The 144,179-nt window shown below is 43.3% G+C and overlaps 1 protein-coding gene across 2 annotated transcripts; it reads left to right on the top strand.

Moving 5' to 3' along the window:
- The first annotated feature begins 78,355 nt into the window (after nt 1-78,355).
- TRIM36 (tripartite motif containing 36) lies at nt 78,356-136,710 on the top strand. 2 transcript variants are annotated; one of them, XM_088477725.1, is made up of 11 exons: nt 78,356-78,720; nt 91,926-92,160; nt 94,064-94,099; nt 100,715-101,040; nt 109,385-109,531; nt 111,074-111,169; nt 114,507-114,760; nt 123,412-123,533; nt 125,181-125,471; nt 132,120-132,417; nt 134,669-136,710. In XM_088477725.1, the coding sequence occupies exons 1-11, from the start codon at nt 78,682-78,684 to the stop codon at nt 135,021-135,023; spliced, it is 2,199 nt and encodes a 732-aa protein (XP_088333851.1). In that variant the 5' UTR covers nt 78,356-78,681; the 3' UTR covers nt 135,024-136,710. The 2 variants fall into 2 exon arrangements, with proteins under 2 accessions (XP_088333851.1, XP_088333852.1); XM_088477726.1 differs by lacking the exon at nt 94,064-94,099.
- Nucleotides 136,711-144,179: the final 7,469 nt, after the last annotated feature.

Here is a 144,179-nt window from a genome sequence, read left to right as displayed (position 1 = left end):
GACTTCCTACGCTAATAGAGCAGGAAGTCCACTACTGACATCACAAGTGATGTCAGTAGGGCTGCCCACAAACTGCAAGCGTTCCTAAGGGAACGCCTGCATTTGTGCAGCCACCCCCCCTCCCCGCCTACAAAATGGGGCGAGCTGTCAATCAACATCAACAGCCGCCCTGTCTAGTAGTGAGCCCCGGAGCGACTAAGCTGCCGTCGCTCGCTGGGGTTCACACATGCACACGCCGGAGGTGGCGCATGCGCAGTAGGGGTACATCGACCCGATTGTGAGTGCTGTGCGCTCGCGAGTGGGTCTGAATCAGGCCCCATGCCCCTCAGGTGACATTTCAACGTTTCACTCCAATGACATGCTTTGTTATTGGCTTTTATTTAAAATATAAATCTGGGCAGCTTAATATACAATCCCCATCATTTATGTATCCGAAACATAAATATAATGTGACTCTTTTAATATGTATTGTAATTGAAACCCAGAGAAAAAAGAATGGCAAGAACTTCATTCAATTTTCCAAATAAGATAACAGAAAAAGCAACCGTAGAACCTCCAGTACTCACATGCTGCCATTGTCTGTATCCCACCCTCTACACGAGTACCCTGTAGTCCAGGGGTGGGAAATAAGCTGCTGGAGAACTACATAACCCAGCATGACCTGTCACAGTTTTGCAATTTGGCCATGCTGAAACTGTTGCAGGGCATGCTGGAATGTGTAGTTCAATAACAGCTGGAGGACCACTTATTGCCCACCCCTGACCTAGTTACTAACTAAGGAGACATTGCATGGCATGATTCATTGCAGAAATATTCTTGAAACAAAATCAGTTGCATATAAACCCAAAGGTGGATGACCAAAAACTGTTACAGATGAAGCAACAATAACTGCTGTGCTGGCATCATTTTCCAAGAGCCCACCGCGTACCACTCGTTGTCTGTCTCGAGAATGTGGGGTTAGTCGTATGCCCATTTTGAGAATTTTGTCTACACATAAATGGCACCTCTACAAGATTCAGATGTTACAACACCTGACTGAGGTTGACCCAGACCATCGGATGGAGTTTGTACACTAGGTAACACAGCAACTTCAACTGAACCCTCATTTTCCACAGCAAGTATTGTTTAGTGATTAGGCAAATTTCTTCTGTTCCAATTTCTTTAAATTTGGCAAGGAGTTTGGCAACTGCACTGTGAGTAATGGGTGGCCTACTTGGGTGACGTTGGTTGAAATCATTTGCATTAGCATGTATACTTCATTCTCCAGATGTCAAAACAATCTCAACACATTCCGTTAGTGTTGGTGCATTGTTATTAATGTCACTACCTGCATAAGAAAACTCGAGAATGAATATTGATATGTTAAAACAAAGAAAACCATTGTTTTTCTTATGACATTTTGCATCTGTTTGATATGTCACATGACCACCTTCCCATTTAAAAAAATGTAGTTCCATCCAAAATAGCTGACCACATGATGATCGCTATATTATTATTATAATTTATTTATATGGCGCCACAATTGTTTCGCAGCGACTTACAAAGTACATAAACAAATAGGTGACCAGTGACTTACAGCACAATACAATACAATGCAGAACAAGGATATGGATTATTATTATTATCCTTTATTTATATGGTGCCACAAGGGTTCCTCAGCGCCTTACACAGTACATAAACAAATAAGCACACAAGAAAACAGAAATTAACAGTACAAACAATACAGGACAGATACATGATTTATACATTGCTGCATAACACTTAGATAAGCAGCATGGTGTCTGTAACCAAGGGTTGGGTGCTGTTGTAAATTAGACTATAATTAAGTGAAGGATAAGCACATGAGTGAAGAGGGCCCTACTCGTGAGAGCTTACATTCTAAAGGATAATATACATTGCTACATTAGCGACCATAACACCCAAATAAGCAACACAGCATAAGCAACTAAGTGTTAGGTGCCCTAGTGGGGAGTAAGAAGTAGATAAAAGTAAAGTAAGGAGAAGCACAAGAGAGTAGAGGGCCCTGCTTGTAAGAGCTTACATTCTGAAGGTGAGGGGCATACAAACAGGGGTGACACAGATGGGATAGACATGGAGGAAGGAGCATGTAGCAGCAAGTTAGGATGCGAACTGGAAGGCTTTGATGAAGTAGTGGGTCTTGAGAGCCTGTTAAATGATTGTATAGAGGTGGAGAGTCTGATGGGGAGAGGGAGAGAATTCCAAAGGTGGGGAGCAGCACAGGCAAAATCTTGGAGGCGGGAGTGGGAGGAAGTAATCAGTTGACATGAGAGGTGACGTGTATTTTTTGAACAAAGAGGGTGGATAGGAGAGTGAAGGAGATGAGGTCAAAGATGTAGATGGAAGAGGAATGGGTGAGGGCTCTGTAAGTGAGTGTGAGAACCTTGAATTGGGTTCTGAAAGGGAAGGGGAGCTAGTGGAGGGCTTGTAAAAGAGGGGAGGCAGATGTGGAGAGTTTGGAGAGGAAGATGAGCCGAGCAGCAGCATTGAGGACAGACTGGAGAGGAGAGAGATGGGAGGCCAGGTAGGAGGAGGTTACAGTAGTCCAATCTGGAGATGACCAGTGAGTGTATGAGAGTTTTCGTAGCATCCTGGGTTAGTCTGATCTTGGAAATATTTTTGAGATGGAAACGACAGGACTGCGAGAGGTTCTGGATATGTTGTTTGAAGGAGAGGGAGGAGTCCAAGATAACTCCAAGACAGTGCACTTTGGGACTAGAGGAGATAATTGTGCCATCAATTGATAAAGAAATAGTGGGAAGTGAGGTTTTGTGGGAGGGTGGGAAGATCAGCTCAGTCCTAGACATATTAAGTTTAAGAAATTGCTGGGACATCCAGGAAGTGATAGCAGAGAGACAGTTGGAGATACGAGTAAGGAGAGAGGGGGAGAGGTCAGGGGAGGAAAGGTAGCTCTGAGTATCATCAGCATAAAGATGATAATGGAGGTCAAAAGAACAGATGAGTTCACCTAGAGAGGACGTATAGAGGGAGAATAGAAGAGGTCCAAGAACAGAGCCTTCAGGAACAACTACTGTAAGAGGTTGTGGTGGGGGAAAGAGGAGTCATGAGAGGAGACAGAGAAGGATCAGTCAGAGAGGTAGGAGGACAGCCAGGAGAGGGCAGTGTCTCGTAGACCAAGGGAGTGAAGGATTTGCAGCCCACAGTGACAGAAGATCAAACAATCCATGGGCAGGCACTTATCAATGTAAAAACCATCCTACATCCTGAATCACATGAACCTCAAAGAGTGAGGATGTTGGAGCTGCAGGCAAAAAGGCTCAACTCCACATTCACTTTACCCAGCCGCCAGACCAAAAGAACGAACAATATTCAGGATAGTACAACCTGGAGAGTGACTCTAGAATGGCATCATTAACTGACTGGCCTTCCAGGTAAGAGAAAAGTTATATAAGAAACAATTTACCTTGCATTTCCTTGGGTACCACCCTAACTGCAAATGAGATGAAATCTACTGTACTAAAGGAGGAGCAGCAAAACACCTAACCATGCATCATAACTGTACTTCCTTAATAACCTCCATCACTATATGGGGCATGTCAGCAGCAAACTGAAGACAGATTGGGGAACCACCAGTCACAATGGCGGATACCGGGAGAAGAACTCTTCAATAAAACCAATAAGTGAAAATGATTCATCTTCCCGCCGTGGGTACCATTCCAACCACTTCTCAAAGGCACCAGTCATTCCTAACCGGAGAAGGGGATTTACTTAGGACCTGCAGAGCCAGAGGTTCTGGTTGTTGAGGGGGTACTGGGCAACTTTGGGTAATCATGGACAAAGTAGGGGACACTATAATGCAATCAAAGGTGTCAAAAACAACTCCATACCCCAACCATGAAATTACCATTGTTAAAAGTATAACAATGGGCTCTTGGAGCACCCAACATAGGGCAATGGTAAGGAGGTTGCAAAGGCATTACAAAAAATACACAGATAATCTATGGTGATTTCTTAAGCACTAGATTAATTTATAGCACTGGCCTAGTGGCAGAACTAGCAGTGCAAATTATACTTTGGTTTTTCTTTTAATAGGGTATTTTTAGGCACATAAGATGGGTCTTTAAGTGCCTGGAATCACTTTTTAAATCAAAACTACTATTCAAAATATAGTAAATAGCTGTAGCACTATAGTTCCTAGCACTATACAGTCATTCTCTTCTCCAAGCAGGACAGTGTTATTTGTAGACTTTACGGAGCAGGATAATACAGTAAGGCATGAGCAGGAGCTCTATTATAGGCTTTTCTCTTCCCCAGGTAATAACTTTTGCATGAAATTTGGGATTTATGGGAATCATTTCCTGCAAGGATTATCCCCCGAGTGTGGGAATGATTGTCACTCTATATTATAGAGCACCTGAGACTCAAGTATTAGTGCTTCAACCATAATGTCCTGAATTCTGGAGGATTCCAGACTACTTTTATGAAGTTCCATTAAACATCTCAAAACCTCGCATGTGCCCCTTATACAGCTTTAACATATTAAAGTGTTTGTTCATAGTTCAGAATTGGCTAAACATTGATATCAACAGTCGAAAACAATTATACGAGTAGTCACACCCAAGTCTAAAATGCAATGCATATTTCTTAACATGACATTTGCCACAGGCTCATTTAGGGAACTAACAAAAGAATTTAGTCAATATCTGAGTCAGAATAAATATTTGCACCTATTGCATGTATATTATTGTGCATCAATGTTCTTAAATTAAAGGCATTTTATACTGTTTCATTTGGTGTATATTTACAAAGCAGTGAAAAGCATTTGAAAATGTATTCTTGGTCTATTCTACTCGTATTTTATAGAATGAGTATGTAATGCCGGCTGTCGGGATGCCTCCTGTTAGAATAACGACAGCGGCATCCCGATGGTTGGTATCCGGACAGGGGTCAGGTAAGTATACATACCCTCCCCCTTCTTCCCCTAACCCTATCTCTCCCTTCTTGTAGTCTAACCCTAACCTTCCCCACCCTGCAGCCTAACCCTCCCCCCTCCGAGCCTAAACCTAACCTTTCCCCCTTAGTACCTAACCATAACCCCCCAGTGGTGCCTGACCCTAACCCTCCCCTCTAGGGGTGCCTATCCCTAAAACCCCCCACCCACCAAACCCTAACCCCGCTACGATCCTAAATGTAACCCTCCCGCCTCCCGCGGCTATCGCTAAGGGCACCCTGGACTTACCTCGTTCGGGCTTGCGTCCTTCGGCATTCCGGCATCGGGATTAAAATAGGCGTTGGTATTTTGATGCCTATCTTAAGTCCCTTGTTGGGATTTCCCTGTCGGTCTCATAACTACATCCCATATTTTATATACTCCAATATTCTAGCTGTACTATATGTTTTAAAGTATCAAAACGTAATTGTTTGTGAATTCTGACTTATGTGATGTGGAAATCAGCTCTTGTCAGGACATTGCCAAAACACTGAAAGTCCCTTTGTTCTGTTTAAGAATACTGTTTAACCAAAGTCACTCAGGTGACAAAAATAGAGGAACAAAAAGTTTGTCACTTTTCCAGCAACTCTGCTATGCAAATACACTCGTTTCAGTGACCTAGGCCCCAGTCTTTATTAATCATCACCTCACATTATAGTGGTAATTGGTGTTGTATTTGGAATTGTATAGGTTGCATTTAGGTGGTACCCGGATGCTGTAATGGGCACAGATAAATTAGGTAGAGATGGTACCTTACTGCTGAGATGACAGCTCCAGTGGATCTTCCATCTCCTTTGGCAATTACTCTACAAGCTTTATCCACCTCAGGCTGTAGCAGAGAGGCTAGCCCCATACACACAGCACCACGACATAACATTACGCCATGGTAAATAGAGTAATCAAGTAAATGTATTAAAGGAGGTACAGTAGGAGGACATAGATCCAGGGCAGGTCACTGTATGAAAATAATGATCATTAAACATATGACAGGAGATTTCAGCACAAAAAGGAATATAGTAATTTCAACACACTAGTTAGCAATACAGTAGCGAATAGGCAATAGCTCTTTCCAATAGTTAAATGGGCTTCTTTATCTTTGCTGCTGCAGCACCTCTTTGCCTATAACTAGGAAAAGGGAACATCTCAGTTGTCTGAATATATTACACTTTTTTAAACACACATTAATCTTTGCAGAACATGGTCATACAGTTATAACTTATAGAGAGTAATGCACTATGGCACTAGCACCTCTCTCTACTATACATGCTGGTTACCTGGACCCAAAGTCAGACAGAGGTGCGACCTCCGACCTGATGACTTCACTGCTGGGCTACTGCTCATGTCATAGTACTGTGCTCCTGAGGTGAAACACCTAAATACAGCTGTTAACCTCTGCAATACTGTTATTCTGCTTACTGCTGATACCGCTGTGTTACCATTGTTACGCTATTACGCTGTTACGCTATTCTGTTGATATCAGTAAAACCCAGTATCCTATACAAGGACTTACTTTCACATTCCGTCTTACACCTATTGTGACCACCATCCCAATAGGCTATATCAATAATAGAAACACTGATTATTACTCAGCAAGTTTAGCAAAAACCTCAAAACTGTTCAGTATTTTATTCTAAAGTGCACACAAAGAGGTATATTTACTAAAGTGAGAGTTTTTAGAAGTGGAGATGTTGCCCCGCGAATATCACTGTTTACTCAAACTCAGGGCCTGATTCAGAGATGGATGCTAACGCGATTGCAGCTGCAATTTTGCATGGACCACGGCTGCAAAAATATGCTATTAGTTCCAACGCTTACCCAAGCATAGGGATGCCCACTGCTGCCTTCTCATCTGCGTCCGATGTCCCGTACCCGCGTATATATCAGTAATATTGGTGCACATCCACCAGCCATGCTGCCCTTGTGGCAGGTCTGACCTGTCTCAAATACAGCTGCTCTCCAGACACGCAGAGAGCTCTCATGCTGCATAGGAGATTGCAATGGCTAATTTATGCACACCCATGTAATTGCATTTAAATGGTAAGATACACCTGCATTTTCCTAAATACCCCCGTTACCTCCCCCAAAAGCTGATTACTAATCATGTGCATGTGCAGTGCAACTCTGACACATGAGCAATAGCAAAAAATTGCTCATTCTGCGGGAAAATAAAAATCGTCATTGCGTACAACTCTGAATCAGGCCCTCAGTCTCTTGCACAAGTGAGGATTACACAGTACTTGAAATATAGCAGATATCAGTATCTCTTAGCAATTCTCAGTATATGTCATCAATTCTCAGTATCTCTGAGAATAGCCTCAGTATCTCTCGCAATAGCCCTTTAACAGTTCTCAGTAGCTCTCAAACAGTTCGCAGTATCTCCTAAACAGTTCCTAGTAGAGCTGCAGTTGAGTTGGGATGTCTCCCTTTTACAGCACTTTTACTCACTATCAGCCTCCACAGATCTCAACTACAGCTCCCAGGGCTGACACACTGTCTCCAGCTCTCAATCTCAGCTGGTGCTTCTGCAGCGGTTCCTCAACGCACCATCAGCAGGTATTCAGTGGCCTGTAAACAGCTAATATAGATATCAATTGCTCCTCCACCAGGATGAATTGAAAAATAGTCCAGACCTTAATAAATGTCAAAACAAATCAAATTGTTCATACAATATTCAATCATTATCCAATTGGACAAATAGGAGCGTCCCTCCACTGGGTACAGGTTACCAATCAATTCAGGGTTTCACCTTATTCGTCTCATAACCTCAGCACCTCCCAATAAACATTTAGGAGAGACATCTTGTGGAACCATAATACACATTTACTTGATTAAAACAATAGTACCACAGGTAAAGTGGCTGCGTACCACAGTTAACCTTTTTGGAAAGGCACATAACCAAGCATAAGGAGTGAATAGCACGGGTGTCAGTCACCTTCCCTCTGGTCATTCCAACTCATACTGTTTACTGTGTCTATTATTCAGTGGCCTGTTATCTGTCACCCCATCTCCTCAGCAATAACGCTTTACCCAGTCTCTTGTCTCTCACAGCAGACCTGCAGCAGCTCACCCCATTCTGCGCTTCTCAACATCTCCCGGTCTCCACTGCGCACAAACACACTGTCCTGTTGCTGATTTGTCTCAGTTTTGGCGTATAACGTCTTCGCCTTTTGACAGCCTCTTATATTGCAATGTTCTTTGACTCCTGTATGAGCCACGGATATCACATTTACACCTGGGCCTTGAGGCACATGGAGTTACATGGGAGTCCATGGGGTAACTCTTTTGTGCAATTAATGCCTATAGGACAGTTTGTTAGCAAGACCCCCTTGTATGGGCATTAGACAGGTTATAATGGGAACACAGAGAAAGGTGTGAACAAAAATATGTGGGCAGTGGCAGATTACCAACAGGCAAATGCTTCTTTGTATCCATCCAAAGCCCCTCTAGACTGTATTCTCTCACTAGCAGGACCCAGTCTTCTCTTGTGGTCACTATGAAATTATAAAAATTGCAGGTTGTAATTATGTCATTTTGTATATACAGTCAGGTGCATAAATATTGGGACATTGACATAATTTTCATATTTTGGCCTCTATTCACCACCAGAATGGCTTTGAAATGAAACAAACAAGATGTGCTTTAACTGCAGACTTTCAGATTTAATTTGAGGGTAATTACAACTAAATCAGGTGAACGGTTCTATATGTGCCTCACACTTTTTAAGGGGCCAAAAGTAATGGGACTATCAACTCAAAAGCTATTTCATGGACAGGTGTTGGCTATTCCCTCGTTATTTCATTATCAATTAAGCAGGTAAAAGGACTGGAGTTGATTCTAGGTGTGACATTTGCATTTGGAATTAGTTGCTGTCAACTCTCAATATGAGATCCAAAGAGCTGTCACTATCAGTGAAGCAAGCCAACATTAGGCTGAAAAATCAAAACAAACCCATCAGAGATATAGCAAAAACATTAGGTGTGGCCAAATCAACTGTTTGGAACATTATTAAAAAGAAAGAATGCACCGGAGAGCTCAGCAACACCAAAAGACCCAGAAGACCACGGAAAACAACTGTGGTGGATGACAGAAGAATTATTTCCCTGCTGAAGAAAAATCCCTTCACAACAGTTGGCCAAATCAAGAACACTCTCCAGGAGGTAGGTGAATATGTGTCAAAGTCAACAATCAAGAGAAGACTTCACAAGAGTGAATATAGAGGGTTCACCACAAGATGAAAACCATTGGTGAGCCTCAAAAACAGGAAGACCAGATTAGAGTTTGCCAAACAACATCTAAAAAAGCCATTACAGTTCTGGAACAACATCCTATGGACAGATAAGACAAAGATCAACTTGTACCAGAGTGATGGGAAGAGAAGAGTATGGAGAAGGAAAGGAACTACTCATGATCCAAAACATACCACCTCATCAGTGAAGCATGGTGGTGGTAGTGTCATGGCATGGGCATGTATGGCTGCCAATGGAACTGGTTCCCATGTATTTATTGATGATGTGTGCTGACAAAAGCAGCAGAATGAATTCTGAAGTGTTTCGGGCAATATTATATGCTCATATTCAGTCAAATGCTTCAGAACTCATTGGACAGCGCTTCACAGTGCAGATGGACAATGACCCGAAGCATACTGCAAAAGCAACCAAAGAGTTTTTTAAGGCTAAAAAGTGGAATGTTATGCAATGGCCAAGTCAATCCCCTGACATGAATCCGATTGAGCATGCATTTCACTTGATGAAGACCAAACTGAAGGGAAAATGCCCCAAGAACAAGCAGGAACTGAAGACATTTGCAGTAGAGGCCTGGCAGAGCATCACCTGGGATGAAACCCAGCGTCTGGTGATGTCTATGCGTTCCAGACTTCAGGCTGTAATTACCTGCAAATGATTTGCAACAAAGTATTAAAAAGTGAAAGTTAGATTTAGGATTGTTTAGTTTGTCCCATTACTTTTGGCCCCTTAAAAAGTGGAGGCACATATAGAAACCGTTGTAATTCCTACACCGCTCACCTGATTTGGATGTAATTAGCCTCAAATTAAATCTGAAAGTCTGCAGTTAAAGCACATCTTGTTTGTTTCATTCCAAAGCCATTGTGGTGGTGAATAGAGGCCAAAATATGAAAATTCTGTCTATGTCCCAATATTTATGCACCTGACTGTATGTAATTTGAGAACTTGCCTGTAATCTTCGTGGTGCAATGCTATACAACTAATATGCTAATGCAGCAGGAGGTGTCTGATGTAAATAGACGCCTTCTGACAGCATCGCAGAGCCAAGTGCTGCATCCTATGTTCTGCGAGACCATCTGGAATCTGAGTAATCCTAATCCATAGTCCTAATATCAACATATTGATATTCGTCATGTCGAAACTGGCGACATGTCGACGTGATTATAATGTTAACAAAAAGTGGTTCCTGGTGGTGCAGCACTGACTTCCCTGTACTCCAGCCCCAACAATGCAGCGGTGTCTTCTGGTCCGACAATGGGCCCCATTTACAAACGAAGGGAAATACCAGTGGGAATTTTCGTTTAGTATCACTGTGATACAAACGAAAAATTCCACTGGTATTTAGTAATACTTACCCCTCCGGCGAGGTCCCGCGAAGTCCAGCGGAATCCTCGTCCCGTGAAGTCCAGCGGAATCCTCGTTCTCGTCCTCTGCTGGGCTGCCGGCAATGGGGTTCCAGAGTCATGCGCATGCGCGACGGTCCGTCTGCGCATGTGCATGACAGGGAGACCCGGCAGTGCCTGGAAGGCTTCGCTGAAGCCGGAAAGGCACCACCGGGTCTCCATTGCCGGCAATGGGGCCCGCATCACTCTCGCCATCTTTTAGATGGTGAGAGCGATGCTGTACAAACAGCGGTAATCTAAGATTACTGCTGTTTACTAAATACAGCAAGATGGTATAACCCCTTTAGCGAGCGCTAAAGGGGTTATATTTCGTTTGTAAATGGGGCCCAATATCGGCTAATGGGAAATTCTGGTGGAGTCATTTGATCCAGTGATTCCTGTGGCGAGTGTCCAAACCTCTATCCCTAATCCTCAACATAACCCTAACCACATCTTAAGCCAAACGTTGGCATTCTGTCGACATTATGGTGTTGACATTATGAATGCCGATATGGTGACTACATCCTCTTGAAAGTTTGTCTTGAAAAACTAAATGTGAGGTCTACTAAAAAAGTATCACTAAAATCTACAATACTGAACTTTATAATGTATAACAAGTATATTGTTTATACAGCCTAAAGTGCATGTCCACACAAATTAATATTTTTATCTTTCTGGGAAAAGATAAAAGAACTCCAAAAACCTGTATGTTTGGTTGAATAATTGAATCCCATGAATAACGATACTTTATTTTGTTTGTTTGTTTTCAGTGTGTTCCCCATAGCTGACACTATTCCTGCATCCATATTATATGGAGGAAACATCATCTGATCCTCCTTCATCAGAGCTGAATGGGAAAACAGATCTCTTTTTGTGAGTAAGTAGGGCATGTTAGCAGATATCCTTTGTGTTTGTTACACAATACAGTTGAGGTGTATAGAGTGACCACGGCTTTTGTTACAAATTTTTATAAACATGCCCTAGATGCTTTCAGCTGCAGCCTGATATATTTAGGCTGGAGAGCAGGCAGCGTTTATACTTTGTGTGGAAGAACAGGGTGAGATTACCATGACTGATCAATCCACAGAATCTGTGTCAGGAAGTGTTAAAAGAATGGCACAGCTATAGAGTATGGGCACCGGGCGGAGGGGGTGCCACGTGTGGAGACTGCATAACTTATTCCTTTATGAGTGCATGGTGCCTAATAAAATGGATGTCCTTCCTAGCATACTGTGGGGGAGATTTATCAAAGTTTGGAGTATATTAAAGTAGAGAGCGATAAAGTACCAACCAATCAGCATCATACTGTCATTTTACAGGTTTGAAAAATGACAGTTAGGAGCTGATTGATTGGTACTCTCTCCACTTTCTCTCTCTGCAAGCTTTGATAAATATAACCCACTGTATCCCTTTAAAAAAAAATCTAGTTCACATTCCTGCAATCACCTTTAAGCAGATGCTAAAGTATTTTTCTCACTTTTTTGGGATAGGTAACCCACTCAGATTTTCTATCTCATTCTGAACTTGTGAGGGAAAGGGATTCAAGAAATGATTGTGCCACTCACCTGCGTCATTGTTTGGCATGGTATTGTCCTTTCAGAGCCTTGAGTTGTGTTCAAATTGTGACTTATTTTGCGTGCCCAAAAAAACAAATAGCGATATGTCGGACCTTGAGAATCATGTACTTAAATGTTTCCGCCTTCTCTGAATACTTACATCATACAATTTGATTTTACTAAATCACAGGTTCTCAAACTCGTTCCTCAGGACCCCAAACAGTGCATGTTTTCCAGTTCTCCTCACAAGTGAATTAATTAGCTCCACCTGTGGATCTTTTAAAATGTGTCAATGTGTAATGAATACAACTGTGCATCAGCTAGGTGACCTGGAAAAAGTGACCCTGTGTGGGGTCCTGAGGACCGAGTTTGAGAACTACTGGACTAAATATTCATCCAAATTTTCTACCATCCTTAACTCCATCCATGGAATAAGCCGAAACAAGGAGCCAAATTAGCATTTGATTTTGTTGATGGGACCTTGTGGTGATCCCTAGCCTAAATAACTGAATAGTACAATATCTGATTTATTCATTTCTATATATATTCCTGGGAGACCAACAATACGGACTTTTGTAGTTTGAGAACAATTATTTTAATACTTTATCATACACTTAGATCTGCTAAGTGAAAACATTTAATAAAGCATGACAATAACAGAGAGAGACCTTAGCCCTCCCCCAAATAAGGATAACTGGATGACTGTTAGAGAGTAGCTAGATACTGCCTGCAAACATCAAGTAATGAAAATGTGCATAAGACTTACACAAGACAGTATCTGTGTTCCACTAGACTTAATAAAATGTATCCAACCACTTTACCATACCTTTGGAGATTGTGACTAAAGAGGAGAATTCTTTCATATTTGGAGGGAATGCCTTACTCTATGCACTTCCAGTCTGGAATGAAATTCAAACCTTGCTGGAATATAATTTACAAACAAATATTTATTTAACTCCCTGGGTAATTATGTTGTGTCTACCGACCTCTAAGCTAAATAAATGATCAGATAAGCTAACATTTCATGTCTTACATGCAGCAAACAATGAGCAGCAATGTTTTGAAAAAATCATGCATCCATGGAGAACATTAACCATCTATAATGGATATCCTGTGCTTTTTTGGTTCCTAGGAGTAAATTTGCTAAGTGGCACTTTTCAAAGCCACCGTGTCTCTAGTGGCCAGAACCAGCGACATGTGGTGAGGTCAATGGCTGGGGAGGTACACATGTATAAAAACACAGTTCTTCTATCAAAACTCTGGGGCATAACAGGGAGTATGACAGGGGAGAGAGAATCTATCTATCTATCTATCTATCTATCTATCTATCTATCTATCTATCTATCTATCCAATGGGTATCTATAATGGGTGCACACACTGCACCCATAGTATAAACTTACCGGTCCGTGGTCCCACGTCGTGTCTCAGCGCTGCTCAGAACACCGGAAAATGGGCGCTGCAGCCATTTTCTGGTGTTCTGCGCATGCGCAGTAGACTCCGGACACACTCTAGTGCCCAGAGCCTACTAAGGCTCCAGTGGCTGGCTAGCCGCGTCAGTCGGCCGCCGGCCACCGGGGAGAGAGGGGAGGGGCCCCTGCACAGGGAGTGTACATGGGCCCCCTCCTCTCTTAAGACGCTATCTATCTTCCATCTGTCTTCTGTCCGTCTGTCTACAGTATCTATCTATCTATCTATCTATCTATCTATCTATCTATCTATCTATCTATCTATCTATCTATCTATCTATCTTTAAAATGTGTAAAACTTTTAATGAGCTAAATTATATAATAGCTGCCAACTGTTCTTTATTTTATGGACAGTGCAATGTAAAGATTTGTCCCTTGAAATGTTTGTCCCTGAAAATGTAGAAATACAATTTTTGTTCTGCATATTAAATGCAGTTTTTACCATCCCTATTACATGAGATTTATAGGTTAATATGCATTGGAGTACTTAAAATGATATTATTACCAAGGATAATGAAAATACAATGAAGGATAGTCTAGTATACAAATACCTGCTTCTATAGGTCTGTGGTCAATGTGCTTAGATAACTGAAGGTTTATGACCATCTAGCTCTCTGCAGCAGGTTCCCATGTTAGGAGGGAGGTGCATCTCTAACTAAGCAGGCAGAAAGTGACTGATAGCTATTCAGACTTAGGGGCCTATTCATCAACACTAAAATAACGTTTTTAAGGACATTTTCCTTAAATAACGTTATTTTGGTATTCATGTAGCCACTTAGCACAGGACATATCACATATATCTCCTTGCTAAGTTACCCTGCGTTAATTTCCACACTCCCCATACATTAGTATGGGGATGTGGAAATTATGGTATTCATCAAATTCCGAAAATTATAAATTTTCGGAATTTGATGCAGTTACAATTCGCCACTGTGAGGTGGCGAATAGCAGGTGAAACTTACCTGTATCCGCGTGTGCAGGTCCTCCGACGAGTCCCTCCGGCGCTCTGCTCCGTCCTCAGGCTCCAGAGGCTGGTCGGACATGTGTGCTCCCCAGCAGAGCATAAGAAAGTTTAGACAAAAAAAAAAAAGTTTTTTTTTTTCTAATCTGTCATGTGGCCTGCTGGGAAACCACATGACAGACCAGCAGGACGGAGCCGGAGGCTGCTGCACGGACAGGAAAGTCGGGGGGGGGAGGTGAGCGGAGGGGGGTGGGGGGGGGGTACACAAACTTAACGCATCTGTAGGCAGTGCTGTGCATGCGTTGGTTTTACAGATGTAACAGCGCATGCGCAGCAGTGTTTCCAGATGCGATAAGGTAGTGTAGGCAGGGAAAAGTATCTATTTCCCGAAAAGCTGTCATCGCAAAAATGACAGCTTTTCGGAATAGATACTTATGGAGAGGTGGAATGATGAATTCCACCTATAATTAGGTAGAACTCCATGCGAGTTCTAAAGCTAATTATCTCCAGAGAATTTTTAGGTTTAATGAATAGGCCCCTTACACTGCAAATGTGCATCATGTGGTTGTGTGGATTCATAAACATTGACAAGTGATGTCACAGCAACTCAAATGCCTGCAGACCACAATCGATTAGGACGCTGTCTTACGAATGTGAGAGAAGCTTAAGATATATGTAATGGAGTAGGAAAGTAATACTTTACATTTTAACAAACTATATTGCAATGTTACACTGGAAAATATGTTTTACTTCCATGGCTCATAATTGAAAAAGACAAAGCAGTATGAACTTACTCAGTTATACGTATATAAGAATAATGATCTTACAATGTTAGGGCCTGATCCAGTAAGGATCGCTATTGCGATCGCAGCTCTGTAACTGCATGTAGTCTCACTGCGAAAATATGCTAATGTGTGGACACTACAGGGGCATAATGTGTGGGGACTGCAGTGTGACATAATGTGGGGTAGTGAGGGGCCCAAACAAATTTTTGCACCTGGGCCCAATACTCACAAGTTCCGCCACTGAGTGCAGTATATATATTCTAGGGGTGTGCACCGGACACTTTTCGTGTTTTGTGTTTTGGTTTTGGATCTGGATCTTTCTTCGTGTTTTGGATCTGGATTGGTTTTGCCAAAACCACCCTTCCGTGTTTTGGGTTCTGGGTTTTGTGTTTTGGATCTGGATTTTTTCTTAAAAAATAAAAAAAAAACGCTAAAATCACATAAATGGGCCTTTTTTTGTTCCTACGCTATTAATAACCCCAATAACATTAATTTCCACTCATTTCCACTCTATTCTGAACACCTCACACCTCACAATATTGTTTTTAGGCCAAAAGGTTGTACCGAGGAAGCTGGATGACTATGCTAAGCGACACAAGGGGGCGGCACAAACACGTGGCCCATCTAGGAGTGGCACTGCAGTGGCAGACAGGAAGCCAATCAGCGTTATGGTGCCCATTTGCATGTAGCACGAACCCGGGAGATCCGTGCTACATGCATCTGTGTGATTGGCACAGAGCAATGACAGGTCCGTGAGACCCGTCTGTGCTGCTGTGGTAAAAAAAAAAAAAAAACCTGTGTAAAAAAAGAAAAAAATGGCGTGCACCCCCCCAAAAAAGAGCAACCAGCCCCGGGCATTAGTAACCCAGTGCTGGGTGTGCTTAAATACAGGGGACAAATGACGTAGGGGTCCCCTGTACTTAAGCACAACCAGCACCGGGCTAGTCAGAACCAGCGCTGGTTGCCAAAATACGGGGGACAAACGACGTAGGGGTCCCCCGTATTCTGCGCAACCAGCTCTGGGCTCTGATCCGGTCCTGGTTCTGGAAATATAGGGGACAAAAAATGAGTAGGGTTCCCCTGTATGTTCCAGAACCAGCACTGGACTTTTTCTAGCGGGGGGCTGATGCCACAGCCAGGGGAGCCCTTTCACCGGGCCCCCCAGCCGCAGCATCAACCCTGACCGCTAGTCAGCCCAGGCCGGGGATCCCTGGAGAGCTGGGGACCCCCCCAATAAAGGGGTCACCCTCTCCAGGGCACCCCAGGCCCAGGCTGATAGCCCGGGGCTATCCCCGCCACCCCTGGTGGCGGTGGGTGGCGGGTTGATTGTGTGGTGTGGTGTAAATAAAGAATATCAAACATTGTCTTTACAAGTAGAACTGCAAGTCCCAGCTAGCCTGCCCCGCATGCTGGTACTTGGAGAACCACAAGTACCAGCATGCAGGGCATTAAGGGCCCACTAGTACCTGTAGTTCACCTGTAAAAAAAATGTTTAAAAAAACACAGGACACACACACCGTGACAGTATAAGTTTATTAAACATACATACACACACACACATGTACACATACTCACCTATGTAACCTGTAGCATCGGTCCACTTGTCCGGTAAAGTATCCCTAGGGGACCTGTGAAAAAAAACATACTCACCATCTCCTATGCGAGGTTCTGTCCTCTTCGTTCCAAAGTAGGCATCCCCGGACTTGGCAAAAAAAAAAAACGAAAACGCGATCCACGAACTTAGTACCGTTCTATAGAACGGTACTTCCCGAATGAGAGCTTAGCGGCGGGGTATCACCATGGAAACCCCGCTGCTAAGCGTTCATTGGCTGAGAGAGGTCATCTCCCGTCTCTCAGCCAATGAACGGCTCCCTCCATTGTAGTCAATGGTGGGAACCGCAGGGTAAACTTTAATAACCTTGCGGCTCCCAGCATTGACTACAATGGAGGGAGCCGTTCATTGGCTGAGAGAGACGGGAGATGGCCTCTCTCAGCCAATGAACGCTTAGCAGCGGGGTTTCCATGGTGATACCCCGCCGCTAAGCTCTCATTCGGGAAGTACCGTTCTATAGAACGGTACTAAGTTCGTGGATCGCGTTTTCGTTTTTTTTTTTTGCCAAGTCCGGGGATGCCTACTTTGGAACGAAGAGGACAGAACCTCGCATAGGAGATGGTGAGTATGTTTTTTTTCACAGGTCCCCTATGGATACTTTACCGGACAAGTGGACCGATGCTACAGGGTTACATAGGTGAGTATGTGTACATGTGTGTGTGTGTGTGTGTGTGTGTGTATGTATGTTTAATAAACTTATACTGTCACGGTGTGTGTGTCCTGTGTTTTTTTTAAACATTTTTTTACAGGTGAACTACAGGTACTAGTGGGCCCTTAATGCCCTGCATGCTGGTACTTGTGGTTCTCCAAGTACCAGCATGCGGGGCAGGCTTGCTGGGACTTGCAGTTCTACTTGTAAAGACAATGTTTGATATTCTTTATTTACACCACACCACACAATCAACCCGCCACCCACCGCCACCAGGGGTGGCGGGGATAGCCCCGGGCTATCAGCCTGGGCCTGGGGTGCCCTGGAGAGGGTGACCCCTTTATTGGGGGGGTCCCCAGCTCTCCAGGGATCCCCGGCCTGGGCTGACTAGCGGTCAGGGCTGATGCTGCGGCTGGGGGGCCCGGTGAAAGGGCTCCCCTGGCTGTGGCATCAGCCCCCCGCTAGAAAAAGTCCAGTGCTGGTTCTGGAACATACAGGGGAACCCTACTCATTTTTTTCCCCTGTATTTCCAGAACCAGGACCGGATCAGAGCCCAGAGCTGGTTGCGCAGAATACGGGGGACCCCTACGTCGTTTGTCCCCCGTATTTTGGCAACCAGCTCTGGTTCTGACTAGCCCGGTGCTGGTTGTGTTTAAGTACAGGGGACCCCTATGTCGTTTGTCCCCTGTATTTAAGCACACCCAGCACTGGGTCACTAATGCCCGGGGCTGGTTGCTCTTTTTTTTGGGGGGGGGCACGCCATTTTTTTCTCTTTTTACACAGGTTTTTTTTTTTTTATTTACCACAGCAGCACAGACGGGTCTCACGGACCCGTTAGTGCTCTGTGTCAATGACACAGATGCAAGTAGCACGGATCTCCTGGTCCGTGCGTGCATCTGTGTCATTGAAATACACAGCAGCACAGACGGGTCTCACTGACCCATCTGTGCTCTGTGTCACTGTCAATCACACAGATGCATGTAGCACGGATCTCACGAGTCCGTGCTACATGCAAATGAGCACCATAATGCTGATTGGCTGAGAGCCGTGACAGACGGCTCTGTCAGCCAATCAGCACTTTGCCCATTAAAGGCAAAGGCATTTTTTTTTAAATGGCCGCTCGAGGCAAAACCTCGAGATCCGACAGCAGATCTCGAGGTTTTGCCTCGGGAGAGGGATCCGGGGCAGACAGGGAGATCCGAGCTTGGGCTCGGATCGCCCCGGATCCCCGAAGTTCGGGTGGGTTCGGTTCTCAGGGAACCGAACCCGCTCATCCCTAATATATTCTATACTGGAGGTGTATGTCTGTTAATATTACCATGCTAATCTGTTGATATGCATGCATGTGAGTTTATTTGATAGACACATCAGAATGCAGAATAGCATTAGATAGATGGTAATGAAACAACTTTTACAATAAACAAATGCCCCAACTATCAATAAACCCTAGAAAGCTGGCATACTAATTTATTCAGTAAAGAAAACATAGAAGCATTTGGAAAGTCGTACTAGCCATACTTACACAGATAAAATGCTAATTTGAGACTTATTGTGCATCAGGGAGGCGTTGGTCCTGTTGGTCCAGGATTGACACTAGCAGAAATGAGGCATGGAGTCTAATGGGCTTAGGGCCTGATTCAGAGCCGGACGCTATTTGCAAATGGTCGTTCTGAAAAAAGGGCTGGCTATTTAAATGAAGTGCTCGCTCTTTGCGGTCTGTTGACACCTCTAAGCCTGAACGAGCGAACAAAACCTGCGGCCGGTATTTTGATAAAAACGCCCCCTGGCCGCTCGCATCTTGCGTCATCTCCGCTATTTATTTGATTAATCGAGTACATCGAAAGGCGTCTGAACTGCTCGCAGTGCTTGTGGTTGGATTTTCCTACCGCAATCATGCGAACAGTTCAGGCTAAGAAACAACCAAGTGACGTGGTCGATGACACTGCTTTGTTAATTATGCACACCCTTAAAACGCCCGTTTTGACCTTTTGGCACGCCTGCGTTCGGATCACCACTCCCCGTTTTCAAGCACCTTCCCCTGTTACCACCCACATACGCCTCATTCTGTCACTCAAATTAGCAGGCATTCGCTATTTTGCGAGCACATGAATTTCGATCGCACTGACTGGTTCGTGCATGCGTATTACGAGCAGTACGCATGCGCAGTTGTGCGAACATCGCTCGGAGCAAACAAGCGGCCGCTTACGAGCGGCTCTGAATCAGGCCCTTAGACTCCCATAAATTATTTATAGTCAATGTGATAGGCTACACTGGGGACAGTGACTGCCATTCATAAAATACGTACACAAACCGAAGAGCAACCCTGTCTACCACCATATAACAACCTAAGAATAACAGGTAAGCACACTGTACTTAATTTAATCATTTTTGCTGAGTTTCTGAATAAATAAACTTTTGACCTAGGGGTGTCTTGGAAAAAATGATGATACTCTAGGGTGCCGTGGTTCAAGAAAAGCAAAGAAAGTTTGGGAACCACTGACTTACTGTATATTTCTTTTCTACACCTCTTACTATGTTTCCTCATAGGGAAATAAAATGGGAAATGACATAGGTTTAACATATTAACTTATGCTAGAGATACTTAGAGATTTTTTCTCTTTTTTTGTATCTTATAATTTTAAACTATACGTGTGAGATTGATATTCTTCTTTTAGTGCCCACTAAATAAAAGAAATGCTTTAAAGACAGCAAATAAATAAATAAATAAAAAAGGTGCAACAGAAAATAATATCTCTTATTCCTTATCCCAGAGGTTCCCAAACTCCACCATTACAGTCCACATTTTAAGGATATTCATGCTTCAGCACAGGCGACTTAATTAGTACCTCAGCCAATATGATTGAACCATCTGGATTTAAGCATGGATATCCTTAAAACCTTGATTGTAATGGCGGAGTTTGGAAACCTCTGCCTTATCTAATATATATATTTTCTATCATACATTTTGTCAGTTTAAAGATATTTATGAACCCTATAAGATAAATTACCCAATAAAACCTATAAGACCTGATGTGCACTCCAACTAAAAAACTGTTCTTGTTTGTACTGTATTGTATTGATTTGTTAAGAGTTTGACTGTCATAAATATTATCATCACACTTTTTAAAACAATATTACTATTTCAAGGATTGGGTCCATAACATGTAGAACTGATTCTATTTAGTCCAGTTCTATCCCCTTTGATTATATGTATTGGTCTTTTACAGGTAAGTCCTTCCAACCTTCTAATGCTGCTTTTACTAATACTGCTCTGTCGTTTATGACAGCAGTCATCATACAAAGGGCCTGATTATGAAACAGATGCATCCACAGCCACTTTTCCGTTCATCTGCAGCAGCCTACTTATTTCATATTACTAATGCAAGTATCCGCCCATGTATACTGCAAATCTGAGCGACTGCTTGTGTCAGTCTATCCCACTCACTGATGCAGCTGTCACCATTAGTATCTCGACTTGCATCCACCCCATTCTGGGTGTAAAACATCCATCTGAAACAGGCGACTCCTCCATCTGCATACTACGATCAAACAAGGAAGCCAGGTTATTCACCCACATCTCTCCCATAAAACTCACACAAGACAGAACAGTTCCGTGTGATCGCATGGTCGCGATTCTGTTACCGGCCAGAAATGCCCATTTCATTTTTAGCTCCGTGTATTTGAGCTACCGCTCGCACCAAACTATTTGCTAGAGTAGTCGCATCATGGTACGGATGTGCAGACTTAAAATTTTTTGCACATGCACCGTTGGCTGAATACTGCAAGATGTGGCCGCAGTGGTGCATTCGGGTTTACCTGAGTACTTAGGGCCTTATTTATCAACACATTTTATCATTTACAATGAGTGATAAAACTCATTGCGTATGATAAATGGTGCTCCAACCAATCAGCTCCCAACTGTCATTTTCGGAGCACCATTATCATATGCAACAAGTTTTATCACTCATTGTAAATGATAAAACGTGTTGATAAATAAGGCCCTTTAGAATCTCCCCTTACTCATTACTATCAAAGCCACTCCCCCTCATGGTGTAGTGCCATAACTCGCAGGTGCCATTTTGGCGTACATCCGCAAGGGAGAGGAGCCTGTTGACAATATTTACCTGGCTCCGCTCCAAACAAGACTTTCTGCAATGCATCTCTCCTCTGAAGGTAAGTGTAAGTGTGATATATATATATATATATATATTTATATATATAGTATATATATATATATATATATAGTATATATACAATAGATAGATAGATAGAAAATCCCGCTTGTAAAGCCTGCATTTGCCCCTGGTCCGTGTCTGGGGATATGTCCGACTCAGAATGTGCTTACAAAGAGTGGAAGGAGCATCTGTTGGAGATAGGTGAGAAAGTTCCTAGCTCAGTGTTTATCTGGAACTTCAGTTTACTGACAAGCAGTAAAAAAATAATTGTAAATCATTATACAATAGTCACATCCCTGGAAGTATAATGACAAAATATCCCTTCTAAAAAGTTCTATATTTTCTAATATATTTCAACCTATTGGCATGCGGCCGGCAGTTGGAGATGGCTGCACTTCAGATCAGCCTTGTGCCCTATCGCTCGCATAACCAGCTTCCCACAAATATCAGACATACACAATTTGTGAAGGAATTGGCACATAACAGGAGTGTTGTAACAACTAGGATAGAGCAGTTTAGAAGATCTCCTGGAACACCACCTCAGCACAGCAGCTGGACCCAGTGAGCACAGTTGTCACTGCTGTCAACTGTCATGGCTGCTCCTACATCTATAGGTGACAACAGCTTCCTTGGTGACAACAGCTGCCGCTGCCATAGATCATGGAGAATAACTATCCTTGCTATGTTTTCAGCAATACCAATGACACAGTAATTAAGAGAAACAGACTACTCCAAACTGGTAGATAACTACAATAGTATCCATGCAGAAAATGCCTTTTGTGGAACCGGAAGAGGAAGGAATGAGGTTCATGTGGGATAAATAGTGAAGGACAGTTATGATTGACATCAGATGACTGCTTTAAGTTTTATACAGTGAGTGTTGCCTAGTTACCTGCTGTATGTCCTCATACCAATAGCAATACACCACCAGTAGCTGCACAGATATGCCAGTCTGTGATATTCTGTATTATTGACGGCTGATGATGGTGATGCAATAGCCACAGACACTTTCCCCACCAGCTGCTACATTTGTTATCCCACTACCTTATATTACCCACACCTCTTATATTGTAAGCTCATTTGTGCAGAAATATCTTTACCTTCTGTTCCATGTAATTGTGTGTAATTTGTTTGTGGCAAGGTACCCGCATTGTACAGCTCACCACAATATGTAAGCATTTTATAAATAAAAGATACTAATATGGATTCTGATCCCCATTTTAAAATATAAAATATTAAGAATGAATTACTGAAGCCTCTCTGAAATGTAATTCCCTGGGGAAGGACAATTGCAGCTTAATGCAGTAACAGGTGCTCCATAACCAATAATGATTTTTGCAATTAACTGAAATGTCCACAGCGTTAAGTTTCCACTTATTCCAGTAACCCACTGGTGACTGAAACCTGTGGGGCTGATGCTGAGTAAATTGGATACTGTGGGGATGATTAAGCAGAGGAGGCAGTAGCTATTGCAGCTGCGGATACAACAAAGAGGTCAGGAAATCTCCGTCAGCCGATGGATATCCTGGCCTCTTCCCCCCCCCCCAATGGCTGCAACATGCCTTTTGTTTTGGAAAAAGGAGGCTGTCTACGGTTCCTCCCGACCCCCAAACAGCAGTAGACTGTCAATCACTGGTTTATAAACGTTGATGCATCAGCAGTCATAATACCCAGGGGAAAGATGTTATTGTAGAAAGTGGGGAGGAGATGATGGTATACAGTAAGTGAGGGACAGCAAAGTACATGAGGGAAGAGGGATCTGCTCATTAGTGTTTACAGTGTACATGGGGGGAGGGGGGGCAGACAGATACATGTGACACAGAGGGGAAAGACAGTGAGCAAGGAGAATGGAGCAGTGGATTAGGATGAGAGCTGGAAGGCTTTGATGAAGAAGTGGGTCTTGAGAGCCCCTTTCATGTTTTGTAGAGAGATGGAGAGTCTGATAGGGAGAGGGAGAGAGTTCCAGAGGAAAAGGAGCAGCACGGGTAAAGTCTTGGAGGTGAGAGTGGGAGGAAGTAATTATATGCGTGGAAAGGCGGCATAATGATAACGGTTGCAGTTGCAGATGGAGAAACAATGGGCAATGTGAGACAGACGGATACTCATATTAAAATTTGATTGTACACTAAATATTGTAAATACTCTCTTGTGCGCTAATACATAACAATTCTTTTCCTTTCCCTTTTTTTGAATACTCACATTAGCGGTGTCACGACCTAGGTTTCGCAGCATGGAGATTTGCGGTCCTTCCAGTGAGGGCGCTGTGGCGCAGTCCTTTTGGCAGGGGAGCTTGCGTGTGGAGATTGGCATTGCTTGTACGCAGAGGTCTGCCAGCATTGGGCCGTCCTGACAGGGGTAAAACTAGTGGCGTCTCCGCGTCATGGCTGTCTGGGCACCACCATGTTGTCTTTGGCCATTTGACATAGCAGGCCAATCGTCTGTGGGTCACCTGCTCTCTGGCCTATCATGTTCTGTTGCTGGGTACTTAAGGGTGTTTGGAGCACCCTGTAGTTGCCAGTGCAACGTGTTTCACAGCAGCAGCAGTGAGAGAGAGTTCCTGCGCTCCTGTACCTGTGACCTGTGCTCCGGTGCTCGCCCTAGCTCCTTGTCTGCCTTCAGCTCCCTGCAACCTGCACCACTCTGCATTGCCTTACACTCTGCTAGCACCTTCCACCAGACCCACTCCTGCCTGAACCTGTCTCCACAGTTAACCCATTCCTGTACAGCCAACATCATAGCATTTCCGGATATCCCTCTCAAGCCATTACTCTGCATACCCGGATTTCCATTTCACCTCTACAGCCTACCTGGATTCACTTTATTCATCTCTGTCACCGTGCTGGACATTTATTTATAACCACTCACTACAGTTTCCTCCTGCTACAGTTATTAGTTTGTTATTACTGGACTTCAGTTATCTTTTGTTCATTTCTACCAAAAACCACATTAAACTACTTACTTTTCAGTTTAAACCTGTTCAGGTGTTTACTCCTGTTTCCACCCCGGGTCCACAACAAACACAGACTCTAACAAGAATACACTAGTAAGTCTGAACTTATGGGTGCTTTGCGTTTGACTCAGCAGTCCCAATATTCCTTATAGCATACAAATGAAAGTAGCTAAATAATTCTAAAATCACATAATAAACGCATGATGAATGATAAATAGCATATATTGAAGCAGTTTGCACCATTCAGTGTGGTTTTTATTTTTGTTTCTCCTTGGATACAAGACAAAGATTTTCCCCTGGAATATAAGAAGAATGTAACGTCAGACGATACTTCAGGTATGGGACTAGATGTGGCTCAGTAGAGGATGCTGTGTGCAGGAAACAGGGTTGGCATATATAACTCTTACGCGTGAGGTAATAGTAGCTGCAGTTTGAAGCATAAAAACGCAAAAGTGCAGACTGTACAGGGGCAGACTGTAACCAGTAATTCTCAGGTGCAGCAGAGCAGAGCTTCTGGGAACAAAGTTTGAACACAGGAGTCTTGAGTCTAGGGACGCAACTTAAGTAGCAACGTTGCTCTGGCAACTTGCTGGAGCAAAAGGAAGTCATTTTATCCCCCCTGCTGCGCTGTCACTGGTGGAAAGAATTATCCGAGACCAGAGCCGCGATTGGAGGAATAATAGTCAGCTGACTGCGACCAACATGGTGGCACCCAGCAGCCGGAGGTGGCGGGAAAGCGGGGTGCACTGGTGGCACCAATGGGGACTCAGGGAACGGGAGTGGGAGTACCTGCCATACATCCACAGACAGGCTGACCACTAAGTGTCTGACAGTCAGCCTCTGGGACCTGACAAAGAATTCCCTGTAATTGTAAGGAAGAATTCCCATGGATTACACATTTAGACTAATTCCAATTAATTCCTTCAGAGTTATACCATTTTATCATTGGACTATACATTAAGGACATTTCCTGGACACTCTTTAAAGAAACTAAGGGTCAGTTGTACTAAGCCTTGGAGACAGATAAAGTACCAAGCAATCAGCCCCTGTGATTTTTTAAGCACAGCCTTTAAAGTGGCAGTTAGACCCTGATTGGTTGGCAATTTAACTCTCTCCAAGGCTTAGTTCATCTAGTCTAAATCTTCAGTCATCTCTCCTTCGTTTGATCTCAGAGAGTCCCCTGAGTAACAGTTTCTTTAGAGTCTCCCACTTTAAGCCAGGGCTTGCTTGCATTGTCCTTTCCCCCGGCTTTCACCCTCCCTTCCCTATTTTCCCTTCTTTACCCACTCCCTTATATCTTTGTTTAAAAAATTCAATAAAAATGATTTACGATACATTAAGAATATTTTCTGTTGATTAAAAAAAGATCCAATGGATTACAATTTGGGAATTACATGTGGATCACAAGAAGAGTTCTCTTGGATTGCTTTATTTCCCATTTATCTCCCATTGGGCTACAAAAAGTTCACTTTGGAATGTAAATTTTTTTAATGTATTATTTCAACACAAGTCTATTAAACAAATATGTCTGTGTTTTATTTAATTTCCATTACTATTTTAGTATGCTGGAACAAGGTTTTATAGGCGGCTTTTCAGTACAGCTATTCGGCACTATAAGGAATTTTAAAAAATGTCTTTGGTAAATTTATGAAAAATGGGTTTAATTTTCCTGCTGTAGTACAGAAACTACTGTGCATTCTGGTCTTTAGTTATTAGTATATAATAATATTTTTGGAAATTAAATACTCTTTTAATAGAAACAATGTAAGTTGTCTGGGTGCTGCACAAACAAATTACTAGCAGTGATGTCGGAATGGTTAGCATTACTGCCTCACGGCACTGAGATCATGGGTTTGATTCCCTGTGTGGAGTTTGTATGTTCTACATGTACCATACATGCCTAAGCTCCCGGAAGTTGAAGGAGGCTCCCGATTTTTTGGGTAACCCATTGCACCCCCGGTAGAGTAGGCACTTCTCCCGCATTCCTGCCCACTTCCTAGTGTCAAAAAATAGGCATAGCGCAGGGGTGAGAAACAGCAAATGAATAACATTAGTGTGGCTGCATCATCACAGCATGTATGGCCATAACTAGACGTGTGCGACCAGTGCTGCAAGGGCCATAAGGTCTGTGGGCAGCACCATGGCCCTTGCTTCAGGCTAACAGGGTGCCTGGGACAGTACCCTGCAGTCAGGATCACTGCTGCAGCACCGCCGGAGTGTCCTTTAGAAACTCCTGTCAGACACCCTGCAGTCTGTACCACTGATTAGAGCATCCTCTGGACTTACCAGTGCTGACACAGCTAATCATTAATGTATTATAGTTACCTAATTTTGAAAACAATTTATAGATGACTTGTACTGGTTGAATTGCTAAGAATTTTCCAACAGGATTGACTTACAGTATAAACTGCATCCATATGTAGCGCTTAACTGGTACCAGGACTGATCAGTGGACCCAAATAATAAAATGCGGTAGCTGCTTGACCGGGAAAATCACATGGAAATATTTTCCAAAATAGTGCAGTAGTAGGCATGAACTTGATTAACAAAAATATACATGCACCTAAGAGCACTGAGGCCTATGGATGGAAGATGTATTTTCTCAAGTTCACAGATATCATTAAAGTTACACAATTGGCTTCACAGAAAGAATGAGGCACCTGAGATACTTGAAGAATGTCTTGCTCATGTCAAAGCCAAGAACATGTCTAAAACTGGGCAAGCCTATAAACTCAATGTGGGAGTCATGTTTGTTGTACTTCAGACCATTCCAAATAACACCATAATTGTTTGTATGGGTATAATTTAGAGGTGGACATAAATCCACTTGTGTAACATAAAAATGTGCATGCACAAAACAATGCAAGCGAATGGACAGTTGAAAGTAACTTGCCCTCGTGGTCCCCTGTATCTGGAGAGGAGGATTAGGGATATGCATGTACAAGTCCAGTACAATAAATAACATACACATATAAGTGTATTTGAAAACATACTACCCCACAAACAGAGTCAACTAAAAAATTTTAGAATAAAAAATTAAGAGTGCAATATAGTGTAGTGGAGGAAAAGAACTCTCCGGGTAGGGGTACTTTGCCTATATTAAAATGTAACTTTTAATAAGTATGCATTAAAAACAAGGTGATTATCATCATAACAAAACATAAGTAAATACAACATGTGTATAAATCAAAAAACAGTACAATACAAGAGTGAATATGCACCAATGGTGGGAGGGAAGTGGAAGGGAAAAGATAATTCACATAAAGGCCAAATATATGGGATACATATAAACATTTAAGGTTAAAATGACAGGCACCTAAAGAGTAATTAGGAATAAAAGATGTGAAATATATACTATATAATCAACTCTTCACATTAATGTCTGCACAAAAGTCAACCTTCAAAACACTGGTAAGTGACAGACACTAACATAGATGAATGCATATGCGATAATAAACTAATATACTTCCAACAAGTGTACTATGGAAAAAATAAATTATCACGGTACACAGTAATCAACCTACAGTCAGGTGCATAAATATTGGGACATTGAGAGAATTTTCATATTTTGGCCTCTATTCACCACCACAATGGCTTTGGAATGAAACAAACAAGACGTGCTTTAACTGCAGACTTTCAGATTTAATTTGAGGGTAATTACATCCAAATCAGGTGAACGGTGTAGGAATTACAACGATTTCTATATGTGCCTCCCACTTTTTAAGGGGCCAAAAGTAATGGGACAAACTAAACAATCCTAAATCTAACTTTCACTTTTTAATACCATGTTGCAAATCCTTTGTAGGCAATTGCAGCCTGAAGTCTGGAATGCATAGACATCACCAGATGCTGGGTTTCATCCCTGGTGATGCTCTGCCAGGCCTCTACTGCAAATGTCTTCAGTTCCTGCTTGTTCTTGGGGCATTTTCCCTTCAGTTTTGTCTTCATTAAGTGAAATGCATGTTCAATCGGATTCAGGTCAGGGGATTGACTTGGCCATTGTATAACATTCCACTTTTTAGCCTTAAAAAACTCTTTGGTTGCTTTTGCAGAATGCTTCGGGTCATTGTCCATCTGCACTGTGAAGCGCCGTCCAATGAGTTCTGAAGCATTTGACTGAATATGAGCAAATAATATTGCCCGAAACACTTCTGAATGCATTCTGCTGCTTTTGTCAGCAGTCACATCATCAATAAATACAAGGGAACCAGTTCCATTGGCAGCCATACATGCCCACGCCATGACACTACCGCCACCATACTTCACTGATGAGGTAGTATGTTTTGGATCATGAGCAGTTCCTTTCCTTCTCCATACTCTTCTCTTCCCATCACTCTGGTACAAGTTGATCTTTATCTCATCTGTCCATAGGATGTTGTTCCAGAACTGTAATGGCTTTTTTAGATGTTGTTTGGCAAACTCTAATCTGGTCTTCCTGTTTTTCTGGCTCACCAATGGTTTACATCTTGTGGTGAACCCTCTATATTCACTCTTGTGAAGTCTTCTCTTGATTGTTGACTTTGACACATATACACCTACCTCCTGGAGAGTGTTCTTGATTTGGCCAACTGTTGTGAAGGGGTTTTTCTTCAGCAGGGAAATAATTCTTCTGTCATCCACCACAGTTGTTTTCCGTGGCCTTCCAGGTCTTTTGGTGTTGCTGAGCTCTCCAGTGCATTGTTTCTTTTTAAGAATGTTCCAAACAGTTGATTTGGCCACACCTAATGTTTTTGCTATCTCTCTGATGCATTTGTTTTGATTTTTCAGCCTAATGATGGCTTGCTTCACTGATAGTGACAGCTCTTTGGATCTCATATTGAGAGTCGACAGCAACTGATTCCAAATGCAAATGTCACACCTAGAATCAACTCCAGACCTTTTACCTGCTTAATTGATAATGAAATAGCGAGGGAATAGCCCACACCTGTCCATGAAATAGCTTTTGAGTTGATAGTCCCATTACTTTTGACCCCTTAAAAAGTGGGAGGCACATATAGAAACTGTTGCAATTCCTACAACGTCACCTGATTTGGATGTAATTAGCCTCAAATTAAATCTGAAAGTCTGCAGTTAAAGCACATCTTGTTGTAGAGGCCAAAATATGAAAATTCTGTCAATGTCCCAATATTTATGCACCTGACTGTAGTTAACCTAATTTAGTAGTTAGAGCTAGGGGATGTTGTTTAGCCCCCATGCACAAGCCGTGAATGCATTTGTCATACACAGACCAAGGCAGACAGAACAGAAATCACACTTTGCATATCCAATGAAGTGTCTCCACACAGCAATATGCATAGGAGAAAATGACATAAGAGATGAATATATTCATACAAGGGCGTAGCTGCAGAGGTTGCAGCAATAACAGGACTCGGGCCGCCTCTAGGGCCCAACCCTCACTTTGCACCCAGTTACGCTGCCAGCGACTTTTCATTTATTACCAGTGTGCTGCTGCATGGCAACACATCTGCTGTCACAGGTCTCTCCTCACTAATGCTGGGAGAAGGCATGGCTGTGTGTGTGGCTACAAGCTTACCCATTAACCCATGACTCCTAAAAGGAGCATGCTACTAGGCTGATTTATTAGTGCATCATAGCCTTTTTAAATACAATATTATAAAATTTAAAGTTAGGATTAGGGAGACTATATTTCCCCCAAATATATTATTTTGTTTATAATACTTACTATATGCTAATCACTATTAATTTAATCCTGTATATCACCTATGCTGGCAGATCGTGCAAACATTAGATCATTTTCAATAATAATGGATAAGCTGCAAAATAATTTGTATATATGGGTTCAGGAAGGTGAGCACCCACCCAGATCTGAGTAGTGTGGGTGGCCTGTGGTCAGAGCCCCCATAGGTCATGCTGTGCCCCTGTATTCAAATGTAGTATAACAGTAATTTTTAGGGTACACTCCAGTGACACGGGTAATAGTAAACTGAAGAGAGAGAAAGACCCTCAAGAAGTTGGGCCACTATACAGGGTGTATAAAATAGATACTTCCTGCATGCGTCTGTGGTCTAAGTGAAGCGTCTGTGGATGCTGCTTCTGATCACCATCACAACCATCGCAACCATCGGTTGTAATGGCCGATACCCTTGGCCAGACTGTGTAATCATGATTCACATATGTATGTAAACATTGTTGTGGGTCTGTGAATATACAGGACACATCCTGGGCATGGCTCCTGCACATTCACAGACCCACAACAATGTTTACATACATATCTGAATCAGGCCCTATGTGGGCAAATGCAGTGATTAGTGAGTGAGCACGTCTTGGTGGTCCACCTAAAGTCCAGTGAGTGTCTGCTGTTAAACTCTCTCCGCAATGGATCCTTATAGAATCCGAGCAGGATCAATGAATTATCGGTGGTGCTGTCTAATGATACTACCCTGAATAGATTAAACATAATTTGGATAGTAAGGCATGTAAAGACATATATAGTGGTACCTGTAGGTAAAATAGGAGTGTGTGCTACTTCCCATTGTGTGCAGAATATATTTTGCAGTGAACAGTGGGTGTGCGATTCACCCACTGCACCTATAGGGTATGAAAAAAGTCAGTATAGACAAATTACAGGTGGTTGATCCCATGCAGTATGCTCTATTGCATCCACATTGCAGATATTTATATAACAAATAAAAGAACCCTTAACAAAGTGCCCATGTGTTCCAATGAGTAACAGGGTATACTTCTCTATTTACTAAAGCTTCTAAAAATGAAAAGTGGAACTGTTGCCCATAGCAACCAATCAAATGAAAATGGCATATGTTAAATGATTTGCCGGCTGGAAATTGTTGAAATTCTTTTAAAAAAAACCTTGAAATTTGATTAATAATCTCACTCATTTCTACTGATTATTTGCAAGCTGCCACTGTAATGACTTTTGTCCAGGAATGATGATGTTTGTCCATGAAAGATGACGTTTTGTATCTTTCAGAGACCCAATTTATTGCTGGAAAAATCTGAATTTGGAGGGAAAATCCAAACTAATCCGACCCTGCACATCCCTAATTTATATAACAGCTTCATAATGGGGGTAAGGTGCAATCAGGGAGATTACTGGACTCTTCAGGGAGACAGGGAGACAGCTAGTATTTCGGGGAGTCTCCCTGACAATCAGGGAGAGTTGGCAAGTATGAATATATTCCACTACCCACACCTAAATGACAGCACAGTAACACCCACATACAGGTGAAAAATATGGCAAAAAAAAATAGCCTAAACAGTATTATTCCTGTGTTCAATAACAAAACAAACAACAGAATACTGTATTGTGAACAGTGACATAATATAAGCTCATTATCATTCAAAGTAGTCCTTTACTGATCATTAAATACAAAAATTTCACTGTCTTAATTATATAATATTATAATAACAATATCAGTTTGTTTCTACTTAACTGTTAGAAATATGAATACAGTTTCTCAATAATATAATCCAAAGACTTGGTTGAGACACTCTGAAGAGAGCTATATCTGTATGAATGGGAAAACGACAGAAAATTATACATTTACAGTGCGGCTAAAATACAATGTTTATATGATTTGTAACTGTTTATACTGTTTTCTCTACTGTGCTGCTCCCACTGATAGATATGAAATGTCTCCCATTTACAGATATGAAGTTGCATTTGCATTAGAAAAAAGTGAAAATGAGCCTTTCATCTGTGGCATCAGGTGGGTGGAAGATTAGTCTGATAACGATACGTTAGCTACACACTATACAATTATTTGGCCGATTTGCCAATAATTGGGTAAACGGCCTGATTTATTGCATAGTGTGTATGAACGATCGTTGTAGCGTTTTGCCGATAAAATGTTTAAAAAACATCCACAAACGCATTCTTTCTATTATCCGATCGATCGGCCAAAAACTAAAATATCAGCCTCAATTTAGCAGTGTGTGTGCATTCTCTAGAATCTGCTGATATTTCCTATGTTCTTCTGTCACTATGTCATCCTCCTCCTGGGCAGACATATGTAAAATCAGTGTGGTGTGGTGGAAAATCGGTAGCTTCTAATAACAAAAAATGCACAAATGTGTAGCACAGCTATTGGGGCTGGCAACTTGTTGAAAAATCAGCACGTTTCTTGTTCCGATCAAAAATGTCTGACAATGTGTATCTAGCTTAAGAATGCCTTATAGAGGGGAAAGATGGGAAGGTCAGCTAGCAGGAGGTTGCAGCAGTCATAGTGGATGATACTGAGAGAAAGAAAAAAGGTTTTGGAAATGTCCCGAGTGAGAAAATTGCATATTCTGGCATTTTTTGTAAAGAAAAGCAGACAAGAATAAAGCTGAAGGGAGTGTCCGAAATTAACTAGGGAGGGTGGATAGAACTCTAAGAGGGAGTAATATGGTGAGCTTCATTTTGGACATGTTGAGTTTTAGGTAGCTACACAGGGGTACTCTTAGGAAGGTTTCCAGCTGCCTGGAAACCCCCTCTCTGACATGTTCAAATCACTGTCTCTACATGCTCACCAAAAAGATGGGCAGTCCCCTTAATCCTGCCCCTTATCTCACTAGAGGGATGATTCAGCTTGGGACGGAACAGCAAAGCTACACACAAGCAGCTTTGCAATTCCATTTTTGCAAATATGCAAATGTAGCAGGAGGTGTGACCGTGGTCGTAGGCTGCCATTGGTTGCGATGGTGGACAGTGTCGGGCTGCCAGCCAGCAGAGTAAGCCTCAGTAAATTACTCAGTCTGGCCAGCTTGTGATGCCAGGAAACTGCGTCCGTGGACGCAGCTCCTGGTTTTGACACTCCTGGAAAACGGGGCGGACACATGCCCGTTTGCGGGAATGCCAGCTGCCACCACCTCCACACCGCCCCTTAAATGGCAGGCAGAGGCATAGAAGGGGCTGCGTGCGATCACGCAGGACTTGTTCTGCACATTCGCAGAACGGGTCCTGCGCACATGCAGATTCCCGATAATCGGGAATCTGCGTCCAGCATTTCACAGCAGATTAAGCTCCTAGGTGCAGTCTATTAATGCAGCACATGGCCCGTACCTTTCCTCTAGTGGCTCCCCAGGAACAGACCTTTCTGACCACTGCATTGTAGAAAATGTAGCTAGAAACTGTTCAAGCAAAAAGAAAAGTGACAGGAAGAGAATAATAAGAGAATAATAAGAGAGATGGAATGCAGAGTGAGCACAATGATTTAGGGGCCTATTTATCAAGGATTTTATTTTCATAACATTAAGTGGAAACTGCAGTGTCTGCTTAAATGTATGAATTGTTGCTATGTGCTCACAGCCTAATGCAGGAGATTTCACAGAAGATTCACTAGCCCTGCAACCACATTCCACATTATTATCAATGGGGACTACGGTTTGACCCCTATGTATCCAACTCCAAAAGGACAATGGTTAGTGCTACCGTTGTCCCTGCAAGGTATCTTTAGTACATAGCAAGGACATTTTTATTTAAAACGAAAATATCCATTGCGATACAGACTGTTAATAATCGCAGCAGTGCAGTGATTATTGATACATAGGCCCCTTAGAGTGGGGAATAAGAAACAAAGGAGAAGGGGAGAAATGGGCTTAAAGAGTAGGCTATAAATTTAACAAAAGAAGAAGAAAGAAGGCTATAAGGAACAAATAAGAGAAGGAGGGAGACTGCACAATGGGTCTGATTCAAAGATGGATGCAGTTAGCACCACTGACGGCTTCTGTGTCTGAGGACGCAGCATCGGATAAAGTGACCATCGGTCATCTGAGTAACCCCCAGATTACTCATGATGTCTGGTTAAATCATGCAGCAGAGGCCAGTAAAGCTGTGTCCAAGGACGCAGCCACTTGCTTCGGCACAGCCAGTAAATGGGGCTGACATCTCTGTTTTCTGTAACAACACCTGTCACCGCCCCATTGCTGCCCCCAAATGCCAGCAGCTTTGGAGCACTGTGAGTGACATTGAAGCCCCAGATCTGCACATGTGCAGTGTGGCTTCTGTGCATGCACATATCTAAAAACATTGGAGATGTGTGTTAACATCGGGTTTACATACATCTCTGTATTATGCCCAAGGAATCATACTACTCTGCATTTAACCATAAAGAAGGCAGTGTGAGGACATATGCAGTTTAAAAGCACCCAAACCTGCACCTCTAGTCCACCTTCATTCGTTAAAAAATGTTTTATTTAAAAAAAATAGCATTTTTTAAAATAACATTAATCTGGTATCGCCATCCAGAGTAGAGAATTACACGACAGGTATAGCAGTGGTACAACGTGTGGAAACTCCCCTCTAGAATCCCAGCACTATGACACAAGGGATAAAAGAGAAGGAGAGAAGTCAGCGGTGAAGAGGCAGGTTGTGTGCCATAGAGACGGTAGTGATGACTGCTGCTGTGGATCATAAGAACACAAACAATAATTATACAAATGTTTCCTAATGAAACAAATCGCTGTTTTCTAGCCTCATATATATATCTATAGAATTTTTTCAAAGAAATGCACCTTTGCACTTTGTTTTGGCTGGGTAGAGGTATGTGTACTGATGGCTTATGGATTAATATACCAAATATTATTGTTTCTAACTCCACAGATAACATAGGGCCTGATTCAGAGGTGGATGCAAATATCTTCTCAGCTGTGATCCCGTATCCCCAGCACTCTTGTGAAAATATGCAAATGTTGCAGCCATCTAGCTTTGTATTCAGACACCCACTGAGCGCTTCCTTAAGCTGGCCACACATCTAAAGATTATCTGTCCAACCAGCCAACTAGTTGATCGGTTGGAATGAAAATCTGGTAAGGAGTTCAATCAGCAATTTGCTTCTAAATGCTGGAAAATGGACAAAAACTGTTGTTTGAACAAATAGTTTAGATCAAACATTTAACAAACATGTCTGACGACCATTATCATCTGTTTTCTGGCATTTAGGAGCAAATTGCTGATCATCATTTACTCCCATTCCTTACCAGATTTTCATTCCAACCAATCAACAAGTTGGCTGGTTGGATGTAAGTTGGTCTAGTGTGTGGCCAGCTTAAGTCTGCCACTTGTGTATGTGGACGCAACCATTGGATGCACATCGGTCGATAATTGGCCATCTGAGCAATCCTATAATCGTACAGAATGGGAAATGAGACGCCGGAGTCATTTTTACTGCATATGGGATCGGCATCACACAGTGGCGTAAGTTCATCCCAGGGGCCCGGAGGCAAGTTATAATTTTTGCAACCTTGTTGACATCCAGCTCCTGGAAGATCTGCAGCCGCGGTTATCCTCAGATCAGCCACCCTCCATCTGCCAGGCGCCCGCTGAGTGTGTTCACAGCGGGCGCCCGGCTCCTATTCAAACCCCCGGCGGCAGCCGGAGGATGGAGCTCCCACCGTCTATAGGGTTCCGCGAGGGTACTATGGGAGTGATGTCATCACGTCACTCCCATAGTGCCGAGGAGCGGACGCCGGGGACGGAGCTCAGGAGTGAGCTCCGTCTTCCGGGTCCCGCAGAGCACTATGGGATTACGTCATGATGTCACTCCCATAGTGCCAAGGAGCAGACGCCGGGGTATGGACAGCAGCAGCACTGGAGCGGGATAAAGGTAAGTGGTTTTTTTTGCGTATGTGTGTGTGCGCGCGCGGGAGCAACTTCAGGGGGCTAACTACTGGGGGCAACTACAGGGAGCAACAACTGGGGGCAACCACAGGGGGCTCACTACTGGGGCAACTACAGGAGGCTCACTACTGGGTGCAACTACAGGGGGCTCACTACTGAGGGCAACTATAGGGGGCAATTACTGGGCACAGCTATGGGCACTACTAAAATGGGCACAACTACAGGGGGCACTACTAGAAGGGGCACAACTACAGGGGGCACTACTTGAAGGGCCACAACTACAAGGGGCACTGCATATGGGCACAATTACAGGGGGCCCTGCATAATGGGCACTACTACAGGGGGCATTGCATAAGGGGCACTATTAAAGGGGGCATTGCATAAGGGGCACTAGTATAGAGGGCATTGCATATGGGGCACAACTACAGGGGGCACTACTTTAATGGGCACAACTACAGGGGGCCCTGCATAATGGGTACTACCACAGGGGACATTGCATAAGGGGCACTATTACAGGGGGCATTGCATAAGGGGCACTAGTATAGGGGGCATTGTATTTTGGGGCACAACTACAGGGGGCACTGTATATGGGGCACTAACTTGATATACACAGTTTACAGGTTATAAACTATGTTCCCAATAATCTGGTTCTACATGGACATAAAAACTGTGCAACCTGTCTTGAGCTGAGGTGACAGACTGGCAGGAGCAGAGAGGAGGGTTGGTGAAGTAGATCTGTCAGGGTGGGATGTAATGGGCATTACTGTTTGGCATAATGTGCTATTAGGGGCATTACTGTGTGGCATAATGTGTAAGGGGCATTACTGTGTGGCATAATGTGTTGTATGTGGCATTACTGTGTGGCATGTGTTGTATGTGGCATTACAGTGTGGCATAATGTGAAATTGGGGCATTACAGCATGACATAAATTTGTTATAAGGGCTTTACTGTATGTCATTATGTGTTATAGGTGGCATTATTGTGTGGCATGTGTAAGGGGCATTGCTGTGTGGCATAATGTGTTGTAAGGGGCATTCCAGTGTGGCATAATGTGTTGTAAGGGGCATTCCGGTGTGGCACACTGTGTTATAAGTGGCATTACTTAGTGTGTCATAATGTGTAAGGCACGTTGCTATATCATGTAGCCACACATCTTAAACGTCATCTTTGGGTGTGTTTGATCTTTGGGCGGGGGGCGCCTGAAACTTTTTTGGCATGGGGGAGCAAAATGTAGTTACGCCACTGGACTGCTGCACAGGTCCAAGCGGCTAGGGCTGCTGCCAGGGAGGTATAAGGCATAGAGTTGTGGGTGAGGGGGGCGCAGGACATGTCACACTGACATAAGAAGCTGCTACACCAATGAGCAGGCTATAGATAGATGGAGGCAGCATCTCTCAAATAGTGTATGGTGGCATCTCATATGCTGGGAAGAGGTGCCATGGATTGGGCGGCCGTGGCGGTGCACTCCAGGTACATAGTTACAGCCCTAAGTGGGGTGAATATATTGTGGGCAATGGAGGTGCCCCATCAGTGCTGGAGCCCGGCGACAGGCGCCTCCATTGTCTCCCATAGTTCTGCCCCTGGCATCACAGTCTATGACACGCCTCCAAAATGGTCACGCCACAATTGCGTTTGAGTAGTGACTCCACCGTTACCTCCCACAAATGCTCCCTCACTGTCAATCACATTGTGTCCAAATCCTCACTGCGACCGCCATCGGAATTTAAACTTGACGCATGCGCAGTGAGACTCATACACATATCACCAATAATCACTCAACTGCGTAAACATCAGCATTCCGTCCATCTCTGAATCAGGCCCATAGGCGCCCTAGAGTATCAGAATTGTTTCACGGCACCCCTAAGCCAAAAGTATTTGAGAAATTCTAAAAAAAATGTAAAGTAGTAAAATGAAGTGAATTGTGCTCTTACCTGTCATCCTTATGTGGTGTTGGACAGGTTTGCGCTTCTGTTTGTCCACATATTTACATTACATTGACCAAAAATAATTTGATTTGGTAATGGACCACCAACTTGAGGCACCCCAGGGTGCCACTGCGCACAGTTTGGGAACCACTGCCATAGGCATACTGTATGTGTATACACTTACCAATCGACAGATAGGTCGGCGGGGTTGCCAAACAGCTGACCCGTCGACCCGGTGTGTACCCAGCTTTACAGCAACTAATCAGTAAAGTCAGCAGGGGTATTAGCATTACCCCTCTTGTGCACTCTGGCTTAAGCGGGTACACACTGTACAATTGTCTGTGCAATCAGTACACACATACAATCTACATTAATCGCAGATAAATTGGCCTGATTGCATGATTGGATCTTCAAGCATGAGATGAGATAAAATAGTCCAGATGCTCAGACGACAGATATCTGTGCAGCTTGTACAGGGACATGATCTTTCCATCCAATCATATGGACAAATAAAAAAAAAGTAGGAGTGGAAGAAACATTTGTATAGTGTGTACGTGTGACTATCTGAGGTTTTCCTCTCAAGGACAAATCATGAGTTCATCGCATCTTAAGTACAAATAGTGCTTTGTGTAGCCAGCATTACACTGTAGTGCAGAAGTGTGCGGCAGACAGGGAGGGCTGAGTGCTGGGGGTGGGAGGTGCAAATCTTTGCATAACTTGTGCTGCTCTCATAAAAAATTCACAACATAAACACAGCCTATCAAGTTTATTGTCCTTATTTCTCCATGAGCCGGACTGGGGTGTAGATCTCTTAGCAGGTCTCATTGTCTGGCTGTTCATCAGTATCTTTTATTGCTGGTACCTGCAGCTGTTCCCGACATCCATGTGCTGACTGCTCCAGGGGAATTACTGCTATTTGGGAGCTGATGGTTACAATGATTGGGTCGGAAGAAATCTATCAGTTTGGATTTATAGTGGATACAATTACCACAAACCAGGTAAGAGCATTAAGCACTGATGTGATCAGGAGCATATTATCTCACTTCTATAATGTTATTAGCCCAAGTAAGTGCGCACACACAGCTGCAAAAGTTCTGCCTATCAGATGTCTATGTAGAGAATGGGGTCTTTGTAATAAAGTGTGGGGATCTCAGTGCCAAGAGTTATACCATTGTGTGTCAAGTCATACAAATTAGACATTTCTGAACAAGTCATTTGTCTATTGTCCAGTGCACTACTGCTCTGGTTTGTGCATTAAGAGATAATATTTGTTTTACAGGACTTGTAAAGTACTCCCATAAATCTAACAATACTTTGCAGCTTGGTTGGTACCTCTCAGCAATGTCTGAGCGCTGGTGTTGTTTCAGATGATAAAATCCATCACACCCCCTGGACAATTAAGTGTCCAGCTTGGCCCAGTACAATTCACTGTGTGGTTGTAACTTAGTTGCTGATATGCAAAATAATACATTACAAAACACATATTGGTGTCTGCTATGTAATTAGGTAGAATAACGCAGTCAGCTGTTGTCCTTGGACTCTCTAAATGCTCCCCCCCATGAGACCAGCCATTGTTATTTAAAGCAGCAATTAGTCATCAAAATTAATTTAGTTCAATTATAATATTTAGGCTCAACAAAGTGAAACATCATGATTAAATTTATAGAGGAATTTAACTTAAAAAGTTGTATATGGTGAAAGTGAACTCCTCCATTTCAGTTTTTACTGAAAGAGGTTCTTGGTATTTACTGCCATATCTTCGTGATAGACTTGCATCAATAACTAGCACAGTGTTGGCTAACCTTGACACTCCAGCTGTTATGGAACTACATAACCCAGCATGCACTGCTACAGTTTTGCTATTAGGGCATGCTAAAACAGTGGCAGGGCATGCTGGGATATATAGTTCCACAACAGCTGGAGTGTCAAGGTTAGCCAACACTGAACTAGCATATCAACTCTTTCATACAGACAATAAAAGCAAATTATCATTGAATTTCAGATGTTTTGCTGCATATAACATTATACTGCCCACTTTGAATGAGTATTAGTACCCGATAAAGAGCAGATGATTGTGGAAATAATGTAAGCCAGTATGTTATGTAGTATATATATTTTGAATGTATGTATACTTATACTAAGTTTTAAAATAAATGATTTATTGTACGTAGTTCTGTTGTAATATGTGTAGGGAATATTTATTGTAGATATTAATATAAGCTGTACTATCAGTAATTATTATTGACAAAAAAATTTAAATAATAGTTTCCTTGTCAACCCCAAGAGACAAACCACATTAGAAATGTCTTTCTATTTATCTGGACTATTAAGAAAAGAAGTCCTTAAAGTATAAGTAGTTAATAAATGTAGAAGTCATTCACCTGGTTGATACATGCAGAGTAAATGGCAGTGACAGATAAGGCCCCCATATACATCGCCAATCTGAAAACTACAATTGAACAATTTGAAGATTTATTGCCAGATTTTAGGATTTCCCAATTAGCAAATCTGCGCCCATACATTACAGATCTTTTTCAGTGATTGGCAGATCTGTGTTTGCTGAAAATGATCTGCAAATCTTGAAAGGTCCATCCTTTTACTATTAAAGGTCTGCAAATCTGCTGATCATGTCCATACACTAGCAATCTACACCCCCAATCCATCTGTGAAATCCAACATGTTGGACAATCTGATTTAACAATTCCAATTACTTTTTGGTTGCAATCTGTGAAGCCCATACATAGATTTTTATACACAATCGATTGCAAATTGCAGAATTGCCACAATCGATTGCTGATGTATGGGGGCCTTTATTCACCTGGTTCATTGATTTTAGTTTTTAAGTAAAGGCCCCCATACATCAGAGATTGATTGCAGCAATCGTGCAATTTGCAATCAATCGTGTATAAAATTTTTTCCCTTTTTCAATCGATTGCAGATTGCAGAATTGCCACAATCGATTGAAAAAGGGAAAGATTTTTATACACAATCGATTGCAAATTGCACGATTCCATCTCTGATGTATGGGGACCTTCACAATATAGTTCTTGAATAAATTTTTCTATTCATTTTACAATATTGTTTTTTTCTTAAGTTTTTTTTTGTGTCAATTTTGTTCTTGGATAGTGTAAAAAAAATACCATATATAGGAGCTTGGGAAATAGTGAATATTTTATTCAAACTCCTGAATTGAAAAATAAATGGAAAAATGCTGTACACAGGCAGTACTATTTTCAGCAGTAACAAGCAGGGACTCAGTTCTTGAACCTCCCACTAACTATGTCGTAATGTCTTGGGCCAAAATGTATTTTCCATAACATACTGTAAGGTTGTTTTTTTTAAATCCCTTTTGAGTACCTTCTTTTCTAAATAGTATATATAATGTATAACTGTTTTTCTATAGCTCCACCCCCAGTTCCTGGACCTATTTTTGCAGGAAAATAGTCCTGTACGCAAGGTATATGTAATTGAACATGCAATGTTTTTCCTTCTTTTAGTACATACCCCCAACATTCTCCCAGTGTGAATTAGAACAATGTGTATGCACACACAGTTGGGTGTGGTTGTGCCACTTTGAGAACTTGATTGCGTTGTGTGTGATGTATTATGCTGGGTACACACTGACCGACCAATTGATCGGCCAATATATCGTGCCCCCGTAGGAAAGTGTGTACAGACGATATGTCTGTGAACAACGTCGTTCACAGACATATCGTATTGGCTGTGCTGCCCAGGGGGTGGGCTTAATCTCCGTCAAAAGAAAAAAAAATGTTCATCTGGGCCCTGGGTATGTGGCCGGGTGCCGGGGACAGTGTGTGGGGGCAGGGCTGAATTAAGGTCTGTGGGGCCCCTGGACAACAAACTTGTGGGGGCCCCTATATACCACCGTTTCTTGTCACCCTAGGATTTTTTTTAATTTCTATTCACCTTAATGCCCCTCTTGCAATGCCCACTGTAGAAGTGCCCCTTATGCAATGTCCCCAGTAATGGTCCCCCCTATGCAGTGCCCCTTGTAGTAGTCCCCCCTATGCAGTGCCCCCTGTAGTAGTGCCCCTTATGCAGTGCTCCCAGTATTGGTCTTCCCTATGCAGTGCCCCCTGTAGTAGTCCTCCCTATGCAGTGCCCCCTGTAGTAGTCCTCCCTTTGCAGTGCCCCCTGTAGTAGTCCTCCCTATGCAGTGCCCCCTGTAGTAGTCCTCCCTATGCAGTGCCCCCTGTAGTAGTCCTCCCTATGCAGTGCCCCCTGTAGTAGTCCTCCCTATGCAGCGCCCCCTGTAGTAGTGCCCCTTATGCAGTGCCCCCAGTATTGGTCTTCCCTATGCAGTGCCCCTTATATAATGCCCACAGTAGTGGTCCCCCCGAAAGTATTGCTCCCAGTAGTTGTCTCCCCTATGCATTGCCCTCAGTAGTAGTCCACCCATATACAGTGCCCCCAGTAGTAATCTCCCCTATGCAATGTCATTTATATAGTTCCCCCAGTAGTATTCCCCCGAAAGCATTGCCCCCAGTAGTAGTAGTCCCCTATACAGTGCCCCCAGTAGTAGTCACCCCATGCTCTGCCCCCAGTAGTAGTCCCCCCTATACAGTGCCCCCAGTAGTAGTTCCCCCTATACAGTGCCCCCAGTAGTAGTTCCCCCATGCTCTGCCCCCAGTAGTAGTCTCCCCCTATACAGTGCCCCCACTAGTAGTCCCGCCTGCTCTGCCCCCAGTAGTATTCCCCCGGTATACAATGCCCCCAGTAGTAGCCCCCCCTATGCATTGCCCCTAGTAGCACCACCCCCTATACAGTGCCCCCATGAAGTGGCCCTCCTATACAGGGATGCCTGTAGCGCTCCCCCTTATACAGTGACAGTGCTGCCCCAAACGCACACAAAAAAGACAAACTTACCTGTATCCCCGCTCCTGACGCGAGTCCCGGCTCTCCGGTTGCACAGATGGGAGAGACGTCAGCGTCATGACGTCTTTCCCATCATCACCAGCTGCGGGGGGGAGCCGGTAGGCGAAGCTCATGAGTGAGCTCCAGTCGGCTCCCTCAGCTGACGAAGCAGCCAATGAGAGTCTGTGTGACTCTCATCGGCTGCTGTAACATACACATCGCTGCTGCTGGCGGCTGTGTGTATGTCACTGTGTAGTGTGGCCGCGCTCACTGCGCGGTCTACACTACACTAGCGGAGGGGACACTAGCGGCGGGCGCAGACAGCGCACCGCTGCTAGTGGAGGCACCTCTGTGTGTGGGTGCCCAGGGACAACCGCCCGTCGTCCCCCCTTAATCTGGCCCTGTGTGGGGGCCCCCTATGTGTGGGGGCCCCGGGACGACTGCCCCTGTCGTCCTGCCTATAATCCGGCCCTGATTCCATTCAAATGGATGAGTATCTATCTTTAATTTAATGTCAGACTATGAACCCTTTTAAATGTACATTGGGAGAGTTATAACATTAGTTTGTTATCATTGTCATCTGAGTTCACATTGTTGTGGGAAATTATCAGACTGAGGACCTGATTCAGACCTGCTGGCGAGCGCTGAGCGCTCGCAAGTGGGTCGATGTTGGTCCAGTGCGCATGCGCGAGATCCAGACAGCGACGGGCAAACCGTTGCTCCGGGTCTCGTACCAAAGGGGGCGTTCTGTCGATGTTGAGTGACAGCACGCCCACCCATGGGAACGCCTACCGTCTGGGGCCGGCCCCATTGACATCATAAGTGATGTCAGTGGGAGTGCTTTCGGCTCTGTTTGAGCCGAAAGCACTCTAGGGCTTGCGGCAATGAGACCCTACCACAAGGGTCTCGTCGCAAGCCCGATGGTCGCGATGGTCTTGACCATCGCGACCATCTTCCTGGCCGCTCGCTATAGCTGTGGGTGGTCACCCACAGCTATACGAGCGGCCATGAGGCCGCTCTAAAGATCAAGAAGGACGGCCCTGATTCAGAGCGAGCGCTCTGTCAGAGCGTCCGGCTCTGAATAGGGCCTGAGCTCATATTGCATTATCTGTATCATAGAAATCAATAAAACATAACCTTTATTTCAACTACTAAAATTTGATCAGCAAAATATTACTCTTTATAATTTGTATACAGTTAGCTGGTTAGCGTGTACTGTGAGATTTTAACATGTATTAACCACCCACCATTTTCATACACTTACGGGTGTCTGACAGATCTCACTGATCATTGTTAAACATTAGCCGAATATGCCTGCTTGTAGGTATTATACTTCCAGGTATTATTTGTAAGACTGCCTACTACTGATGGCTAAAGACTGCACTACTGAGAACAGTGAGTAAAGAAGCTTATTAACTGTTCGCTTCATGGACTTAGTTATACCTCTAAGAGGCCCTCTTTCCTTCCCATTTTCACCCCCAACACCAACACCCTACTAAGTACTCCCACTCAGTCAGTATCTAATCCCTTACCACGCACCCATCTACTCCGATTGGACTTGCATGTGACCGACAATTATTCCAATATAAATTATAATTTAATTTACTGCCTCTATCTTTTTTTGGTCACTATAATTAACACATACTGTAGATCACTTAACATAGACACCCATTTTCGGGGTTTACCCATACGTGCCGACTATCTGGCTGCCCCTTCCGGGAGGGAGCTGCCAGATCGGCATAACTGGGGGGGCATGGCCAGCAAACGGGGGTGGGGCCCCCGCTACACACTGCCGATATTACAGGATAGCAGTGCCGATATTGTAGATAGCAGTGCCGATAATGACAAGGGCGCATAGTGCCCCTCTCATTTACCACCAAGCCCCACTTCCTACTTGCCAACTTGAGAATTCTCCTCCCCGGGAGAAGCCCGGGGAGTAGGTGGGCTGAGTTGGGGGTGGGGCCAGCTGAAATTGTCATTAAGCCACACCGCCTCATAAGAATTCGGCACAGCGACACATATTTTAAATAGGGGGTGGGGCTAAATAACGCAATTCTCATAGAAAGGCGCCATTAGGCCCCCGCACCCAATGCACGGACCAGCCAATCACCGCTATTATTCTCCCTATTCTGCCTACTTCACTAGGAAGTGGGCAGAATGCGGGAGAAGTGCCTACCCTTCCGGTGGTGCGGGAGTTACCCAAAATATCAGGAGCCTCCTGCGAATTCTGAGAGGGTAAGCATGTATGTCTCACTTTAATACATGGGGGAGAAACAGTATCAGTGCACATAACGTGCGCTGATGCCACTCCTCCCCCATATTGCCGGTTAAAACATCTTTCCCTGTGTTACAACATGAGCGAGGAAGGGGAATGTGTCACTAAAGGGGTGAATGGGGGTAATGTGTTAGTACAGAGGTGAGGGAGGGGAATGTGCTACTCCAGATGTGATTGGAGGGGAATAAGTTACTACAGGTGTGAGTGAGGGTAATGTGTTAGTACAGGTGTGAGGGAGGGATTGTATTTCTAAACAGGTGAGGGAGGGGAATGTCGAATGTGTTACAACAAGGGCAAGGGAGGGAAAGGTGTTACTACAGAGGTGAGGGAGTGAAATGTGTTAGTACACAGGTGAGGAAAGGTAATGTCTTACTAGAACATTGATGCATTACTATAGAGGTGAGGGATTAATGTATTATTGGAGTGGTGAGATGGAAATGGAAACCATAAATATCTAAGGTCTACCCAGATGAAACCGGGTACATCACCTAGTATTCTGTAACAACACAGAATGGTGGTTACCGTAAGGAAGGGTTTAATCTAGATTAGAAAAACAAACAAACAAATGTCCCCACCATAATGGACCAGCAAAAGAGACCTACATCCTACATGATAATAGTAATACAGAGATCTCAGTTACATATCTGCTCTGGTGGTCCTACGCTACATGATTATAGCACCTTTTTTGAGTCATACACTTATGTATTTCTTAAATTGAGAGCCAACTCCCCTGGAGACACCCCAGGACCCTCCAGTATGGCACTACAAGTATCAGCTTATCCTCCAACTTCTGATCCCATCCATGCCTCTCAGAACAGTGATACATAGAATGCTAGTTGCTCAGATCAATTTATTGGTCCATCACAGCTGCATGTTTGAGAAGCACTGTCATAGACAAAAAACTGGATGCAACAAATAATAGTAAACTCATTAATATTTATTTTGTTAGACTTGTCTAATTATCATTCATATGTGTGTGTATAGTACATAAATAATGAATATATTTTTATGTGCATTCAAGCGGCCCCACTAGTGCATGTTTTTTCCAGCTAACTAGTAAATATGTATTTCATGTTAAATTGCACCTAGTACTGTATAACGGGAAACTTTAGTGTTCCAAATGTGATGAGTTTTACTCTTGTAAAATGTAGCCAAACAACTGACACTGCACAGAGTGGGATTTACTGACAATGGGGCCCATTTATTAATGATCACATTTGCAATGTGATCTGGATGAGATATGAGCACCCATGATCGCATTGCAGGATACAATCATAGCGGTGGGATGTAACAAAGAGCACCAACAGGGACAGAGGCTCTGAAAAGGAACCCGTCCCTGCAATGGGCTGGGAGTGAAGTGACTGCGTCAGAGGTCTCTTCACTCCTGTGCGGCGTGCCATTGCCGGGGGAGGGTTCCTATGAAGCCTCTCCCGGCTAGTTATGTGATATGTAGCCCATAGGTTACATCGGCTTAAGCCATCTTCAGATGGTGTAAGCTGCAGGGACCAAGTTCAGGAATGATTTGCATTCCGTAAATTAGTAAATCTGACAGCATCTCATCCCCCATAGAAACCTATGGGATTGCGGTGTTGATGGAAATGGAGGGACAGCAGCAGATATCGGAGATGTCTGCTGTGATCCCGCCATAATACATAAGGGGGATACTTTAATATTTGCAGGTGTCCCCCAAAAACTGATGTATTCATGGAATACACTGCAAATATTAAATGATAAATGGGCCCCTATAAGCGAGACCAATTATTGCCAAAGAGATCAAGCACTCGCTGATGTCTATGCACAATTGAAGCACACATTTCTGGTGAAACAGGCAGTCGACCCGTGAAATCTGTTAAAGTGCCATTATCTCACTGTTATGATTACATTCATTTGGGAGCAAATTTACCACTTTCTAGTTTTTTAATTGTGTATTGAATAAAAAAAAATGTAAAGTAATCCTTTCTATTCCGGTGACCCTGAATGAGAGAGATCTCTCGACTGAGGAACAAATTATGACATTGAAGGCAAAGCCGTAGGAGAGCAATATCCTTCTTTCTCCTTTTCCCTCAAGTGATTAAGGTATTATGTGATATCTCTATTTCATTGTTCCACCTGAAGGAATTATTATACATCAAACAGGGGATAATGTAATTATTGAGAAAAGGAGTTACATTGTAGTTTGCTTGTATAGATAGACCGGAAGCGTTGTATTTAACTTTGATCATAAATAAAAGGTAGAAAAACAAACATTCCGGGCTCTTCTTGTACAGTGTGTGCACGTACTTGGTCAAATCTTTACAATGCTGTTTAGTGGAATTTATATTAACCATTTGTTGAGGAGAAAGAATAAACTTTACCAACTGCTAAATAGCTAGGACAGGCCTCTCCGAAAACTGTGGCTGTCCCAGGATAATTTACTTTTGGGAAGTATGGTTTTTGTATCTACACAGTTTTTTTTGTTTCTTATTTTGTGCCCTATTAATTTTTATATAAACTTAATTCTAATGGTGTATGGTTTAAATAGACACAGTATACATCAGTCATAATAAGCATGCAGATAAGTTGTGTAAATTTGGCAATAAAACGGCACAGTGTATATTAAAATGTCTGCGGCTGAATAACCGTGTAATCGTCATGCATATAAGTTGACTCTGTCCGGTCTTCCTGTCATTGATTGCTAGTGCATGCACTGATGTTATGTTCCTCATCAATTTTTAAACACTATATTGTCCTGGGAGAAAAGTAATGTGCATGCGTGCATAGTGTTTTGGCATAGAGCCCTTGATGTCTGTCTTCCTTCTTCTAGATTCCGATGGTCCTGAAAAAATGCCTGACCTTAGAGCACTTTTAACCTGTGGTAGGAATAAGGGAACAGTTTTCATGTTCACATCTAGCATCATGAACTGCTTAATCCAGTATTGTGTCCATCTATGTATAATATATATATATATATATATATATATATATAATCTTTTAAATGCACTTTTACTTTAAAATACTTTATATAAATTTCAGCAAATAAGATTACAAATCACTACAGCTTCTCGTGCCCTTCTGTTCAAGAAAGAGTCTCAAACTAACTATTCAAATGCAAAATGGAACAATGGATGGGGATTCAAGAGGCTGGAAGTGTTGCAGATCTGCGAGTCACAATATATATGCCCCAATCTACTTTTAATAATCCATTCTACACTATGTAGACAAAAGTGATTGGACATTGACTACAAATAGATCAATGAGATTTTATTGACGTCAGTACCTTGTAGGTCCACCATGTGCAGTGATTAGTGCAGACACCTTTCTTGGCAAACTGTCCACAAGTTCCTGGACAATAGCAGGTGATATGTTTTGCCATTTCGCCTTAAGTACAGAGACCAACTGTGACACTGAAGGTCGGGTTGGCCTAGAATGCACCCGTCGCTCCAATTCGTCCCAGAGGTTCTCAATGGGGTTAGATCTAGACTCTGAGCTGGCCAGTCCATCCGGGTTATCGAATTTTCTGTATACCAGTCCAGTGTTGCCCTGGAAACATGACAGGTGGCATTGTCGTCCTGATAAAAACATTTGTTGTTTCCGTAGAACTGCAAGTGCATGGGCCTCCCTATGAAGTGTTCTTGTTGAAACCGTCACATTAGTGGCCATTTGGAACTCGTGTGCAATGTAATGTATTTCACTTGTGCAGGGGTGTCCAATCACTTTTGTCTACATAGAGTAGATGTGACGATCTAGATTGACAAGCACAAATAAACAAACCACCCAGGCTTCCAAGGACTGCAGCCCCTAGAAGTCAGGTAGGGCTGCCGTTACAGTACGGGAGTGGCTTTCCATTGGAAACACCGTCTCTGCTAAGTGCAGACTGGGCTGGCAGTCCAAGAGTGGCAAAACACCACCTCCCCAGGACTGCCTGTCTTGCTGTGATTAGCAGGGATGCTTCCAAATAGTGGTGTCGAGAGGGGGAAGCGAGTACTAATGGCCGGGGCTTGTTGGAGGAGCCCGGCAGGGGCCTGGGTCCAATGCTGTCCCTTCTCCCTCTTACCTGTCAGCAGTGCAGCACACGCTGCAGGGGACCAGGGAGACTGCTGCCGCTGAGAATCAGTCTCCTCTCCACTGCCTGTGCAGGGGTGGGCGGGAGCGCTTCCCCCTGGATTTCACCCTGGCAGGGGGGCTCACAGTGCTCCCCACCTGAGCGCGCTGCAAACTGTTATTTTTTTTCTAAGGGGGTGTGGCCACACCTTCTACGATTAAGCTACCCCCCGACAGTACCTAGGCCCAGAATAGCTCTCTATGGCCCTGCTTCCAATGCAAAGTTGCTGCCACCGCCAGGCAAGTCCCTGTGGGTGGTGGATTTTTACTTCTACATTTACTTCGGACGGTGCCTTCCAGGTGAGTACAATGATTGTTTATCATTGTTGAGTGTTTTATGGTATAAATATGTCTCTGTATGTGCATGTATGTTATACTGTCTGTCCCTGAAGACGGGGGCATTGCCCCGTAACGCCGTAGGAATAAAGGACTTTTATCTTTCTGCATAAGCAAGTCTGCTGAGTGCCGCTCATTTCTTCACCTTATGCATTGGATGTGATCATCCAGAGATGGCAACGCAGCACTACTGGATTCATCACTGAGCGCCGGGCATCATTTGCTGTTCATATATATATATATATATATATATATATATATATATATAAATAATTTTTTTTTTCTTTTATATATTATATACATTTTTTACAACATGTCCTCATACTAATAGTAGATGCCACACTTCGGCAACACACCAGAAGCAAATTCACTCCCTTTTGTCTGACATCAGAGCTTGAGTCCATTCATTGAGCTTTTTCTCACATTGAGGCCCTCATTCAGAAGCGGTCAGAGCATGCAAGCGGTCGCTCAGAAACTGGGCGGCCGCTTGCATCCTGACCGGCCGCCTCTGTTTCGGTCGTTAGGCTGTGGGTTAACACCCACAGCTCTAACGACCGCTAGGGTGATGGTCGCGATGGTCATTGAGCATTGCGACCATTGGGGCTTACGATGAGACCCTAGGGTAGGGTCTCACTTATCGTAAGCCCCAGAGAGCTTCTGGCTCTGTCAGAGCCGGAAGCTCTCCACTGACATCACTAGTGATGTCAGTGGGGCCTCCCCCAAACGGTAGGCGTTCCCATGGGAACGCCTCCGTTTGGGCTGCCACCCCCCCGGCCCGCCTTCCAAACGAGGCGAGCTGTCAATCAACATCGACCGCTCGCCCCCTTTGGAAAGAGACCTGCTACGACCGGCGCTGTCGGTCATAGCGGGTCTCACGCATGCGCACGTAGGAGCCGGCTCCCTCGTGCGCATGCGCACGAGACAAACATCGAGGCGGCCATGCGGTCGTAGACCGTACGGCCGCCTCTGAATAAAGCCCTGATTACCAATGGGAAAATTGTGGTATGAATAGGATAGTGAACAAATGCATTCCCTCCCCCCCTGTAATATTTAAAGCCTGGAGAGCTGTAATAATCATTTAAAAAAATAAAAATAACAAATTTTATATTAATGGATAGAACATCCCTGACTGAACAAACGGGCAGAATACAAAGTATCATGCAAACACAAAGACAATAACTTAATGAGTTTACAAAGGATTGAACAAACAACCTGTGATCTAACACGCCCATTAAAGTAAACAGCCTGTGTGTTTGTTTGTAATCCAGTCATAATAAAGCGTAGGTAGATTTGCCCTTTTAGGAGTTCACAGTATAACACTGCTGCAATGAAATATAACCACAGGTGAAGGAAGTTTACCAAGGACATGTTGTTGAGTATTATCAAATCCAGCCCATGAAAAGAAAAATCACATTTGTTTTATTGCAACATTGTTACAGTGATTAATGGGGTAATATTTTGCCTAATGCTGGGCAAAAATATAGTACTCCTTCTACTTGGATTATCACTGTTCTGTTCCTATTTACTAAAGAAGCAAGATATTTGTATGAATAGATGGGTGGTTTCTAACCTATTATCGGAAGTGCTTGATGTTTTGTAGTAGGATTAGAGCATAGTTGGCGACAATCTTGCCACCCATGAGGGGAGTGGTGCACGTTTGGGGGTAGAGTGGGGGGTGTGTGTATGACTGTACCGGCCCGTCCCTGCTACACAATGCCAAGATTACAGGCATTGTGCAGCAGGGGGCGGGGCCGTGATTCATTGCGAATTGCAACATCAACTCTCCCTGGACTTCCCACGCGTATTGTATAAGTAACCGACTATGGGAGAAATTTGCTGCCGGTAGCGGTGGGGGGCTGCCAGCCAGGAGACTTGGCTACTCTTTTGGGCGGCAGGGAGCGCCACACAATTTTTGGGAGCCTCCCAGCGGGGAGAGTAGGTGAGTATGGATCAGAGTCGAGGACCTGCAGTCAGAGTAGGCAGGGGAGGCAGAGCCTTCCCTGTCATATGGTGCATACACATGGTCAGATTTGTCAGATCATTGATTTAGTTGAACAATAACGGTGAATGATTGAACGATTTCAACAACGATTTGAACGATTTTATCAACAATGAACAATTTCTGACCTTATTTAAATTAATTAAATAGTCCAAATCTTACTGCAAACACCGTCGATGTCAGATATCGTTACCTGACATGCGGGAACACACATCGTTGGTCGAAGCATGGCCAACATGTCAACGATCTGAATGATTTTTACAATCGTTATCGTTCAGATCTTTAAGAAAATCTGACCGTGTGTATGCACCAAAACTCCTGAGATTTGATATAAAAATTATTAGAATAATACAAAGAATATATTTCTAACTTATAAACATATTTTTTGTTTATTGTAATAATGTTTATAGTTAACACTCACCAGCTTTGTGGAACTTCCTGGGATTGCAGGGACAGCTCAGCCTCGCTTCTGTATAGTGAGACGCTGCTTGCAAACCTGGGGACGGGGCCACACCACAGGCGGTAAGCTGCACAGAAATATAGCTACTAGAGGCATGCCTTAGGCACTGATGGACACCTTGGATGTGTCATGTGACCAGTAAGTGCACTGCAGTGTTTAGAGATCGGATCTCAGCAGCAAGAGAAGACACATTGATGCAGGTAGGAGCTTAGTATAGAGAGGGGAGAGTTACAGTGAGTAGGGGGTTAGACAGCACTCAGACCAATCTCCATGATCCCACTGATTAGAGCGCATATTTTCCTGAACGATAATGGAACTTAAACTGTGTCTGATAGATGAATGAAAATTAAGGGGCCTACGTATTAATTATCGCGTCAATGTTAACATTCTGTATTGTAACAGATATTGAATGAAAATATTACCGCTATGCACTAATTGTAACAAGCAGGAACAGCAGTAACGCTAAATGCTGTCCCTACAAGTTACATCCCCAGCATATTGAGTCTTTGAACAAAAGACACACACACAGTGTCAGATTCAGGATAATCCCTCTCCTGCAAATATGCCTCAATAGGCTTAAAGCAGTTTACTCCATTTGAGCTGGGCCTGTGGTGTCCTTTGGGCTTGCACCCTGGGTGATTGCACTGCTCTCATTTGGGCCCTGACTGCAGCACTGTCACAGCTTGTCCCTGTACATTTCATCCCCCTCCCCCCCCTCCCCCCTTTCCTCCTCTGTCTCAAGTGGTGCCCATATAAAACATTGACTCCATACTTTCCTACTCTTCTGGAACAGTCAGAAGGCTCTCAAAAAATTTGGTGGTGCTTCCGATCGCCTGAAGAGTGAGCCCCCAGCTACCCACTTACAGAGCGAAGTGGACGGCAGATGACACGATAGGCGCTGAATTGTATCAACGTAGTCATGCTCCCACTGTACAATGCCGGTAATCGGGCCATGTCCCCGAACCGCCCTTGTGCCTTGCTGCCCCCTCCCCCACTGTGCTGACCTGGCTGCCCTCTCGTGGAGAGGGACTTCTGGATGTTGGCAAGTATGATTGAATCATTAAGTTAGACTGTTCCATTTCTAGCAGTGCAACAGACATCTCCCATGGAGCACTCTAATGGAGTCATACCACATATAACGTGTAGGACACACAGTTGGCAAAGAAAATACAAGTAAAAAAAAAATAAAAAAAATATATTGCTAGTATTTTCCAACTGTTATACGTTATTAGCTATTACTACAACTGTAGGCCGCAGCCTACATCATAGTTCTCTGCAAACCTACAGGGGCTGATTCTAAGTTGGGAGCAAATCACTTTGCACCTGGACAAACCATGTTGAATGCAAGGCTTGAATACAGATTGAGGGCCTGATTCAGAGCCGCTCGTAAGCGGCCGCTCGTTCACTCCGAGCGATGTTCGCACATCTGCGCATGCGTATGGGTCGTAATGCGCATGCGCCAACCAGTCAGTGCGGTCGGAAATCGAGTGCTCGCAAAATAGCGAGTGCCTGCTAACTTGAGTGACAGGAGGAGGCGTTTGTGGGTGGTAACAGGGGAAGGTGCTTGAAAACGGGGAGTGGTGATCCGAACGCAGGCGTGCCAAACGGTCAAAACGGGCGTTTTAAGGGTGTGCATAATTAACAAAGCAGCGTCATCGGCCACGTCACTTGGTTGTCTCTTAGCCTGAACTGTTCGCATGATTGCGGTAGGAAAATCCTACCACAAGCACTGCGAGCAGTTCAGACGCCTTTCGATGTACTCGATTAATCTAATAAATAGCGGAGATGACGTAGGATGCGAGCGGCCATGGGGCGTCTTTACAAAATAGCGAGCGTATGTTTCGTTCGCTCGCTCACATATAGAGGCGTCAATGGACCGCAAAGAGCGAGCGCTCAATTTAAATAGCCGGCCCCTTTTTCTGAACGAGCGAGCGCAAATAGCGTCCGGCTCTGAATCAGGCCCTGAGTCTCCTATATCCAAATATTCCAAAATACAGAATATTTTAACATAACTGAGATAGTTTTGATGGTTCAATGTACACAAACTTTGTTTAAAGCACAAAATTATGGAAAATATTGTATAAAACCACCTTCAGGCTGTGTGTATAAGGTGTATATGAAACATAAATGCATTCTGTGTTTAGATTTTCCAAAATATCCCTGGTCCCAAGCAGTTTGGACATGGGAGACTCAACCTGTATATATTTATTTTTTATTCAGAGTAAATCCTAGCTGTTATTGCTGCAGCCCACACATGCTGGACAACTTTATTTTAACACTCTCAAATATAAACCTCTGCATATTTCAAATCTTTCCCACCTGCAGTGCAACATGTTTTTTTTTTGTTTGCTTTGCTCCCAACTCAGAATTGGCCCCATAGTATTGAAAATGAATCTAGAAATGTAACAACATAGCTCAGTGGCGTATCTATAACGGTTGTAGGGTGTGCAGAGAACAGGGGCCCCTGAGTCCAGGGGGGCTCACACCCTACACCCATGTTCTTTAATACCTACCACTCCATTGTCCTGAGAAGCAACGCTGCACAAATCACCAGGAAAATGTTGAAGCAGCCATTTTCCTGAAGATCTGTGCATACACAATAGAAAGATCCCCATGCCATTTTCCTGGAGACCTGCACATGCGCAGTAGAGACTGGCACAGTGACAGTTTAGTCGCTTGTGCCTCCGGTTAGAGAGGAGAGGGCCGGGACAAAGCCTGCACATTGGCCGTCTCTCCCACACTTAATACTCTCCTGACATAGCGACATATGGAACAGCGTTAATCTGAGAATAACATGACTACTTCACATTCAAGGCGAGCTTAAAGTATACATTTCTGTAAAATTATGTTTTAGACATTCTCTTTCATAAGAAGTGCAATTTGGGGCCTGCATAAAGAAGTGCCTTAAGGAGCAAGTAAAACCAGTATTTTACATTCATCACATGCACTAAACATTAGGGGGCTCAATTACAGTTGGACACAATTTGCATCAAAATCTCAAGCGTAAATGTGCCCCCTAAAAACAGTGTCACAAGATGCATACAGTTTTGCCAGTGGCGTAACTATAAATTTTGCTCCCCCCTGCCAAAAAAGTTTCAGGTGCCCCCCTCCTCCTCCCACCCAAAAAACAAACACATCCAAAGACGACATTTAAGGTGTGTGGTTCATGATATAGTAATGTTGCTAACAGACACACTAAGTAATGCCCCTTACAAATTATGTCACACAGTAATGCCCCTTACACATTATGCCCCTTATAACACATTATGCCACACAGTAATGCCCCTTACACATTATGCCACACAATGCCACGTATAACACATGATGCCTCTATAACTAATTATGCCACACTATAATGCCCCTTACAACACATTATGCCCCTTATAACACATTATGCCACACAGTAATGCCCTTTATAACACATTATGCCACACTAAGTATTACCCTTAATAGCACATTGTGCCATACAGTAATGCCCCTTACACATTATACCACACAGTAATGCCCATTACATACCACCCTGACAGATCTACTTCACCAGCCCTCCTCTCTTCTCCTGCCAGTCTGTCACCTCAGCTCAAGACAGGTTACACAGTTTCTATGTCAGTGTAGAACCAGATTATTGGGAACATAGCTTATAACCTGTAAACTGCGTGTATCAAGATAGTTCCCCCTGTAGTTGTGCCCCTTATGCAATGCCCCTTGTAGTAGTGCCCCTTATGCAGTGCTCCCTGTAGCAGTGCCCATTATACAGGGCCCCCTGTAGCTGTGCCCCCCCAGTACTTACCTGACTCCATGCAGCCTTCGTCTGGACTGTCGCTCCCACTGTCATGCAGGCTGGAACTAACTTGATCCAGCAGGCTCCTCACGTCGCGGGTGACATAGTGTCACCTGCGCACTGCATCACTGGAAACGCTGGCCTCTGAAGCGATCAGAGGCTTAGCCAGTTGCAGTGGTGAAGCAACGGCCCCCGGCGCCCTCGAGCCACTATGTGCTGCTATTAATACTCTGCTGAATGAACTAATATAGGTTTTTGATATATATTATATAATAAATGTTTTTTATGCCTCTATCCACTTGTACCATCAACTAATGTTTTAGGCCACACTGCCATATGTGCACTGGTTTACTTCCATTTTTACTCCTCTTATACAGATTCAGTCATAGTAGCGCCCAATTGTGGGTTGTTTTTTTTATAGAATACCTTGTATAAACAGAACATTTACTTCATTTTTTTAATCCAATCAAACTCCGTCCTGCATATCCTCTTATGTCCGTTAATGCTTTGTATAGCACTATTCACATTGAGAAATTATAATAGGAATTGATAACCATAATAAATGAAATCTCATCTTTACAACTGCAAAAACTATTCAGTTCTGTATACAAACAGCTTCCAAATGTCCAAGGTTTAATGCACACTCATACATGATATTATACCAACCAGAGATATAAAGAAACCACCATGAAAATGTAAAGTTTGAGGAAGCTACAGTTTAAAGCGGCATATGCATCTGGTTGCTTGAGAAATTGATAATGGAACAACTTATTGCAATTTACAAAGGTGGACTCTAATCCAATTGTGTAGGACAAAACTATAGGGAACAGCGACCAGCCTAGTATTATATTTATAGCATATTATTTTCTACCTTATAAGCACTTGTTTAGCAAATATTACAATACCAGTTTTGAGGACCTTAAACTTGCCAGGGCACTAGCTTGTGCCCAGCATTGTCTGGCTTTTTTTTTCCCCCTCCTCTCTACTGCCCTCTTGCCATCTCGCTCCCCCTTCTCCTGCCTTATCCCTACCACTCCGTATCTTTCTCTACCTCCCTGTCTCTCTTTTCCTTCTATGTTCCAGCAGCCAGCACTGACTTTTCAATGAGCCCAGCACCGCCCGCCTGTCCCCGCAGGCCGCCCGCGGTTCTCACCTCAGGGCAGCTCCGCTCTCGCTGAATAGATCAGCGCTCTAAGAACATGACGACTGATGTTGTTCACACAGCCAGGAGCAGAGCAGCCGCTGCCAAGCCCTGTAACACCGCCAGTGATTCATTCACTCCCACGCACCCGCAGTCCGCCTGACAGTCACTCTGGCGGCAGCGCAGGCACAGCAGTCAGTGCGGCTCTCCCCTCACTTCAGTGATGCCGCCCCCCAGCACCACGGGGGCTGCAGTTATGCCACTGACTTCTGCAATGGTAGCCAGCGGTGAATAGCAGAGCCGTCTGAAGGGCTGTTCCAGCGGTGTGGCTGCACAGGGAAGCCGCCCCATGGTGAATGGTAGTGTATATATACCTGGTTTTCTTCAAGAAATGTGGCTTGACAATGCTATTAGTAAATGCTACTGTAATGTTAACTACATAATTTATACGGGTTGGGTATGGGATCCCAGCGATCGGGATGCCGCAGGCCAGAATACGGACAGCAGCATCCCAACAGTCAAAATCCCGACACCATTAGGTAAATATCCTACCACTAACCCTTACCCCTCCCCCTCCCTCCCCAGTGCCTGAACCTCACCTCCCCCATCCCACCCCCTGGGTGCCTAAACCTAACCCCCCCCTCCCCCTTAGTGCCTAACCCTCCCCCTAGTGAAGTAATTCTCAACCTCGGTCCTGAAGGCACACTAACAGTCCAGGTTTTCTCAAGGCACACTAACAGTCCAGGTTTTAGTGATATAATTGTCCCTATGGTTAATATAAACAGGAGTCCTATAATTAAAACTATTTCTTACATGTCCCTGACTGGTAATTGTCCAACTTCTTCACTCTATTTTGTTTTTTATTTTTCCCATCACTAAGCAGGAGGATCCTGTTGCAAAACACTTGTTTCATCTTCTGATAAAATTCAAGTTCTTTAAAACTGCCCAGACTCCAGTTTATAAAACTACTACAGTATTGCTCAGGGGTGTAACCAGAGGTATGGGGGCCCCATAGCAAAATATCCTCGGGCTCCCATAGGTCTACCTATACAGTGCCCCTGTAGTTGTGCTTATTATGCAATGCCCCCTGTATCAAAGCCCCTTATGCAGTGCCCCAGTAGTGCCCATTATGCAGTGCCAGCAGTAGTGCCCATTATGTTGTGCCCCCAGTAATGCCCCTAACGCAGTGCCCCAGTAATGCCCATAATGCAGTGCCCCTAGCACTGCCCCTTATGTTGTGGCCCCCATCCCCGTGCAGTACTTACCTCTCTTCATGCTCCAGTCCACTCTGTCAGCTTCCCACGTAGACGCAGCCGCTGCCTGGATCTGACTAGATCCAGTCAGCTCCTCTCATCGCGGGTGACGAGTGTGACGTCACCCGCGCACTGCATCACTGGGAATGGTGGCCTCTGAAGCAATCAGAGGTGTCTTTAGTCTCTGATCACTTCAGAGACCAACGTTCCCAGTTGCACCAGCAACTTGGCCACACGTGCTACAGAGGGTGCAGGGGGACGCCTGCTGGGCTGGCCGGCCCCCTAAGCCGCCGGGCCCCATGCACCCTCTATAGTTACGCCACTGGTATTTCTCTATGCCCCAATTACTTGGTTTTATTTTGTAATATTATTTACTTTACTGAGCTGTCTATTTCCAGACATATTGACCCACGAGGACAATATCAGACACCTGTGTTAGTGCCACAGTACTATACCATGCAGCAGAGGACAAACATGGATGGCTTTGGAAATGTACCCATATTTATGTTATGTGCTGTTATGATACTTGTCTACTTGCACTGGTTCTTCTTTGCAAGGCAGCAAAAATTGTAGATTGTTTCAGAGGTATATACTTTGTATGGCATTGCTATCATATTGTACCTCTTCTGTCAGCTATAGTTAGATTGAAGGGGTAAATTCAGGGCCGGATTAAGGCTTGTGAGGGCCCCGAGGCAACTAGGTTGTGGGGGGCCCACAGGGCTGGACTAAGGTCCGTGGGGGCCCCTGGGAAACAAATGTGTGGGGGCACCTATCAATAAAAGGTGTGTGTGTATGCGTGTATGTACATATATATAATATATATATATACATATATCTATATACTGCTCAAAAAAATAAAGAAAGAGTCTTTGCTGTTAACCACTTGAGTTCCACAGAATCCAGGGGTTCAAATGGAGGGCCCTGGAGGGCGCGAAGAACTACTGACAACTCCCAAGGAGCCACTGGAAGGACAAAGGGAGGTCGAATCCGGAGGACACCCTGGAGGAAGGTGTGGATATCCGTTGGTGGAGCAAGTCTACGCTGGAACTAAATGGACAGAGCAGAGACATGCACTTTCATTAAGGCCAGGCGGAGTCCTAGGTCCAATCCAGCTTGAAGGAAGGCCAGGACTCTGGAAATCCTAAACACCTGGGGGTCGTAGCTTCTGGTACTACACCATTGAAAATAGCTATGCTACACTCTGTGGTAGATCCGAGCAGAGGCAGGTTTACACGCTCTGAGCATAGTTTTGACTACAGCGCTAGAGAAACCTTTAGACCTCAGGAGGGATGTCTCAAGAGCCACGCCGTCAAAGACAGACGACCCAGGTCTGGGTAAAGGCAAGGACCCTTAGACAACAGGTCCAGTCGTTGAGGTAGCCAGAATGGAGTGTCGATGGAGAAACTCCGAAGATCTGAGTACCAATGACGTCTGGGCCAAGCTGGAGCCACCAGCAGGACAGTGCCTCCATCTTGTTTGAACTTCCAAATAAACTTGAGGAAGAAGGGAGACTGGAGGGAAGAGGTACGCAAACTGGAAGGTCCACTTCACTGACAATGCATCTACAAAGGTTGCCTCTGCATCTTTTGTTCTGGACCCTTACACAAGCAGTTTGGGTCGGTAGGCCATGAGGTCCACCTCTGGGAGGCCCCATCTGTAACTAGGAGTTGAAACACTTCTTGGTGAAGCGACCATTCCCCGGGATGCACGTCGTGATTGCTGAGGAAGTCTGCTTCCCAATTGAGAACTCCCGAAATGAATACTGCCGAAATGGCTGGGATGTGACCCTCGGCCCATGTCAAAATGCTGGACACTTATGTCATTGCTGCCTGACTTCAAGTACCTCCTTGATGGTTGATGTAAGCCAATTTAGTGGTATTGTTGGACTAATCTGTACAGGTTTTCTGTGAAGTATGTGCTGGGCCAGGTTGAGGGCCCTGTAGACAGCTCGAAGTTCCAATATGTTGAGTGTCAGGGTTGATTGGACCGATGTCCAATGGTCCTGAAAGGAGTGCAGACCGGTCATCATGCCCCAGCCCCGGAGACTGGCATCCGTTGTTAGGATTACCCAGTCCGGGATCCAAAAGGGGCGACCCATGCTTAGATGAGATGTCTGTAGCCACCAAGATAGAGAAAGACGCACCTCTGGAGAGAGCACCATCATCTGAACTTTGATTCGATAGGGTAACCTGTTCCACCTGGAGAGGATCAGCCTTTGCAAAGGCCTGGAATGGAACTGAGCATTTTCCACCATGTCAAAGGTGGACCCCATGGATCCCAGAACCTGCATTGCTGAGTGGATCAACACTCGGTGACTTGTAGAAACATCTGCGCACTCATAGTTGAAGTGTGGAGATCTTGTCTGATGTCAGAAAGATTCTCTGATCTTGAGAATCAAGCAGGGCTCCCAGATGAATTATTCTCTGTGAGGGATTCAGGGAGGACTTTTTCCAGTTGTTTAACCAGCACTTCTGGGGATCCTGCTAGGAGCAGGAGGCCGTCCAGATATGGTAACAGTCGGACACCCTGACAACATAGGTGGGCCACCATGATAGCCATAATTTTGGTAAACACCTGTGGAGCTGTGGATAGTCCAAAGGGCAGAGCCTGAAATTGGAAGTGTTGCTGTAGTATAGCAAACTGGAGATATCGCTGATGTGAGGGCGCTACAAGGTACCTGTAGGTAGAAGTCCCCAGGCTCCATAGCTAGGATGATGGAGCGTAGGGTTTCCATCCTGAACCTGGGTACACTGAGAAAATTGTGCAAGGATTTGAGGTTGAGGATAGGCCGATGAGAACCATTCGGCTTCTGAACCAGAAAGAAAGTAGAATAATATCCAGTCCCTCACTGAGATAGTGGGACTGGCACAATCACCCCTGCTTACAGCAAGGACTGTATGGCTTTCTGGATTTGTTCAGGTCTGAAGGAGGGCCTGTGTAGAAAAGCTGGTGGGAAGGCGGTCTGAGAAATGAGAGGGCGTACCCGTAAGAGACCACTTCTCTTACCCAAGCATCCGGGGTGGTTTCCCAGAGGGAGGCCCAACCCGTCAGGCTGAGGATTAATCCTCAGGTTTTGAAGCAGGGTGTCTGGTGTTCCAGGTCTACTTTCCTATCCGTAGGATTCTTCAAGGAAGTAACTGTAGGAATAGGCAACGTAGCGCTTTAATTAAACTCGTAACACGTGAATCCACCGCAGGGGGTGTTTCCCATTTTGGACAATGAGCCACAGGAAAAGAGTAACATGAGGTCAGTATGAAACCTCTTACCAGGCGATTGCCAGGCTGCAGCCATGAGTTCAGCTAGATGATCCGATAGAGGGAATTCTGCTGAAGCCACTTTCTGTCGTTTAAACAAAGGGTGCTTGGATTTAGGGACTGGTTCGTCATCTTCTATTAATAAGATGGATCTGACAGCTTGTACCAAGACAAGAATATTATATTTGACCGACTCTCATCCTCCTCCAAAGGGGAGTTCGGGTAAGAGAGAGCAGCAACTACTGCCTCAGATGATATTCAGAATCTGAAAGTTTGGTGGACAGTGACAACAACACAGTACGCTAGGAGGGCTTACTGGGTAAGGGCTTCTCACCTTGCAACATGGTTTAAAAGGCATTAGATGTAGCCCTTAGACTCTTTACCGAGTTAGAGTATGTCTACCCATGGTGGGGGCACAGGAGGTACCTGTATCACCTGCATCTGTTGTGGCAACTCCAAAGGGGGAACTACGACCTGCTGTGATAACCCAATAGGGGGAATGACAGCTGGAACCGGCAGGCGGTCCGCAATACTGGCTTAAGCCTCTAGCACATAATCTGCATGATATCAGTATGGGTTCAGATGCCTGTTTGTTACTCTTGTCTTTGCTAGACATAGCTGCAGAGTAAAATGCACACAATATGGCACCGGTTATAATGCAACCACCGTGTATGTAGGATACTAGTAGGAATGCAATATACTGGTCCTGTCTTATGCCTGGGTAAGCTGCAGGAGTAAAAAGCCCAAAAATGGCATAGTGCAACGACCAACTGTATGTGACAAACCTCACAAATACTTAGTCCTATATATGTGAGATATAGGAAAACCCTTTAATACACCTGTATGTTAGGACAGGAGTTTGTGACAGGGCAATGTGATACACAATCTGGTACTGGGTATAATGCAACCACTGTGTATGTAAGATACCCGTATAATTGCAATATATTGACCCTGTCTGATGTTTGGTGTAAGCTGCAGGAACACAACTGTATGTGACCAATCTCATAAATATGAAGTTTTATAGATATGAGGTACAAGAAACACCCTGACTACACCTTGTTAGGGTAGAGTGAAAAAAAGGGGTACAGATATATGCTGACAGTAGAAATAGACACAGACAGCGCTAGCAAAGCAGAGATACTGCTACAAATTTGGCACTACACTTTACTACACAGACTCAGTGTCTGCTAGGCTATAGCGTTACATACGCTTACTCCGGGGAGAGGTATGTAGGGGGACCGGACCACGCACTGTCCTGAGAGAGCTGCAACTGCACCATTGAAGAAAATGCCACCAGAGACCTCAGAGGGGGCGTGGCCGAAAAGGAGAACAGCTCAGAGAAGCCAGACCTCAGTGGAATGGCACCCTGAGCTGAGGATCCGCTAAAACGGGGAAGCTGCTTCCCCTGGCTGATTGTTAACCCCCGGGATGCTGGTTCCCGCACCTAATGTCCCTGGTGGTCTAGTGGATCGCAGTGGCTAGAGCCTGCATCCACACCCAGCGACCTCCAGTCTGTCCCGAGACTGGAGGTATAGACTGCATTAATGCATGGGTCCCCTTATGTCCGGCTGCAGTCTGGGTCCTCCGCGGGGGCCTTGGCTAGCACTGACCCCCAGAATGCCCGCCGAGATCCCCAGATGAATACTGGCGTCGCGGTTCCGGAGGGGTGACTGAGTGGCTGCGCAGACATAGTAGATCAAACTAAAGAAATCCTAAAAATAACAAGCTCAAGGGCTGCCTAAGCAGCCCCTGCATAATGGTAACCCAACTCCAGCCGGACACCTCTGGCTCGGGGACGTGGTATAGGGAGAGTGGACCTAGTGCATCCTTGGAGCTGAAAGCTTTAACTGCGTGGTGCCCGGATTCAGTTCCATCACCTACACCCCAAGGTCTCCCTGTGGAGCCTATGGACCCTGAAGAAGAAATATATATTCCATAGACAAAAAACCTTACGGTTTCACATGTCCCATTAAGGCTTCTTAGACATGATCTGAAATTTCCCAAGACCTACTGAATTTCTGCCAAAGAAGCAATGAAATTCCGATCATTAATGCTGACGCCTTAATGGACGTGTTCCTTGCGCAATACAGATATGGTATGCCATCACACCCTGTGGTTAACTGCAGATTCAGCACTCTCACAGAGTGAGATTGCTTTCACGCACAAAATGGTGGAGCTGTTAATTCACAGAATTGTGTGCTCGTTGGAATACACACATACAGTCTATGCAACTGAGGTCTGAGCAGAACATAGAGCTGCACAGATGGGATAAGAGGGGTGGAGGGGGGGAGATTAAGCAGCACAGATGGGGGGAGCCAAAGGGATGCAGATGGGTGGACAACAGTGCGGATGGGGGGACAAAGTGATGCAGATGGAGGGAAAACTGGTGCCAATGGGGGGGAGACAGGGTGGCATGGATGCGGGAAGACAGAGCAGCACAGAAGGGTAAAGTCAGATTGGTACAGATGAGGGTATACAGGCTAGCACAATGAGAAAACTCACATCAGTAGGAAATGGGGAAGACAGATTGGTGCAAATGGGGGAAAGACAGAGTGCAGGGGAGAAGGGCAACAAAAGGATACACTAGTGTGGGTGGAGGAGGGGACAGCATACTGGAGGTGTTTTGTGAGTGCAGAGGGAGAGATGGCTGCGTGGGGAAAGCTGCAGGTGGGGGTGTGGGGCAGTGCACAGGGGCATTAGCAGGTGTCAGAGGGCTCACTAGCGCTGGGCATGCACCTGAGAAAATCATCAACAAGACACAAATATATGGACGTATTAGTGAGATCAAAGTTGAATATTTAAATAGTATATATATATACAGTATATAAGAAATGACATACCCCCAGGCTTTTCACTGCCAGTCCTGGATGTAAAAATACAGGGGACAAATAACATAAGGGTCCCCCGTAATTAGCACAACCAACACCGGGCTACGCACAACCAGTCCTGGTTGCCAAAATAGAGGGGAAAATCTACATAGGGGTCCCCTGTATTTAACACAACCAGCCCTGCACTCTGATCTGATGCTAGTTCTGGAAATACACGGCAAAAAGGGTTCCCCTGTAAATTCGAGAACCAGCACCGAACCCTTTCTAGCAGGGGGGTAATGCCACAGCCAGGGAATCCCTTTCATCAGGTTCCCCAGCCAAAGCATTATCCCTGACCACTAGTCAGCCCAGGCCGGGGATCCTTGGGGACCCCCCCAATAAAGTGGTCCCTCTCTCCAGGGCACCCCAGGCTTAGGCTGATAGCCCAGGGCTATCCCCGGCACCCCTGGGCAGTGGGTGCCGGGTTGATTGTGTAAGATGCCCCCCCAAAGCACAACCAGCCCCGGGCTTTACACTGCCTGTCCTAGTTCTGAAAATACAGGGGACACACAACATAGGGGTCCCCTGTACTTAAGTGCAACCAGCATTGGGCTAGTCAGAACCATCCCTGGTTTACAAAATACAGGGGATAAATGATGTAGGGGTCCCCCATATTTTGTGCAACCAGCCCTAGGCTCTGAGCCGGTCCTGGAAATACAGGGGGAAACAATTAGTAGGGTTGCCCTGTATTTACCATAACCAGCACTAGACTTTTTCTAGCCACAGCCAGGGAGCCCTTTCACCGGGTCCCCCAGCCAAAATAACCCTGACCACTAGTCAGCTCAGGACGGGGAATAAAGGGGTCCCTCTATCCAGGACAGCCTAGGCTGATAGCCCGGGCTATCCCCGGCACCCCTTGGCGGTGGGTGCCAGGTTGATTGTGTGGTGCATTTGAAAGAATATTGTCATTTTTGCAGGTAAACTACAGGTCCCAGCAAGCCTCCCCCGCATGCTGGTACTTGGAGAACGACAAGTACCAGCAAACGGGGCATTAAGGGCCCACTGATACCTGTAGTACACTTGTAAAAGAAATATTAAAATATATATTTTTTTAATTATTTATTTGGCTGCACCCACACCTCGGGGATGGGGTGGGGGGGGGCGGCGGCCTTAAGCTCGTCTACATGGCTGCCACCACCCCAGGACTTTGTCGTCTTCGCCTGGTGGGGCGCCAACCCGCATCTGGCATCGTCTTTCTTCAGCAGCTCTTCACTGCTGCATCCCTGCCGTCGGACTGCCATGCCGCCTCCTCGCGCTGGAGCCAGCCGAGGGGGCAGGGCAATGATGTCGCGACCTGTGATTGGCTCACGGCGGCTATCTTTGAATTTCAAGAATGGCGCTGAGGCGCTGGTTCTTGAAATGGGCACCACTTCCGAACTCTGCCAATCATGGCTCACGACGGCCAACTTTGAATTTCAGAAATGGCGCTAAGGTGCCATTTTTGAAATTGGCACCGCTGCCGAACTCTGCAAAATGGCTGGCAAGGACTGGGGCCTTCTTTCAGAGGCAGCCGTATGGTCTACGACCGCACGGCCACCTCGATGTTTGTCTAGTGCGCATGCGCACGAGGGAGCCGGCTCCTTCGTGCGCATGCGTGAGACCCGCTACGACCGACAGCGCCGGTCGTAGCGGGTCTCTTTCCAAAGGGGGTGAGCTGTCGATGTTGATTGACAGCTCGCCCCGTTTGGAAGGCGGGCCGGGGGGGTGGCAGCCCAAACGGAGACGTTCCCATGGGAACGCCTGCCGTTTGGGGGAGGCACCACTGACATCACTAGTGATGTCAGTGGAGAGCTTCCGGCTCTGACAGAGCCAGAAGCTCTCCGGGGCTTACGACAAGTGAGACCCTACCCTAGGGTCTCGTCGTAAGCCCCGATGGTCGCGATGGTCAATGACCATCGCGACCATCACCCTAGCGGTCGTTAGAGCTGTGGGTGTTAACCCACAGTTTAACGACCGAAACAGAGGCGGCGGTCAGGATGCAAGCGGCCGCCCAGTTTCTGAGCGACCGCTTGCATCCTCCGACCGCCTCTGAATGAGGCCCTGGATCCTTTCGAATCCAGACCTGCCGCCAACACCCTCCTGCTGGGTCCCGCCGCACCATTGACGCTGGCACCACTGCCTGTCCCCACCTGGCTAACTGCCACACCGTTACGGGTCTCCGCCGCCGTTAACGTCTGCTACAATTGCCGAGTTCTGGCACCGCTAATGCCTGCACTGGCCAGCCATCTTGGTGCCCCCAAGTGAGGCCACAGTGAGTACACCTGCTGAAGGCACCAACTTAGACTGCGCAACAAGTTAAAGCTTCCTATCTCTGTAATGGCGCATTTGTGAGGTAATAGTTTTAAAAACTGTAACTGTCTAACTTACCAGAACCCCAAAAGTACCTACCCTGGAACAATAGCTACCTAACAAAAAAAAAAAAAGTCTAAATTCTCCCCCTATCCTGTCTGATGCCTTCCCAAAAATCCCCCATAGAGAACAGCAGAAAAGTAGTCCTAATTGAGAGTGTCAGAAAACTGACAGTTGGAACTTTAGGTTACTCCCAGATCTTAATTTTTTATATTTTTATCCTACAATAGCTTTTGAGGTGTAGTCCCTTAAACACCATGCCCCCCCCCCCCCCCTCCTCCTCGTGAGTCCTCTATGGGAGAATTTTTTTTTTTTCGATTCAGCCTTAATATAAGGGAACGACTGTGCCCTTATAATATATAAACACACACATACACACCAGCATACAGCAGCATTACATGCAAGAAAGAATGAACCAGGCTCGTCCTTTCTTGTGAGGAATGCCGCCGTCTGCTAGTTATGTGTGTATTTAATTTTATACTATACACACAGATACACATATACATTTCTGCTTACTTCTCCTGGTTTCAAAGGCAGCAGAAGTTGCACCAGCTCGATTAGCTGTTCTTTGAATAGGGGCGGAGCTAAATGCAGAGAGGGGCAGGGCTTACTTGTGGCCCGCGGCAGGCGGCTTCATTAAAAGACGACCACCCATGTCTATAATCCGGCCCTGGAGGCCCATGAATAAAATTGCCAAACCCCTATGCAGCGACTTCTATGCCCCTTACCTTGTCTATGGACTCTCTACTGACCTGCAAAGTCGCAGCATCCTACTTCATGTCCGCAGCACTGCTGGGAACTGTCTCCCGGCAACACAGCAGACATGATCTAGTATACTGCCATGGGCAAAGGCAGGATTTTGAGTGGGGGTTAGAGAGAGAAGGAGGGAAGGGTAGAGGAGGGAGACAGAGCGAGGCATTAACTGGGAGGGGGAGCAAGATAGAGGGAGAGGGAAAGAGAGACAGAGGGGAAGGGAGAAAGAAAGCGGGAGACAGAGATAGAGAGAAGTGATGAGGGAGGGAGAACCCGACATTGGGAGGGAAGTAGGGAGGCAGAGGGAGGTAGAAAGGGAGGTGAGCAAGATAGAGGAAGAGAGTGGGAGAGAGACAGGGGGAGAGATGGAGGGAGGAGGGGGCAGAGAGGTAGAGGGATGGAGGAAGGGGGCGGGAGAGAGCGAAAGGGAGGGAGGGGAAAGGGACAGAGCTCACACACACTACTTGTTGCAGCATCAGGGCAGCCTTCTTCTGATGGGGGAGGGCACTTCACCGCGTTAGGCTCTGCCCCCTACCCATTTACCCGCAAATCACGGCATATTAGCGAGGAGCGGGGCTTCCAACATCAGCCACGGTCCAACAGTGACGGGCTGTCACTGCTGTCGGGAGCTGGCCAGAGAGGGTCCAGAGTGTCTTGGATTGTTTGCGATAGTGTGGGGGCCCCTGGGCGACTGCCCCACCTATAATCCGCCCCTGAGTAAGTTAAATGGAGAGTTTATAGTCAATAAGGGTTTTTTTGGGGGGAAAAAGTTAAAATAAACTCACCTGTGCATGATTAAAGAAATCCAAAAAACATGAACTGCTGGGGGTACTTGAGGACTGGAGCTGGGAACTGCTGCTTTACAGAATGTTTTTATTTATATTTAACACATTTGCTTGTCATGGTGGGGTTGCAGACAGAAACGTTCTCTATTGGGTGCAGTTTAATAAATAAGGTGGTGTTTCCCATAACAACAAGTCACCTGTTAGCTTTCAGTTTCTAGGCTACAGCACACAAATGACAGTAAAAGTGATTATACACACTGAGGTTTACTGCCATTTAGGCCATCTGGCTGCAAATTGCAACATATATGGGGCTATAAAGACCACCAGTCCTGCCCAACATCTGATAGGGAGTCATGAGATGGTGACCATGGTGGTAATTTTAATTGGATGATGACTGTACCTGGCGTGTATGTGGTCATCCAGTCCCCCTAATGGTGCCCAGCCTTTTAGTCTCAGCTAAATCTTTTATACTTCATATGTATTTAATGCTGCCCAATATTGCAATTCTGTTATTGAGCCCAATCCCAGAATACATACATGTGTGGAGTACATAAGTTGGCATTTGTACTTTACAGACATTGGAACTATTTTGACCAAGAGTTTGTATGTTCTCTCCACAGTCAACAAATGTACTGACTGTTTTAGTGTGTTTACTCAATGGTGGTAAAGTGTTTATACTGTAGGGAGTAACTGATGTGAATGAACAAAAACATTGGCCCTCATTCAGAGCCGCTCGCTAGCGGCCGTACGCTCGTTCCGAGCGATGTTCGCACATCTGCGCATGCGTACGGTTTTTAGTACGCATGCGCGAACCAGTCAGTGCGGCCGCAAATCGTTTCTACGCTATATATAGCGAGTGCCTGCTATTTTGAGTGACAGAATGAGGCGTATGTGGGTGGTAACAGGGGAAGGTGTTTGAAAACGGGGGTGTGGAATTCGAACGCAGGCGTGCTTAAAGGTCAAAACGGGCGTTTTAAGGGAGTGCATAATTAATACAGCAGCGTCATTGACCACGTCACTTGTTTTTTTTAACTCAGAACTGCTCGCAAAATAGCGGTTGAAAAAACCAACCACAAGAATAGCGAGCAGTTCATACGCTGTACGATGTACTCGATTAATCTAATAAATAGCGGACATGACGTATGGTGCGAGCGGCCAGGGGGCGTTTTTATCAAATAAACGAGCGTATGTTTTGCTCGCTCGTTCAGACTTAGAGGTGTGAACAGACTGCAATTTGCGAACGGATCATTTGAATAGCCACCCCTTGTTTTTGAACGAACGACCGCAAATAGCGAACGGCTCTGAATCAGGCCCATTATCCGTAAAAAGTGCTGCGTATTATGTTGGTGCTATACATATTAAGGTTAGTAATAGTGTTACACATGTTGATGGCCAGATCACACAGATCCACCTATTAAGGAGCTGGGTTGAATGCGTAGATTGAAATGTAAAAGTTGGGGACAGGTGCACATAGCATTTCTTGGTTGGCTGATCACCTTACATACCATGTTTTGCCCCGGTCTCATTTATGTCAAAGGGATGGCAATTTTTTTGTTTTAAATCATACTTTCTTACTGTAGTACTTTCCTCTCCAGGAGAAGCATGGAGAGGAGATGCAGGTCAGCGGTGATGGGGACTTATTGCGTCATTAGGCCTATTTGAATAGGGGGTGGGGACAAATGTAGCAATTATCATACAATCACATCATTAGGCACTGCCCACCCTCACAGACTGAGGGTTCCCATAAGATTCTCTCTATTCTGCTCACTTCTCTAGGAAGTGGGTGGAATGCAGAAGGAATACCTACTTTTCCGAAGGTGCAGGGAGCTACCCGAAAAATCAGGAGCCTCCCGCAAGTTCCAGGAGAGTAGGTTTTTATTTTCCAAGATAAAATAAACGCGCTAAGTGCGACTTGCAAAAGATGTGCTTAGTAATGTTACTCATAGATGTTTTGTATGGACCTCATTATGATATGCTCTTAGGTATGTTAAAACAATAACAATTTAGTGTATAAAAAGAAAAATGGTCTTTTACCTGCACTGTATATCAATACTTGTACTGCTCATAGTTCTAGTAACTCTCACTTTCAGAATATAGTATTCCTGGTAATGTGAAATACTAATTATATTAAACACTGTTGTTTTTCTTTTTTACATGCTGAGTCAGAATTAAACCACTAATGGAAACATTTTGCTCAGATCCAGCTGAATTACCATTAGTGTAATGTCTTCTCCATCTCCCTAGATCACTTTAGGAGATATTGCTGCATCCCAGAAATGTTGTCTGCAGTGTAATATCTTATGTATTGATTAATAATGTGAATATCTGTCCAGAAAAAAAAAAAAAAAAATCAATTTTTTAACATGTTAACTAAAGGTTGAGTGAAATTCTAGAATACAGTAACAATGAGCTCTTTTACTGCAGCATGGATAGAACGAGATCAGTGGCCATCCGTATCTTTACCATTACATACATTTCTTATAGTTGTTTTTGTTGGTGGTTTGGAGCTGATGCGATGAAACAGGAGATGACTGAATTACAACAAGGTGGCTGGTAGAGTATTGTGTTTCCAAAGACATACCACAGTATGTAATTACATTCTACTGTATCTATTGGTTACAGCCTTCATCTTGCAGCACATGGACTACTGAGCACCATCTTTAATTTAAATAATAAAATTATATGATGACTAATATTTTCTCTCCCTGACCTAGGACCAGATGTATTATTTATTAATCACATTTTATCATGCGAAAATTATCACCTTTTATCATCGATAATAAAGGGCTTTTCACCCAAATGCATCAAAGTGAATTCAAACTCGAAAAGTATATATTTTTAGTGATAAGTAAAAAAATGTCCTCAGCATAAGATCACAAAAAACATCATAGCAAATGTGATTAAAATAAAATAAAACTAAGTATTTTTTTAAACTATTTCAAAGCTATTGTAAAATAAATTATGGCCATGGTACAGAATTATTTTACAGCACCAATTGAAACAATAGTAAACAAACTGCGTGAAAATGGACTGACCTATGGGTCAAATGTAAACTTTATACAGTTATATGGGAAAAATATTTAATTATTTTTATTGATGCACCTGGAGGAGTGGATACTACTTACATGGTCTAGCTGGAGGAGCCTGGGTCAGTAGCACATCTGCTGGACTGCGAAGGGTCCAAGGAGGCGTGACCATGCCTCCTCTATTTGGTCATGCCCCTCCCAGTATCCAGACCTGTCACTGCTCTTGACAGCCCTGCATCTGCCCACTAATGTGTAGTATCTATGATATATTGAATGAGCAGCATTAGGATATGATCTGTTTGATAGCATTAGCAAAATGCTTTATCAGCTAGTCATATTCCACACCACTTTCAAAGTTATACGAATGAGATGGCAAAATATTAGCTTCATAAGGGCCGGTTCAATTCAGTGCAAGCTGGGTCCTGCAAGCTAATCTAATGGCAGGCCCGCACTGCAATTTGAATCTACAATTCAATTCCAAACTCAAATTTTGAGTTTTTTCTAAGGAAATTTGTGTTTTTTTGTGTGCACCCCCTGAGCAAAGGAAGGAAAAAAAAATCATTATTTTGAAGTAAAAATGTTGGGACACAGGGCCTGATTCAGACTTGGGAATAGAGAGAGAGATCTCTCTCAACTGATCATCTTGGTGAAGCCATGCTGCATTGCAGGTGGGGCAGATTTAAAATGTGCAGAGAGATTTAGATTTGGGAGGAGTGTTTCCAATCTGACATCTAAATTGTATAGTAATAATAAAGCTGTGCAGTATTTGTGGGCTACATGCAAAAGCAGCCAGTATTTACCCCACATGTAAAAATATATATGTATTTACACCCCTTGCATTGCAATATGGTTTGTTCAGGTTCACAGTTGAGAGAGATATCTCATTCTATTCCCACCTCTGCATCAGGCCCACAGTGCAGAAGCTCTGGTACACCCATCCCTAAAGGGAGGTATCCACTAGACGATAAAGTTGAACGATTGAACGATAAAAACGTTTGAAAATTTGGTCTTTTAGACATCTATCATCGTTCAAACATGCTGGTCAACCTGACGATATCGTCAGGTTCAGCATGTTTGCAGATGATTGATTGTGCCTGCATTGAACGACATATCATTCAGTGTAGGCACCCTGCAGTGTAGTGAACGACTGAACGATAACGATATCGTTCAGTCTTTTCACTGTCGGGTAGTGGATACCCTCCTTTAGAATAGTCACACACTTGGAGGGGTTTAAAATTAAATAGCATAATTTGGCTAATATAGACATGTCAGTTTTCAGGCAAATTTCTCTAAACAGCACAATAATGGGTTAAATGATGTGAGACACGTATGTAGAGGTGTTGTATTGATGGTAGACGGGTTTTAGAAGTTGTAAATGGGAGATAAAAAGTTTAATACCATTTTGTAAAAAGTTGGAAAAATCACTTTACATACATTTATCTGTAGCCCAACATTTTGGAAAACTTTCATTTGATGAAAAATGTTTGCTATAATTTTTCCACCATTTAACACCTTTTCAGATGGGAGTTTTCTTCTATAACCACATCACACAATGGGCAAACAGCGTGCATAGCCATGGATGGCAACATCTATGATGGACAGCACAGGCATATATACTTAAAGCAAGCATATATTTATAAACATTCACAAAAAAAAGTTGATGAAAAACAAAGCTGAGATGTCTCAGCGAGTCGCCTGAAAAATGTAGGGTACGATAAGCACCCCACCCCATCTTATCAGAGAAACTGTTTTTCATGTATGGCGTAATGGGGTAGATGTATTATAGCGGCACTTAACGTGCCGCTATAACGCTTCCCCTCTTTACCGAGGCGAAGCAGGAAGCACTACCGATGAGATGTATAAACATCTCATCGGCCGGAGAGGGGGGAGCGTTAACTCCCCCCTCTGGCGCTACCCGCTAGAGACAGCAGCGCATCAGCCTAGTGCTGATGCGCTGTCTCTCTCCCGGCTCCACTGAGCATGCGCGGGATCTCGCAAGTATCGCGAGATTCCCGCGTGGAGCCCTGGAGCCAGCAGCCGCCGCAGCAGGGACAGCACTGTCCCTGCTGTGGGGATAGGCTAACGCCAGGCTGTAGCTGTCGATAACGACAGCTACAGCCGGCCGAACGGTCATGCGTTATGACCGTTCGTACATGGCCCTGCCGTCGGCGCTTCGCCCCTGTCATTTACCGCCCAGACCCCCGCTCATACATCGGGGAGAAGCGGTATCAGCGCACATAACGTGCGCTGATACCGCTTCTGGGCTTCGTACATCTCCCCCAATGGAGGAAGACATCATGGAATTTACATGCTGCAGTAACAGAGAGACATTGCTCAAAGCAGTGAGAGAGTGCACTCTAAAATATTAGGGGGGCTATTTACTAAGCCTTGGACGGAGATAAAGTCGATGGAGATAAGGTACCAACCAACTAGCTATTAACTGTCAGAACAGTTAGGAGCTGATTGGTTGGTACTTTATCTCCGTTCACTTTATCTCCAAGGCTTAGTAAATAGACCCCTATGTATGGAAATTCTTTTCAGCTGTCTCCACTATGGGTGGCCTATTCATCATCACTTATTTTCACAAAAGCAGGTGAAAAGTAACATTTTCACATACTTTTGTAAAAAATAAGTGTCAGGGCTATTCATCAAGTCCCGAAAGAGCATTTTTTTCGGAACTTGACGGTGTTACTGAACGCCACCCTGAGATGTTCAGTAGAAGACAGGAATCCTCTCTGCATCATGTTAGGGCATGTAAAACCTGGCAGGCATGCTGGGATGCATAGTTCCACAGCAGCTGGAGGGCCATCCATTCCACACATTTACTGCTGCTGCCAACACCTAATATAGCGCCAACAATGGGATAACGTATAAGGAGGCAAACATGCTATCTGCTGTAGGATCTGGCCAGATATAAGCTAGTTCAGTGAAAACTAATGTTCACTCCAGCCAGCTGGGTACACACTGATAGATATAGTGGCCGATCAATTGATCGGCCAATACAGTGCATCCGGAAAGTGTTGACAGTGCGTCACTTTTTCCACATTTTGTTATGTTACAGCCTTATTCCAAAATAGAATAAATTCATTTTTCTCCTCAAAATTCTACACACAATACCCCATAATGACAACGTGCAAAAGGATTTTTTTACGTTTTTGCTAATTTAATAATAAAAAAACCGAAGAAATCACATGTACGTAAGTATTCACAGCCTTTGCTCAATACTTTGTTGATGCACCTTTGCCAGCAATTACAGCCTCAAGTATTTTTGAATATGATGCCACAAGCTTGGCACACCTATCTTTGGGCAGTTTCGCACATTCCTCTTTGTAGCACCTCTTAAGCTCCATCAGGTCGGATGGGAAGCGTTGGATGTTCAATTGGATTCAAGTCTGGGCCACTCAAGGACATTCACAGAGTTGTCCTGAAGCCACTCCTTTGATATCTTAGCTGTGTGCTTAGCGTCATTGTCCTGCTGAAAGATGATCCGTCACCCCAGTATGAGGTCAAGAGCGCTCTGGAGCAGGTTTTCATCCAAGATGTCTCTGTACATTGCTGCATTCATCTTTCCCTCTATCCTGACTAGTCTCCCAGTTCCTGCCGCTGAAAAACATCCCCACAGCATGATGCTGCCACCACCATACTTCACTGTAGGGATGGTATTGGCCTGGTGATGAGCGGTGCCTGGTTTCCTCCAAACATAACGCCTGGCATTCACGCCAAAGAATTCAATCTTTGTTTCTCATGGTCTGAGAGTCCTCCAGGTGCATTTTGGCAAACTCCTGATGGGCTGCCATGTGCTTTTTACTTAGGAGTGGCTTCCGTCTGGCCACTCTAATATACAGGCCTGATTGGTGGATTGCTGCAGAGATGGTTATCCTTCTGGAAGGTTCTCCTCTTTCCACAGAGGTATGCTGTAGCTCTGACAGTGACCATCGGGTTCTTGGTCACCTCCCTGACTAGGGCCCTTCTCCCCCGATCGCTCAGTTTAGACAGCCGGCCAACTCTAGGAAGAGTCCTGGTGGTTCCGAACTTCTTCCATTTCCGGATGATGGAGGCCACTGTGCTCACTGGGACCTTCAAAGCAGCATATTTTTCTGTACCCTTCCCCAGATTTGTGTCTCGAGACAATCCTGTCTCCGAGGTCTACAGAGAATTCCTTTGACTTCTTGCTTGGTTTGCACTCTGACATGCACTGTCAAGTGTGGGACCTTATATAGACAGGTGTGTGCCTTTCAAAATCATGTCCAATCAACTGAATTTACCACAAGTTGACTCCAATTAAGCTGTAGGAACATCTCAAGGATGATCAGTGGACACAGGATACACCTGAGCTCAATTTTGAGCTTCATGGCAAAGGTTGTGAATACTTATGTACGTGATTTCATTTATTTTATTTTTTTATTAAATTTGCAAAAATCTCAAAAAACTGTTTACACATTGTCATTATGGGGTATTGTGTGTAGAATTGTGAGGAGAAAAATGAATTTATTCCATTTTGGAATAAGGCTGTAACATAACAAAATGTGGAAAAAGTGACGTGCTTTGAAAACTTTCCAGATGCACTGTATCTGCTGCCCGTCGGCCAGTGTGTACACACGGTATGTCTGTGAACTGCGTTGTTCACAGACATATCGCATAGGCTGAGCTGCACAGTTTATGGACATATATGTCTGCAGACATATCTGTCCCGTACACACACAATACCCGGGGGCACAAGCAGATGATGGCCAATCAGCATGTATGAACGACCATCATCTGCAGATCACTCGATCTGCAGATATATCTGTCAGGTGTGTACCCACCATAGTCAGATGTGTTTGTCTTTTTAACACTTTCATTTTGCAATGCAGTAATGTCACTCACAGAAGGTACGTTGTTTTTTGTTCTGAAGACGATCGTCATGGTCTCTGAGGGACAATGCCATGCTCCCTGACTAAAGGAAGAGCGGATTTCCATCCTCTTCAGACATATAGGGGCCTATTCATCATTACATAATTATCACTAGTGATAATTATGTAGTTTTAAACTCGCTGCGAGTTTAAAAGATGTTTTGGAGGCATTAATCATTCCTCCCTAATAAAAGTATCACTTCCGAAAAGCTGCTTTTAGTGGAGTCAGCTTTTTCGAAAAAGTTATACTTTTCTGCTGCAGCTGAGGCATCCACAAGGATTTCCTCACTGCTGCATGCCATGCCCCCCCCCTCCTTTAACTCCCCAGCCCCCCTTCCACCTGCTGGCACTAGTGTCTGTCCTGGACCCCCTTCACTCCCGTGGCCACTGGTATCCTCAGCAGTGCAGACACAGCAGGGAGGGATCTTCATAGCTCTGCTGTGGCTGGCATTTAAATCTTCACAGGCGGCCATCTAAACAGCAGCTTGTGAATATTATTGGGGGCTGGTATGACTCCAGCTGAGAAGAGGGGCAGAGGTAGGCAGGCACATGTGTGTCCCATCCAGGGCCAGATTAAGGGGGAGGCGACCGTCCCTGGACCCCCACACACAGGGGGCCCCCACTAGCAGTGGTGCAGCCGGTGGCTTCACTCGCCGCTAGTGTCTCCTCCGCTAGTGTAGGCCGCGCAGTGAGCGCGGCCACACTACAGTGACATACACACAGCCGGCAGCGGCAGCTGTGTGTATGTTACAGCAGCCGATGAGAGTCAGACAGACTCTCATTGGCTGCTGCTTCAAAGGAGGGAGCCGGCTGGAGCTCACTCATGAGCTCCATCTCCTGGCTCCTCCCGGGTGATGATGGGAGTGACGTCATGACGCTGACGTCTCTCCCATAGTGCAGGAGAAGAGCCGGAGCGGGCAGCAGTGGTCGCGTCAGGAGCGGGGATTCAGGTAAGTTGGTGGGGTTTTTTTGTGTGTGTGTAAGGGGTACTGCATAGGGGGGGCCGCTTCATGGGGGTACTGGGGGCAATGCATAGGACAACTACTGGGGGCAGTGTATAGGGGGGACTACTGGGGTCACTATATAAGGGGCACTGCATAGGGGGGACCACTACTGGGTCTGGGGGCACTGTATAGGGGTACCACTACTGGGGCATTAAATAAGGGGCACTGCATAGGGGTGGACCACTACTGGGTCTGGGGGCACTGTATAGGGGGACCACTACTGGGGGCACTACATAGGGGGGGCACTACTGGGTCTTGGGGCACCGCATAAGGGGCATTACTACAGGGGCACTGCATAGGGGGGAACTACTACAGGGGCCCCCACAGACCTTAATCCGGCCCTGGCCCCATCAAGCTGACACACAGCAGCTGCCTGTACTGTGCGGCCAGTCCTGGGGCTGGTGTCCCTAAGCTACAGCTTGTTCTGCAGCACATGGAAGCAACCACTGCAGAAGAACTACAGGTACCAGCATAGCATGGGAGGAAATCACCGTAGGAAGCACATGGTACAGCTGAGATAGTTACGGACGGGAAAGCATCTGCCAGTGTACATGCGGTGACTGAGAGTGTGGGACATGCAGCATGAGCATCGCTACAGGTGGGCAGCCACAGGTTAGGGCGGGCTGCTACATACACCACACCCATTACAGGATGCAGCATGGCTGGACTGAGCTGGCATTATGAAGTGCGGTCCTGGTCTCCATGGAGACCCCCATCCCCCTCTATCGCCGGTAACAGCAGTGGGTGCCGCCTCGGGCCCTGCCAGGGGGGAAGCGGCCGTTGCGGCGCGAGAGAGAGAGAGAGATCTCTAGCATCCCCCGTGCGTCGCGGTCCTGTGTCCATGTCCAGTCAGGCAGGGGGAGTGTGTGCCGAGGCCGCGCCCCCGCCATGAGGCGCTGGAAAACGCCCCCGCTAGGCAGTGATCTGCCAATAGACATACTCCCATCCCCACCCCACGCCAGGGTTGGCCACGCCCACAATGGTAATGAGAGAGAGTCCCAGAGCGGAGCAGCAGCTGGCTGAGCTGTGGGATAATACTATACGAGCTGCGGCACAGACAGTGTGAGAGCCCAGCATTGCAGTGAGTGGTGCCGGGGGATGAGACGCGGCGGCGCCGGACAGGGAGTTGGTGACGGAACACTGGGCTATTGTCCCTGCGATTATTACGTAGTATCGGAGACACCCGCCTGTTGAGGAATCAGTTAGTTGCTACTGGACGGTTGAGCAGGAGCTGCTGTCAGGGCGTGGGTGCCCTCCGGGGACCATCATCTCTGGGGACCGCTCCTCTCACCAGTACTCAGAGATGGAGGTGCAGCCGCTCCCGGAGTCCGGGGATAACCGAGTAAGTGACCTGTGCGGGTGCTTCGTGTGACACATGTCTGTAACTCTGCAGAGCCTGTGATCTATGGTGGTGTGGGACGTGTGTTTGTGAGTCTGTAACTTGTCAGGGGCCGATCATGTGATGTATAGTGCCCTGGTGTGTAACATGCTCCCTGCATACATGTGATGTATAGTGCCCTGGTGTGTAACATGCTCCCTGCATACATGTGATGTATAGTGCCCTGGTGTGTAACATGCTCCCTGCATACATGTGTGTTGCCTTGAGCACATGATGTGTGCTGCTCTCCGGCCTCTCCCGGCAGCCACAGGTCACTCTGTATCATGTGTGATACTGCAGCAGCTCCAGTGTCTACTGCCCGGGTGTCCTGCATGTGCTACACACTAGGGGAGCTCGGGCCCCAGCTCATAGGGCCACACCACATAGGGACCTGCATATGTAACACGTTTAAATATTTGAAAGTCCATTTTGCGTTTTGTATTACAGACCATAGTGGGAATAGCTGTCTTGCTCTTTTCCCATTCACCAAATTTTGAAAGTCTTCTTGATAATGCAATATTCATTATTATCTATTATATTGTGCCTATATATTATTATGCTATGCCTTATAATATAAATACATGTCTATTCATATCAGTACCTGCTCCAGTGACACTTGTAATCTAAATCCTGTACTGCATTTCGATTAAGACACATGCTAGGGGCAATTTATTTAGAAGCCAAGTACCCTGCCTGGGTGGTGGGAGGAACCCTATATATTTGTTTTAGACAATAAGTTGCACAAATAGTTGCCCTGTATCTTGTATAACATACTATACAACTTATCTCGCTAATTTTTATATATCATTTTGGCTTTTCACTGTGGTTTGAAGAATGGATTCTTCAGCCACACCAGTGCAAAAGTGTTTGATGGTTTCAACATTAAATCATTTGTCTTTCGAATTGATGTTTTGCATCATCACTGTAGGCTGCAGCATAGCAGGGGCGGCTCCAGTTGGTAGCAGCATCTCCGCAGTAATTTATATATCGATGTACTAAAAGTGACAAAGCAAATTCACTTCCAGTCTACGCCTTTCTGCTTGTTTGGTGTTCTGAGTCTTTGTTTTACAGGAAGTCGTTCTAAGTCTTTAGTAAAGTTTATGAAGTGTTTAGTGATCTGTCACTTTTGCAGATATGTAATGGTGCTTTTATTTTCAGTCTATTTATAAGTAGAATAGAGTGAAATGATGACCCTTTTTAACCAGTGGCATTAGTGCATTGCAGGTTTTCTGCCAGCTACTTTGCCACTTGGGCAGAGTTTCTAAACTGTGGACTTGGGGGAGCTGGTTATAGTTGTGTGTCTGTGCATGCACTGCGATCGCACCATGCAATCCTATGGAGTCGCGGGTGCGAATGCAGTGCACATATCTGGTCGCAGGTGCAACCTTGCGCGGTGCATTTTGCCACGCATGCACAAAGTTGTAGCAGGACACATCTGTATACGCTACAGCAGTAATGGGCAACAGGCGGCCCATGTCTGCATGCGTCCCACTGAGCCTTCACTTGCGGCCCCCAGCCCCTATTTGCTTTGTCATATATATTTGTCTTAACTTGTAATATACTTGCTTAATATGTCCATACCTCCCAACATTGCTGTTGAGCCGACTAGTGGTGTGGCTACACAATGGAAGCTGGGTGCGGACATGTGGGCAACCTTAGCGCTGAAAATCACTGGGCTGCCTCTTATCACTGTCTAGTCTTGTCTGCTAATATGCTCTATATGCTGTATGCACAAGTGGCAGGTGCATGTCACCCGTTCACTGTTCTGGCATGCAGATCAGCAATGAAGGGCCACACCTCCTAAAGTAGCCAGTGCTGGTGACAATTTAGTCCCAAACCTGATGGTGGACAGAGCCCTCAAATAGGGACTGTACCTCTAAAATCAGGACATTTGGGAGGTATGTATGTCTGTATTACAAATGGGTTTCTATTCATTGAATAAATGTATTGGTTTAACTTAATTGAATTTTTAGATTAATCTCTGTGGCAGTTGGCACACTGACATTTAGGGGGCAATTCAAATCAGTGGGCTGTGTGGTCGGAGAATGCCGGTTCTCGCGCTTTAACAAGGGTGTTAAGGCGCGGTAATCGTCATTCTCTGATCAAAGTGCCGGGCACGTGGCAGTTAGCGCCGCACTATGCAGAAAAAAAGCTAGCGTGACCTGCACTTTGTTCGGATTTCTCCTTGCATCCCCAGGGGGGTGTGAGAAGAAATCCTTAGCACGCCCAAACAGCGCGGTGTATTGAATAGCCTCGGCAGCTCCCTCCAGTCACTATTCAACATCGCACTGAATTGAATTCCCCCCCTTAGTGGGCGATTTCAGTTTTTTTGGGTGGCGATAATCAGGAAGTTGCAAGCAGAAATGTCGATGCCAGCGGCTCTCGCACCTGAACGGAGCAACAGTTTCATTCCTCCGTCAGGCGCTTGTTAATTAAGGTGCCCAAAAAAACAATTTAATTCCCCTCTTAAATTCTGGATTTTGTGTGAAATTAATGTTTAGTGAAAGACATGGACTTAAGTACAACCATACTACCTTGTATTTGATTTACTAAATGGGAGTTACCTTTTTGCTTGTTTGTTCACTGAAGAAAATCTGTGGGTTCCAATAATGTAATGTCGATATGAATTACACTTGCCTTATTCCAAAAGCTGGAGGCAGCCTTTGTTTAAGCAAGACTAATATTTCAGGCTGAATCCTATCTATTCAGAAGGACTTGTCTCTTTAATTACGGAAGTGGAGACCCTCACTGGTGGAGGCTGGGTACACACTAGCACGACTGATTGGCCAGCAGACCGATCTTCCGTCATAGAGGCTGATTGGTAAGCTATACACACTTAACAATTGATCGCTCAATATATCTGGGCTGACATCACAACTGAGAAGTCTGTGTCGTCCGTTCCCTGCATCGTGTATGGGGGGGTCGGCGGGTCGCCCATACACACCTGCAGATGCACCAATAAAGCTTTCAGATATATCTGCATCAGCTCTGCTGCAGTGCCAACCTGATATGTGATATATCGCCAAGTGTGTACCCAGCATTACTTATAGTGAAGTTCCAAAGAGACAGTGGCCCAATGTAATAGCCTAAGGGTTTAGGCATGTGCTGATGTTTAGCCATTTAGCAGCTAGATTTAAAGCAGCAATTTTTTAAAAAGACGAAACCATGACTGCTTTCTCTATTCCTTTCTGATCTCCATCTCCCTTTCTGTGAGGCTCTTCCATGCTCAATGAGACTTTCACCGAACCACCCAATATTTGAGTGTATTGTACTGCTAGCCCCTCTCCAAAAGGGGCCCATACATCTACTACACCGGCCATAGATGATTGGCGATCTATCGGCGGATAGGGGAAATTCATCATGTAAAAAATGCCAAACTAGTAGACTTCAATAATAATGTTCTGTTCTGGATCGGAGAATCGAGGTTTTTCAACTTGTTGAATAGCCCAGATACCGCAAACCTGCCAGGACGGGGAGTAGTGATAGCGGCTAGATAACCCCATAACTCTTCAGCCTATGCACACCATAGCTCTGCTCCGCTCTCCCTTATGCCCGCCAATATTTCCCCTTGAAACTAATATCTTACAAACAGGGCCTCTCGTCCCTATTGTGTGTAATTGGCAAGGTTGTATTATGTGATTATGGTTCTCGGTCAAATTTAAACATGTATTTAACTTTCCAATGTACTTTAGTATTTTGTTGTATGCTACCTCCTATGTATGGTGCTATGGAAACCCTTGTGGTGCCTCATAAATAAAAGTTGATACTAATTAGGTCACCTGTAATCAAATTTATTTATTTTTTTCAAAGGTAAATCAGCCCAGATTGTCATGTCTAAAGGTGCATACACACACAACGATTTTTTTGAACGATTATCGTTTAATGATCGTTTGAAAAACTCATTCACTTTCTGACTCAAACGATGAACGATTATTGTTCATGCGCGTTCACGTTTGTAGTTTCTAGTTCAGTCAGACTTGTCAACTCAACGATTTTCATTAAGTTAATATGCAAAAATCGTTCATTACATTTAAATGAACAACTTTAGTAAACGATTTTAGTTAATTTTTTCAAGGTAGAAATCATTTACTAAAATCGTTCATTAACTAAATCGTTGTGTGTGTATGCACCTTTAGTATTTAACCACCTCTCCGATGTTCAACAAGTGACTTATACAATGGAAATGTTACGTTTGTTACTTGTACATCTTTGCCCTGTTATATTGCATTCCGTGACTTTACTAGTTCATGCAGCAGCTGCCTGGCAAGGTGTGGCCTCCCCTGCTTATATAGATCACGCTATTATTGCTGTAGCCTAAGGAGCTGTTTCAGATGCAATTGCAAATGTGGGCGATTCTCACAAATTTCAGTTTACTTGTGCATGCATCAAATTAATCTGTGACTGCCCATGTAAAAATTCAGATTTGAGCACACAGAGTTAACTAGTGCGTGCAGATTGATCCATCTGTCAGACCACACTATGCGTTAATTGGGTGCTTCTGTGCAGCGAACATGCAATCGCATGAAACTGATCCATCTCAAGGGAGTGTCCACCGACCTCGGCGCTCATTCGCAGTGTGCAGACAAATGAGACGTCTGTTTCAGATGGATATTTTGCACCTAGCATGGGACTTTTGTACATCCTGATATTAATAATGATGACTGGGGCTCTAAGAACAGTGGCCGGGATTTGTAGTATACACAGCCAGTTTCTGGCATTAGAATAATGTAGTAAGCAGGCATTTGTGGCCAGATAGAAAGACATTCTTTCCCCATACCGATATACATTTATATTAACTCATTGGGGAACACCACCACTTCTCATATTTATAGGATATTTGACTATTTATTAATTTTAATAGTGGTACATATATAAGCATCGAGCTTGTGTAAAAGTCTCCTCCTTTTCCAATTTATTTGAGTAAATAAATACATAAGGGAAATCTTTCACTATTACGCCACCTGCTGGATTGGTTTAGAAAGGTAATTGAGCACTCGATGTAATAAGTTACATAGGTACAGATGCGTCCTCATGCACCTAGGGGTATATTTACTAACATACGGGTTTTTAGAAGTGGAGATGTTGCCCATAGAAATCAATCGGATTTTAGCTATTACCTTCTAGAAGGTGCTAGATAAATGACGAGTAGAATCTGATTGGTTGCTATGGGCAACATCTCCACTTCTTAAAACCCGTACTTTAGTAAATCTACCCGCTAGCTTCAATATGCCATTCGGCGTGAGCCACCAGGTCCTGTGCAACTCCGCTTACACCGAGCACCTTTTTCGCTTGAAAACAAGTCTGTCTCATTGCGATGTAATTAAGACGCACCAGGAGTCTGCACTGATTAATTTGTTATGCCACACTTATTTCTGTGTTTTATTATTATTCTTTATATGGCGCCACAAGTGTTCCGCAGTGCCTTACAAAGTACATAAAACTAGTAAGTGAACAAGAAACAAGTAACTTACAGTACATTACAGTGCAGAACAAGGACACGATTTACATACATTGCTGCAATAGCGATTAAAGCACTCACAATTAGCAGCAGGGAGTTGGCAGTCACGTGTTAGGTGCCGTTATGGGGAGTAAGGAGTAGAAGAAAATGTAAATAGCAGCACATGAGGGAAGAGGTCCCTGCTCGTGAGAGCTTACATACTAAAGGGGAGGGGCAGACAGACATGCGTGACACAGAAGGGGAAGATAGGGAGGAAAGAGAGTGACGTGAACTCCACTGAAGAGCATCAAACTGAATCTGTATACGAAGAACACTGCAACTTGGGGTGGGAAAAAGCCATGGCTGCTGCAAATTAACACTTCGTGTACAGCTTCAGACTCTGTCACACACAGATATACAAGTGTCGCTTATTAATTTAATCAGTACAGTCTCCTGGTGCATCTTAATTGCACTGCGATAAAGACAGATTTTTGGGTGACATACGCAAAAAGATGGCAAAGTCTCATGCACTTACCAATAGTCAGGATAGCGGATTGGCCGGATGGTCGATCCTTCGGCCTAGTGTGTGTACCCAGCTTTAATGTAGCTGATGATTAGATGAAAAGAACCAGTACGTACCCAATGTGAATGATGCTGGCTGAGACTACGTCAATAATGTACAGGCATTTCGGATAAAATAACAGTCCTCCCTGCAGATCATTGTCTGTTCTGGAGTTGGGAAGTAATGAAAATAAAAAAAACTGCACTAATACGTGAAGAAAAGAAGTTCCTCATGAGATTGGCTGCCACCTATTTATTTCAACACTTGTAATTGTGCTTACTGTATCTGCACCACATGTACTTGGTTGTGCTGAAGCCTGCATATGCTGGGATACTGGTATATTGGGGGAGAAAAACACCAACTAGAGATCAGAGTCTGACCCAACAGTGTTTGAGGTAGGTGTAATGAAAAAAAATACGCCTACACCACTCATCAGGCAAGCATGGTTACACCATAAAGAGGACAGGGCCCAGCACTTATACCTTAAGGGGCCTATCCATTACGTAACTTTTTGCATGATCTGACCAAAACCAGGAGGTTTTTGCATCGTACAGAAAGTCGTGTAATGGATAGCTGGCAAGGACCAGCGATGTGCGTGCACGCTGGGTCCTTGCTGTCTACGACTATCTACTGAACATGCCCGTCAACCTGACAACGATCGTCAGGTTTGGCATGTTCAGAGATAGTTCGGGCTCCTGCACTGAATGACTTTCTGTGAACGCCGTTCAGTGCGGACACCGCACCTCGGCGACCTGAAGGTCTGAACGGTAGTTATTATTAATAATAATAATATCTGTTATTTTTATGGCGCCACAAGTGTTCCGCAGCGCCTTCCAAGGTACATAACCAGAAAAATGACTTGCAGTAAAATTTAATACAATGAAGGACAATGACATGGATAATATACATTGGTGGCCATAACACCCAATTAAGCAACAGAGCATAAGCACCAAGTGTTAGGTGTCCTAGTGGTGAGTGCGTAGATGAAAATAAAGTAAGGAGAAGCACAAGAGGGTAGAGGGCCCTGCTCGCAAGAGCTTACTTTCTCAAGGGGAGGGGCAGACAGACGGGCAAGATACAGATGGCGAGGACAAGGAGGAAGGAGCATGTAGTAGCAAGTTAGTATGAGAGCTGGAAAGCATTGATGAAGTAGTGGGTCTTGAGAGCCCGTTTGAAGGATTGTGCAGAGTCTGAGAGGGAGAGAGTTCCAAAGTTGGGGAGCAGCACGGGTAAAGTTGTTCAGTCTTTCACTTTCGCCTAGTGGATAGGCCCCTTAAGAATGCCACTACTAATGCTGGGTACTGAGGACCAATTTGCCGGCCGATTGGTCTGTGATACACACTTATCAATCGGCCGCTTGATATATCTGGCCTGATATCACAATTGGGCGGGCATTTAAATGTGCCCACCCAGTTGTGATGTCCGTATCGATGGTCCTTGCGCCCAGTGTACGGGTGATCGGCGGGTTGTTTGACACATAGCCAGACATACAGATACTGTATATCTGCATTGACTGTGCTGCAGGGTCGACCTAACATGTCTATGAACGACATAGTTTACAGACCTTTTGGTGTACGAACTATGTCGTCCATAGACATATTTGGTGTACCCACCCACCAATGCACTAGCGATATATCATTTGTCGAGTTGGATGGAGAGAGATATATATATATATATATATATATAATCGAAATAATCTGTCTATCCATCTCACACATACTATGTTATTTCCCTGCCCTTTGTTCTCCTATCTGCATTTTTTTTTTTGGTCTACCTTGTATGCCCCCGTCTTCCCCACTCTCCGTGCTGCAGAGCACTGTGGCGCCTAAAATCTACAGTCATAATTCTACAAACATAATGGCAAGATCTGATTAGCAATGTTAACTTTATTTTAATAGACTTCCCAAATCCGTGCAGACATGGTCTGTAGAGATGTCTGCAGCTCTCCCTGGAACATGTGTTCCTTCCTCTTCCCACAGAAATCCAAAGTGTACAGATAAAAATCTTCCAAATGATTAACTGCAGTTTTGAGCTTTCTCCTAATTCACTCAGACGCATTGTAATTCACTCTGATTTGCCCATCTGTGTAATTGAAGGGGACAATCTCCCATCCTGCAGCCACCAAATACAATTTATTTAGACTGCTGTGGCAAGTGTTGTGTATGTATCTGTCATTGTCGTAGTCTTAACTCTCTGGTAGTTTGTAATAGGATGAGTACTAGTTACTTAATCAGATTTTGCACAATTACAAAATAGCCCTCTCTGTAATGTGTCACACATGCACAGGGACTATAGGTAAAGGCATGGGTGAGTAAAGGTCCCAATATATCAGCAATTGATTGTGTATACAAATTTTCCTTTTTAAGTCGCCTGCAGAATTGCCACAATCGCTTGTGTATAAAAATCTTTCCCTTTTTTCAATCGATTGCAAATTGCAGAATTGCTGCAATCAATTGCTGAAGTATGGGGGCCTTGAGATGTGTGGCGTGGATGCTTCTTATGTGCTTTTCATTTACCAATACAATCAACTGCATTAGAACATAAGTAGTTCTACACAGTGGTGGGGATTAACTTCATACTTGCTATTTTAAATGTGTTTTTCAGGTATGAAGGCAGAATTTCCCAAACTCCAACACTGCCGGTCATGTTTTAAAATGGTTAACTCAAATTAAGGTACTAATTAAGTCACCTGTGCTCAAGCATGGATATCCTGAAAACCTGGACTGTAATGGCAGAGTTAGGGAAACAAATGTGCTAAAACCATGATGTGTGAAAGAGCCCCAAATACCACAGACCCTAAAGTTTCTCGTGTAGTTCTGAGTTTTTGATATGCTTCTATATCTAGACAGCTATTTTGCCAGACTCCATTTTGGTTGGGAGAGGTTTGTTTTTTCATTTTTTCTGTCTAATACCCCCTTTACACCAGAGCAAAAACCTTGGTTTTTGCTGGGTCTACCTGGGTCGCAGCTCAGTGTAAAAGGGTCCCTGATAAATAACCCGGGTCAAATGACCCGGCAATCCAACCCAGGTAGCTACCAGGGTCGGACCTGTGTAAACGGTGCAACCCGGGTTAACCGACCTGGGTCATGCCTAAAATTAGCTGATTGGTGGTTGTGGAGCAGTCACATCCCACTTTTTATGACCTCACAAGTTTAGCAGGGCAGACACAGGTTCAGTGTGAACGGGGCTGATCTGGGAATAACCCAGATCGATGGTGCTGTGTAAACGGGGTCTGACCTGGGTTGGAACTATCTCTGAAAACCCAGGTCGGACCTGGGTTTTTGGTGTAAAAGAGGTATAATTTGAAATGCATGATCACAAGTTTCCACTCTCTCAAACTGTTTGCAGAGTGATTTCAGACTTTTTTTACAAGTTGTTGAGTTGGATTACATGAGTGAAGGTTCCAAAGGCCGATGCACTATCCCAACCAGTTTCATTTGGAATATACAAGAAGTCCGCTTTTCTGGGGGAATGAAATGGTTTTGTCACGCCCACAGCTTCTGTCTAGAGTGAGGGGGCTTTTTAATTGCTTTTGGGCGTCCATTACTTATTGCGCATTTCTGCTTGCAGCCTCGTGAAGTATGAGCTGAAATCCACTCAAAGTTGGTCTTTTGGGTGTCTTTATCGCATAGCGTACGGCTTTAGGGCACCTTAACTGTCTCCTTAGATGGGAGAAGCCGCTCTAAGCAACTAATCACCTGCATTTTGGGTGTGACAACCGCAACTGGGATGAGAAATAGTAGGTGGCACTGAGAAAACAGTAGGACAAGCCTAAAAAAAAAAAAAAAAAACTGCATTACTATTTGGTTATGAGTAAAATTGTGTGTGGTTTTTTTTTTTAGTTTTTATTTATTATACCATTTTTGTCCTTTTACTTACAATTGTATCCAATGTCTCCTGAGTCAAATTGTAGGTCTCTAACCTTTCTAGGGATTGTATCATTGGCTAATCATAGCCATTATACTATCACACAATGGGGTCAATCCAATTAGGTGGGAATTGAGAGTTTGTTTTTTGAAACTCGCAGACTTCGCATCGAAGCGTGCTTCCAAGAATTCTCCAATCCAATTAAAAATTCCTAGCGGAGAGGTGTGAATTTACTGCCAAATGAGATTTACGAGAAGTGCATGAAAAAGAGGGGAGACCATCCTTGACCCCCCAAAATGGATAATTTTGTTAGCCGTACCGTATAGAAGGCTGTTTGTGGGCATTAGGAGGAAGGTACTGTAAGTTTTTAAATGGTGTCAATTGGCTGTTTTGTGGCTTTTTTTTTTTTGGTTCTCTTTACAATGTAAGAAAATGATGAGAACTTTTTTTATTTCATTTTTTTTTTTTCCACTTAATCTCAAACGAAAAATGCAAAAATAGGAAAAAAAGGTGATTTTGGAGTACTTTGAGTGCACCTTGAAAAAATTCCTTAAAAAAAAAAAAATTATTAAATTTGGGGCGCCTAAACTAACGAAAAAGTTGATTTTTTGGGGTTTTTTGAGGACAATTTTTTTTTACCCCCAAAAATTACATGTAATGGACTAATTATGCTAATTGAAAACTTCCAATTGCCTAATTAGTCATTAGGTGGGCTGTCCAAGGGGTTCAGCAGTGTCCCGACATTTTTTAACCTTTTAAAATAAAGATTTTCCTTTCCATCTCTCACCCTCAGGTAGGTGCGAATGGAAAGATGCGAATTCACTCGGATTCAGAATTCAGTCTCACTGGTTCAGTGCAAATTCATATTTGGATTGCAACATTAATTCACTATGCGAATTCCAAGAGAAAGTAGCAACTCACACCTCACAATTCGCACTTAATTGGATTGACCCCAATATGTCATGCATTATTCTGTCCTAATGTCCAAATTTTATATATCAGTCTGGGCCTTGATCACACTGGGTGGGGTTAATGTATCAAGCAGTGACAAGAGTGGAGAAGTTGTCCATAGCAACCAATCTGCTTTGAGAAAGCATTTATCAAATACATTATATAAAATAGGTAGGAGCTGATTGGTTGCTATGGACAACTTCTCCACTCTTTTCACTGCTTGATACATTAACCCCTGGGTGTGATGTATCAAACCTTATAACAAGTAGAGAAGTTGCCCACAGCAACCAATTTGCTTCTACCTCTCAATTTATATAATGTACTTTAATAAATGCTAGCTAGAAACTGCTATGGACAACTTTCTGTTTAGTGCACTAAAGCTGGCCACACACTAGACCAACTTACATCCAACCAGCCAACTTGTTGATTGGTTGGAATGAAAATCTGGTAATGTATGGGAGTAAATGATGATGAGCAATTTGCTCCTAATTTCCAGAAAACAGATGAAAATGGTCGTTCAGACAAGTTTGTTAAATGTTTGATCTAAACTATTTGTTCAAACAACAGTTTTGGTCCATTTTCCAGCGTTTGGGAGCAAATTGCTGATTGTATTCCTTACCAGATTTTCATTCCAACCAAACAACTAGTTGGCAAGTTGGACAGATAATCTTTAGATGTGTGGCCAGCTTTAGTTAACATTATCTTCTGCAATGCATCTGCCAGGATCAATTAGAGTTAGTTGTAGACCAAGGGTAGGTAAGCTATGACACTCCAGCTTCTGAAGTACTATACATGCCAGCATGCCTTCCCACTGTTTGTGTGTAGTGTTGCATGTTGCCTACCCCCTAGAGTGAATGGGGACCTCTGCCATGTTATAGCAGATTATTCCTTCCTTGTAGTCGGAATGCCGCACTGTGGCTCACATTTCTGAGTGTGACGCTCCATCCAGTCCTTTTCAGTGGAGCTCTATGGAATATATATCAAATATTCTCTCTTACAAGGTTTTTAAATGTTTTAATAAATGCAAAATCTACTGATGACACACAATCTTGAATTTCCTTTTATGTTACCAGCTGGTAGGAAAATATGATACTAAACTAACAAATGTGAAACTGCACTCCTAACCAAGTAATAGAGGAAGTCATTTGAGATCAGTGTCATATCCTCAGGGGAAATTCAGCGTGTGATGATGATATAATTTCTGCGGGCCATGTGCCTTATTCTGATTTTCCTGTGTTAGACTTGTGACTCTCTGATATTTTGTGTAAGTTATACCAGAAGATCAAACATCAGGATGAAGTTAAAGGTCACCTCCTACCTACATTTATGCTGATACAAGATCTCACAAAATGTTACTTGGATTTTTTTCCTTAACTCTAATAATGAATGTAATTGTGCGGTACGTCTTATGAATAAAAAAGTAATGATGCTATCATTACTTTAAGTTCAGTTGTAATTATCAAAGAGTAAAGATGGTTACACACTTAGCCGACTGGCCATCCCGCTGACTGAACGGCCGATTTGCCATCTGGCCGCTCAATATGTCTGGCTAGGTATTACAACTGGGCAGGCATTTAAATTTGTCCGCCCAGTTGTGTTGTTGGTGGTCCCTGCGGCCAGTACCGATGGCAGATGTACCAATATATTGGCTTTGACTGTGCTGCAGGGCTGACCTGATGTGTGAGTGAATGACGTCTGTACACACCTGCAGATGCATTGGACTTGATAGGTCGTTTGCTGGCTGTACAAAAGGGAATCTGTATGTAATGCCGACTGCTATTTAGCCGCCGGATCAAATGCCGACAGCGGCAGCCGAAGCCTCGAGATAAGTACTCTAACCCCCCCCCCCCCCCCCTTCCTTCCTTCCTTCCTTCCGGGTGCCTAACCCTAACCTCCTCCCTCCCAGCACCCTAAACCTAACCCTCCCGGGGTGGTGCCTAACCTTCCCGGGGGGGGGGGGGGTGTTGCTTAACCCCAAGTCCCCCACAACGGTCCCCAAACCTAACCCCTCCAAGTGTATACTTACCCGGCAGAGAGGACGAGTGGTCTGACATCGGGATTAACATATGCGTCGGTATTACGACGCCTATGTTACATCCCTTGCTGGGATTTTGATGTCGGGATTGAGACCGGCTCATAACTACATCCCGTACAAAAGACATTGCGTAGTGTGCACCCAGCATCTGTCTTGCAGCTAACCCTAGACTACCTGGACCATAATGAAATAAGCACTAGGAGAATTCTGTAAAATATTGAAGGTTTCCTGTCTTGTAATGATGTGCTTATGTTTGCTTTGCTACCTGCCTTATTGTGTCTTTTTTTTTTTTTTTTCTCTTCTGTTCTTGTTCTCAGGTTGTAATTAAAAACATTGAGCGGGAGCTTATATGTCCTTCCTGCAAGGAGCTGTACACACACCCACTCATCTTACCATGCCAGCATAGCATTTGCCACAAGTGTGTGAAGGAGCTTCTCTTTATGACTCTGGAGGACTCAACTGATGCAAGTTCTGAAACCTCCACACCTGGAAGCCCCCGCAGTCGAATCCACTCACCTAGTGTTGAAAGAATTGACCGACTTCTCAGATCAGGTGGGTGATGTGGTGTCTTTTCACATATGGAAAACTTGTATTTGTTTATAATAGGAATTTTTTTATAGAACATTTCCACAGCAGCATATGGGGAATGCATCACTGCTAGCTTTTGTCTTTCTAAAGATCTTACTAAAACCTGAAAAATATCTAATTTTTTTTTGCACAGGATGCTGCTGTTATATTTATAAAAACATCATGATGTACTAACACTTTAATGTATGTGTATATAATTTCTCTTGTATGCTGTGGCCTTCATGTTTCTAAATATGTCCCTCGCTCTTAAATGTGGTGTCCAAACAATTGAACAGTTACATCATAATTATTTAAATGTTTTTTTTTTTTTTTGTAAATTCCAAAGCTAAGTGTGTGTTGTAGTGACACCACATGGCTCAGCTCCCAGCCTTACATATTGGTTGATCCTAGTTGACGGAAGTGTTGTTCCATGCCCTGAAAGCTGTAGTATCTGGCCACCAACAGTAGAAACTTGTACCCTCGCTTGCTCGCTTTACTCTCCATGTTTCGGACACGGTGGCTCACTCCACTTCGCTCGCCAAAGGTTACTATTCCCAATAAATATCCACGTGGATAGTGAATGATGACGTCAGGGTCCTTTTATCCAAATGCAATGCAATGCAACCCTTACATTATAACAACTGTGCAAGTCCATGGGCTAGTCTTCAACTTTGAAGGGGTCTATCAAGTTTGCTGTAAATAAATCACAGCTACGTGTAAGTGTGGCTATGTGCTGCACTTATGGTACCTCTGGACTTGCAGATTTTTGTTTGCAGCCCCAAAGGGCTGCATACAAAGATCTTAAGCTGGCCACACACTAGACCAACTTGCATCCAACCAGCCAACTTGTTGATTGGTTGGAATGAAAATCTGGTAACGTATGGGAGTAACTGATGATCAGCAATTTGCTCCTAAATGCCAGAAAACAGATGAAAATGGTCGTTCAGACACGTTTGTTAAATGTTTGATCTACACTATTTGTTCAAACAACAGTTTTTGTCCATTTTCCAGCGTTTGGGAGCAAATTGTATTCCTTACCAGATTTTCATTCCAACCAATCAACTAGTTGGCTGGTTGGACAGATAATCTTTAGGTGTGTGGCCAGCTTAAGAGTTTGGGGTGAGATTGGGCTGCAAAGGGGGAGAGTTGTGGTGCCGTTACAACAGCAACTGTCCACCTTTTGCACGTAATTGAATTGATCCCATAGATTTATGTTTCATTATCACGCGCTTTGTATCTGAGAGGCAGGAGATCCACTTAGAAATGTTACCACACAAGCTGGGAGCTGAATTGTCTACTTTAATAATAATAATAATAATAATAATAATAATAATAATATCCTGAATAATATTTATTAACTTATGTAGAGAACGACAATTTTTCATCCTATTTAGGGAGGATAAAATGCGAGTGCACACCCTAACAATGCTAAACCTAATAATATTTCTGCTAAATTGCACCAGAGGTTCTTAGCATAAATGTGCCCATAATTATGGTCCTGCCCACCGCATCCAGTTGACCTCCATCAGGCTGGTCCCTAACACTCCTATTTAGGGAGAATAGTAATTTTAGCATTGTGTTGGAGAGAACTATGGCGACTAATGAAGTCTGGAATTCTTTCTGGACCTAGTGATTCTCTGTTTCCTATAACATTCATGTAATTATCTTATTGCAGAGAAACTTGAGATAAAATTATTAATAATTGTTTTATTTCTGCTTCAGTAATTTTGTAGTTCTTTTATGAACAACATTTTGTTTTTTTATATATATATATTTTTACTTCTAACACACTTAAGCTTTTTCTTGAACGTTCTGTGTATTTACTACCCCTCTAATGCAATCACTGTAATCTGATATGTCTTAATTTGTAAATGTTAATGTTTTGCAGCCTCACATTGGAGCTCTCTTCTACTGAGAAGTAGAGGTGACTTATTCTCCATCTCTAGATTTTATAGCCTGTGTGCTTTTATGTGCGTTGCCTTTATTCCTACTTTCTGCTGCCTGTGTTCTAGGTTTCATTCTGTTGGAGAAGTAAAACTTCTTTGAGTTTTGGTACCCAATCGTAATATGAATATAGATATTTTTTCTCTTTTTGATTTAACTTTTTGAATATGCTTTGTAGGCAAATTGTATAAGGTAAGTCTGCCATTAAAGTTGGTAAGTGTAATTTCGCTTAGTTGAATAGATATTGCTGTGTGATCAAGACACAACACTTTCCGGCTTTGTTTATATTGGAGTCACCGGAGTGCTACCTGCCGTAAGTGCTCATTAGCATTGTGTAAAATGCTGCTCTTTTTGGTCACTTAAGGTGAATGTTTAATGCCAGATTATCTAACATACCACATTGATGTTTGGTAAGCTGTGAATGAGAGAGAATGAAAGACCTAAGGGGTCATTAAAAAGGAATTAAACTAATTGATGAGTTCATGTCATGAGCAACACTCTGATGACCATCATTCAGATGTAAGTGAATTCTTAGGAGTATATTTACTAAGGTGTGAGTTTTTAGAAGTGGAGTTGTTGCCGATAGCAACCAATCAGATTCTAGCTATTCTCTTCTAGAAGGTGTTAGTTAAATATTAAGTAGAATCTGGTTGCTATGGGCAACATCTCCACTTCTAAAAACTCTCACTTTAGTAAATATACCCCTTGCATGCGTGATCCATATGCCTTTTCATCTTATACGAGGGATGATTGAAAAGTAATGTTTTTTTTTTTTATTCAGAATCCGATGACTCCGCAGGAGCTAAACCTTTTTTCTTTTTCAAAGTAGCGTCCTTCACATTCAATAAATTTTTTTGCAGCGTTTCAACAATGATTTAAAGACCTGTAGTAGACTGTTTTATGACATCACTTTTAGGGATAAATCCTTTTAGTTGCGATGTGCTGTTTAAACGCTGGCAATGGCACCGCTTCTCGCAACCTTCACTACCCGAGCCTGGATTCGCATAATTTTGTTTTGGGACTGCGAGCAATATTAGGCAAATCCATGCTGCCGTAGAGTGCGGCCACTGCAGCGATGACTCGCAGCGACTAGATCATCGCGGCTGATAGGATTGACCCCTTAGCGTTGCAGCTGTGGCATTTTTCACTTTCTCATGTGTTGAGAACTTCTTTTCTCGCAGTTGTTTTGTCCGGGTTGGTAATGCCCAGAAATCACAGGGTGTTAAGTTCGGGTTATATGGAGGGTGTTCAAGTGCTGTTCCATTAATTTCAGTTAGTGCTGCCACTTCTACAGCAGCAACACGTGGTTGGGCATTGTCTTGTAGCAAACAACACTGTTTCTTCAGCAAATGTGGTCTTTTCTTCCTCATGGCTCCACGCAAATGGGTATTCAGGACGTTTGCATAGTAGTCACCATTAATTGTCTGTCCATGTGGGACCCAGTGCTCTAGGATCCTACCGTGCGCATCAAAGAACAGCAGAAGCATGACTTTATACGCCAAAGTTTTGAATTGACGGGATGTTGTTTATATCCCGGCATGCAGGATGCTGGCGCCAGAATCCCAACACCGGTCAGAATCCTGACGCCGGCATCCCAACGGTAAGTAGTGAGGTGAAAGTTAGGGTTAGACACTAGTGGGGGAGGATTAGGTTTAGGGGAAGGGTTAAGATACTTGCCAATAGCTGTCAATATCTTAACCCTGTTGAGATTCTGACCGCCGGGATCCCGAGTGCAGGAATCCTGTACCCAACCCGAATTGACATAGGGTAGGCTCAGTGGGATTGGAGGGGATTTATAAAACTGGCTGCCATGTAATGAGCATCCCCCTTCCATAATCAGGACATAAATAATGTACTAATGTTTATGTACGGTCAGCTTGTCTCCTTCATTCACTTTATATTATGCTTTTTTTTTATGTGAGTTTTTAACATATCCAAAACTAAAAATAATTTTTTTTTAGCAAGTCCTTCCTTTTTTTTGTATTGTTTTGAACCTTTTTTTTTTTTTTCACATTTCGCTCCATATACAATAAACAACGATGCTCAAAAAAATAAAATTAGAAAATAGAAATAGAATGCTTTTGGTGTGGGCATATAGCCTTTTTACTGACTACAAGAACACCCAACTTTTCCTCCTGCTTTAACCTGTTACAAGTAGTTTTGTCTCTCTCGTCATAGCTGCGTGATTGGCTGGCAGCTTTCCTTTCTACCATTAAGCTGCCTATTTATGGACATGCATATCTCTTTTAAAACAGCCTTTGCCGACTGGTGATTTCCCATGAAGTAGGTTTTAAAAAAATACCGCCACAATCCTGATATTTACTGTTGCTATATCAGGATTGTGATCCCAGATGAAAGGAGTTATTTAAAATAAGGAGTTAATAAATCACAAATTGACTATTTGTATTTAATTTAAACTTATTCATTTATTCTTTAAGATAGAGAAGTCTGAACTTGGGCTTCCAGTTCCACTAAGTTTACAGTGCATGCACATGCTGGGTTGCGAATGCACAGAAGACTCCAAGACCACTGCCAGCATATGCTGAGATGCTGGGTATCACTCCGATGCCTCGGCGGTGAGACAAGAGTAGCAGTTAGAATCTTTCTTATTGCCATCAAATAGTAAATTCACACCTTGAAAAGGGTACATAATAATAATAATAATAATAATATAGTAGTTGTTAAAATACGAAGAGTTATTTTCTTTGCCATAACTCAGTAGTTCCCAAACTTTTTCGAATCCCTGCAACCTAGAGTGTCAGCATTTTTTTTTCACTGCACCCCTGGGGCAGAAGTTCCTTATTGAGAATTTCAGCAAAACTTAAATGAAGTAAATTGTGCTTATCTGTCACCCTTCAGTCACATGCTGGCTGACAGGGCTCCGTTTTTTTTTGTCCACATATTTTTTGGATGAGCAAAACCAGTGCTGGCTGCTGGCAATCACACTGACTAAAAATATTTTTGTTTTTCTGGCCCACCAAGCCGAGGCACCCCTTACAAGTGCCCTGAGGTACCCCAGGATCCACGGCACCCAGTTTGGGAACCACTGCCATAGCTACTATTAACGAAGTATAAAGTTTATTATGCCTCTTTGGGTTTCATGGGTCTCTTCTGTGACTTCTAATAACCTTTATTGTACAGTAGGTGATGCATTCGTGCTTATTATATTGTGAAAATAGCTAAAGACCATGAATCTTAATTTCTTTTTGATCATATGTTCTCCTTCATGGAGAGTAACATTGTTTATGCAATCATTTTGAACATTCCATTGTGCTTTTGCATACCTTTTTGTGTACCATCATTCATGCTATTTCGGAGTCACTTCCAACAGAATGAAAATGTGTGCGGCTTATGTTGCAAGGATTGGTGTCTTTATTTCCGTGTGTCTCACTCTTTGGTGTATGCATGCATTTGTTCAACACAAACCGTTAAATGTTGTGAAATTCTAATTTTGTTTTGAGTATCTTAAAGTTCCACTAACCTACATGTTACCCTGTGTAAAAGAGCTGCTAATTACATCAGACACATGTATGTAAAAATGTCGAGAGTTTGAGAACTGAAATTATTTGAGCGAAAACTAATTGGAAGATTTTTGTGCATAGCAGCCTATTTTTGTCTGACATTTGTGAATACAGAGTACAGGTGGAACATAAACTAATATATAATCTGTAATACCCTGCCATATATTTTATGTCAAGGTATTAAATGTTTATAAACCTTTTCTTTTATGCTCCTTTTTATATAAGGCAACAGTTGTAGGTTAAATGGCCCTTTAAGAAACTATCAGTGATAATATGCATGCAACCTTATTTACCTGACTTGGTTATAAATACAGATTCACAGAAACATATCACTTTAATCTTCAATTGGACCATGTCTCACACAATGGTAGTCATGTCCCCACATCTGCCAGTATAACTTAAGTCTGTGTTCTAGTGGTGCTCTGGCATACTTGCCAACTCTGCTGGAGTGTCCGTGAGACAAGTTTTCTGTGATTTCCTCCAGACTCCTGGTAGAGGAGCCCACTTTTCCAGTGAAGTGAGTGGAACATGGATGTGACTAAACGATTCACTGAATTGCGTTATAGCAGGTTGGCAGTGGCAAATACGTAGCAGATATTTTCCTTACGAACTAACATTATTTTGTGCATGCAGATGATAATCAGAAGACCTATAGTTGATCAAAACACATACTGGCCCAAATGTAACAGCCTGCGAGTCGCAGGCACCAGTGCTATTTCAGACATTTAGCCCCTAGTTTTAAAGTGTCAACGCAGAAGCAACTTAAAGCATGCTGGTGCCCGCAACTTGCAGGCTATTACATTTGCGTTGCTACCTGGAAACATGACTTGCCTTGAAATCAAGAGTCTCAGTCTGTAGAGGCTTAAAATAAGTGTCATTAAACAAACATGTTGTGTATAGGATGCCGGCACTCTGGATCCTGGCTGTTAGCAGAATCCTGACGCCGACAGCCCGACTGGGTTAGGATATTGACACCTGTTGGTAAGAATCCTAAATCTAACCTCCCTCCTAGTGCCTACCCCTAACTCTCCTTCTAGCCCCAATACTTACTGTCGGGATACTGGTGTCAGGATTCCGTCTGCATTCTGAGGGCCGGGATCTCAACTGAGTCCCAAACAAACTAGGCTCTAATCTCTGCCCATGGTTTCATATAGCAGCATTATGTCAAGGGTGACTTATGGTACTTCATTTGAGCGTTCAGTGGCCCTACATCTTGCAGAAATGACTGTTTGAAAGATGGTTGTACATACTGTCTTGCACCGTTGGTTAAAGACCTGCAGTTTAGCAACATGTGGATTACTTTATTTGTGGTGCAGTTCTTGAATGGGAAACTTAGAAAACCAACCATAGGTTCCAGTGGTTATACAGTATGTTTAACAAATGGCCATTTCATGGTGCTACTCAGCAGAGCTCCATAAATGGGATGGCACGTCTGTCCAGCACTGATGTCTTTGTGTTGCTGCACAAGTGAAGTCTTTGTTCTCTGTGTACATGTGCCACTAAGATTTCTGATAGGTGGATAGCTTTAGCCGTTCATCCCATGAGTTACTGGAGCCACTCTCACCTTCCACTAATTCTGTAATGGTAAAAGTGTGTTGTATGTAGAGAGATTCACTGGGTTGCAGGATTTACAAGTTAATTTGCAGGATGTGGGTCGGGTTTTCCTAAATACTTATGTACTTCTGCAGGAGTTTTGTAAACTTATTTGGATTATGTAGTTGAGGCTAGCATTGACTGTTAAATGGTCTGATTGGGTCAGTTCTGTTATCTATAGAACAATTGGGAATAGGTGTCGGAACTCTCAGGCGCTGATATCACTGGTGAGATGGGTCAGAGTTCAGTCCAACTGTAATGTAGTTACTGTATTAGTAAAGGTATTTTTTTTTTTTTTTTTTTTTTATTATTTTTTTGTTACTCCTTTCATTAGCACCAGTCTACATAGACTAGTGGTGGAGACCATCCAGGAAGTAAGTATGTATGTATGTATGTATGCCTATCCACTATTTTCCGTTTCCTGGCTACTGAAGCACGCGTCTGCAGATCCATTCCGCTTATGTCCATAATGACATGCAATGTGTGACTGCCGTCAGTTGGATACACACACACACAAATTTTTCATGCATAATTGCGACCCAGCGAATGACTGGTCCAAAATACTAGTACATATAGAAGTTAATCTCTGATTTTCCCCATAGAATATATAATGTTCAATTATTGTGCCAGTATTATGATAGACCTACACCAATGTGGAAATAACTTTTACTGGCTCCCACTCCTCGCTCTCTCTATGAAACTGCTAGGGATTAACTTCTTCAGGCGCACGAAAGGATGTGCTTGATGGATATTGCACGAACTTGTATTCATTGTATATGCCAGTTGTAATCTCCCGTATTGTTACACTTTTAATCTGGATGTACATTTTGGTTGTTTTATAGGCCATGTTTCATACTGGAGAGTTGTCAGTATGAACCTGTTTAAGGCATAGTGCAATTTTCTAAAAAATAAAAATTGTATTTGACCAACACCACAAAGGTTTGTATATGTATTTAGCCCCGTATGTACTTTAGTATTTGTGTTTAACTATCCATGAATTCATAATACTCTAAGAATGTGTGTGTTAAGTGTATATAGTGTACAGAGAAAATTAGCAGTTTAGATTTACAGTCTGTTTTTCATGGCCAATCGAAATTGACTTAACATTGTAGCATCCATCTATGATAAATTATCGGATCTACATTGGCAAGTGTGTATTCATGGGCTGTCCTTGGTGCATGGAATAACTAGAACTTTGCAATGTCAGAGCCCACTGAAGCAACTTGCAGAGTGTGACGTTTCCATAATAGTATCCTGCTTAATTGCTATGACCGCCTATATTGGGTATATGCTTGTCTGACGTTGGAAGCATAGTCTGAACATCTCCAGGATGGCCATATGCTAGCATGCTTGTGTATACAGTGTAAATGTGTTCTTGCATTGTGTGTATATATACGCTGCCCTGACTGTAGTATTCATGGTTCGGCAATTGCACATTGTTCTTGATTCTCTTTATTAACCAAAATGTATGATCTTTATAGGGTCAAAGCGCAATTCTTTGACTCCGAGGATTACTACCCTCTCATGTCCTGGATGTTTACATGATATAGACCTTGGAGAACGTGGCATTAATGGCCTTTTTCGGAACTTTACCTTGGAGACTATTGTTGAACGCTACAGACAGGCAGCTCGTGCTGCAACTGCAATTATGTGCGACCTTTGCAAACCTCCAGCCCAAGAGTCCACAAAAAGCTGCATGGATTGTAAGGCCAGCTACTGCAATGAGTGCTTCAAGATTCACCATCCCTGGGGAACAATCAAAGCCCAGCATGAATATGTTGGACCTACAACTAACTTCAGGCCAAAAGTGAGTAATCCTAACACAACCTGCAGCATTCCAAATGATATTTTATGCACTTATGTAATTTAAAACCTGGTGGAGAAGACATTATTTAAGAGGGTCAGAGTTTAATTTCTATGTTAGTTACAATAGAGGTTTCTGAACCAGATGGTTCATTAAAGTTGTATGTATTTGTTATATGGCTGTCTAGCTGCAACCTCTTCGCTGCTGGCCAAACTGCTAATGAATACATCATTTTAGAGAAACTAGTTTAGTCATGAGAATATAAAAATATATATATATATATATATATATATATATATATATATATAAAATATACACACACTCAACCAATGTGTGAGTTATCTCTCTTGTAATGAAATCTCACAATTTCCTGTGAAGACCCTAACGCTTACCAGCACATGGGCAGTGTAAGACAGTTGGCCTGATGTCCCAATGGTGAAATTTGTGGCCAGTTTGGCCAGACGCACAGCAATAAATCAGATGACCTGCTTTTCTGGGATATCTGTCAAAAAAATGTAAGGCTATCTTTTTGTAATTCAATCCTGGATACTGGGATTACAAAAATGGGTTGTGATTAGGGAAGCTAATCAGTGGTAAACAATGTGAGGGACAATAGTGATTTGGATTAAAACCTCTTAATATCGGTCAAGTACATATGATTAACCCCTTATGTAGATGTGTTCTGTTTAGATCTGTTACACATAGCATAACTTTTATGAAATCTTATTTGGCCCAGGTCTGGTTTTTCCAATTTGGATATACTGTTTTGTCTTTATATGAAACAAACATAAGTTGTGTCCATTCTAAAGTCTACAAGTTATGTTTGAGTCTAGCGTGCCTGTTGTTGCCTTTCATCCACTTTCTCATCCCCATTGGCATTGATACATACTGACAGCATGCATTCTGAGACAGCTATGTGTAATATCTATGCTGACTGTTGCTTGGGAACATAACAAAACATTTAAAATTAAAATACCATGCTAGGGAATGCAAAGGAGGGACTGTTGCAGTTGTCTGTCTCATTTTCAGCCTGCATTTATTCACATTTTAAAGTAGAATACCTAAACACTACTTTTAAGTCCTTTTTTAAAATTTGTGTTTTTTAGATTAGCATCCCTGTGTGCTTATATAACGTTGATGATTAGCGAATAGGAGATTTGCATCAGAAGGGTAACTAGCCATCTAGGTGCTTTACACCGTTATACACTATATGGACAAAAGTATTTGGTCACACCTGTTAATTACTGAATTGAGGTGTTTCAATCAGACCCGTTGCAACAAGTATATAAAATCAAGCACCTAGACATGCAGTCTCCATTTGCAAATATTTAGGATACAAAATTGGCCGTGGATATTATTAGAAAGTGGAAGTGTTTAGGAACAACAGCAACTCAGCCTCGACGCGGAACGACTGCTGAGGCACATGGTATGTAAAAGTTGCCAATTCTCTGCTGATTCCATAGCTGAAGAGTTCCAAAATTCCACTGGCGTTAATGTAAGCGCACAAACTGTGCAACGGGAGCTTAATTGATTGGATTTCCAGGGCCGAGCAGCTGCATGCAAGCCTCACAACAGCAAGTCTGATGCAGTGGTGTACAGCACACAGACACTGGACTGTGGAAACATGGAGTGACGAATAATGCTTCTGTTTGGCGTAATGGTCAGGCATTCAAATTATGTCCATATAGTGTACCTCTTCATTGCAGTGTGGCACTCCCATTGATGTATGCATTTCTATTACCTCTTTTCCACCAAAAACCCGGCTCCAACCTGGGTTTTCAGACATGGTTCCAACCCAGGTCAGACACCGTTTACACAGCACCATCGATCTCATCGATCTCAGGTCAGCCCTGTTGACACTGAACCTGGGTCTGCCCTTCTAAACTTGGGAGGTCAAAAAGTGGGAGGTGACTGCTCCACAAGGGATGCAATCGGGAAACCGGCTGACGGAAGCCGGCTGTCGGGATCACGACTGCTTTATCCCGGCGTAGGGTTGGGTTAGGTTTAGGGCACCCAGGGGGGATTTAGGGTTAGGCACCCCCCCCCAGGGAGACTTAGGGTGAGGGGAGGGGGAGGGTTAGGCACTTACAGGGAGGAGGTTAGGGTTAGGCACCCCTAAGGAGGGTTAGGTTAGTATATACTTACCTGAGGACGATCGGGATTTCCAGTGCTGTCAGGCTGCAGCTGCTGGGATCTGTCCTTCTGTCGGGCTGCCGGGAATCAAACCGTCGGCCCTGCAGCCGGCGGTATTTCATACCGATTCCCTCCACAACCACCAATCCGCTCATTTTAGGTATGATTCATGTCAGATAACCCGGGTTGTGCGGTTTACACTACACCATTACCCAGGTCCGACCCTGGTAGCTACCTGGGTTGGATTGCCGGGTCACTTGACCTGGGTTATTTTTCAGGGACCCTTTTTACACTGAGCTGCGACCCGGGTAGATCCAGGTTTTTGCTCTGGTGTAAAAGGGGGTATAAGGAGCCTCATGTAAAGTGGACTAGATGATTATGGGGTCTATTTGCTAAGCGGTGATAAGAGACAGAGTGAAAAGTGATAAGGTGCCAGCCAATCAGCTCCCAACTGTCATCTCACAGGCTGTGTTTGAAAAATGACAGTTGGGAGCTGATTGGCTGGCACCTTATCACTTTTCACTCTCTCATCACTGCTTAGTAAATAGACCCCTTAATCTCTTACCTCTCTGAGGTCAGTGGATGAGTAATGTAGATGGCCACTCACAACACAGATCTTGTTTTTATTTTTCCGCTGCTGTTCTATAATCCTGAGGAAAGACTGTGAATACCATTTATTTTTATTGTGATAGAAAGGGTAACGTGACCCAGGTACTGTCTTTGCCTTAGATTTCATGTTGAGTGAGAACTTGAATTATACGTTTATAGAACAGTTAAGATAGGGAAAATGTAACTAACTGTTCCTGGAAGTCTGTGACTTTTGTACTTTAAGGGCAAATTACCGGTAAGGTGTGTAAAACTAGTGTTGTGTGAAACACTTTCAAAGCTTTCTTGATGCAATATACTGGTCATAAATTGTAACCAATGTAACATTAGTGCCTACAGTAAAGGATTATGTCAGAGGTAAAGTGTGTTCCCATATGTCGCAATATAATTTTAGAGGTTTGTATATGATCCTTGGTGAGATCATTCCCATTTGTGTGAGTATTATATTTCTTTGTCTAGTTGAACCATCTGTCCTCCAGTGTTTTTAAAATACAGATACTTGATGGATTCAAAATAATATATTAATGTATCTGGTGATTCTACAAATATAATCACACTACACAATTGTTGAAAAAAATCTGTTTCGGTCGACTTTCCTGCACTTTTATGTTGTTATTATTATGTTTTTGTTTGGTACCAGTTTTGGGGGTCTATGTACTAATAATTGCGGTACTGCCGCGATTATTATGTATCCAACTCGCAGGGGATATTTTTACTGAAAATATCCCAGCTTTGTACAAAGGGGAACTGCTGTTCCTGTGAGTTTTATATCCCCGGCATTTAGGAGAAGTCTATCACAGAAGTGAAAGAATTCTCTAGGGGAAGCTGACACTGTGCTTTTGCACAGTGTCTGCTTCTAAAGCCAGCCGGGGGGTGTAAGAGAGATGGAAAAATTCTCTCCATAGGCTTATACTAGTTCATAGAAGCTTTCTCTTTTTGGAGTTTAGTACATAGGGGTCGGTTCGTAGTCCTCATTGATAATAATGGGGACTGCGATCTGGAGTGCTAATTAGCACTTTGTTGGAGAATTCTGTGAAATCTTCTGCATTGTGCTTTTAGTACATAGGAACAATACATAAAATGATGCAGAAACTGCAGTTTCTGCATCATTTTATGTTAAAAAAAAAAATAAAAATAAATAGCTTGCTACATAGTCTTTTATATAGCTGGCAGATCTTTTTAAAGCTGAGTACACGCTATATGACTATGCAGTGTGGTGATGTGATGATGCATCGCTTTGCTGTACACATTACACGATTCGGTGTACGACTGTGCGATGTATCGTTACATGCTGCATATTACACCGCGTCGCCTGTGGAATCCCATCTGTTGTGCAGCACAGCAGATGGGACGATGCAATGAACGATTAATTAGCTATACTCTCTCTACGATGTGAACAATCTATCGTTCCGCGTCGAAACAATATATAGGATAATGGATCGTGGAGTGGACCTGATTCAGAGATTACACACAGCCGATATTTTTTGCAAATTGAGCATTTGTTTGCTAATGCGCATGTGGGATTGCCATACTGCGCACGTGCAGCGATTTGATTTGTATAGAGGAACCATTCGCGAAGTGACAGGTGGTGTTTGGGGGTGGTAACAGGAGGTTTAGAAAAACGCAAGTGTGTCTGACCGGTTAAATGCTGTTTTGTGGGCATGCATAAATTGGTCATTGCACGGATGCAGGCAGTTTTACAAGCTGTGTGTGAGCATTATTCCCAGCAGTCACATGCAGTGCACAGCCTGTTGGTCCTTTACAACCCCTTACACTGCTCTGGACCAGTTGTACAGCCTATCTGGCACTATCACCTGCCCAATTGCTGGCGTCAGGAGCACTGATTTAAACATCAAGCCTGGCTAAATAGAGAAGTTACTTCCTGAAGTGATTGAGGTGGAGCCCATACACTGCCGCCAGGATAAAACCGATTATGGACTACACCCAGGTTTGAGCCTGAAACTATGGGTTGTCCCAGGATCTAGGCCGCCTTGTAACGTCTTGAGTTGTGGCACCTGAGTCTCTGCCACAGCAGGTATTCTAATAATGTAGGGCAAACTTTTTTAAAAGCTAAAGGAAATAACTTAGGGCTCAAACCCATTATGTGCAAATTTTATAAATGGAAGTTTGTTTCTTGAAACTCACACTTTTCTCACTGTGTGCTCCTGAGAAACGCACAATCCAATTTGTAATGCCAGTTTACGCTACTCTTGATGAGTGTGCAAAGTTTGTACAAAATGTAAACTGGGAGAAGAGCATGAAAAAGTGGGGAACTATCCTGTAACCCCAAAAATGTATAACTGAGATAGCAGGACCATATAGAAGGCTGTTAAAGGCCATAAGGAAAGTGCTGGAATTTTTTTTTTTTTTTTTGTAAAGGTATCAAATGGCTTATTTTTGTACTTTTTAATGGTTGATTAATAATGGCTAGCAAGTGTTTTTCATCAAATTTTAGTCTCTCCAGTATTTTGGGGTACAGGAAAATCCTCTTACAGTGATTTTGCAGTGTTTTATACAAGTTGGTAAAAAGTCAAAAATATACACTTTTACACCTCATCTGCTAATTCAAAAAAACCGTCTTCCATCAATACACCTTCACGTACCCAACCGTCCCACATCAATTACACCTTCACGTACCTGTCCCACATCATTTACACCTCCACATACCTGTCCCACATCATTTACACCTCCACATACCTGTCCCACATCATTTACACCTCCACATACCTGTCCCACATTATTTACACCTTCACATACCTGTCCCACATTATTTACACCTTCACATACCTGTCCCACATTTACACCACCACATACCTGTCCCACATTATTTACACCTTCACATACCTGTCCCACATCATTTACACCTCCACATACCTGTCCCACATCATTTACACCTCCACATACCTGTCCCACATTATTTAACCCTTTTGAGATTTCTAGAGAAATTCACCTGAAAAATTATGCTATTTAAACCCTTCCAAGTGCATTATTATTCATTGGGATGGTTGTACCAGAGGTTATGCACCTGTCCTGACTGAAAAGGTAAAATAAACTAAAGATTTTCTCTACCTTTTACCTGCTCAGGTGGGTGCACACAAAAAAAGTGAGTTGGATTGCAACTGGAATTCACTGTGCGAGTTCGCTGTGAGAATGGATCGTAGTATCCAACTCGCACCTAATTGGATTGACCCCTTAGGCCTGGCACGCATCAGAACGACGTGTATCCCAGCCGACCCAAAATCCGATGGAAGGATATATCGGGTGGCTGTACACACTGCAAGATCCAGGGTTCAGCTGTGCAATATACCCATCCATCGCGCATTCACCTGCATGCCGTCAGCGGTGTCATCCCATCTGACGTGCAGCACATCAGATGGGACGACGTTGCACTGTAATGCACGGTGGCAGGTACACACTGGAGCTGTACATCATCCATATAACGCAATCTGCGTTGGAACGATCTATCGTCCAATATATCTCCTGATGGTGTACCCGGCCTAAGTGTGACTTCTGGGTGACCTTAGGTGTATGGCTGTACACAATAGTTTTCCGTCAATCTGTTCTGCTTGCTGTTTTTAATGTGCCACACAAAATAAAATATCTCATGTGTAAGTGGGGAAAAAAAAATAAAAGCACACTGGTGCAAAACCGGACCTGCCTAACCGTTCCCTACCTTGCTTCATTGTAGTAAGACGGTGGATGGTGTCTAGGCTGGATTTGTTTAGCAGTTAATCTCCTTTTAAGGCAACCACTATTTTGCATAGTCACATCCACTTAAAAACCTACCCCCTAATATTTCTTGCAGCTAAGCAACTGTCACAAGTTTTGAAAATATAGGCAACTTTGTGGCTTATGTATCAAGCAGGGAGAAGCGTGGGGAAGTGGACCAATGGAGTAGTTGCCTGTAGCAAGCAATCAGCTTTGAAGTAGCATTTATCAAGTACAGCCTATTAAATAGGTAGGGGCTGATTGGGTGCTATGGGCAAATTCTCCACTGATCCACTTCTCCACAGTTTATACTGCTTGATACATAAAATAATATCCAGAAACTTTTAGAACCAACAATGGGGTTTGAGTGATTCCTCTGTAGGGAAAGAATGTGCTGCAAATTCCTGTCCTGTGTACTTCAGGCGAATATAGCTAATTTTAGAATCTTTTCCGTTAGTACTCCAGTAACCATTTAATACATAGAGGTGCTTAACCGTATATGGATTCCATAATGATTGAGTAATCCTATATGTTGGACAAGTATACAAAATATAGCCAAAAAATCCTTTTTTTTTTAAAAAAACAAGTAGCACACCACTCTTCTATATTCTGATCAGAGTCCATTATTGCTTTTCATAGCGTTAGTGGATCATAGAATGCAGATAAACGGCTGGAGTTATCTGTACCATATATGTAAAATTGCTGATAAATATAGCAGGGTATACAAACTAGAGTGGAAGAATTGCAGTTCATTGTTAGACAACTGTTGCTGTGTAGTTTTTATCCTGTCAAACTCTTTATTTAGTACAGTGTTATTTTTACCTGAACTATACACGTTAAAATTTCAATGCTGTATTTTTGAGCTTAGGAAGGGAAGACACGTAGCAGTAATTTAATGTGGACCGCATTTATTGGTTGGTTGACTTCATGAATGCCCAGATGTGTAGCAAGATGACGTAACTCCAAGAGTGGCAGAAGTATGGCAGGCTGCCCATTGTGTAAACTTTGTCAACCTTTTGTTTTGTTTGCTAGTATGCAAATCAAAGTTGGAGATGATTTTAATTACCCTTAGAATGCTTTTATCATATGGATATGGCAAAAAGTATTATGGGGGGAGCAGGTGGGAAGTAGTTGGATAAGCAGAATAGCCTAGTATACTATATTTAAGGAAAAATAAAAATTTGAAGTAATTAGAATAAATCCATACTGTTTCCGTATAACCTACGGATGTGTCCTCATACACTATTGCTGAAGTCACGCCAAACAGCCCTTATTGTTGTGCCAGTCCTGTGCGTCTCTGCTAGCGCCAAGCATCTTTTTTGCCCGAAAATACGCCATCGTCACAATGCAACTAAGGTGCACCAGGAGACTGCACTGAAGCTTTTTTTTTCCACGCCAAGTTTCATTGTGCTTCTTTTTTTTTCCACGCCAAGTTTCATTGTGCTTCGCATACAGATTCAGTCGCACACAGATATGCATATCAAATGAATTAGTGCAGTCTCCTGGTGCGACTTATTCGCATCTTCCAGATAAAAAAGATGCTCTGCACTAGTAGATTCACACGGGACCTGGTACCCCATGGCTATTTTGAGTTTAAGTGTATGAGGACAAATCTGTATATATACTTATAAGGCAGATTACTTTACCCATAGACAGTGGTGTGCATCAAACTTGAAACCATAAAGCAAAGATGGTAGCACCAATAGCCTAATTACTTTTACTGTAACCCTAATATGCTTTGGACATAGTGTTTTTTTTGTCTTAATCACCAAAGTAACTCAGTATATTTTCACCATTTATGATAAAGGAAATAATCAAATGTCACGTTGCAGATGCAAATTGCATAGATTTGAAGGCACCAATGTCTGTGTGTGTGTGACTCAATCTGCTCATTTTCCAGGTGCTCATGTGTCCAGAGCACGAGGCAGAAAAGGTGAATATGTACTGTGAAATCTGCAGGAGGCCGGTTTGTCACTTGTGTAAACTTGCAGGTGCACATGCAAACCACAGAGTGACCACAATGAGTAATGCCTACAGAACACTGAAGGTAAGCTTCTCCCACTCGCTGCAAATATGGTCAGTATATTACTTGCATTATTCAGCAACTAAACTGTTTAAAATTTTTGTCTGAATAACATAACCTGTACACAAACAATGTCTAGGGTGTGGTTGTCAGGAATATGAGCAGAGGTTGTGATAGAAACTGAACAGATCACATTCACCTACATCTCAACTTGATTCCACTGTTTACACTGGTTGCCTTGACATCGCTTAACTTTACTGATCAGCATTGTGATGGCTGAGCTTATTGGGAAAGGATCCAGGTGGCTTTATAAGGCTGTCATTCGCACAATCTTATTGCCTCTTCTAGTTTTAGCTTGCTTGGGCACTATGCCCTGTTTCTGATTTGTCTGTTGTTTTTGACCAACCTTGTCTACCTACAGCCCTGACCTTGGCCTGTTTATTGATGACCCTTATCCGCTGCCAGCCATGACCGCTGCACTCAATTGTTGCTGTCTTCTACTTTTTCGGATTATACATGACTATTCTGCCTTTTTATGTTTTGGATACCATTTGTCATCTGTTATTGACTCTGTGGGGGTATTCAATTAGCTGCGGTACTTTGCCGCCGGCTAATTGATCCTCCTGTCTAATTCAATTACCCCTAAAGACTAGGAATTTATCAGGGCGTGGCCTAATCACGGAAGGCGTGGGCCACACCTCCTTAGGCGGGGAAACTGCCTTGCTGAGGGGGACTCTGCGAGCCCCTCAGCCAGGAGCAGATCCAGGGGGCCGCGATCAATCTGATCGCACCCGACGCAGAGAAGACTGCTGCTTAGCTGCAGCAGTCTCCCTTGTCCCACTGCTGACAGCAGTGTATGCTGGGCTGCTGACAGGAAGCTGGCACCAACACTGGTGGCAGGTGAAACAAAATGTTCAATAAGTGCAGTTTTTTTTTTTTTTTTTTTCCCCTGCCACAATCGCGAAAACGCATGGATCCGGCAATTTATCCTGGCTCCTATGTGATTTCGCCCAAAAATGGGAATTTTTTTGTGTGGTAAAAGCAGAGGGTAATTGCCATAATTTATTTTTTCAGGCCATACAAAGTCCCGTTTTTACCGAACAAAAAATTATCGTGGGAAATTTAATTCCCCCTGTGTTTTTCATGGTAATATTTGACCCAATTTAGGATAAATCTGCGCTATTTCGTAAGACCTAGGGGTAATGGAATACTGGTGAGCATATACAGCATGATTGCAAATATGGGTTGTTGTAGGTGAAGATTAGACTTGCAGTTCTAGAGTTTGTTGTTTTCTTTTAATAAAAAAAAAAATATATATTTTAATTATTTATATATTTTCATTCAGCCAATCCACATCTGGGAATCCCACAATTTTTGCTCCTTTCTAATAGTCTGTTCTCAAGGGATGGATTCCCAGAAGATCTTTTGTTTTCCCACAGTCACAGCTTTATTTAAAAGATTTTGCGATTTTTATGAGCTCCTGCTACGTATGTAAATTGGCAATGCTAATTACTAGCTCTTTGACTTAAACTTTTGTAGTAATTTTATATTTACTGTAACCTACAGGAAAAGCTAACAAAGGGTATTGGCTTTCTCATTAGCAAGGAAACCCAAGTAAGGACACAAATATCTGAACTGGAAGTTTTAATTAATCGGACAGAGGTAAGCACAATAAAGAGCAAAAACTACTGTGCGAGGAAAGTGAATGGTGGTTTTTATGGTGCTACTAAATTCTGCAGTTGGGTACAGAGAGGATGTAAAAGCATATTGGATATAGAGGAAACAGGCAAAATACAGGACATGCAAGCATGAATGCATGATTTTTAGCATTTAACTTTCTTTCATGATCAGTAAGAACGATGAGGTGGGAGCAGACGAGAGAGGGCCTTGCTCGTGGGAGCTTACAATCCGTTCGAGAAGTAACTAAGTTTGCTTGGCACCAGGCTTATTGTGCTGTTTTTTTTTAAAGCTTTCTGTTCAGCATAGATACAGGAAGGTGCATATAAAGTGGGTATAGAGCAGGGCTCGACAAAACCCGGGGGCCAGGTCGCCATGATGACCCAGATTTGGCTGCCTGGCGACCAGGTTTTCAGCAACCCCCGGGTCCTGTAGTGCAGACCGCAAGCGCGGTCCGCACTACAGAGTAACAAACATACAGCCGTCAGCGGCGGCTGTATATTTGTTATGGCAGCCGATGAGTCTGTCACACTCTCATTGGCTGCTGCTTCGTTCACGGAGTGAGCCGGCTGGAGCTCACTCATGAGCTCCACCTTCTGGCTCACCCAGCAGCAGGTTGGGAGAGATGTCCTGACAGAGCGGCCAGGAGGAGCGGACAGCGGCGGTCGTCGGCAGGAGCAAGGATCAGGTAAGTTCCGTGTTTTTTTTTTTTTTTTAAGGGGCACTGTATAGGGGCAATTGCCGCTACTATAGGGACACTGCATAGGTGGGGGTGGCCGCTACTGTAGGGACACTGCATAGGGGGGGATGGCCGCTACTGTAGGGACACTGCATAGGTGGGGATGGCCACTACTGTAGAGACACTGCATAGGTGGGGGTGGCCGCTACTGGGGACACTATGGGGGGGCCACTACTAGGGGAAATGCATAGTGGGTCTACTACTGGGGTCACTGCATAGGGGGCACTGCTACTGGGGCAATGCATAGGGGGGTGGAACTTCTGGGGGGCACTGCAGAGGGGGGATTTCCTACTGGGGCACACAGTTACTGGTGTGGCCATGGGGGTTGGTTGTCAGGGACGTAAGTGCTCAGTAATGCTTCCCGGGGGGAAGGGGGTTCTGGCTCCTACACTTTCATCCTGGCTCCTAAGTTTTAGAAACATTTGTCAAGCCCTGGTTTAGAGGGTGGTACTGGCCTTACTGGTTGTGCTTGCAGCCGGAGCATACCACAGCTCTACCCTTAAACCATAAACAAGATAGTATGGGTAGTACTCTTTGGCGCTCACTCTAACCTTCAGACACAACATATGGGAAAACGCTACCCTAAAAAATTGTCTGCCAGTCTCTTCGTGATTGTTTATTTTGCATATTGCATGGACCAAACGCCACAATTTCATGCTGTATGACCCAGTCGTGTCAATTTTGTAAGTGATTGGCTCAAAGTTGAATAAATAAGTAAATAAAATAAGTTTAATACACAAAATTAATAGTTCAACATGTATAAAGTGAAGCAATTATTCCGTGTAGCAGCACTTTTGATTTGGAAACTTACTGATATGAAGATTTCAAGTAGCAGTTGTGTGAAACTGGTAGAGCAAGCTTGTTCGTATTGCTCCTCCACCTTAGCAGTAGGTATTCTCATACACAACATATGGTGGAACAGATACATAGTGCATTATCTTTTGTAAATCATAAATATTTTTATGATTCAAAAATTAAAACGTGAATGACAAAAGCCGTATTCAAACTGTACCAGATATACACTTAATGGAGCATACACACGGTCAGATTTGTCAGATAAACGATTGAATGATTTTTGACTGCATTAAAATGAATGGAATCGTCCAAGTCTGACTGCAAACACATCAGATGTCAGATATCGTTACCTGACAAACGGGAACGCGCATCGTTCATCGTCCATCGTTCAGGCATGTCAGATATGTCAGATTTTCCTTCAGACATGAACGACTGAACGATTTTTAAATCGTTAACTTTCAGATCTGAAGGAAATATCTGACTGTGTGTATGCACCATAAGAGTGTAAAACTGGAGTGGAAATTCTGGAATGACCCTCCTTTTGGCTCTTTAAAGTGCTTTTAGTGCTGGGAATAGTGCCTTGTAGAAGTTCAAGATGGCAAAACTGGTCCAAATAGGCCAACACATTTGAAGCCTCTAGGTGGGCTCTTCCTCGAGACAGAATTCACAATTTTATTTTTTTCAACTTTGACCCAATTGTTTTAAAATGAGAAAGATATGTATATTAATAATGCATAATGTAAGAATTAAAGTGGTAGTTTTGGACACCTTTTTAAATGAATCCTTGATTATTATGAATGAAGTGAAAATATGGAATAACTAATTCACTGATGTGCAGTGATCTCTGTTTTATTTTTCTTAGTATTGGTCATCTTTCACATATTGGAGATGCACTAATGGTGCATACACACGGGACGGCCGTCAGCGATAATGATATCGCTGAACGATCTCCCCGGTGTGCTGGATGATCGATATCGGTCATCCAGCATACCACCAACCCGCGACCAACGATTGTTGATATCGACCAGGTTGGCCTGCATGCACGGGCGATGGACGATATCGTTATCGTTCATATTGAGCATTTTAATCGTCCCGTGTGTACGCACCATAAGCCTTGGTAAAGTACCAACCAATCAGCTCCTAACTGTCATGTTACAGGATATGTTTGAAAAATAATAGGAGCCCTTTGGTTAATACTTTATCACTCTCCAAGGCTTAGTGTATCTGCCCCAGTGTCTGCTATTTTAAAGGGTTGAGAAAAAGACTCTTCAATGTTGGCATCAAAATTGTATTTAATATGCATTTATTTAAGTGGATGTGAACGGATGAATGAACCATACCTATTTGTGTTGTGTACATTTTAAGTTGCTTTGTGCTGCTGTGAATTTTAATGCTTGTTTGTATATATAAGTTGTGATTAACATCAGACACACAGAAACAAATACAATGTGGTTTATATGAAATTTTACTTGCATGTAAAAATGCATTTCAAATGCCAGGGGTGGTTTCACCTTAGAAGTAATTGATGTAGATTTAAAAGCCCTGTGAATTGTTACAATTTTTGTACATTGTTTACATTGCAGTCAGCGTTTTTACCTCATCAAGTCTTGTTTGTCAGATCACACTGGAGGCATAATAAATTTTCTCCTGGATCTCATTCCGTAAACTATTTTTGAACGCCCATTTTAAATATGTGGGCTCGGAGTTGTTAAACATTTGATTTGCAAGTTTCAGTTAGATTAAGCTTAATGTCTATAGTAATGTTTGTTATTATTTCTTGCTTCTCAGAGCAATGGAGTGCAAGCCTTGGAGGAAGCAACCTACAACTTTGATAAGTTGTTTAATATTTTGGAAGAGCGGAAATCTTTTGTGTTGAAATCTATACAGGAGTCACAAACTGAGAGACTGGGAAAATTGAAGGAACAAATGGAGGAATACCAAGGTCTCTTGGAGAATAGTGGTCTGGTAGGCTACGCACAGGAAGTCTTGAAGGAAACTGATCATTCATGCTTTGTTCAAACTGCAAAGCAGCTACATACCAGGTGATGGTCTACTAGGAATTCTTTGTCCCTTACAAAATTGCAATGTTATGCCAAACACTGTTTAATTAGTTGTAGCAGTAAAGCTGGCCACTGAAATTTAATTTTGTCCCACTATAAAAGTATGCAAATTATTTCTCTATTGGGTACTGTGATGGGAAGAGTAAGCATGTGAGAAATTCTGACTTGCGGCTAAATTTACAAAGCTTCTTTACTGGTTTCACCTGCAAAAGAAGTGCAAAATACATTGTGCTTTGCACTTTATATAATTGCTGCTTTAAATTTGCAAATCAAATCTGCTGAGACACTGAAAATCTGTCCCTAAAGTGTTGGTCTGCACACATCCCTTAAGGTGCTTATTGGCTATGCCAATATGAATAAAGTGTACTTGGTGGCCTTGGCAAGCAACTATGTAACTCTGCGATATTAGCTGCGATAATTCCAAATCCGTAGAAAAGTATCTCGGATGACTTCATTTCGGATACTTATCCCCGTATTCAATTCCAAAGCGTTTTTGCCGGTGTGGAAAGTCAGTGCATTGGAACAGGCGAAATGATTCACCCATGAATAGCAGTCGTAAAAAAGTGCAGAATTGGGGTTTTGGAGTGCAAACTTCTGAAAAAAAACCCCGCACCCTTGAGACAGTCCCCCAAAGGTAAACTGTGTTAGAAAAAGCTTCACAAAGTCTTTAGATCACCCCAAAAAACTACTTTCATTTTGGGGGTGAAAAAAATCTACAGTTCGGGGACAAACGTAAAAACTAGCGAAATAGGCTCCAGGGGGGTCCCCAAGTAAGTCCCAGGTGTTTTTAAGTTTGCAGGTGGTTGCGTCAGGTGTATTTTTAACATTTTTTTTAAAACTTCACCTTAGCATCTTTAAAATATGCTAGGACCCATTTACATGTACCCCAAAGTTGCTGGGACTACTTATATTAACCAATAAAAACTGCTAAATGCTATTCTTGCACAAGTGGTGAAGAATAGCATTTTGCTGTGTGTTTTTTTTTTTTTTTTTTTTTTTTTTGGCAAAAATAAGTAGTCCCAGCAAATTTGGGATACATGAAAATGGGTGCAAGCATGGTTAAAATTCGCTAAAGTGTGTGTTTAAAAAAACGCACCTGCACTCAAAAAAATATAAAATAAAAAGCTTGGGCATACTTGGGGGATCCACTGCAGTCGATTTTGCTAGTTTTTAATTTTGACGCCCAACTTCGTTTTTTTTTTTTCGCCCCCAAAACGAAAGTACTTTTTTTGTGGTGTTGTAAAGTATTTTTTTTAACCTTTTTTTTGACAGTTTACCTTTTGGGGGACTGTCCCTAGGCTGCAGGTGTGTTCCCGCAACTTTGCACCCCAAACCCCCAAATCTGCATTTTTTTTCTGCCTCCATTCACAGGCGAATCTTTTCTGCTTGATACAAGCGCAAACTTTTTGCACCGGCGAAAAGTCTTTGCAATTGAATATGGCGGAAAGATTTTGACAGGCGAAACTACATCATCGGCAAAAACTTTTCGCCGACAACGGCTTGTCGCTGGCAATTGAATACTGCCCTAGATCTAATTTTTTCTGATTGCTGCTGTTTTGGGGAAAAAAAAAATGATATTCCAGGTGTGCCACCTACGGCATAAGTGTATAAATCATCACAAGAAGCAGAGGGTTATTTCAACTGGTAATGCCACACCAAATTAACACAGGGTTTGAAATTTGATGCCTTGGGTGTGAAGATGAATTCAAAATCTTATGCTGGGCATACACTACAATTATCTGTCAGATATCGGTTCAATCTGGTTGGAATGAAAATCTGATAATGTATGGGAGCAAATGACAATTACTATTTTGCTCACAAACAAAGGACAAAAATTATCATACAGACAAATTGTAGCTTTTAACATATTTTTTTTTTTTTTTTTTTAATTGCTTTTGCAGCTCACCTAATTAAGCTAGAGAGTTGGGCAAGATCTAATTGTAAATCTTTTTTTATGGGCTTTCATGAGATACACAGCTGTATGTTTAAATAAAAATAAAAAAATGTAATTTTTAAAATCAAAATTTTGATTTTTCGCAGCCATATTTTTGAATTAAAAAAAAAAACTCAAAAATTGTTCATACTGTTAATAAATCCGAAAACTTTTATTTTGGGATCATCTGCCACATGAGGTTTTCACTCTGGACTGTTTGTACAAATAATGAAAATGAGAACTATCTAGGCCTGTTCTTTACTTTTAATTTATTTCCTTAAACAATCCCTTTGTATATTATGTACAAATGACACAATACTTAAAACTTTTATGATGTTATGTATTTCACATATTTTAATAAGTCTTACAACAGAGCATTAGCATTTGGTGCTGCTGATCTAAATGGATGCTGCTACTTGATGGGTTGGAACTGGCTGGAGATTTCATTTTTGTTTTTAGTATTTCCATTTCAGAAAGGGTGCACATTTGACCTGTTGGAGGTAACTGATTCACCTTCCACAGAACATCATCTACCATAGGAATCCATAAAACATCCGGCTTCCCTTGGTATGAAAAAGATGGGTATGGACCAGCTGGATGGAGGAATGTCACCAATACCCCTTTCAGACATACAACCCTGGAAATTTCCTGCTCAGACACTGGAATTTGTCCTGTGCAAAATCCCGGGTATTTGGTCGAGATCCCCCTTTCACACTAAATCGTCTACCCGGGAAATTCCCAGGTAGACCCCTTTCAGACATAAGTCGGGTTTTTCATGTTACCTGCCTCTCCTTTGCTTTCTGCCCCTCCTAGCCTATCCCCTCTCCGACTGCTGCTGATGTAATCAAAGTGCAGCAGTCAGCCGGCCAATCAGAATGCAGCATATTTTATTAGTAAATTTATTTGTTTTATTTCTTTTATTGCCCTGGTGGTCCAGCGGGAGTGCGGGTGGCCTGCTATGGCAGAGAGCCGCCGGCGGTCTGCAGCGCAGGTGGGTGTCCCCGGTGTCCGGCTGGGTCCTCTGTGTCGCTGACTCGATCTACAGCGACACAGCCACCGGCGCTGGGGGTGGTGAGTGGCAGTGCTGAGCATCCTATGGGACGCTCTGCCCTCTCAATGTAAAAGCTGCTTGGTGCAGCCCGGGAGTAAAATTCCCGGGTAGCACCATTCAGATATGAGCAGGATAATTTCCCGGGACTTGACTCCTGGGAAATTCCCTGGTGAATTGGAGGGACGGCTACCTGGGAACGTGTTCCCAGGTAGGTACCTTTCAGACATACACGAGATCCCGGGAATTTGGCCGAGACAAGCCAAATTCCCAGAAGTCTCAGTATGTCTGAAAGGGGTATTACACATAACGATACTGCTTTAGAACCTCTATACACTCATGCCTATACCTTCTGATATCCTGCCTATAAACCTCTAAGGATGACACTATTTTGCGTACGCAGTCATACAGTAAATAAAGACTCCAGACCTAGAACTTGTGGTTCCAAAGCACAAAGTATTATTCAAGTAAAAGTACAGTCAGTTACACGCTATGATCTAAGTACAATTTAGCGCAAAGGAATTAAACAGACCCAAGTACAGTTATACATACGCAGCGCTCTGGACCAGATGTAGGCATCAGCAAGAAACTCCCGTCAATCAGCATTCAGCACGAAGACTAGAAACCCAGGGTCAGAGCACACATATTTATACCCCCCCAGGAATAGACAACACAATAGAGAAGTAGGGGAGGACATATGTTACAAGGCATCTAACAGGTTGGTTCAAATAGACACAGTCCAGCCTCTAACAACTGGTGGTCTCTGGTTTCCCGCCTCATGCAAATCCTAACAGTTGGTCATCTAATGTACATTTTTTTTCTTGAAGTCTCTGCGGTCCATAAGTTGAGAATGCATGTTGCGATCTCTACATCGATGTTACCGGAATACTGTTGAAAGAGTACGCATCAGTACAATACCAAACCAGGCTTACTTACCACGTATAAAACCTTAGTTACCAAATAATCTTTATTTCACAGCAATTATAATAAATGAACATACTTAAATCTTATACCTTAAAGCTTATGGAACCTTGTATGTGAACATGTAATGTGTGATTATGCGGGGTTTGATGTAAAGACGCTGGTTAACTTGGGGCAGATGCGTGTGCATAAAGCTAATCAGCGTTTTCATACAGGATTTTATGCATTCGCTAATATGCGACTAGTTAACAGCGCAATTGTGCATATTAATGTGTGTATGAGAAATGGTGAAAGATGCAATCGCATGATGCTAATAGTAATATTGCCATATGTCCTTAAGTGTGAGTTTATCTAAAATGGCGCTTGGGCGGCCATTCGCAAAATGGAGTCTTGCGATCTCATTTCCAAGATGGCGTCTTGCGGCCAGTCGCAAAATGGCGTTGATGCGATCCAATTTTAAACTGATCTTGTCTCAGCTAATTATCCAGTTTCGACACATCATCAATGATACAATGTGTTGCTGATTTCAATTTCTTTGACTGTTCATCATGACTTGTAAATAACTGTATACAACTGTATCGTAATGTATCAAGTGTGATACCACAGTAGCTGGAAAATACCTTACACATAACCTGGTATTGTTAATATGGGGCAATTAATATAGATTGCTAAATCATATATGTAACATTATATGAGACTGAGTATTTTAAATAAACAATAAATCCAGTCTCAGAGAGATTCATATATTTAGTGGTGATAACCACAAGTTTTAAACACACTTTCTTATTCATTCTTTATGCACAGATCTATTTAGGTTTTTTTACTCTCTTTTAATATTTTGCCTTATTGGTAACCCTATGCAGTATTTGAAATTATTTCAATAAAGAATTATAACTTTTAACGATGTAATTAAATGCTCAATGTGAACTTTATATAAGTGCACCTGAATGAAATACTCCACCTTTCTCTTTACTTCATCAATGTTTTCAACTTTCTCCAGAATAAATGCGAGCCACCATATGTTGTCATAGACAGCTGTTACATACCCTCTATGGGACTATGGCGACAGCGCCGGTCGCTTAATCAGAGTGCAGGGTGCAGTGCAACTGCTTAGTCCTCACGGCTGTTTTGACTGTCCTGGTAGCGGCTGCAGGTGGCTGGAGGGTTATTTGAGCCCAGAAGTTACTGGAGCAATGCACTACTGGGAAAAAATTCCCATGAGACACGGCTGAGGGGTGAGATGGGCTTCTGCAATCAGAGCTCAGAACATGCTCATCCCATGCTCCTCTGACCTGTGGAGATCAGCAGCAGGCCCATGGGCTGTACCTTCTCTTCTCTGCCTGGCCGGATGACTGAGGCTGCCTTTCTTCACTAATTAAAGGCCACCCAAACCTCACCTGACCCGGACAACTTCTAGTGGTCCAGGGAAATGTAAAAGGCAGGCCTATTCAAATTAATTGAAGTGTCTTTCCACTTAAGTTTTAAAATGAGATCTTGCACAACTCTAGCTCAATTAGGTGAGCTGCAAAAGCAATTGAAAAAACTGTTTAAAACTGCAATTTTTTAAATGACAAATTTTGTTTTTAAGGCATATAACTTCAAAACCAGAATACATATCAGCCTAAGATTTGGGTGTTTTCTTTACACCTATGGCAGGATTTATTATACCAAATTTAATTGAAATTAGAGAATATAAGGTAGAATTTTTTTGGAAATTGTATTGATTTGATGTGGAATGATCCCAACGTTTCAGGACTAGTGTTTTTGATAAAAGGGCAATAGTCCTGAAATGTTGGAGTAATTCTCTGCCTCTTGTGGTGATTTATATACTTCTGCAGAGCTGCCTATCTTTATTGCATGTGATGGCATTGGGAGCAGTAATGCATGGTATGCACGAGAGTATGATTATGAATATCCAGTTGTGTTACTAAGGAATTAAAAAAACCACTCAGGATTAGATGCAATAGACCAATGTGTGTGTTGTGCAAACAGCCATTCCGCCTTACATTCTCATTAACCCCACCTGCAGTATTACCCACCACCTACTCATAATATGAGAAAATTACTAATATTAATATGAGTCTCATATGCAGTGCACAGATGGAGGATTGAACTTCTGAGTTCTGGACCAAGGGACTTGAAATCTCACATTAGCCCCTCCCACATATTGAAGTGTTCTCCCCAGAATTTTTTTACAGCTGAGTGGCATCAAGAAGTAGCCGGGTGGGGGCCTTTGCAATTATGCGTGCGCTGGGAAAAGGGGTATCTCCCTTATCAGTCCAGCCCGACAGGTCTCAGGCTGCTCCCCCACTGGCGCTCAGTCAAAAGTGCCCATTATGCAGTGCCCCCTGTAGTTATCCCCATATACAGTGCACCCTGTATGTGTCCTTTATACATTGCCCCCTGTAGTTTTCCCCTTTTATACATTGCCCCCTGTAGTTTTGTTTTGCCCTTATGCAGTGCCCCCAAGCTGGTACCAGCCCAGAACTTACCTTAACTTGCTTGCCGCTGCCTCGCTCTGACTGGATCTAACTAGATCCAGCAGGCGTGCGGGGCAGGCTACTCACGTCGTGGGTGACGTTATGACTTGGCCCGCGCACTGCATCACTGGGATCGCTTGCCTCTGAAGCGATCGGAGGCTTCTTTATCCTCCGGTCACTTCAGAGGCAAGCGTTCCACAGCAGAGGTCGGCGGGGAAAGTGCCTGGTGGTAGGCTGTTTCTGCCGGGCGATGCGCCCGCAGAAAACAGCCTGGGGAGAACACTGTATTGCTTAGAGGGAAACTTCTGCACATGTCTATTTTGTGACTTGCAGATCACATGGCATTCTAGGGAGCACACAGAGCATGTGATGTGGACCCAGCCCACTACATCACTTCCATTCAGAGCAGAAAGGGCAAATCTGTTCAACTGAATTCCTAATTACAAACCCGGCAGAAGGGGGAGGTTGGCCAGAGTCGCATGAGATGCACAAACGTATATAGAAGCCCATCTTCTACATTACCTAATTACATAATTACCTTATTACAACAGTTTTCAGAGCATTGTTTTGAGGCTGATTTTTCCAGTTTTTTAAACCCTTTTTGAACGTATAAAAATGCTACTGTTCTTTAAAAAAAAGTTTCCATTCACCTATCAGTGCCCCAAAAAATAATAGTTAGAACTTGCCTTTATGAAAGGGGATTATGGACCGATGCTGAACTGAACACTCACATTTAAGTAGTGTAAAATCTACAGATTTATGCTGCACGCCCCCCGAAAACACGGCATATGCACATTTACACTTTTTCTTGCAATTGATACTTGTGCTTGGTTGAGACTGGAGAGGCAAGATGTGGAGTTGCATGGGGCAGATAAATGTGAGTACATTAAGGGCATCCAATGAAGATGCAGATACCAGTCAGTAGCGTTTCAGGTGTACACACTGATAATGATGGGCTCCGGCACTGGCTAACAGTCTGTTTGCAAATTCACCTATAAAGCTGCGTTCTTCATTGACTGCGCATATAATATTTTGCAGGTTTGTTTAAAAAAGAAAATATTTTTGCTACTTTGTAGTATGCGATAAGGAGTATTATAAATTCAATATTATAGAGGCTTTATAAAATTAAATGAAACCTGATAGCTGATGCATTTTTTCACATTCAAAACAAATTGCAAAAAAAAACCTCTCTTGCTTATGACCCAGTTTTGTCATAAGCCAGTTTCTGGGTGTAAGTACGCCGGACACAAATCTGGATGCGTCTTGCAATGTGCACTCCTCATCCTATGGTGTAGTTCTATTTATTATTATTATTATTGTTGTTGTTGTTTTATCCATTTGTATTTTGTTAATCGTGTGGCTTTTTAGAGCTTAATTTTTAGACTTGTGACCAGCACAGAATGAGTTCCTTAGTCTTTTTAAGTTATACTTTCACACTAGGCTGTGACTGAAGGTGGGTACACACCTGACAGATATATCTGCAGATGATGGTCGTTCATACACACTGAACGGCCATCATGTGCTTGTGCCCTCGGGTCCCAGGGGCGTGGAGACACGCGGGGCCCCGGTAAAGAGGGGCGTGGCCTAATTGCAGAAGGTGTGGCCACGCCCCCTTGAAAAAAAAAGTTGAGTTTTGCAGCGGCGCTGCGCGCCGAGGAAAGGGGGCGCTGTGAGACCCTCAGCCCGGCGCGAAGCCAGTGGGAGGTGCGATCAGTGTGATCGCTCCCCCCTTCAGGCATAGGATATTCCTGTGGCTGCCACATCTCCCACTGCAGCCCAGCACACGCTGTGTGCTGAGCTGCTGCAGAGGGAGGGAGGAAGTGAGGGGGGGCGGCGCCAGATCTGGGCCCCTCTGGAAGCCCGGGCCCGGGTAAACTGTACCCGCTCCCCCGCCCTGTCGGGTCCCAGGGGACGGGACCCGGTGGGTGGGTCGGGGGCGTGTCCCACCCCTTCCTCGCTGCTGTTGCGTGTGTGTGTGTGTGTGTACAGGCGGTCTGCAGACCACCCGTACACACTTGCTGATGGACAGATATGTCTGCAGACCTATCTGTCCATCGGCTGTGCAGTACAGGCAATGCGATATGTCGGTGAACGCCGACGTTCACAGTCATCGCGGGTACACACTGGCCGACGGGCAGCAGATATATTGGCCGATCAAGGTATCTGTCAGTGTGTACCGAGCTTAAGTCAGTTGGCTGGTCATTAATATAGATTACATGTATGAGCTTATATATGTTTCTTTGTTTTACAGAATTCAAAAAGCATCTGAGTCATTGAAAACTTTCCAGCCTGCTGCGGATTCCAACTTTGAAGAATATTTGGTTGATGTGTCTAAAGAAGAAAATCTATTGACTGATCTGTCCTTCTTTAAAGGCAAGTTGGAAAATCTGCTACCCTACATCAGTGGCTGCACTACACTGTGTGTGTGTGTTTTTACAGCAGCTATGGGGGAGTGGACACCCCGTGCTCTCTGTATATTATGGATAGTTCAGGGTGGTGTTTCATATTGGATCAACTTGTATTATAAGTTTAGTGGTCTCTAATGCTGACACTCGCATACTTCTGTGCTTCTTAATATATTCAACTTGGCAAATGTGTTGATGCAAGTTTTCCTGTACATTGGTCGTTTATGGAAAACGAATACAGTGCAACTTGTCTTTAAAGAGTAATGAAAGGATGTTATGTTGGTGCCATCTCAGGCTGGTTGCAGCCCTCTGTAGCATTATATCCTCCCACTAAGCTGCCATCAGGTGCTCCTAAATGTAGCAGATCAAATTACCGTATATACTCGAGTATAAGCCGACCCGAATATAAGCCGAGGTACCTAGTTTTACCACAAAAAACTGGGAAAACTTATTGACTCGAGTATAAGCCTAGTGTGGGAAATGGCAGCAGCTGTTTGTGCCCCCAGTGGTAATCCCCCCTTTTAGTGCCCCCTGTAGTAATCCCCCCTTTTAGTGCCCCCTGTAGTAATCCCCCACTGGTAGTGCCCCCTGTAGTAATCCTCCCCTGGTAGTTCCCTCAGTGGTAATCCCCCCCCCATCACCCACTGCGGGAGCCGGAAGATGGCTCCCGCAGTGGGAGCAGCAGCAGCCACTGAGAGTCTGACAGACTCTCAGCGGCTGCTGATTACACCAAACACGCAGCTGCCGGCTCCGGCGGCTGTGTGTTTGGTAGTGTGTAGCGCTGACCGAACTCCATCCGGTCAGCGCTACACTTGACTCGAGTATAAGCCAAGGGGGTACTTTTTCAGCACATTTTTTGTGCTGAAAAACTCGGCTTATAATCGAGTATATACGGTATGTTTTTCTTTGTGGGGAAACCTACAATAAAGGCTGGAAATTGTGTTGCCTGCAAGAAACTACTGCTTACATCATTTTATTGTGGCCAATTCTGTTTCCAGAATGTATTGTGTAGTTCTTCAGATAAACATTCACTCACACTATTGCTCAACTTTAAAAAACCACAGATGCCGTTTATGCAAAATTCTGTTCTTGGTTCATCAACATGTTACATTATCACTATGGTAGCAGATCTTGGCAAAAGCTTGTTTGACATTTCCAAGTCTATTTAAAATCTGCAACTATGCAATCAATGCTACCAACTAATGCTTTCACCTAATACTAGAGATCAGACAAGAAACTTTTATGTAGAAATCTAAAAAAAAAATCTCTCCTAACTCTTAAACCACAACCGTTACTGCCACTGATCAAATGTTATTTGTTACCTCCTATTTGCATTGCTGTATGTATAATATATTCGTACATAATGTCAGAATCTGCATTCTAGATTTTATGAAGGCTTTGACATACTGTAATGTAACCAGTGCTGGAGAGATCAATGACTAAGACTACTTCTGTGCTTTTTAATTTAAACCTCCCCCTCCCACAGATGTAATTATTTGGTGCGAAATGAAATATGAAGTTGCATAGTGATTTTATATCTGCATCGTTGTATTATGACAAATGTGTTTTCTGTTCCACTTTCACTGTTAGTCTTTTTATTTTTTTATATCCTCAGCTCTAGATGTACCAGAAATAAATTTGAAAGAAAGCAAGATGTATAACAACGCCAAAATTAGCTGGCATCAGCCCAATGATTCTAGTCTTGCAGATGGCTATGTTCTTGAATACCGAAAGACTGACAAAAACGAAGATTCTTTATGGAATGAAGTTGAATCAGCCAGTACAAGTAAAGTGATTTCTGATCTGGACCTCAATAGCTCCTACTCCTTCAGAGTGCAAGGGCTCCGAGGCTCTGCTTGCAGTCCCTACAGCAGGGAAATCCTCTTGCACACACCACCTGCTCCAGGTACACCCTTTTTTATTTCCAAGAAGTGGAACTTCACCCAAAAATTGTATGTTTATCAAGTTTATGGGGGTGATTTGATTATGTGCAAGCTTCTATGGAACCCTTGTGTGATGTTTCCCCAGGAGGAATCTATGAGCCTAAAGCACTTGTGCAAGGCAAAAGAAGCAATGTTCACATTTGTTAACAGTTCCTTCTATAGCGCCTGCATATTCCGTTGCGCTTTACAGTTTGGAACACACAGTAATAATACTAGACTAGGCAATGACAGACCTACTTAAAGGAAAGAGGGCCCTGCTTGCAAGCTTACAAACTATGGGGAGATAGGCATTTATACACAAGGATATGTGCTATATATGCAGAATTGTGCGCAGGAGCACACCGTGGGAGGCTTTCACTTTTCTCCCCAGAAAATGTTTCCAGCCAGGTGGCATAAAGAAGTAGCCGGGTGGGGCCTTTGCAATAATAAAATGTTTTAAACCCTGACATTTATAATGATTTAAACGTGAAATAACATTTTATATATTCTCCTCTTCTTAGAGGCCCAGTCGTTTGCAGCTTTTTCATAATCAAAGTCTGTAGGATCTGGTCCCTCTAATGAAATCTGCATCACGTTATTTAGTGCTGGCACCACGCAATTTTATTTTTTATACCGCTCCCAGATAGTGTCCCCACTTGCAGGCTCCCAAATACTGTCCCCACAGATATATTTTTCAGCTCCTACACAGGGAGCGTATATGAGACGCCCAGAGACCACTTTTAAGTGCTCTACTATAGCTGCGCATCTCAGGAGGTTTGGTCAGTCTCCCTGTATACCTCTCCTTTGGTGGCCAGGTTATACAGCTCAATATCCTACTAAGCTTTGTCAACTACAAAAAGTACAAAGAGCCTATTGCAAATATATTGCTAAATGCATTGTATGTGACCTATGCTAGTTCTGCCGTGTTATACTGCCTTTATTTTTTTCTGAAAAAGCCTGTCCGTTATAGCGATCACTGCTGTTTCTCCTCATCCCTCTGACAGGGTATGGGGGTTTTTCTGTGTACTTCACATTTATTAGATATTTGTGAAGGTGGTCACATTGCATTGTTACCTTTTATACTTAATGTGCTAAGCGTAAAGGATAACAGGAGTTCATGCAGGTTTTATTTATGACTGTCAGTTATAACGATCACTGCTATTGCTCCATTTAACCCTCAACTACCAGGTGTGTGGGGGTTAAATTGTACTTCACATTTGCTTGTGAAAACTGAGTTGCCCATCCCCCTCTCTTAGAGACGTTCAGTTGCAATTGAGTGTTTGCTGAGGGGAGATTTGGGCTCTCTGAGTATACCTTTCTCCTAGGACCAAGGTATATAGCACTGGAATCCTACCAACTTGTTTGCTTCTATAAATTGATACAGTGCCGATTTGTAAGTATATTTGTATGTATGCATTGCACTTATTTCCTACCAATGTGTCCGTGATTTAGTGCCCGTATGCAAATATATTCTATACATTTTATGTGGCTTATGCCTAACTCTGCTGTTGAAGAAAGTTTTTTTTTTTTTTTTTTTTTTCCCCTAAGCCCCAACTGCCTGGTGTATAAGGTTAGAGAGTTCTTCATTTATTTTTATCTGTGAAGGGGGTCACATTGCATTGTTAACCCTACACTTGCTGTAGGTTACTTGCAATTATTTTCCATGTCTCAGGACAAAGGTAAACAGGAGACTTTTGTCACTGTGCTGGTTTCATGTAAATCCTGTGTAGCAGGCCTTTCAGGATTTCATACAAGATGGACTGTGTGTTGATTGTTATACACCATAACAGTCCACCTCGCCAGCACCTGTTCAGGGGTCACCTTGAATGTCCTCCTGGTTTCAGGTTAAGACGCAGTTACTGGATCGCTTATCAGCCTTCTCATTTCCTCCCACTTTTGGATTTCCCACAGTGATTACAGCCTGCTATGTTTCCTCTTCCCATACATCCTTCCTGGATGGAGGGTTATGTCCACAGTTCAGAATCTGGCTTTTTAGCATCTACCTATCTGCAGATGGTACGGCGAATAAGGCATCAGCCGTCCTAAGCATATAAATGGACTGCATCATCCTCTCAGTCCACCCTGCTTTCAGACTCTGATATATAATTTGAGGAGGAAGAGGATGCATGGGTTTCTCCCTCTGGGCCTATCTCGGAGAGGAGGAGCATCACTCGACAGTGGATGTTCCTCTGTAACAGGGGCGGTTAATTAAATCCTCATTATAGAAAAAGTAATCATTTGGAATAATACCGGCTCCTAAAGCCTAATAAACCTGGTGTTCATACACTGCAAGGTGATTTAGGCTGGTTTACCTTAAACTGAACAGCTTACTGAGCTTATGGGGGAAGCCTGGAACTCTCCAGATAACTGTTCCAGATTCCAAAAAGACTAGTCTTTTTACCCTCTCCCTCAGGGTGAGTGTATTGGATGGGAAATCCCCACCCTACTGGGGATTCTTGCGTGACGCTTTCCTAAAGGGATACTCCCCAGAAAGTTGTTTGCAACTCCCCATCAGATTCCATCTATGCCCTTGCCCTCTAGTAGACCATTCATGCCTTCCTAAATTCAGGGGCATTAATTCTGGTTCCTTTAGCTAACAAGGAAGGAGTTATTTCTCAAATTTTGTTTTGGGTTCAGAAGCTAAATGGGTCTCATTGCTCTATTCTGAATCGGAATCTCTCTACATCCATATGGCGACCCTACGGTCAATTATGCTGGCAATGGAACCTGGGGATTTCATGGTTCCCTGCACATATGGGATGCATATCTGCATGTACCTATTGCACTATTCCACCAAGGGGTTTCTTGAGTCTTGCTGTTAGTCAGCAACATTACCATTGCCATTTGATCTGTCCACAGTCCCTCAGCTGTTTACCAAGATAATGAGTCATGACTGCTCATCTCAGAAGGAGTCAGGATACTGCCATACTTGGACAACCTCCTGATATAGGCAGTCTACGAAGGTTTTACAACATCTCCAGCTGACCACTGCCTGCCTACAGAAGCAGGGCTGGGTAATCAATTGGAATAAAGTCTTCCCTTTCTCCAATACGGCAAATGGTAGATCTGGAGGCTCTACTGGATTCCCTGGCACAAAGGCTCTTTCTACCAGTGAACAAGTTTTCTGCTCTACATTTGAGGGTGTGCAGATGGCCCCACAGTCAGAAGGTATCCATTCACTCAGCAATGCAGGTCTTTGGGTCCGCGGTATCCACTTTTGACATGGTGGAACATGCCCAGGTGCAATCCAGGCCTCTGCAATGACTGATTCTCTCCTGGTGGAATGGGCAGTATCGTCTTATATGGTCCCAGTCGATCCTCCTCTTTCAGCAAGTTCGGTTTTCCCTACCATGGTGGCTGAAAACATCTCAACTGAACAATGGTTGCCCCCTTTTGGATTCCAAGGTGGGTGCTCTTAACCACGGATGCTGGCCTTCGTGGTTGGGGTGTGGTGACATGCCATCATACCTTTTAGGGAAGATGGACTACTCAGGAAAGTCAACTATCCATAAACATCATGGAACTTCGAGCAGTGTACTAAGCACTTATTCAAGCACAGGATATCCTAAAGGGCAGGCCTGTCCAAATCCAGTCCGACAATGCGACCACAGTAGCCTACCTCAGTCATCAGGGAGGTTCGCGAAGGTGATCAGCCATGAAGGAAGTTGCAAACGTTTTGGTTTGGGCAGAACATCCTCTTCTGGCAATAATCATCCCCGGAGTCCTAAACTGGGAAGCAGACTTCCTAAGTCGTCGGGACATACATGCCAGGGAATAGGCTCTTCATCCGGATGTCTTTCAGATCCTAGTGAACAAATGGGGACTACCAGAAGTATACCTGATGGTTTCACGTCACAATCACAAGGTCCCCAGGTATGGATCCAGAGACCCCTCAGCTGCCTTCGTGGATGCTCTGGCAGTAAGATGGGACTTCAATCTGGCGTACCTATTTCCTCCAATCTCCCTCCTCCTAAGGATCATCAGGAAATTCAAGCAAGAGGGCGGCACAGTAATACTGATAGCTCCTGCTTGGCCCAGACGCCTTTTGGTTCACTGACCTTCAGAGTCTCTCCATAGACACTCCATGGCCTCTTCCTCTAGGGCCGGACCCCATCTTACGAGCCAAAGGATTTTACTAGCTCTAATTCAGATGATGCTTATGGCACAAAATCCTTCCTCTGCCCGCATCTATTACAGAGTATGGCTCTCCTTTATTCCATGGTGTTCCCATTGAAAATATGACTGTACAGTTTTTAGGGTCTCCCGAGTGCTTGCTTTTCTCCAGGCTGGGTTAGACCTCAAGTTAAGAATCTGCACTATAAGTTTAATTTTTTTATGAAGGATCGCCCCCCTGCCTGATGTTAGAACATTGTTGCAGGGTGTTCTGAGGGTTTAGCCTCCCTTGTCCCCCCGGTAGATCTGTGGGATTTCTCTTTGGTTCTCAGGGCTCTACAGGCTCCCCTATTTCCACCCCTGAACTCAGTAGACCTCAAGTGTTTGATGGTGAAGACAGGTTTTTCTTCTCGCCATCTCCTCTGCCCGTAGGGTCTCTGATTTGTCAGTATATATAATTTTTTTTATTTATTTTCCTACTAGGATAAAGCTGTTCTTTGTACCATGGTGGGTTACCTTTCTAAGGTAGTATCCTGTTTTCATGTAAATTAAGAACTTGTGGTTATAGCCTTCCAGTCTTCAGACCCCTTTGTAGGTGAAGCTTCTCTGGATGTTGTACGCGCCCTCCATATCTATGTGGATCATAAGAAATCCTTTAGGAAATCGGACTCTTTGTGTTATATGGCTTTCACAAGCGAGGCTGGCCAGCTAACAAATAGACTATGGCTAGATGGCTTCATAGTATGATTTCTCAGGCTTACACACAAGCTGATCTCCCAGTTCCAAACAGTGACAGCACATTCTACTCGTTCTGTTGGACAATTGTGGGCGTTTTGACGTGGTCCTCTGCTGAACAATTGTGCAAGGCAGCCACATGGTCTTCAGTCCACACTTTTCTCAGGTTTTATGCCTGTTATACTTTTGCCTCTCAGGATGCTTCCTTTGGGCGCCAGATTCTTCTTCTGATCAGGAGCATCCCCACCCTTAAGGCAACTGCTTTGGGACATCCCCAAGGTAATTCCTGTGGACCCTATGGAACCTGAAGAAGAAAATAAGAGTTATGGAATAACATACCTTTTGTTAACTCTTTATTTGAGGTCCATAGGGTCCACAGGACAACCACCCTAGCGCACCTGGTTGTTAATGGGTAATCTTTTTACTTATGTATTTCAAGGATTCCCTCTTCTTAGTGTTTCTGGTGTACATTGTCCTTCCTTCCCCTGCCTTGGGCTTGATTACAAACTGAGTGCCTGTAGCCCAGGGAGGGGGACCCAGTGCATCCTGGGAGCTAAAGCTTCTAACTGTTTGGTGCCTGGATCACTCCAACCACATACCCAAGGTAATTCCTGTGGACCCTATAGACCTTGAAGAAAAAAGAGTTAAGAGTTATGGTATAACATACCTTTTTGTTATTATTTTATTCCCACACATGGAAGGTTTTTTTTCCTCTCCAGCACTATAGCTGCTCGATCTCAAGTAAAGATGAAGTGTAACCTCCATAAGTTAAGTGTTCTTGTCTGGGGAAAATCATTTATAGAACACAGAAGCCTAGCGTTCCACTGATTGTGCACAGCGTATGTAACAATCCTAAAGTAAATTACATGCAGATGGAACTGGGGTTAGGAGTGCTGCAGCTGTTTCGCTTTGTATATTAAACAAAAATCTTTTTCATCTTGCGCATTGTTAGGAGTTTTTGCATAAGACTTGCTTATAACTAAGCGTTATAACGTTTCCTAAACCGTATATCTACAAACTGCAAATAATGTGACCCCACATAGCAAAAATATGATATCACTGGAAAACTATCTCAAATCTTCTTCTGTGTTTATAAAAGAGCTGTAACTTGAACGATTTTTATTTAATAGTACATTGTGAAGGCATATGCTAGACATATGTTAAATCTTTCTATACATCATTTAAAGACTTATGTTCCACCCCCCTCCCCCCGCTGCATCATTATTGGTCCAGCTAGACCTCCCCACACGACCACTGATGTCACACTAGACCCCCTGCAGTGGCCATTCCTCTCAAGTGGTGATGCGGGGAGATTGTTACATTTTATAGGAGGCCTTTTGGGAGAAGATAATGGGTTCATGGAACAGTCAGTTCAATGTTTTTGAAGTGTATGGTAACCTTTCCTAGCATAGTTTATTAGGAATACTATGCATATATGTTTGATATTTACATTTGACAAAGAGAAACTTGGCACTGTATATTTTTCCTTGCATAAAGATTAAACACACTCTGACCCTTCTTTAGAACCATAGAATAAGGAGCTGTCGTCTTCCTGGTCCATGCCCGGCATAGCAGCAGATAGCCGAGTGGACTGGGTGCACTCTGCATGCCACTAGCTGCACCATAGTGATGTAATCATATATTATATTTTTCTCAGATGTGTTTAAATACAAATATTGTATTTAATATACAATACCGGTGTCATGTTTTTTATATATATATATGTGTGTGTGTGTTCTCAATCTTTGCTGTTTTACATTACTATGCTTTCATTTTTCTTGCAGTGTTTAGTTTTCTGTTTGATGATAAATGTGGATATAACAAGGAGCATATCCTGCTCAATGACGGAAGGGACTCTGTGGAGAGCATGGCCGGGCTTCCCCTGCTGCTTGGGGCAGAGCGTGTGCAAGTAGGATCTTATATGTGCCTTGATTATATCATTGGTGACACTGGGATCACAAAGGGAAAACATTTCTGGGCCTTTACTGTAGAACCGTACTCCTACATGGTGAAAGTTGGCGTTGCATCTGATATCAAACTCCAAGAATGGTTACATAATCCTCGTGACATTAGCAGTCCAAGGTAATGTATAATTTTTATGCAGCTGAACTGTCCATGTATTTAACTTTTTTTTTTTTTTAATGTATATTACTGTGCCCACCTTTATACCAAGAGTTGGTGTTCAACCCTATAGTCAATGGCTATTGAGATGTAATCGCCTCTTATTGAATAGCTCCAGACAGCCCTGTCTCGAAGAAAGAAAGTAAAAAAAAAAAAACTCCTTGCACCAGAAAATTGCTTGGATTCCCCGCCTACCCAAATTACCTTAAGCTAAAAGCTGACTGACATTGCTGCTGTTTGCCCTGACAGACTAATGCAGCCCATACATCACTAGCCCGATTCCCCAATCTCCTAATCTCTGGTGATCATCAAAATCCAACATGTTGGAAATCCTAAATCGTGGACTGATTTTTTTGGTTGGAATTAGTGATCCTTATACATTGCCTTTTTTTTTTTTTTTTACAAAATTATGGCCAAAACATAGAATTTGTTCCAACTGATTGTATTGTATGGGCCCCAACAGGCTGTTCTTAGGGATTACCTTGATAAATACAATTCACTTCTAAACAGGTGGGGGTGGAAATGTGAAATAGAAAGTTTTGGACTTTGATTCTTGAAGGACACTTCTAGTTGCCATATTAAACTATTTATTTAAACCATTTTACATTTGGAAATTTTGTTTAGGGTTAATTATATGTATGTTTTTTTCAGAGTAATAAATTGGTGGATGTTCTTAACAACCATTTGTCACTTTTAGGGGGGGGGGGGTATTCAACTAGTTGCAGAATTTTTGCTATTCAATTAGGTGCGGGGTTTTTCATTTGAGTGCTGGGAGATTTTTTTGCGCACCTCCAGGGCACAACCAATTTTCCCTAAAATACAGCAGTGTGTGGAAGTATGTTGTGTCAGTGTATGCTAGTATGCGTGAGTGTGTCAGTGTATGTGTCTGTGTGAGCCCCCCCGGAGGCAGCAGCAGGGAGCATAAATCTCCCAGCAGCCCCCTCGACTACCAGCAGCCCTCTCCCCAGTGCAAATATGAAGGGGAGATGCCCAGGAGCCGTGTAGACCACTGGAGAGGTAAGTAGTTTTTTTATTTTTTTTGCACCGCTGTGTTTTCAGTGCATTTTTTTTAAAATGAATACCGCGGATATTGGGAGTGCGCATACTCGCGGTATTTCACAATTGAGCGCGAGGTCAGCGTGACTTTTTGCGAGGAAAAAAAACTCTTCCAATTGAATTTCTACCTTTTGCATACCCCAGCATTCATTTTTTCCACACAGAATTTTTTTTTTATTGAATTGGGTCAAGAACATCTATTTAAAACTTATCCAACACGATGTTAAAATATATAATAATTTTTTATACACTTCAAATTAATGTCTGTTTAAAAAAAAATTGTCTGGTGATACATCAGAATATCTATCATCGGGACGACTTTCCCCAGGGGCTGCTCCCCTCTGCAACCGCCGGGTTTACATGGGGAAGGGGGGGTGGCTGAGGGCTGGGAGATTGTCTTCCATAAGCCACTGAGTGGGCGTTTGACTGGTCTCATTGTTTATGACCATGTTGGGTAACGCACAGCCTGGTGCGCTCGCAAACAATGCGAGCACACCAGGCAAGTCATTAAAAGCATGCAGTGCATGTTGCCTATTGTTTCAGTTCTTCCTCTAACTAAATATATAGGAGCTGATACTGTCAGAGGGTTCTTTAAAGCACATGCGCTAGAAAGAACGTGGCAACTGCGCATACATATGGATTGATCCATCCTTCGATGTACCACATTATCTGTGAAATGGAACTGATCAGTCTCATGGGAGTGTTTGCGAATGAGCCCTGGTGTTGGCAGACACACCCACAATGTGCACTATGAGAGGATGTCCATTTCAGACAGATCTTATGCACCCGGCATGGGGCTGGTGTAAAGGTGGGTACACACTATACAGATATACCTGCAGATGATGGTTGTTTGTACACACTGAACAACCATCATCTGTGCCTGCCCGCAGGTCCTGGCGACCAGGGGCGTTTCCCGGCTCCCTCCTCGCGGCTGGCGCTGCCCTTACACACCTGCCGATGGACAGATATGACTGTAGTAGACGTAGGTACAGTGGGGCTGGATAGGCTTAGGTAGTTGTGCAGATGATTTTTAGTATACAAAGGTGGATTCTTCAATTACCATAAAGTAAGCCAATAGGCGCAGCCAGTTGTAAAAGCGAGGTTGCGTCCACATAAGAAATGTACAAATAATGCAAATTTCTTTTTATTTTTCCAGATATGATCAAGACAGTGGCCATGACAGTGGCAGTGAAGATGTTGCCTTTGATTCATCACAACCTTTCACCCTGGCTACAATAGGAATGAGGAAGTTTTGTATCCCAAAGGCCTCCAACGTTTCTACTACTTACACAGAACGTGTTCTTCCCCTTCCCAGCCGCATAGGTGTTTGTCTGGACTATGATAAAGGCAAAGTTGCGTTCTATGATGCAGATAATATGAAATGTCTTTATGAGCGGGAAGTCGACTGCATTGGAACCATGTATCCTGCTTTTGCAATGATGGGTGGAGGAGTAATTCATTTGGAGGACGTCATCACCGCAAAACACTTGGATTATTCTTGTGAAATGTAAAATGCTCCTAAATACTAAATGAATACGTTGCAACAGATGTCTTTAGTGAGTTGTTTGCACCTCAGTCGTTTCTTTTAAATGTCATTCCAGTGTGTGCGTTTGTGTGTGAGATTTAAGCTGAAGGCCACTGGAATTAGCCTTCTACCCAGGTATATTTGTTCGTTTTTGTCTCCTCTTCCAAAAGGGCTAAAGGTATTTATGTTGAAATTAAACTTTCTTTTTTTAAGCTAATAAATATATTTTAATATCTAGAACTCTACAGTTCTAGATTGTGGATTGTTTTAGCTGTGTCTTCTGAATGACCATGCCTATCCTTTTTAATCAGGAACATTTTTAAATGTTCAAGAGATTTAATTGAATTGTGAAGTATAAAACTTTTGTTATAACCTATGGATTACATTTCTATTCCAATACAGCCTTTTTAAAGTCCTTTCTATGTAGCAGTGACCACTAGATGGTAAAATTGGTGTAAATGTATTCACAGATGGGGAGTTTAAGGTGAAATGAGTGGTATTTATTTATTTATGGTCTGGCTTCAGTCTGAAATCGCCAGCCACTGACTCTTACTTAGTTCACTTGAATGTTTTCTGAAAAACACGTTGTCATTGTTTTTTTTGTTTTTTTTATGTACTATTTATGCTGTACGAAAATCTTTTAGCCTTATCCAGCATTAGCAGAAATCCTAAATAACCAAAAAAACACTGGGCACAATTTATATTACACTATAGGAATGAGTGTTGCACATAATAAGTTAGAATTTGTAACTTGCCTTTTGAGGGGGATGGGTGTTGCATGATAACATGGGACTTATCTGTAAAAACTCAATGAAAGGAAGTATATTTAACCCCATCATGTCCCTGTAGGTCCCAATAATGCCTGCTCTTTTCAGGGCTCTTAGTCCACTTCTGGGGATGGAAGTGGTCAGTGCAGCTTGACCAAAAACTGCATCATTGTCTTCCATTTGCTTATATTCAAGATCATGAGTGAACTTCTCCCCAACTACATGTATCCCATGCTCTTCATGGAGGACCCCCCCTACTCCCACACTAATCTTCTGTTCATATCCCTTTCCTTTTAAAGGCACTATAAAATTTGACCCCTGTACTTTATGAATAATAGGTCAGTAGCGTAACCTTTAACACACTTAAATAAGAAAAACACAATTTAGGAGGATTTTAACACTAGGTGTCTAATTTTTCCCCCCTTCTTCTAAATGGCTTTGTGCCGTGATGTACACCCATATTACAAACTGTATTTGAGTTTTACGTTTTTGTTTTTACACATTTGTAGGTTTATGGATAATTAAATGTAACATAGAAGTAGGTTTCTAACAAGGTGGGCTGTGAAGGATGTAGGCACATCAAGTGCAGCTTGTGAGTGTTCAGATCTTGGTATGTGATTCATGGAAATACTCTATGCTCAGCGTACTGTTTCTGGTTTTATGCATTGCTGATAAATGGTTTAAAAGTACCAAGGTTGATTTTAGTCACTCGCCTTGGTTATATGGCACTTTATCGCATAAACTTTGCACATACTATGCAAGGTTAAAGAAAAATGTGCAATTAAGCTGCTACACTAAAAAATATTGGGTACTACTGTAATGAAATATATATTATGCGGTTCTTGATTCCCCAAGAAAGCTTTATTATTAAGTCATTCGAAAGTAAAATTACTAAATGTTTCTGTACTGGGTTTTTTTTTTTTTTTTTTTTTTTAGTATTAAAATTCCTTTTTAAAAAAAAAAAAAAAAAGTGGTATTCTTGTCTCTATTCACTGAAGTAATTAATGTGCTAGCCATAGTGGTCTCCTTGACAGTGATGTATGTAATTGTGATGGTATGGACAGTATATAAAGTTATTATTCATGATTGTCCTTAAAACAAAGCAGTCTAGATTTAATGGCAGCTTATCTGTGTTTTACTACCTGTCCGTCTCTGAAAAAATACTTTTTATTGCATTAAAGGGATAAAGTCCTCTTACATTTCCCTCATATATTCCAATTAATACCACAATACTTCTCCCTATTAATCTCAGATTACTGCTGTTTGCTGAATACTGAAAGGCTGACATAGCCCCTTTAGAACTCACAAAGGGGCTATGTATGCTCAGGGGTTCAGAGTGTGATAAACCCGTGTTAGCTAAACTATCACTTTGCTTTCTGGGCAGGACCAAACCAGGGAGCAGTTACGTGTATTGATAGGAGATGGCCTCGTGTAGTGCAGCCGTCATGCAGTGTGAGTGGGTACAAAGGATTTCCAGAATTCTTTGTGTCCTACTACAGAATGTGAGTATTTAAAAGAAAAACCTAAAATACTGGATTTGCTCACAATAGGCCAGGTGGTTACTGTTCATTTCTTGAACAAAGACAAGATATCTGCGTGCTTCCATGTGACTATCTTGGAACCATGCAAAATGGCTGCTTATTATGTGTTTATGTAAAGACCTCCTAAAATGGTGAATGAGAGAATTTTTTCATAACCTCTATTTCTTGTGCGAGCATGACCACTAGTCAGCAACACAACAGCGTTTAGAATATCCACAAAGTCAGGGATAGGTATTACTTCTCTCCTTCCAGGTACCTCATAATGCATATGGTAACACTGACTGAATTATCACCTGACTAGGCCCCTCAGCTCCTTATCTTTTCCCTAACTTACATCGGTCCCGTCCCCAACTCCTCCACCTCCTCTTATATTCCTCAATTATAAAAGCAGAACAACATTAACAAAAGATTAGAGCTTCCTTATCTTTGCACTTAATTTACAACCTATTTTCTTTTATGCATAACTTCCTTATATTACTCTTATCATATGTAAACACCTGATTTGTACTTTGTTCTATCTTGAAAATAGTTTTTAAAGAATTAAAGATAATAAACAATAATAGTCAGGATCTCTGGTCTTCCCTACTGAAATGCTAGGATCCCTAATGCTTATGATCCCTAAGCCCTGCAAGGAACCCATGATGTGTCTAAATTATTTCTATGATGGTGGCAACTCTCCAGCCTCTTGATAAAGAACTATCTGGAAGGCTTTGTTAAAGGCAGCCAAACTACTGACAACACTTCTTAATTTAGGGCGCTCAAAGTTTTTACATATGTTGAATGTATGACTCCAAGATGAGACGGCCTGTGACATCCTTCACTGGTTCTACCAGACGCAAGTACTAAAATCTGGTAGAGCCATAATGTTTAAACCAGTTTTAAATTAAATTCATTCTGATCAGAACTGCAACAATCCTCTAATAATTTATCCTTGGCTGTTCAGTCAGCAAGCTCTCACTATACCGGAAGAGGGAGGAGTTTTAGGGCCTGATATTAACGCACATCTGCAATGGTTTGCAATCTGTGCATGCGCAAGTTTCGTTCTGCAACATCACCCACGGTGCCCTGGACGCTGCAGCCTGATTGACAGGCTGCAGGAGTTTGGGGGCAGGGTGGCAATGGGGAGCATTTTACAAAATGGGGGCAAGTCAGCCCCATTTTGTAGGCGTTCTGCGGTCAAGGTCTGCGTCTTAAGATTTATTGGACTCTCCAATGTGATTACACTGGACATACTGAGTAACATCCGGAGTCCGATTTGTCATGCAAGTGATCCGATGTTGCGTCCTCGGATGAAGCGGCAGATCACAGAAGATGGCAGGAGGTGTCTTTTATATAGTTGCATAATTTTGCACAGCTGCTGTTTCAAAGGCGCAGCGGCTGTGGGAATTGGCGTACATCTCTGAATTAGGCCCTTAATACACAAAATTTTGATCTACCACACTGCATGTTTTCTAGATCACACTTGCCATTGGTCCTGGCCACCTAGAGACAAATGATATGAAATGTGTGGCATTCACTGGCTAATGTGATGTTCCCAGGACCTTTGTCCTGCTTACTCGGATGTATACTTGAAAAGGAAAAAGGCAAGGGGTAGTATCGTGGTGCACTGGTCAATATGTCAAAAAGTTAGAACCTAAAGGTTATATTTTATTAGTAATCATTAAAATATGGTACCACAAAGGAATTTGTTTAAAATGTATTTAAAATAATGTAAATAGAGAAGAAAATACAGATTAAAAAGATATGCCAGTGGTCTAATCACACCTTGATCGCACGCCTCAAGATATCGTATTGTTCACTTTTTCTGTCATGTCCTAAATGAAACAGTGCTATGATAATGTATCAGTCGATACCCATTTTAATTGTCCCAATTTATTGTATGAAGTTCTAATTAAACTATTGAGAGAACAGTTTTTTTTATACTTTTTTTTTTTTTTTTTTCTGACTTGGGCAGACTTATCTTATCTACAATGATATATACATTTTCACTATTCAGAGCATTACATTCTGAATTATAGAGGCAATATAGGGCCTATTCATCACTAAAATAACGGCAATTAATGCCATTTTCCTTATTTACCGTTATTTTAGTATTCATTAACACACAACGCAGGAGATATCACTGATATCGCCTGGTTAAGTCCGTCTGCGTTAATTTCCACACTCCCCATACATTAGTATGGGGATGCAGAAATTTAGGCTATTCATCAAATTCCGAAAATTATGTATTTTTGGAATTTGATGGTGTTACTACTATATGCCACTCTCAGGCTCTACTGCGTCCAGAATCGACATCGCGTCCGTCTCTGAATCAGGCTCGACACACAAATATCGCTAATGATATGAAAAATAGAGTTGGCGATGATGAATTCCACAAAAGACAATATTTGAAAAGAATGCTGGTAGATACCTCTATCGAATAACAAGCACCGATAATCATAACTGGTACAGAATATTTATTAATTGTGTCTATTTGTCATTCCACACATGCAGTACCAGCGGGGACATCACACTACTATACCCCAAATAGGCTAAACCCAATCCCTTATTTTGCAGGGACAACTACACTCTGTTTAGTACACAAAACCTTTCTCCAATTGTCGGACTTGACTAGATACAGGAACTTTATATCCCAATATTCAATGGTAATGCAGTCACATACCTGTACACAGAGTCACTCTCCAATATTCAGCACAATATTTATAAGTGCATTCTATTAACGTTGCAGGTTGTTCTCTGGGTGGGTACCATGAACGTTGGTGTGCATATAGCAATGGTTACAGCTGCAGTCTATCTCTTGAATCAAATGTCTCGAGGCTTTTGGCTGCTACAACTATTGGAGCTGTGCAGAACTGTTTCTATCTCCTATGTTGTATGCAGGTTGAGTCTCCCATATCCAAATATTCCGAAATACGGAATATTTTCAGCGTGACTGAGATAATGAAACCTTTGATTTTTGATGGTTTAATGTACATAAACTTTGTCTAAGGCACAAATTATTAAAAAGATTGTATAAAATAACCTTCATGCTGTGTGTATAAGGTGTATATAACACATAAATGCATTCTGTGTGTACATTTGGGTCCCATTTCCAAGACCTTTCATTATAATATGCATTTATTCCAAAATACGGAATATTCCGATATCCAAAATACCCCTGGTCCCAAGCATTTTGGATATGGGAGACTCAACCTGTACTGGGAAAAATCAATATTGCTGTCCACAGAGACATGGAGTGGTGTTTAAATAGCAATAAGTACACCATCCACAATTCTCTTCTGGCAGATTACTGCAGATATTTATCAGTATAGGTGTCACTTAACTGTATTGTATGAAATATTTACTCATCCATTTCTTGCTAGAAGAATCCTCCCTGCCATTCACCCAGAACCAGAGATGACTCCCCTGATCAGGGATTAGCATGAAAACACCCAACTCTGCAAATACTGGGCTGGCTCTCCCAAGGAGTCAGCTCCTCACCACTGTCCACACTGCCTATTCTCTCACAGCAACCTGCTCTCCAGCCACAGCAGAGACTAGCAACTGTCTATCAGCTTCTATGCCGTCACATTCTGGCAGTCTCACGTCCATACTGTATACTCTCAGGCAGCCTCCTGGCTCCGCTACCTTTCCTCTCATACAGGAACTGTGTTTTGCACCAAACTAGCCTCTTTTAAAGACTCTGCTCCATTGTTTCCTGCCGGACCACGGCACCCGATGAACTCCGTCCCTTGTCATGTAGTCATTCCTTAAGAACTCCCAGACAGGGCTAATGGCCCTCTTGCAGCCCAGTGGCAACCATCTTTGTATAGCCCATGCAGTGAATCTATCTTGGGTAGGCCCCTGTGAAAATAGCTCCTGAGATCTCCAGGACACTGTTGGCCAGGAGAGAAAAGGGGTTGCACTTGAACTAAAGATAAAGAGGGATAGTTGAATATGGTGCAGTCACAAATTGATAGCTATATTGTTCAAATGTAACTACTACAGGGAGCAATAATGAAGAAGCACAAAAGATACTGGCAGGTGAAAACAAATAGGGAGTGTCTTTGTGTCCAGCACCCTTGTTAGGTAAGTGGAATAAGGAAAGGAGCAGAACTGTTCCACTAGTAGACAGCAGTTTAAATGGTCCAGTTCAATGATAATGCTGGACCAATTATATGTAGAGAACAGTCTATCAACAGGTGTGCAGGCTCCCAATCTCCAGCTGGTTCCAATGTCAGCAAAGCGAGTCTGGTTCCCAGCCACTCACAACAGAAAAGATGCAACACAGTCAAGTAGAAAAGAAGCAACCGACAAACTAGATCAGCAAAGAAGGTCCTCCTTAGCCATGGCAACAGAGGTGATTACACTCCACAGCCCACTCCAGAGTCGGATCGGCAGCACATTGGAGGTCGTCACAGGACGGCCGGTCTGTGACAACAATCAGCAGGTAGGAGAGTGCAGAGATGCAGCTTGATTGCCGGAAGTTGCCAGGGAGGGGAGGCTCACAGGTGATAGTCTGAATTACATATGTAATTGAATTATCGGGGTCCCCGTCCAGGAAAACCAGGTATGCAGACCGGGCAATGGGGAAGAAACAAGCTGTGTCCCTAAAAGTGCCCCCACACATACTTTTTGGACTTTTCATCCAATTAGGCCGATTTCGACGAATCGTGACGATGAATCGGGTAAAAAAAACTCAAGTCGTGAGTTTATACTAGCGAGCACGATGCCGTTGCGCGTCCCCACTCGTCGTACATTGCATCCTCTGATCTGCCGTGCTGTAGAGCAGATTAGCCAACCATGAACACGATGGAAGCCGATCGTGAGGGTTTTTTTCCCTCACGACGAATCATACGATTCATCGTACAATGCGGAATTTGACTGACAGGAGCCTGGACACGCCCCATCACCATCTTGTGCAGCATCATGTATGGAGCAAGACAGTCGCACATTGAGGAGCCTGCACACTGGATTCTTGTTTTGGACAATTTTTGGTGAGTATTTGTACAGTTTAAATACAACCACACTGACCACCAATATGTGCTCCCCACTGCCCACTGGAATGAGGCGGCGGTGGCTGGGTCATGCATTAAGCTCCCACTGCCCACCAATGTGTGCCCCCAGGTAATAAATGCATGACCCAGCCACCGCCCGCTGGAATGAGGCGGGCGGTGGCTGGTTCATGCATTAAGCTCCCACTACCCACCAATGTGTGCCCCCTACCTAACCACTAACTTGCAAACAATGTAATGGGGCTACCTAATAATTAGAAAACCAATAAAAAAAATGTTTAATAGCCAAAAATATTTAATCAAGATAAATACATTCCAGGAAGATTATTCATATTGAAATAACATATATTAATAATAAACATGTATAAAATCAATTCAATACAGAAATATTTTTTTAAGTAATATTACCAAAAAATAAATAAACATATATTTAACAAAATAATCACCATACATTATATTTAAAAACACATCATTTAAAGCTAGGGTCTTCTACCTTTTGGTCTACAGCTGTTGTGGAACTACAGATCCCAGGATGCCCTGCCACCCACCCTTGGGATATAACAGCATGTTAAAATTGTTTTTAGGGCATCCTGGGATCTGTAGTTCTACAACAGCGACAGGCCCAAAAGTGAAAGACTCATGCTGTCAAAGAAAAGAAAAACATATTACCAATAAATGAACACGACATTCCTGTTAAAGAAAACACGATTACAATACCATACCAAACCTTTAAAAACCTGCACAAAAGAAAATATTAAAACAAAAAATGTGAACTATAACAACATTAAATTTTTATAACCTGTAAAAAAGAAAATATTAAAACATTAAAAATGTGAACTATAACATTACATTTAACAAAACTATATACACAAATATTTAAATGTCCTTTTTTTTTTTTTCTTCTTCATAGATAATGTCCATGGATTCTGAAAATGAATTTGTTACAGGATTCATTGAAATCCTGCACTCGAAAGAGTGTCTGTGGAAGATCAGTTCTCGGAAGTACCACAACAAGTCACACAAGTTGGCCGCACTAGAGGAACTTTTGGAGTATACGAAAAAATACATATCTGATGCAGACCTGAAAACTGTACGGCAAAAGATTCAAAATCTCAGGACAGTGTACATCAAAGAAAAAAAGAAGGTGGATGACTCCAAAAAAATCAGGAGCGGGCACAGATGAAATATATAGTCCTGCGCTGTGGTACTACCATATGATGTCATTCATCAGTGAACAAGAGCCTCAAAGGGAATCTATCATCTTGATAACTGAACGTGAGGGAGAAAAGGAGGTTGCAGGAGTCTTGCTAAGTAGTGACACAGTTTAAACCAAAATCCTTCATGTTTTTGTTGTTAAATCCCAAATGTCCAATTTAGTCAGTAGTTCACAGACAGTCCTCCTGCCATGGTACAGCACCTGGTCCATTGAAATAGGTCATGTACTCCTCCCTCACTTCTTTGGCATGTGCGGTGGATGTTGTTGTAGTTGGTGGTGCAGACACAGGATGTCAGATGTTCAATGTCCTCCAGGGGTCCTACATCTTCTGGTCTAGCTGGGACTGGTCTTGGTTGAGTAGATTTTCTTCGCAGAAAGTTGTGCAGCACACAGCACACCATCACGACCCAGTCTATCTTCTCCACACGCAGATTGATGGTGGTGTGGAAAATGCGGAAGCGGTTGCTCATTATTCCAAACGCATTTTCCACAATGCGCCGTGCCTGGGATAGACGGTAGTTGTAGATCCTTTTCTCTCTGGTCAGGCCCCTCTGTGCAAATGGCTTCATCACATGTTCATGTAATGCAAAAGCCTCGTCTGCGACGAAAACGTAATTTAGGCCG

This window comes from Taudactylus pleione, unplaced genomic scaffold, assembly GCF_031769625.1.
Source record: "Taudactylus pleione unplaced genomic scaffold, aTauple2 ptg000202l, whole genome shotgun sequence".
In the NCBI taxonomy this organism is placed as follows: domain Eukaryota; kingdom Metazoa; phylum Chordata; class Amphibia; order Anura; family Myobatrachidae; genus Taudactylus; species Taudactylus pleione.
The sequence above is the reverse complement of the archived record's forward strand: the minus strand, read 5'-3'. Positions and strand labels throughout refer to the sequence as shown.

Excerpts from the sequence above, each read along its gene's own strand:
- TRIM36 (XM_088477725.1), top strand. The coding sequence starts at position 78,682 with ATGGAGGTGCAGCCGCTCCCGGAGTCCGGGGATAACCGA. Across the intron at positions 94,100-100,714 it reads TCTTCTACTGAGAAGTAGAG|GGTCAAAGCGCAATTCTTTG; the intron begins GTGACTTATTCT and ends TGATCTTTATAG. Across the intron at positions 114,761-123,411 it reads GCAAAGCAGCTACATACCAG|AATTCAAAAAGCATCTGAGT; the intron begins GTGATGGTCTAC and ends TTTGTTTTACAG.